General features: G+C 42.5%; 5 protein-coding genes across 7 annotated transcripts; 3 read left to right on the forward strand and 2 right to left on the reverse strand.

Moving 5' to 3' along the window:
* Window positions 1–455: 455 nt before the first annotated feature.
* On the reverse strand, window positions 456–2,453 carry stx11b.1 (syntaxin 11b, tandem duplicate 1). The gene is made up of 2 exons (XM_070987612.1): window positions 2,332–2,453; window positions 456–1,474 (listed from the first exon to the last, which is right to left on the reverse strand). The coding sequence occupies exon 2, from the start codon at window positions 1,392–1,394 to the stop codon at window positions 498–500; it is 897 nt and encodes a 298-aa protein (XP_070843713.1). The 5' UTR covers window positions 1,395–1,474; window positions 2,332–2,453; the 3' UTR covers window positions 456–497.
* Window positions 2,454–4,797: 2,344 nt separating this feature from the next.
* On the forward strand, window positions 4,798–37,311 carry mthfd1l (methylenetetrahydrofolate dehydrogenase (NADP+ dependent) 1 like). The gene is made up of 28 exons (XM_070987259.1): window positions 4,798–5,050; window positions 5,954–6,038; window positions 6,289–6,339; window positions 6,448–6,501; window positions 7,301–7,425; window positions 8,172–8,272; window positions 8,949–9,085; window positions 9,560–9,671; window positions 9,834–9,901; window positions 10,005–10,102; window positions 10,317–10,490; window positions 10,589–10,725; window positions 11,247–11,293; window positions 11,772–11,879; window positions 12,194–12,268; window positions 12,998–13,100; window positions 15,020–15,096; window positions 16,435–16,575; window positions 17,328–17,396; window positions 20,942–21,053; window positions 26,882–27,021; window positions 27,428–27,469; window positions 28,901–29,004; window positions 29,191–29,368; window positions 30,786–30,893; window positions 31,043–31,195; window positions 36,843–36,950; window positions 37,226–37,311. Exons 1-27 carry the CDS (start codon window positions 4,815–4,817, stop codon window positions 36,930–36,932), a joined length of 2,925 nt encoding a protein of 974 aa, XP_070843360.1. The 5' UTR covers window positions 4,798–4,814; the 3' UTR covers window positions 36,933–36,950; window positions 37,226–37,311.
* A 6,222-nt stretch (window positions 37,312–43,533) lies between these two features.
* akap12b (A kinase (PRKA) anchor protein 12b) lies at window positions 43,534–82,900 on the forward strand. Of its 2 annotated transcripts, XM_070987100.1 has the most exons (4): window positions 43,534–43,860; window positions 62,777–62,852; window positions 77,294–81,616; window positions 82,589–82,900. In XM_070987100.1, exons 1-3 carry the CDS (start codon window positions 43,732–43,734, stop codon window positions 81,610–81,612), a joined length of 4,524 nt encoding a protein of 1,507 aa, XP_070843201.1. In that variant the 5' UTR covers window positions 43,534–43,731; the 3' UTR covers window positions 81,613–81,616; window positions 82,589–82,900. The 2 variants fall into 2 exon arrangements, with proteins under 2 accessions (XP_070843201.1, XP_070843202.1); XM_070987101.1 differs by lacking the exons at window positions 43,534–43,860; window positions 62,777–62,852 and adding an exon at window positions 73,145–73,406.
* A 4,199-nt stretch (window positions 82,901–87,099) lies between these two features.
* zbtb2b (zinc finger and BTB domain containing 2b) lies at window positions 87,100–94,712 on the reverse strand. The gene is made up of 3 exons (XM_070987110.1): window positions 94,303–94,712; window positions 91,023–91,203; window positions 87,100–90,140 (listed from the first exon to the last, which is right to left on the reverse strand). Exons 2-3 carry the CDS (start codon window positions 91,193–91,195, stop codon window positions 88,724–88,726), a joined length of 1,590 nt encoding a protein of 529 aa, XP_070843211.1. The 5' UTR covers window positions 91,196–91,203; window positions 94,303–94,712; the 3' UTR covers window positions 87,100–88,723.
* armt1 (acidic residue methyltransferase 1) lies at window positions 94,134–102,120 on the forward strand. Of its 2 annotated transcripts, XM_070987111.1 has the most exons (6): window positions 94,134–94,277; window positions 98,727–98,803; window positions 99,177–99,282; window positions 99,373–99,614; window positions 99,930–100,095; window positions 100,426–102,120. In XM_070987111.1, exons 1-6 carry the CDS (start codon window positions 94,221–94,223, stop codon window positions 101,206–101,208), a joined length of 1,431 nt encoding a protein of 476 aa, XP_070843212.1. In that variant the 5' UTR covers window positions 94,134–94,220; the 3' UTR covers window positions 101,209–102,120. The 2 variants fall into 2 exon arrangements, with proteins under 2 accessions (XP_070843212.1, XP_070843213.1); XM_070987112.1 differs by lacking the exon at window positions 98,727–98,803 and having other exon boundaries at window positions 94,152–94,277.
* Window positions 102,121–103,679: the final 1,559 nt, after the last annotated feature.

Consider the following 103,679-nt stretch of genomic DNA (forward strand, 5'->3'; position numbering starts at 1 on the left):
TAAAACTGCTGTCAAATTATTTCACCGGGATGGATCAGGTCAGACACCGGAAAATAATTATAGGTAAGAGTTTGATTGAAGTTGCTTATCGTGCAGTAACATTTCTCCCCGGTTTATTTCTTCAGGTGGTTTACTGCATCAGGAACCATCACGTCAGGCAGCACTCCCATAAGGAAAGGCTTCTGACAGTCCTCACACTGTGTTATTTGGTAAATCCCTCCCATGTGGAGATTCAGCAGGCTATAAAACATGGAAAAAATTTCAGATAACCTTTGTTTCAGGTCTGCGTCACATCTCTGTCATGGGCAGATTAGTTCTGATTTGAGATACCAGTCTCAAGCCTTCCATACAAACATCAACGGATTACTTAAATACAATTTTAAAATATTTAATCCAAACATTTTTTTCCTTTCTCAATTTAAATATAACAGCTTTAAACTATTCTCTTTGTCGGAACATGATGTACTTTGCCACCCCTCTACCCATCTCTACAGTCATTAATTGTAGCATGGGAAACAGCTGCAAAACATCTTTTTGAATGGGTTGTTCTTGTCATGACGCTTGGCCCTGCCGAGTTTCACCAGGGCGTCCTGTATGTGTTCATCAGTTTTCTGAACGTTGGTTTGGATTGAGGTCAGCATGGGGCCCTGCTCCTCCACCAGCAGGGCAATGTCCAGGAAAATCTCATGGATGCCACTGATGCGGGTCTCCAGGTCCAACAACTCTTTGTGACGTTTCTCAATCTGGGACAGAGCCGATCGAGCCGTTTTACCCTCAGTCATGATGTTATCGGTGAACATGTGAAACTGACCCGTCTCGATCATCTCATCCAGGTCCTCTCCTGTCACCTCACGTCCCACTATCTCCATCTGCCTCTGGATCTGGGCTTTACAGTTATCCCGATGGCTCATCTCCGCCTCGTTATAGTCAAACATGGCATCGCGGAAGCCATTGCTGAGGGAAGCGTATTGGGTTCTTGCGATACGTGTGATGGCAGAATTTGAGCCATGTTCTTCTTCTAGCTTGTGGGCTGTGCCATCCATTTCCTGCAGGCCTGCTAGCACAGTCTCAGCCCGAGACTTTATGTCAGCACCAATGGCGTTGGAGTCCCTTTTGATAGTGCTCATGGTGGTGACGCCCTGGAGCATGCGTGAGTTCTGCTCACGCAGCCTTTTAACCTCCAGACGGATGAGCTGGATCTCTCTGTGGGTTTCTTGCGACTGGGAAAAGACCTCCGCCAGAGCGGGGCTGTTGTCGAACACCACTGCTTCATGGGGCAGCTCCTCCTCTAGGTCCACATTGCTGAAGGAGTCGGAGAGAGTGGACTCCGTGTGCTCCCTTGGCTCCACGTAGCTATTGGACAGCTCCTGCAGGTTGCTCAGTCTGTCCCTCATGGTTGGACTGGAGAACAGGTATCGCTCACAGATTGTTCCCCTGCCTGGTTATCTTCTTTGACTCAGTAAAGATGACTGACCTGAAAGAGCCATCGACAACAAAAAGTCAAAAGGGACAGAAAAAAGGACACAAGTTTAAACACACCAGGTGTCTCATTAAAGCTGTCGTGCCTGTTTCAAAGCCTTTTCCTTCTTCCTTCAGCTCTAACCCACCCAGCACTGGCCCAACAGGTTCTCCAAAGAATAGTCAAAGGTGTTTCTCCTCACCAAACTAGTTCTCCTCACTTGTGATCTGTCTGACGTCCTTATCCAGACATTCATTTTCACTGTAGATCTAAATGGAGCATCAGATTCTGCAAATACTCTTCACCTGATACAGTCTTGGATCTCGAGTTTGAGCAATAAAACAACATGTTCAGTGTTAAATAAAGAGGCTCGTGACAACATTAGGAGTCAGACACTAGACTGACTTCAGCAACTCCTCCCTGACGTTGTTGTCTTTTCCTGTTTTCAGCTTGGAATAATCTTTACGCTTGATCAGAACAGGGCTTAAACAGTTACATATCATGTTGACATCTAGAAGATACAATATTAATATTCATGACTACAGATATTAATATTGACTCAAGTGCACCTGGTCATCAGGTTGTAAATTATTCAAGATGATACCTAACACACCTGAAGAACACTCCTCTTGTAAACTGGGAGAGATTCAGACGATCTGCAACTGCTCAGCCTTCATTTTGAATACATTTTTAGAAGAAATCAGTGTTTATTTTAAAATATCAGTGATTGAAAATTAATTGGTTTCATGTATAAAGGCCACAGAAATGCCTTTTATAAACCCTACCGAGTAGCTATCACCACATAAATCTCAGCACGTTTTATGATGTGTTGTAGTTCACACAGGAAGCAAGAATAACAGAAAGCTTCTTACCTGTTTTGCTCGGATCGCCTCAGACATCAAACCATACCTTTGGACAGGTGGCCGCGGCCACAGCACCATCCTATAACTCTGAAGTCGGCTGCTCTGGGCTGAGCAGAAACAAAGGGCCCCACATGCGTAATGCAGCTATCTTTAGAGCCCAAACTGGTATTCGCCTTTAGTTTTGTTAGGGAGATGGATTGCGCCACGCCATGGGACTGCAATGATGTGACTTGAGGAATGAAGCCGGGTCGGTTTGGCCATTGCAGTGACGCTGCGTCGCAGGCGCGTCAATTGGATGGAACGAGGTGTGAACAGCTGGTGCGAATGAACCAAGTGAGTGCCAATTTGAACTCACTGGGTAGAATAAAGCAGAAGTGTTGGGAAATGTAAGGAGACCGAGACTGGTGTTTGTTTGTTTTTGTTTTTACGGGGTTTGCTGGAGATTTATCGCACAGGGGACATTTGTCAAGCTCCAGTCATTGCGCCTTGAACTGCAGACACCATGGACGGCTTTATTCTTGAGTTTTCATGGCAGTGACACCTGACAGTACTGGTGCCGGTAAAGCCAAATCCATGTTAAGGGTGAATTACCGCTTAAGATTCACCCAGCCACGCCTCAATGACTACTCTCGTGCGTGTGTGTATTTGTGTGTAAGACAGAGACTGATAAACATATGATAACACGTTATTAATTCTTCATAGGAGAAAATTGGGTGTTACAGGCAGCAGCAGTATGAAAAGTATAAAAAGACATAGAAAGGAATAAAATGAAAGAGTACAGTGTTTTTAACTATGGCACGTTGATTAAAAAATATGTAACAGTATATAGAAGGAAAATATGTGACTTGATACAAGAAGATATGAATGTAATGTTGGAGGGAAAAAAAGTGATATTGCACTAAATATTGCATGAGATGTAATGGCATGATGACGAATACATTGAATCACACAGTAGTGGAAAACAGTGCAGAGCAGTAAGTACATAATCACAGTGCTACACTAGACAAAACTAGAGTTGAACAGTCTCACAGACTGGATGCAGCAGTCTGCTGCTGAAGGTGCATTTACCATTGAGGTTTTACCAGCCTAATATACACTGTACTAGGAAACATGTCTGATCATAACACACAAATACAGTGGGCCACATTCTACCGGTGATACAGCTTTCTTTAATATTGCCACAGTAAGACAATCTGAAATTAAAGGGTCTTTACCCAAATGTTAGCATCAATTAGTGCCTGTGAATATTCTCATTCATCCAAGTCATTGTAAGCTTCGGGGTATTTAATCATTCGCAACTGGACTTTGTCAGTTTGTCTTGGAAAGTTCTAGTTCCAGTTCCAAGACAAACTGACAAAGTCCAGTTGCGAATGATTAAATGCCCTGAAGAGCATCAATTAGTATTTAAAATCTGTTTTCCCCCTTAGTTGTATGAACATTTGCATAAGTGTTACAAACCTTTGTGCAGAGCCAGAACTAAGACGTAGCTGGAGTTTACCCACTGGCAAAACAGCAGTTGCATAAAATTGTGTTGCAAAAACTAGCCTTAAATCAAAACCACAAACACTAATGTTTTTTTGTGATATATATTTGCAGAACTGAAATAAATACGGTAGCAGCTTCTTAAGCTGGTTAAAGTCATTCTCAGAGCTGATGCAAAGGGACATCTGACTCCCATGTGATCCGGTCTAGAGTGGACAGTAGGCTTCTCAGACCTCCAGCCCTCTACCCTTGGTTGCCTGACTTGTTTAATTTAGATAAGTGGCCGGACTTGATTATCTTTTTCTTTTTCTTGTTTTGGTCAACATATTCGAGTATTGTAGCTGCTGCTGTTTCCAAAGAAGTGTTTTACAGATATGTGATGATCTTTTCAGCGAGTTCAGAGTCCTAGTTGGATGTATGGGTCATCTTTGTGTCCCCACGTGGCCTTAACTGACCTCCTCCCCTGCGTGTCAATAGAGCACGTGAAAGCGCGTGCTCGTAAGCCCCTTCAATTGAGTGTGGTGCATTCATGTATACTTCGGATTTAAAATCCCGACACAAATGTTCCACTGTACCCGAATTCGTCACAAAATGTAGACCATTTTTTGTTGTGATCTTACAACAACGCCAGCAGCTACAATTAACGTAACCTTAGAACCCGGAAGAAAATGCGCATTACATTTTGTAATTTAATAATGAAATAATTATAGTGTAAAAATGTTGTGAAGGATACATGGATACAGCTATATTTTCTGCACTCCAAACGTCCTACAGCTTGTGTCATCATCATAAAGCGTCGTTCTTTATGCGGGCTTTAACGCATTTTTGGGGATGTGGCTAAGTTGCCAAATTTCCGACTACATTTGAAGACAGCGTAGCTCCATCACAACCCCGTCGCCACCTCAACTTTTTCCTCCTCCCACAGGTTGAATCCTCGCTCACCATCGAGAGACAAACAAAGAGAGGAAAACCGCATAAGCCACCATTAAAAAAGACTAAAAGAAACGACCATGAAGTTGTCTATGATTCGCAGTGCTTGCGGCAGCCTCCGGATACCTCCAGCCCACCCGGGAAGCAGGCTCAGCGGCTTGTCGCGGAGATGCCCATCGGTTGGTCCCGCCAATGGCCGGTTGCTCATCCGAACAGCCAGCGCTACTACCAGCGGCGGAACCAACCCGAAATTCGTCGTCAACTTTGGGAAACAGTCCCGAAAGGATGATGGGTTTGAATGCGACAGTTCTTTGAGGTAAGAAAGGAATACGTTCGTTCACTCAATTACCGTTGTCTTTGTGTTATTTTGGGTCTGAAGAAGGATTTGGTCGCGTGGTGGCTTAGGTGACTAACGGTGGTCGGAACTTCTTCACTGACCGGCGTTTTTGCTGATGGCTAGCAGCCAGCTGTGCACGTGTCTCCGATATCATCAGAGGAACTCCAGCCAGCTGATGTAACTTTTCTCCGTCGTTGCCAAACACAGGATGCTAAAACCAGCCTGAATTCATGGGTGGATAAAGCTAAAACACACACGGGTGAGCGGGTCGTGCTGATAAGTATTACTGTGAAGATACGTGACCTGTAGCATCACCAACATGAAATGTACGTGCGCGTTTCCTGGATGAATGAGAATCTTCAGACATATGTGTGTGTGTGTGTTTGCAGAGGCCTTCTTATGCGAATCGTTTTGTGTGTGACATGTATTGCACGTGATGGGATTTCATCTTTAAGTCATTTTCTGCGAGAGATCGTCACGCGGAATTAAGCACATTAAACAACTGATCCGAGATAGCCAGAGGTGGACTTGATGAAGTTAATGTTTACATTTTGGATAACATGTAGGTCAGTGTGTTAACGCCAGACATTAAATAGCCACGCCCACACGGCGTCACGTGTGCAGTGAGGTGACCAATGGGCGCAGTTTCACAATGTGCATGCCATTAACTGCAGTATTTCTGAATCATCCTTTTTACAATATATTGATATATTTAATGTGAACTCTAACCTACGGACACTGATTAAACAGTATTTTACCCACTTCTCTGTTTGAGATACATCTTCCAAAATCTTGCCTTATCTTTGACTGGAATTTATTCTAAAACCCTGTTTGTGGATCGAAATGGATGAATGGACATTGCTGATCAGTTTTCTCTTGCAGGGAAGTGGTTCAGAGCACCAAGGAGGCGCTGCTGGCGCTGCAGAGAAGAAATCCAGCAATCCAGCCTCTGTTGGCCATTATACAGGTATTGTAAGCAAAAACAGAAGTATTACATAGGGTTTGTGTCTACCACAGTAGAATAAAATCCCACGTAAAGACAAGTAAAAAGGGAGTTTAGCTTGGCAGAGTTGTGTTTTGCTAGTAGTGACATTAATCTTGCTTTGCCATCATTTGCTTTTGACCTAAGGGTTATCTATTCCTGCTGAAGCCATTGAAGAGTCCTGTGTTATCAGGTCTGTGTGTGTTTTTCTCAACATGGCAATTTTATCTCAAAGGCAGGTGAAGATGACAGCTTGTTGGAGATCAATAAGAAAATGGCAGGAAGGGTAATATTCTCTCTTGCTGTTCCTCTTTTATCTTTCCCATTTTGTCTCTTTCACAAAAAGATCCAGTCATTCAAACAGTTCACCTTCTCCTTGTCCGTATGTCCTCAGATTGGCTTAAACATCTCTCAGATTTGTCTGTCGAAGGAGTGCAGCGAAGATGAAGTAAGTGAACCTGACACTCATATTTGGTTACTCTCCCACATTGTTTAGCGAGTCAGTGCATGAAGCGCCACTCCCCTGACTGTTTGTCTGTGCAGCATGTGATCATGTGGGTTGTGTGTACTGTCAAGGTAAGCTGTTATGTCATTAAAACTTACTTAACCATAAGTCATGATATATCCACGGATACAAGACATCCTTTGTTTCCTAATTGGTTCAGTCAATCCTGAGGTTCCTATGTCATCATTCATGGTAGTTTCCAACACTATGTAACTGGGACTGGGAAGCAGCCTCTCAGCTGTAGCTGTCTTTGCTCAGTTGGAAGTCGACTCTTGAGCCATATGGAAAGTAGGAACTGCTGGGAACAGCTCAGGCATTCCAGCTGACAGTGCATCATTTACGTCACAATTCCTGGCCTAAAGAACACCCTACTGAACTACTGATCCACTGCTCTGCTTTCACGCATCTCTCCTCTGTTTATTCAAAATCTCCCTCTCTCACTGCCTCTTTCCTTATGGATTACTATCATTTTGTAATCCTCATTCGGAAGCACTGACAAGTTGAATCTGACGGTGTGTTTGCTGTTTCACTCTTTCCCTTGTTTTTGAACATTCTTGAAAGATCCAAGGTACTTTAATTTGTAGGTGTGATGGCAGGGGTTTTCTGTGTATGTACCAACAATACTCATGCCAGCATGTGCGATACAAACAGTTAAACATGTTACATTTCCACAACTATGGCTTGTATATACTGTATATTTTTCTTCTGGGGAAAGAAATCGAATTGCTCTTTGTGTGTTTAGATTGTAGAGGAGGTGTTGAAGCTGAATGAAGATCCCAGGGTGCATGGAGTCTACCTCCACCTCCCCGCTGCTTCGCTCACCAGTCGAGTACTGAATGCTCTGAGACCTGAGAAAGATGTAGATGGGTAAAAACCTGCTCTAGCTACTCTCATTAAGAGAGACATAAAAGTGAAGAGGGAATCTCTGCCAAATAGCACATGCTGTTAGAAGTTCTTTACCCGTGTTCATTTTTCATTTGATTGATTTGTGTGCCTCTTAAAAATGACTCTACACGTTGTTAAATGTGTCGTCAGTAGACATTTTCATGCAGCTGCCAGCCAGGCATCTGTTGCTCATGTTTCTCTGTCCTTACAGAGATAAATGCATGTACTCACATGGTATGTCAAATTGGCAGAAATCAGAAAGGGCTGCACAGAATTAAGACTGCATAAATGTAGCATTTGTGCCTTCAGCAGATGAGTGAATGAGAAAATAGGCAAGATGCCCTTCATAATCTTTGAAAATGGAGGACAATTAGTTCAATCAAGGACAAATGATTTATGCTGATCAAAATTAGCTGAGGTACTTCTCTTTTGATTTACTGCAACAAGCTACTTTATGTTTATTGTTAGAGTTTAATTAAAAAAAAAAAAGAAAAATGAAACCTAGTAATCATAGATCTTGGTCCAGTAATATAGTCTAAAAATGATGTTATATACTGTGTTCAGTTTTACCAGTAACACATAAATGATGTTCGCCTCCGGTGTTTTGTAAATTTTATAAAATAACCTCAATGCTGGGGTCAGTAAAAAGTAACTGGCTTCCAGGGAGAAGAACAATTTATTTATTTCGATCTATATTGAAAATGAATTCCATTTTCCTCTTGTAATAGGATATCTGATTTGAATGTGGGCCGTCTGGTACGAGGAGACCAGAGCAGAGGCTTTGTGCCACCCTTAGCCAGTGCTGTGCTGGATCTGCTGGAGAAACATGGTGAGTTTTTGGGAATGTGAGTCAGTCTCAGGTTCAGTAATTATTGAATGCTGAAGCTGTACTGTAACTCATGAACACTATGCTAACGCTTTGATACAAGGGACTTCTTTCAGAGGCCTCGCGGGTTGGAAAACACAGGTGTGGCTGATAAAATGAATAAGTGAAGTGAGTTTGATTAGTGTAACTTACAGTACTTTAGTGCTGTGCACCAAAAAGATTTTGGCATTGGGACACACAACAAAAAGCTGACTTGACAGGCTGACTGTTGAACCAAGGGCCAATTTGAGTTCAGAGGGTAGGGGTCAAAGTTCAGGTGTGCATAAGGTCATAGTTATTCTGAGTGTCCCTCATACAACTAGCAGAGATTCACTGACATGTGGTGCGAGAGAGTGATGACTTTGAGTCCAGCTCCAGTAATATATGGTGTGTTTAGTCATGAAAGATTTGAAAATTCACTACATATCATCACAACTTATCTGTAATTATGACAACAGTGTTGCACAAAGCTATAAAGACCCACTCTGTTTGTCAGCATTTCAGTACAGATCGTGAGGACTTCACTTAATGGGCTTGAACGTAACTGATGTGTGAACCACTTCACAGTTTGGCTGCTTGTGCATATAAGGCACTTCATGGTTGAATAAAGTCCTAAAGTTCAATTAAAACATTTCTACAGATGCTCCTTTGGAAGGGAAAACTGTGTTGCTGGTTGGAGGAGAAGGACCCATTGGCGTGGCCCTGCAGTGCCTGATTGAAAGAAGTGGAATGGTTGCTCTCAAGAGTCATTGGACCTCCAACAGCCTACAGAAACAGGTGTGTGTGTGTGTATATGTGTGTGATTTTTATTTCTGGTCACTAACACTTTGTTACCCAAAATACTTTTTAAGAAAAGTAAGTTTTAATCTCTCCGCCCCAGTAGATGTGAAAGGTGGCTGTAGAAAGTTCATACTGTGGTCCCTGGTTTGTGTTTATGGTCAACTCCATGTACTCACCCACCTGTTGTCATTATTCAGTTGCACCAGTAGTTGCAGTATGTGGGGTTTCAGAAGTTTACCACATGGAGTCAGTCTCTGCTTTTTTCAAATGCAACGTCAAAAAGTGTGTTGTACCTGTACCTTCTTTGTTTTTTACTGATGGCTCACATTTTTCTGTGGGGAGTTTTTGGATTAGTTTGCTATAAAGTCGTTCAATAGGTGACACATATCTTTGACATCGCTTGTCATTTTTTTAATACTTTCCTCTCTTTTGAATTCTTCATATCTAATGTCTCCTTATCTCATTGCCTAGGTGATGCAGGCTGATGCTGTGGTCCTGTTAGGGTCCGCAAACATAGATGTCCCACCTGCCTGGGTTAGACCAGGAGCTGCTGTCATCCGCTGTGAGCCCACCCTCAACACAGGTATAATCATAGGCATCACAATCACCCTGCACATGCTTCAGCTTTAGAAGAAATGACATTTGATGAGATGATAGCTCACTATAAAGCCTGACAATGCTTGACTTACCAGTGGTGCATGTTTTCATTCAACATGAGCATTAATTCTTGTGTTTTTTGTGGTAGATGAATGTGCCATTGAGATGTCCTCAAAGTCTGGGTTAGGATACCTCACAGCAGCCTACAGAACACAGGTGAGCCTTGTTGTTTCTGTCTCTGCTCTCGACCCGTTTGCTTAATATTTTCTGTCTTTATGTTTCTTTGTCTTATTCTCTCTGTCTCTCGTCTTTGGACTAGAATGTGGTGCGTAGTTGCAGTCGGTGGCTCCAGGAGCAGCAGTACCGACCCTGGCATCTGCGCAGCCTCAAACTGCAGCCCCTGACCCCTGTGCCAAGGTACTTAAGATCCTTTTCTCATTTTTCTGTGTTCTCATTGTTCTCTAAGTTGCACCTATGCCACGCTTGAATGTTTCATGAATAAGCTTCAAAGTTACTAAGAATCACTGTCAAAGTATCCAGTTAGAGCAGCTGCCGGAGATTCAGGATTGTCCACATATTTGATGCTTTCAAATGAAATCTGAATGATTTGTCATGTTTTTCTGTTCGTCAGTGACATAGAGATCTCCAGAGCTCAGACGCCCAAACCAGTGGACCAGCTGGCTGAGGAGATTGGTTTGCTGCCAGAAGAGCTTGAAGCCTATGGCAGGAGCAAAGCTAAGGTCCGGCTCTCCCTGTTAGACCGCCTCCACACACAGCCCGATGGGAAATATGTACTGGTCGCTGGGTGAGTGTGTTATGACATTAATGCACACAGACTCAGTTACATTATGCACACCAAAAAACCTGACTTTCCAAAATGTTTTGTGTTTTCTGTATGGCTAGTATAACTCCCACCCCGCTGGGCGAAGGTAAAAGCACGGTGACCATCGGCCTCGTCCAGGCCCTGTCCGCCCACCTTAAGATGAACTCCTTCGCATGTCTCCGGCAGCCTTCCCAGGGACCCACCTTTGGTGTTAAAGGTCAGCAGTGAATACTTTGTCCTTACGCCAATTGTACATGACACATTCTGTCTGAAAAGTATGCTTTCACCTCTCTGTGCTCTTGACCTTTCTCGCGACAACATGTTGATACAGTAGAGTAATCTAAAACTCTGTTTTGTTAGACAGCTATCACAATGAATAACAATTTCAGTTACATTCTTTAAGGAGATGTTGTCATATGAGAAGAGATGTCAAACTGTTTCAAATGGTGGATGTTATTTTGGAATGACTCTTCTGAATTGGAATTTTCTTCTGATCGAATACATTGAGTGGGATGTGGACACAACCAGAGACAGGCGCCCAACACCGGCCGTTAGGAATGTATCAACTAACTGTGTGATAAGCTATGTTTGTCAGCGTGAGGCTAGCGTTTCATACCCTGCAACATTTTGTGCCGGGGTGGAGTAGTTCACTCAGAGTCCACCACTCAGCATTCCTCCTCTGTGTGTCCCTGTCCTGTTTGTCTGCCTCTGACTGTGCTACCTCTTCTTGGTGCCTAGGGGGAGCTGCGGGAGGGGGATATGCACAGGTCATCCCCATGGAGGAGGTAAGACACACAGACGCTCTCGGTGCTCCCTAGCAGGATGAGTGCTGGCTTCAAAGAGCTAAGACATGCAGAGACTCACGCTAGTTTGCACAAATGTACACACACACAACCCCTGGAGCTGTGGCATAACATTGCCTGTGTCTAGAGGCACTGTGCGTGAAGGCAGGGAGGGAGGGAGGGGTGAGAGGGAAGGACGTTTTGGAGCTCCAGACACATAACCTTTAATAAGGCAGTCTCCTTTTCTCATATCAAAACACCACCTTATTTCGGCCTCTTCCTTCCCCCGCTCTGCCCTCTCACCTCTGAAGAATGTTTTCTTTCCTTGAAGTCAGGGGCCTCATGCCAAACAGCGAATGTGTCATAATATTTTAAAGACCTAGGGGACATGGGATTACTTTGTTATAGGCTCTATTTCCTCACATCTTTCTCCTTTTCTCTGTTTGTTCTTCATCTTTTTTTTGTCTATCGTGCCCTTCAGTTCAACCTCCATCTGACTGGTGACATTCACGCCATCACAGCAGCCAATAACCTGGTGGCAGCAGCCATCGATGCCAGGATGCTCCATGAGGCGACTCAATCAGACAAGGTGACCGTGTGTTGATGTCACTCAGGAATAACTTATTCTTACACCAATGAAAATGTCAGATGTTTGTTGTTTCACTGATGTTAGCGATTTGCTGTTTAGATTTATCATTGTGTGTGATTTAACAAAGGAAATAATGCATTATGTTAATTATCCATTATCTATGCTCCATTCATCTATTTAAGGGCATAGATTTTCTTTTTTGTATGATAGATTCTATTCAAGAAAACACTATTATCCTCCAAGGTGCAATGAAATGTACTCTATATGCATACACTTGTACATTTAATGTAATTGTTTTGCCTCGTACCTCATAGGCCCTGTTCAACAGACTGGTCCCTTCAGTGAATGGAGTCAGAAGATTTTCCCCCATCCAAATGGCCAGGCTGCGTGTAAGTTTAAGCACTGCAGTGCCAGAATCACCAGTCATCATTAGTTACTAGCCATAAATTGTGTTGGTTTTGTCCACTAGAGGACCTCAGTGAGCCTATTTTAAAAATGGCTGTTTCCCTCCACTATGTCCTCATCTCTAAATATTTGTTTATACGTCATGAAGCTGCTCTGTGTTTACGCATCTGTAAGTATGTTTTATGTGGTGTTGATGAAGAATAGCTAGTATCAAATCTCAATAGATGAAATACATATATCAGATGTTTGAACAAATCAACTCAGTGTTTGTCCTGTTGTGTGGAAGCCTCTGGGATGAGAAGTTAAAAGGACTATAAAACATTTATTGGTCTTAATGGGTAGGGTGAGAGATAAAGAGTCACGTGCGTTTTTTGAATAGAGCACTCCACAGTGAACCTTTTGAACCTGACGGTGGGTTGATTGCCTCTGAGTCATATATTTAGTCTTGATTTGTTTTGAATGGCAGGGCTGATACTGTGTCCAGCTGATAACGACATAGCAAAACAGTATCACTGCTTTTGTCTAGAATAAAATGTAGAAATAGTCATATTATCATAAAATGTCTCATAAATTGCTGTATCTAGCCGTATTGCCATAACTGGGACTGAATTGTAGTAAATGTGGACTGAAAGCCAAAAATTGCACCTGAGCATCACTTCTCCAGAAATCCCTACAAATGATCCCTTTAATTGTCTTTCTCTCTTCCACTCCAGCGTCTAGGGATCAATAAAGTGGACCCAGCAGCTCTCACACCCCAGGAAGTCAGCACCTTTGTCCGCCTTGACCTTGACCCGTCCAAGATCACCTGGCAGAGAGGTATGCATAGATGTACCGCAGTTCACTCTGTACAGTATTTCTGGGTGAATGGCAAGACCATTTTCTCCATAGCTCAAACTAAACAGGGAAATATTTAGTCAAATTTGTTATGTTTAAAGCTTCATCTGTGACTCTAACTACCACAAATGTTTTAATATATGTTTTTATTGAAGGAACAATACAATACAGGTTACGTATTACGTTTTATTATTCTTTTAATGAACAAAATTCCCCTCACCCACCGCCCCTGAACACACCCTTGCAGCTGATGTGTTCACAACACAACATTTCACAAATACAAGTGCACATTTTCACAGCCATACCTCCCCTCTCTTCCATCTACAATATGTGAGATGGTTCAGAATAGTCATTAACAAGGCATCAAACATCCAACGAGGTGATCAATTAAAGGAGCAATCGGAAGAGAAAAAACATCTCCAGCTACAATCAAATGTCTTCGTCCAGGAGGTTGGTCCCTGAGATTCCTAAAGTATGACAGGAAATGTTCCCATTTCAAGTAGAACTTCTTCGCCAGCCGTGTGCCAGAAAGGTGTTAAATAACTACAGATAATTAGACAATTAGCTAGTATTGTTTGTGTTTTTAAACAGAGTACCACTACAGCAAAATAAGCTCACTGCATCATTGAGGTAGACTTTATCGCCACCTACTGGCGTGACATGCCTGTTTAAACATTCATAAGAATGTTTGTTAAACAGAGGGCGAAATATCCTTTTAAGTGAAGTATGTGTGAACCGTGTGCAAAACTTCAAACTGTAAGAGCCTCAGTTCATCCTCCATCTACCTTGTTGTTGTGCCTTGTTGCGTATGCAGTGACAATAGCATCAGCCTACCAGGCAGTGTGGCGCATTATTCACTAAAATGGTGATGTTATATGGTACATCAATCACACAGCCACAAATTGATTTAGACAATGATATATATGATTATAATTTTATATTATTCATATTTCAAACTGACACATTTCCTTTGAAAATGAAAGAAGAAACATCTTCTTATCAAAATCTACAAAGACTCTACATCACACAAATGTCATTAATACGAAAGAAGACTTGACAAACATCACATGGTCCATTAATTGTTGCCTTTTTTGTGACTAAACAATGTCACATGCGATCTTGAGTCAGGCTGGAATTTTTCTGATTTCCGACTAAAGTTGGCCCTCACTGCTGGTATCGTTGTCCGTGAAAATTGGCTAAACCAACTCTCTCTGGCCCTTGTGTTCATACTGAATAAGCACATTTAAGATAAAAGCGATGCGGTGTGGGTCTGGTAGGAGAGGGAGTCGCTACCTCAGTGGTAGATGTGTTGGGTTAAAGCTGTCAGTGAGCGCAACCAGCCGGGTGCTGCTATGACTGATGTGGTATTTACTCCTGTGGCTCCAGAGAGCATTCTTCAACGACCAACCCTGGAGATTAAAAACACATTTACCACCAAATGTTGCGACTGTGTGTTCATGCAACAAACCGTGTTTTTCACTTTCCCTCTCATGACTAAACCAGCAGGAGGATAATGTTTGACATGCTTTTCTGGCTGATCAAAACAACAGTGTAACCGCAGAATAACCCATTTCCAGTCACATAAACTTTAAACCCTCATCGCATAAGCACTTTCAGTGTGTCAACACCTACTCACAGTAAGAGATAAGAATCTATTTTGTCAGTTATTGGGTTTTAGGTGTGTTTGTGTGAAATCCTGTGGATGTGCATTTGACTGTATTATTCAACATGTATAGAAATGGATTAAGGCTTAATTATTATGTGTGTCTAAGGTGTCAAATGAAGTTATATTTACTATATTTAAATTTATGTGTCTAGTCTGTCGTTGATGCTGGGTTTTTTATTTTTATTTTCAGAGAAATTTAGCAGAAACTAAAACTCTTTTTCTTTTTCTTTTTCAGTCGTTGACACAAATGACCGTTTCTTGAGGAAGATCACGGTTGGACAGGCAAGCACTGAAAAAGGACAGATTAGAGAGGTATGCGGCACTCATGCCTTCACAGTCTTGAATGTGTGGCCTTCGTTTAAAATAGTTTCACCCTCCGGCTTGGTTTGTGTATTTTCACGATAACTGTTCATTGCAAATATTTTCTCATTCGCTCACACAGTGTGACAAACAGAGATGTCACTGCAGGTGCAGTGCAGTGGCTTTGATGGTTAACATAGCTCTGATATTATTATTATTATTGTGGGATGTATGGATTTTTAGGTACCCACACAATAAAACTAGACTGTGTAAAGGCTTTCCCATGCACACACGCAGACACGCTCCTTCCAGGCCTTCCTCTGGCTGTGATAAAGTCCTGATGCATTTCACCCATATGTCTGTAGCAATGACAGCTAAATGAAATCCTGTAAATAAACACTTCACCTCAATGGGAAGCGAGCAGGCCTAAGTGAAAGCAAATGTTTAAAGAAGGAGAGAAATGACCCACCCATCCTCCTCTCTCTCTCACACACACACACACACACACACACACACACACACACACACACACACACACACACACACACACCTGGATCCGCCTCAGAGCTAGTTCAGCATATGCTTACATTTACAGCCATCAGTTCATCCATTCTGTTTCCCCTTCCCTTCCTCTGTCCTCCACCTTCCTCCAGCGCTGGATACACTATAGCCCCTCGGGGCATTTTCACTGGGAGTGGGAATAGAGTTGTGTTCCTTGGTGGATTGATGTGGTTTCAGTTATGTTTCTTTTTTTTCTGGTTATGTGAAATAGAGACCACTTTTGGTTTTCCGTACTCGTCCCTGTAGATAGCCCTCATTCATCCATTTCTCTGTGTCTTTTTTTCTCTTAGTTTGACATACATGAAGACAGAAAGTCACATCAAGAATGAGTTTAAACTTGTTCGTAGTTTAATTTCCTTCCCAAAGTCATCGCTCCAAAACTAGGCCACGTTCATAAGACTTACCCATGTGATGAAGCTGGCGACTGTGGTGTCTGGATAATCTCTTGTCTGCCAGTCACTGTGGAACGTTGCCAGTTTTCTTCCCACGCCGTGGTCCTCAGAGTCCGTCAGGAATGAGGCATTTCATTCACTCTTTAAAAACAACCCTTCACAAGCAGTCAAATGTATTTTGTGTGAAAATATATATTGCTTTGCACCATGGCTGCAAACTTTCGCGTGATTTCATGAATAACAGCCATGAAACAGCAGAATTTATGCTCGTCTATTTCATGGTTGGTAAACGGATTTGAATGTTCAGACTCACCGGCTGCAGGCCACTGAACAAATACTTGAATTCGTTACCCTTGTGGTTCACATTGTCTACGATCTTCCTTCTCTCGCCCTCCAGACTGGGTTCGACATTGCAGTGGCCAGCGAGATCATGGCCATCCTGGCTCTGGCAGACAGCCTGGAGGACATGAAGCTCAGACTGGCGCGCATGGTGGTGGGGACCAGCCGCTCTGGACAGCCCGTCACAGCTGAGGACCTGGTGTGTGTTACTGTGTGTTCTTTTCGTGCAGCGGGCGTGGGAACTTTAAACCTGACTGACTCTCTATCATCTATCATCACTACATCTCACAGTTTTTACATCAAAGTATTGAGTCAGCTCCAGTTTTCTCCTCAGTTCAGATAAATGGAAAACAAATACAGAAATGCTGCAAATCCCGTTATTATTCTGCTCCATTTGCAGTCAAACTTGCAGCTTAGAAATTTCCAAAATGCCCACTTCCACCACTTCCCCTCTCCAAAACACCACATCTAATCTAGGTGTGACCTGCGATTATGATGTTAAGCAGAGTTTTCGCACCTCTCGCCGGATCCCTCTGTGGGGTCAGCTGGCTCTGGTTTCCCACAGACGGCTGCGGCCTGTGTTGTTTCAGAGCCGTAGAGGAGGGTCCCCTATAAAGTTACATTAGTCTTTTTGACTGGTCTGGATGCAAAAACATCACCACACCTCAGAGCCAGCCCCAGTGAGAATATGCTCTGTGACTGTGTCTATATTAGTCTATAATGTGTGTTCAGGCTGCTGATGAGGCGTGTTTTGGAAAGCAGGCTTTACTTGCAGTGTTAGAGCGTAAAGCGCTTACAAATGGCCGTTTATCATCTGTGGTAACCCTCTGATCTTTCTTTGCATAAATATCAGTTGTTTGTATTGGGGAGGTTAAATCTCTGTATGAACGCTGATAATCTGTTCTTGTTTCCAGTGACTGCCCTCATATTTCTTTTCCTCCTCTCCGTTAGGGTGTGAGTGGAGCGCTGGCGGTGTTAATGAAAGATGCCATCAAGCCCACGTTGATGCAGACCCTCGAGGTGAGACACGCACATAACCCCACTTAAATAGTCGTTACCCTGCTCAACAGGGCGTCTTCTGGTGAATATCTTTTAGAATAAATAGGTTAGCAGTCCACAGGGACGTGGAGAGTATGTGCGAGACCAACCTTTACCTCTGCTGTCAGAGAGAAGAAAGGAGGAAGAGTGCGCCATTAAGAAAGGATGATAGACTGAACTTTTCCTCCCAGGGCGCTTTATCTTAATAGCAGTTTAGCAGTGTGTGCAGAGGGACAGGTGGAGCTCTCAGACAGAGGGCCAGCCCATCCTGATTCATTCTGTCTGAAGGAAACATTTTAATTTGACGACTGGTGTGACGACTTCTTCCATAACTCTGCCTCACACAGCATCTGGCTTTCATTTGGCTTTTGAGACATTACTGAACGTGATCACACAGGCACATAAGTGGTTCTTCCATGTACACACACACACACACACACACACACACACACACACACACACACACACACACACACCATCAGTGACCCAAAGCTGTCCCTGTGCAAGAAGAAAAAGTCCAACCCTCAAGGTGATGGATGGAGAAGTTGAGAAGAGATTAGGGTTAATGGACTGAATGAACGTATACATATGTAGTCTTGATCTTGGGCTTTTCTCGTATAGCCGAAACCCACTTAAAAGAAGCACCAGATTTATGCAGGCCAGCCCGTTAACTAACTTATCCACTGAAGGAGGAAGTTTAAATCATGCATGTACACTGGGACTGGTATCGTTTACTTCCTGTGCTCATTGTGTCAGTAAGCATGAAATACACAGACTGATAGAAAAATAATTAATATTAGATGACATTTTTAAAGCAGAAATGCCAGAAATTTCCTGTTTCCGGCTTCTTAAATGTGAATATGTGTAGTTTTTTTTTCCATGGTATTAAACTATAAATGTCTTTTGGTTTTAATTTTACTGCATATTTTGTGTAAATGTAATTCAAATTCTTTATAAATCCTCCATTATTGGTCAAATTGACTTGCCATTTGTGCGTTGTACTGGTGTAAATGCTAACAAATTGTCTTTTTCTCACTTTTGAGATAACTCCTATTAACTTCTTATTTACTGAAGGGTCACAATACAGTGAAAGGAATGAGAAATCTACTTACCGTTTTCTTGTAAAAGTACTTTAATTTCTTCAGGCCTTCTTGCTGCACAGACTCAGTATATTTTTCTGTTCGATTGATTTAAGTCATTAAAGTTTACAATGAGCACAACGTTAGCAGTCATGCCTCTGCTGACAGCTTTGTGTTTGCGTCGCAGGGCTCCTTTTGGTTTGTTTGTCCGTTGTTGGTTTCGTACAGAAAGCTTGATTACATGGCTCTTGGGTGGGGAAAATAAACACAGGCTGAGTGCAGAGGGGGTGGAGTGTTGCATGCAGCAGAGATTTGGTTGCTTGCTGCTTTTTTGGAGGAAGCATTGCGGTCCTGTTGTGTGAAACCGTTTCCTGTGTGGGTTTCCTGTGATTCTGGTCAGGGAACTGGTATTGGGACGGACTGGGCCTCAGAGCTCCATGAGAATTTTCCGTCCCGCTTGACCACCCGTGCCCTTTGTGCCCTCTTCGTTTGTGATTGTGTGTTTTGAACACACGCATGAGAACAGAGCTGGCACATGGAAGCTAGTGTGTGTGTGTGTGTGTGTGTGTGTGTGTGTGTGTGTGTGTGTGTGTGTGTGTGTGTGTGTGTGTGTGTGTGTGTGTGTGTGTGTGTGTGTGTGTTGGAGCATGCATTTCTGTGTTGTTTCACATGGGGCAGGATTTGGAGGAGACGTCACATAGAGGAAAAGGGACAGTTTTTGAACCCACTCGCTGTGTACGTGTCTGTGAAGCAGACCTCAGTCATTCTGTGCCTTTTCCAAACATCCTGTGTACGTGGAGTTCCACTGAACCCACTGCGTGCATCTTTCCCAGCGAGAGGCAGACAATAACACGGACAGTCAGACCTGTGACGCGTGGCTCACAGGTTCGATTCCCTCTGAACACCTAGCCTGGAAACCTTTCATGCACCAGGTCTGCAGCTGGTGTAGTGGACAGTGCAAGAGATGCACAAGAAGAGGAAACAGGGACATGATCTCCCACCTTCCTGTGTTTGTTCGTTTTCCCTGGTCTTCATAATCCTCGTGTTCACCAGTTGAAGAGCTGACACACTCAACTCCACTTTCAATTTATTTCCACTTTCGTCACCCCATGGCTGTTTTCATGTCCTGAATTGCTCCCCTCATGTACCCATGTGGAAAGAGCGTCAAGTGTGAACTGGGTCAAGTTAAAGTTCAGGAGTCGCAAACACACATGGAAATCCACGTAATGTATGACGTTTGTTGACTTTCCATTCGAATAAAGAAATGGACATGTTATTGGATGGATAACTGTACAAAAAGGATGTTTTTTGGATTTATATTGTGCCCTCGTTCTCTCCGTTTTCCTTTAACCGACTCTCTTTTTCATGTGTTCCTCTCTTCATGCCGTTAGATGCTCTGCTGTAATCTGTACCACTAGTTTACACAGACAAATAGACAAGTGGCAGCGTTTGTCCGAGCCCTGCTGAATGGCTGATTTACTCCTCTGAGGGGAGGCTGTTTATGCAGGCAGGGGGAGAAGTATGCAAACAAAAGCTTAGAAAATCATGCAAGGCCTTCCCATCCTTCCTTTTTCCTCCCTCTCAAGGAATTCACATGCAGTGTAACAATAGGTCAGCTGGCTTTCCCCAGTTTTCTCCTTCACCAGTTTTCTCAGTAATTTCCTTTTTTCAAGTCTGTTGTGAGTGCAGCGGAAGGATTGTGATCTTGAGGAGTAGATCTCTGCTTGCAGCTGTTCTCTTTGATGCCCTGCCTTGTCTAAGGTGGATGCACGCAGCTACGAATCGTTGAATAATTCAGAGCAAATTTTGCAGTGCTTTTAGGTCCGCAAACAGCAGCTGTGAGTCTTAGCCAGTAGTAGAAAGCAGCAGATACTGAGGCTGTGTGTCGAGCTGGACATTAAATTTTTTCCTCCAGTATTTCTGTGAAGTCTCTCTGGTTCAATTATGGAAAGCTTGGAAGTTATCCACGTGTATTTATTTCAAGATTGAAGTCATCGGTCTATCTTTAAAGTCTTCTTAACGCAGGTTAAGAGCAAGGTTGAGGTCTGCATACTCCTGATAGTAGTAAGGTTAGTAACTGAAAGTGATTGCACTGCCCTGAGTGTCTACCAGACACAGAAACTTGCACTTTAAGTGCTCTTTAGCTTGTGTGTTCGTCCAGCTTTCACGGAGTCATCCAAATCAGCAGGGGAAGGAAGCCTGGCCCACAGTCAGCCTGGCATGCCAGTCGAGTACCTCTTAACTTGCGCCTGCTGTTTAGACAAACACAGTGCCAGCCAAAGTGCGTCCACACTTCAGTGTTTATCCTGGATGTTTCTGAAACATGTTGAATGTGGTATGAAAAAGCTTGTGAGTCCTTATTGAAACTCGGTCGGGTGAGTTTCTGTTGGGTTTACGCTGTTTTCTCAACCCCTCCTGCATGTTTGTGTGCCCCTCTAATTGTTGCAGGGTACGCCAGTGTTTGTCCATGCTGGGCCCTTTGCCAACATCGCCCATGGCAACTCCTCTGTGCTGGCAGACAAGCTGGCTTTGAAGTTGGTTGGACGGGATGGCTTTGTGGGTAAGAGCACACAGTCCGCACGTACAGATCACACACACGACCTTAAACAGATGCACAACCACTAAACCTCTGGGGATGACAGACACCAAGATGTCAACTGTAGAGTCCAGGAGCCCCAGATGTAGAGGATTTTGAAGCGTAAGCTTCCTTAGCAGGGCAGATTAAAGTATAATTTACTATTTACTCCAGTGGTGAACTTCAGCTTGCTCCCCTACTGTTGCAACCTTTGGCCTACATTCATCTCAGCTCTGGTTCTGGCTCTGTTCTACCTGCCCTTGGCTGACTGGTGTGTTGTTCTGGTGTCTTGCTGCTGCGTAACTTTCTAGGAAAGCGGTGGAAAGATTGCGTAAAAAAAATACAGGAGGGAGGAAGGAAGCTGATTGATAATCTTAAGAGCCCCTGGAATGCTTTAGAGTAAACCACACTAATCCCTTCAACGTCAAAGCATGAGTATTTCCATTTTTATCTGTCTATCTATCCCGCTGCTTTCTTTCTGTCTTCATTTACCTTGGCTGCAGAAGTATGTTTGGAATGTATGTCGCATGTGTGTTGTTGAGTTTTGGGGGCATTGTCAGGTGAATTTGATGGACATGCAAATGTCATAAAGGCTTAAATTCAGGTACGTGAGACAGAGTGCAATAACAGGTAAGAGGAGAAGGCCGACTCATTGGGCATAAACAACATTTACACATGCTGTCACCTGTGAGCTGGGCAAATGTGTTGGCAGCGTGAGCAGAGTTGGATTTCACAACACTGGAGCAGAGAAGCAGGGGAGGCTTGTATTCTACTTTTATAGCTCCAGCTCTCCACCCCGCTTGTTTTCCATCTGTCCGCCTCGTTCCCTCCCTTCCCTGTCTGCGTGTTTGTTACCTGACTCTCAGGTATGCCAGGAATTCAATCTCCCTCCTTTTCCTCCCTCGGCAGCTGGGATGCACCCCCTCTCCCTCCGTCTCTGGCTCTTTTTGATACCATAAACTTTGCTTTCTTTTAACTAGCACCACTGAAAAGAATAACTTAACAGCAAAGTCAAGAAATTCAGAATTCTGCATGCACAGTCTGGAACGGCAGGCCGGGTTTTTTGTTTGATGGAGCTCTCTTGTTTATTACATTTAGTTTTGGTCATCATTTCTATTGGTTTTTAAAATATTGTCCTCACCAAAGTAATCACCAACATCTTGAAATATCCCAGTGAAGTCTGCCAGCACAAGAAATGAGCTGTCAGACAATCAGATCGGTTGTAAATAATTCAGCTCGATGATTTAAACCTCTTTATTTGGAGATGAAATGGAAAGCGCGTTCAGTGTCTGTAATAATCCCTCCTTGTACTGGAAAGCATGGATAGCTACAGCAAGTCCATTAGAACCAAGTTCAACAAGGGTAGAAAACTGAGGTGCTAATGTCAATATACGTGTGATTTCATATACCCCAATATCACAAATCACAAATTTACCTTAAGGGCCTTTACAGCCTGTGCAGCGCATGACACTGTGTATCCTTAGAGCCTCTATTCAGATAAAAAAGGATAAATGCCATAGATGTCACGTTTAGTGACCAAAATGTCAAAATTGCATCATGGAAGTGACCATCATCACGATCGTTGGTTGAGTGCAACCATTCTTTCAGTCTTTTAGAGCTGCAGCAATCAGTCAATTTGTTATCAGCTGCAGCTATTTTGATAATTGATTCATTGGTTTTTTAATAAAGTCAGAATTCTCTGATTCCAGCTCTTAAATGTGAATATTTTCTGGCTCTTTATTTCAGTAGACGATCACATCATGGTGGGCTTTGGGAAGTCTCACACTTTATAGACCAAACGATGAAAATGATCAACAGATTAATCAACAATGAAATAATTGATAGTTGCAGCCCTGCAGTCTTTGAACCTGATGTAGCCACACCACCGTGTCCTTTAGTAATATGCAGTTCAGTCTGATTATGTCTGAAAGATGCTCTGATGTGCCAAAGGGAAGCAGATGAACTCTCGGTGAACTCAGTGAAGGTTGTCGGGGGTGTATGAATATATGTACTCATGGCCATGCTTCATCATGCTCGGCATTATTGTGGGTTTTTCAAGTCACTTTGGAATCTGGACTTAAAATGGAGAAATGCAACTATTGAGGGGGCTGCAGGGGGATGAATTCCACATGCCAGATGTGAGGGATTCCTGTATCATTAACAGTCTGGAGTAGTGAATGCAGATAACCCCCCCGATTCTGACTTACTGTAAGATTTCCCACACTGCAAAGCCTCCCCGAAGCTAAAGCAACAAATCATTTGGGCTTTTAGAGAAATGGCATCTGAGAAATGGCGATAACGTTCAGCATGTAAAGCTCTACACTCTGTCTGACACTCCTTTTTAAAAAACATCTCAAGATACATACAGTTCCTGCTTTCTCAAACTAAGAATTGGGTTTTGAAAGACACTGCTGTCAAGACATTTGTTCTGGCTCATTTGCTAGTATTATATATTTTACTCAAATTGCCTTTAAATCCTCCATCCTAGGTTTTTGTATTCAATGTGCATTTATGCACTGATAGCAAATGAGCCTGAACAGCATAAAAAATGCTGTTTTTCTCAGTTTTGTATCACTGACCGTCTTAAGTTTTGGTCTGTTGGTTGGACAAAACAAGCTGAAGACACCTTTGGCTGCAAAATCTTAAATAATTTTCAATGATGAAAATAATCATTAGCAGCCCCACTAATCACAACATGGCTTATTGTGGAAAGCTCTAACAGGAAGTAGATGGCCGTGTTGATCTACCCTACTTTCCAGCCTCTTTATTAGTGTTTTTATTGGCAAGGGCACTGATAACCAGTGCTTGACAGGTAGTAACACCATCCAGCTCTCTCCTCACTCACAACAACACTGACCTCCTCTTCCCCTCTTGCTCTCTGGGTAGTTCAAGGTTGTCACACAGAACAGGAAACTGGCAAGTGTTTCCTCATGACACCCTCTGGGTTCGGTCTCATGCTTGGTGTAATGTCATAGTGGAAGGCCCGTCGTACTCACAGTCATTATGCACTCTTTGTTTTCATTCCTTTTCCTTTGGATTATGCGTTGCTGTGCCTTATTGTGAATGTGTGATATGAGTAGTCCTGTGCTCAGCTTGTGGGACATCACAGCGTTTATGGAAATATCCACAAATCCTGTAGCTAAAAATGTGATTTTCATTGGCAGGCCGGGTCAGTGTTCATTAGCACCATCTGTAGTGTGGTGCTAACGAGAAACCCGACACTCAGTCAGTGGTCTGTGGTCAAATACAGTCTAGTTACATTCTTGTACACATCCCTCAGGGTTTATTTGTTGCTCTTTACACAAAAAGATGGCGCTGAGACAGCCATGATCCCCCTCAAACCACCATTTTGGCTTAATATCAACATTGTCATTTATATTTCCAGAGACCTAGTAATAAAATTTTTTATTCTTTTTCTTTTTTCTTCCCACTACTCTCCTCTTGTTCGTGTCCCAGGATGATCTTCTTGTCTCTATAATTTAATTTTGCCCCTTGTCTCTTTTCCACGTTCTTCCTCTCTTTCTGCCTCTCCTCTTTCCCTCCCTTTCTTGGGGTGTTTTTACTCACACACTACATACACACTTTCACTTGTAATGCAGAGAATCAGCACAGAGCCAAGTGACTAATTTCTTCATGGAAACACTTGTTTTCATATTAAATCCTCAGAGAGATGTGCCTCATCAAGTGTCAGCCTAGAGCACAGAAAGCTACAATGGATTACTATTTTCCTTCCAAAGGCCTCATTTGTATCATGTTCTCTTGTAATCAAACAAGGAATGTTTTGAATGCTTTGAGTTTCATTTATTGATAAAATGCACAAAGTCAAATCCAGTTTTTTTTCTCCACCTAGAATCAATAAGCTAATACATTTTCCATCCTTATGGAATTGATACAAATCATTCCTGGATCTGTGACAGCTTAACTGCACTCTATAAAATGTGCATTTACTGTATAGATCAAATCTGTGCACACGCTCTGCCACCCACACACACACACACACCCACACACACACACACACACACACACACACACACACACACACACACACAGAAGCATGTGATAGACGCACACATAATTTATCACATTAATTTCATTTGTTTCCTGACATACTTCCTCGTGACATTTCATCATTACATTTTTAATTGAATGAAATGTTGAGAGGATTAGCTCTTGGCCATTGTGTCCTACAAACAGGCTGCCCCCACACACAGATTATGCAGGCAGAAGGTGAATGCAGCTGGTTTGGACTTGCGTTCGACAGCGCACACCTTTTATTGGTGGAAACAGCTGTGCAGGACTGCACCCTGACTTCAGGGAAGATGTTCAGAGTGAGAAAAGTTTTGGCCCACTCCCACAGTTGTAGTCAGCAACTGATGCTGCAGTGGGATATAACTTTTAAACTAATAGATTTTTATTAGAATAATAAAATGGTTATATCCATACTAAACCTTGGCTGTTAAACCAAACCGCACTGTCCATCCTTCTGCTTTAACATTGTTGAGTTCTTCTGTATCTGTACTATGATTTTCCTCTCTCTGTGTGTGAGTCTCCCTGTTTATTTTGCTGTAATTTAATGACCTTGCTTTCTTCTAAAATGTGCTTTAGTTTCTGACTGCTCCATGTCAGGGTACACTGAAGTGTTAGTTTTAGCCTTTCGCAATCATGTTTTACAAGAATCTTTAGTTTGGCTGTTCAAACACTTGATTCATTTGGTTGATACCGAAGCAAAAAATGATTTTACAGTCAGGGTTCAGCTCCTCCTAATGTACCGTGAACTGTCAACATATAGTCACATGGATAGTTTAGACATTAAATTATATGGACTTGTGGGAGAGAATCAAAACAAATTTGATTCCTATAAACTTGAAGGCTTCATTGGTCCTCTCTGGTGGTCACAAAATACTCATGAAGCTTGATATTCGAGCTGGACTTCACTGTAATAAATACTGCCTGGCAGCCAGAAATAGAGGAAGGAAACATCATGTCATGTCATTTTATTTAGTTCAGCTTTTGAATTCATAACTGTGTCACATGACTGCTTCATGTTGAATTTTCACTGCAAAGACACAGAACCAGGCTGCACCTAGAGGCAGATTTACCGCCTTATTTGGTGGTGTGTGTGCAGTTATTTCTTCCCCTTCCAGCGTCCAGCTGACCATATTCTCATCAGGCTACACAAGCTGCACTAAATGGGAAAATGGAACAGAAGTTGATAAAAGCTTACTAAACAAGTTAGGTGTGAAATTGACTCAAGTCTTCCTCTGAAATTCTTGTTTTGGCCCACCGGCAAGTGTTTTAGTACAATGGTGCCACACACATACGCGCAGTCCCACACACATATGCACAACCAGTAACAGGAAACCTTATCTTAACAAGGCCGCCATTCCAGGTGGACTATTTGCTTTGTTTGGAACCCGTTCAAGAGGCCTGTGTGTAGGGCCGTCCATATCAGAGGCCCTCTGTCTCTTCCAGAGCCCTCACAGTGAACCCATTTCTCAGGAAAGTGTTACTGTTCCGACAGACTCGCCTCTTATTCCCATGATTCTTTAGAGATGTCTGACTCTGCACACGTGTATCTAAAGTATGTATTTATACAGTTTGGAGAAAATGTATATTAAACATTAAATAAAGACGTAGAGAGGAAACAAATGATGAATGTTGATGGTTGATGCAGCTGTGTTTGGGTGCAGAGAATTGACTTGACAAATCTGAAGTCTTTATCTAAATAGCACAAACAAAAGATGGGAAGGGGGATGAAAAACATTATTGAATCACCATCTGTTGGTATGCTGATCCTTTCTGGTCCCTCACAGTGACAGAAGCTGGTTTTGGAGCGGACATCGGGATGGAGAAGTTCTTCAACATCAAATGTCGGGCTTCAGGGCTGCAGCCAAATGTGGTGGTGCTGGTTGCAACTGTCCGAGCGTTGAAGATGCACGGCGGTGGCCCAAACGTAAGTTACCATAATGCAGTCATCAGAACACCGTAGATGTATGCTGCTGTTCCAAATATGAAGTACACAAAGGGCATTTAAGGGCGAGACGGCATTTCTGAAAGCGCGGGCTGCAGATGTTTGTGCATTCCTCCATGAAAGAAATTTACCTCAATGACCCACAATTAGTTACAATTACAGAAATCTGCTTAGAATTTCATGCATTGGTCTGCATCCCATTCACTGAAAGAGTGACCCAAATTAATAGCAGTCTTTGAAGGCTTTCCCATAGAAACATTAAAAAGAAGAACAAGGCAAGAAAACAGACGTTCTGCATTATAAATTCACTAATGTGTCCAAAAAAGCAAAACTAGATGGAAACTGAAATTGTGATATATGACTGAAGTGTGTGATCATTCATTTTCAGGTGTCAGCAGGCGCACCTCTTCCCAGAGAGTACATTGATGAGGTATGAGCCACATACACACATGCACACATATATACACAAAAATAAGCACAGCCACTGTGACATAAGGACAAACATAAGGGAGACCTGACAAACATGTCAACATTTCTGAGCTGAGCTGGGAGTTTGTGGTTTGAGACGTCACTTCCAATTAAGTTAGAAAGATTAGTTGAGCCAGTTTTATTGCATTTAGTTGTAAAGGTCAGGATGTCTGTAAAGCTAATAAAACTCATTGGCCGATGCAATGCACCAATTATAAAGCAATCATGTCCTCATTAACACTATGTGATTGTGTGCCTGTGTGCTGTGTGAGTGAACTGCCATGGCAGCCATGCTGATGGTACAGCATCCTCTTGGTGTAGCTTTGCGGCTCTTTACACACGAGCAGGATAACAATGACTTGCTGCACACTTACACATTGGTGCAACACTTTTCGCACAGTATTACATAACCACTTTTCAGACCCTTTGTGCTGGTTTGTCCTTTAGGCTGAGTTTAATATGAGCCGGGGAAGGCTTGGGACATGAGCCATCATTTGACACATTTATAGCGATGCAATAAAGGAAGTTTCAGATTGTACTTGATTGATCTGTCTCAGGCCTCGAGCTGTACTCCCATCCCATATGCATAAATTCTTCATCCACTAACACAGTTAAGAGCCCTTATTTGATTAACAGCACAAATAGAGATTTTGAATGTGGTTTCCGGGTATTTAGGCCTTTGCAGCGTGGATTATTCTTGGTGTGTGCTTGCATGTGTGTTGTTCATATCTGGCTAGGATCACTGGTCTTTCAGGCAGGTTCAGCTGAGTAAATAATGAAGCCATATAAGTTAATTGTGAGGCTTGTAATGAGAACCAGAAGTTCTGGGGATAACAGAGTCAGGGAAATTAATTTATAGGACCTGTACGGCCTCACTGCTCTGAGCCTGGGGCTACACACACACACACACACACTCACACTCACACTCACACATACACACAGTGCAAGATTGGATTACTGCGGTCAAACTTGCAGTTGCTGCACAAGATGCTGCTAGCGTTTTTGGGAGTAACTGGACTGCATACACTGTGAGAATGATAAATGAAATACCACACACAGTAGGATACTACCACTATTATTCTATGAGGGTTTTTCCATTGTAGGGGAGGTATCCGAATCAGGCCACAAGCAGGTGTGAGTGTTTTATCGACCGCACATCTGAAAGTACAACAGAAACACAGGAGTGAAACTAAACTCCAAACCACAGAGAGATTCAGATAGAAGCTACAAAAGTACACAGAGACTTGACAGAGGACAGAGGCTTTTCTTTAAGACTACTGCCAGTAGTTGTTGACACTAAAGAATGTCAGGTTTGCAGTTAGCACTTTCAGTTTCAGTTGAACCTCAGTGACACATGTTTGACCTTTGTTTCTTCTCTCTTTTTGTCCTCTAGAATCTGAGTCTGGTTGCAGGTGGTTGCCGTAGCAATCTGAGGAAGCAGATCCAAATAGCACACCTGTTTGGAGTACCGGTTGTGGTGGCACTCAATGTCTTCAAGTAAGATGCATGCAGACACACACGTCCACAAACGCACTACAGTAAATTAATAGACTCGACAGTAGTAATGGCATAATCCATACAGTCCTGTGCACAAAAATAAATTTTTGTTTCATTTTGTCTCTAAATATGTAGTTTATCATCATGGCCACGAAGCACTGCTAACAATGTTTCCCATGGCTTTAGGACAGACACCCAGGCAGAGATTGACCTTGTGTGTCAGCTAGCAAAAGAGTGCGGAGCATCTAACGCTGTGCCGTGTCACCACTGGGCGCAGGGAGGGCGTGGCTCCCTCGAGCTGGCCCAAGCTGTGAATGAGGCTGCCAGCAGACCCAGCAACTTCCAGTTCCTTTACAACATCGAGGTGAGAGCCGATGGAGTGAAGTAACAATAAGCAAAACGTATTTTTGAATCTTTGTCCTGAAAGACGTGTCAGTCGTTCTCATGCCTTTGTTTTCTTGCTGTGTGATGGGCTGTTGTCATTATCCTTGATCCTACTTTCTCAGCATTGGGTGCTTTCTGTTTGCAATAAATTAGTTTTTTTTTTTTGGGAGCTCAGCCAGAGAATGTGGAATTAAAAACGATCAGCTGGTTTGAGTTAGTGAGTTTAGGAAGTTGTGACTTACATTAACTGATTCTGTTATATTGATGTGTGTGTTTGTGAGTGTGTGTTTACTGTATGCATGTGCCTGCATACCAACAGTCCAACATCAGGAGTGCAACAGGTCCTTTGCTAATTTAACTAATCTAATTTTTAAGTCTATAGAATAAAGTATAGTTAAATAAGTAAATTGGAAGTCCAGGATTCAGTCTTCACATTATTCCAAGTTTACAGTGACAGCTAGGTGGAGAAGGGGTTAGGATGACAGTCAGTGAGCAGTGGAGCTTGGAGGATGCGTGGTGGACAGGAGAGGCCTGAGTTCAGGGAGCAGAGACCAAGTCTGTCTGAAGAGAACGAGCCAGCAGGGCATGTGGTAGACAGCATCAGACCAGCAGATTGGATTTAGGATGCACAGAATTTCAGGGGATGTTATGTTGGCGCGCCCAACATCTTTCAGGAAGAAGGGAAAGGGTTAAGTTAGCAGCATCCATGTGAAGAATGGCCACTATCAAAAACATGTCATGCTAAGAGGCCTTATGACCTTGATGATGTGCTCAATTAGCTAATTTGAACTGTCTACCAGACCTTATGTGGCCAGTTGTTCTGAGACAACTGGTTAGAATTACTAGGTCTCTATCAGAAGAAAATCAAAATCAAATCATTTTTAATTAGCAAGTGTCCCTGAACATATGTAGTTTAAGTTTGAGTCCAAAACAGTGTATGTTACATGTGATGATCCATGTTATTTTCCATGTAAACAAGCACAACAACATTAGGGAGGCACATGCTGGTGGCAGTTGTTCTTCACTTTACCAGTCCCCAACTGATAGCATGTGTTCTTCTGTGGTTCTATAACTGCCTTTGTGGCAGGAAATCAGGAGTTTCAGGTATGGAGTCATGGCAGTTGTGAATATTTTTTGCAGTCCTGTTGACACCATGGTGCAACACATCCTGTGTGTACGAATGTCATGAAGTAGTGATGGTGTGTTTTCCACTGCAAGGGAAGCAGAGGATGCATGTATGAGTCAATGAAAGTCAAACATGTTAAATGATTTAATTCACTCTTCTACATCCTGACGTCACACGGATGTGTATTCGCTAAATCTAATTTCCTCGGTTCTTCCCCTTGAATGGAGCACTCATGGGTTTCCACCTGTCTTTGTCTCTGTCTTTCCCATAGATGCCGATTGTGGAGAAGATCAGAACAATCGCCCAGAAAGTGTATGGAGCTGATGACATTGAGCTGTCTCCAGAGGCCAAGGCCAAGATAGATTACTACAATCAACAGGTGAGATCACTGCTGCTGCAATAACAACTGACCCACACACTCATGCAGCTCATCTCCTCTCTGTCTTTCTCAGAATCTCACTGTGTGTCTTATTTCCACACACATGCATACACACACACACGCTAACCAGTCTCTTCTCCTGTAACCAGGGTTTCGGTTCATTGCCCATCTGCATGGCCAAGACTCACTTGTCCCTGTCACACATGCCTGACAAGAAGGGTGCACCCACTGGGTTTGTTTTGCCAATCAGAGATGTTCGTGCTAGCGTTGGGGCTGGCTTCATCTACCCGCTTGTGGGAACGGTACGTACCTTTAGTCCAAAATTGATCTTGCGCACACAGTCACTCAGCTTTTTGATAGTGATTGGATCTACAAATCTGCATAGATATCATAACTGTGTGTCTAATGTGTTTGTGCTGTCACTGTCAGAATGAAAGCTGTAGACTACATATAATGAATGCTACATACTGCTCAGTGTAATAGATTGAACCAGGACTGCCTTCGTATGGAGCTGAGGTTCTATGTTTGTGGACACTAACACAAGAGTTCACAAGGCAGAAATAACCTGTAGAACAGGGGCCAGACACTCTGAGGGCCAGACTTTCACTGTCTGGCTGCAGCTTTACTGTTTTGATTCACGCTCACTGCTCTCAGTGTTGTTTTCAGCTGCAGCAGGCAGAAAAAACTCTGAAAACCCACAGTACACCACCTGCTCAGCACCAAGCATCAGACAGACACATTTAGCAAGTAGCTGGTGGACAATGCAGAGCATTTAGGAGCTAAAGAGCCTCTTTTCCTCAGGAGTTGGTAGAGATCAGCTGGTTTCTGCTGCTGGCCAAAAAAGGCAGTTGATATAGGTTTAGAAGTCAAATCTGGACCATGTTAGGCTTCACCCTGAGGGGTTAATTACCAAGTGTTTTAGCTTAGGGTATACTAGGATATGTATTGAAAGCCCAATCTATTGACCACAAACTCTGTGACATGTTGATGTTGTGGTTTGTTACCGATTTTCCTTTTTCAATTCAAGCATTTCTAGCATTCCCACATTGGATCATTGGTCCTTGCAGGTGCTGTATCCATTTCTCCTCCTCCTCATCCTCCTTCCTTCCCCTTTGTTCCTGAATGAAGTTTATATTTGGGTCCTGTCCCTTCTTCTCCTGACAGCCATGTTACTGAGCTGGTTAGCGCTGAGCTGGGCTGGCTGGAGCCTCTTGGCTGATGATAGGCCGGGCAGGAAGGAAGCGGCTTCCTGAGCATTTTGCCTCCTGCTGTTTCACCAGCGTACCCTGGGGGCCGGGCTTTGATAGGCCGAGGCAGAGGTGTCAAACACCGGGCATGCTGGGAAGCCATGGCAGCGTCATGGTGCGGCGTCTGTCCAGTCTCCCAACCTCGCCTTTGATCTGCCGCGGCCCGCAGAGCTAGTGGCACTTGACAACCTTTGAACTGTGACTCCTAACCCAAAGGAAGTCTCCAAAATGTCTTTTGAACTCGTTGGCCAGACTGATCCATAGACTCTGGACATAGAACCCCAGAATCATATATCTGATGTTTAGAGAGGCCGTGGGGGAAAATGCGTTGGGTGAGGTGCACATATATGTATGTTTCATATTTTAATATTCAATGAAATCTGGCGAAACATCCACAAACCCTCAGGTCACACTTGTCTTAGGTCGCACCAACACAACTCTGGAGGCGGTGAGGGCGTGAGTGTGAGGGGAGGAGGGGGGGTTGGGGGTTAAGGGTCTTTACAGGGTGAAAAATCAGGAAGGGGCTGATGTCATTCTTCAGATATGTGAGGGAGGGGTCGCAAGCAGAACAATAGATCTCTGTAGAGTTCATATCCCGTTAGAGCTGCCTCCACTGCACCATTAAGCCCAAAGCAGTTCAGATTTATAGAAAGCTCCCTCCTCGGCTGGATATTCCACACGGTCCTAACTGGTTAATGTTTAACAAGTTGAAGATTGGATAAAGGACTGTGATTACATCTATGAAAAGGAGCACACAAGATCAAAGTGGACTTTAATTTATTTTGGCTGACATTGCTCATGTAAATGACCCAAAGGCCAACGGGTTCAGTAAATCCAGCCATGTTTTTATCCTTATCCTTATCCAGCTGTAGTTTCCCTTCAGTTACAGTAAAAGTGATGCGCAAGTAGATTAATGAGTGATGCAGCAGAACAATACAATACACAGTTTTGAAGATCCGTCCCTGTGCCTCATCCCAGGAATCCACTCTGGTTGTTTCAGTATATTTTTCTCTAATATGTGGATGCTGAACATTTCTTTAGTCGCACTTAAGCAGACTAGACTGATGTTTACAACTCGTCACTGTGAAGTTCAAAGTGCTCCCTAAGGGGAAGTAATGCACTCTTATAGGTCAGAGTTCAAACTAGAACCGATTATAATCTTCTATCTCATCAATGTAACTCCACTCCACCAGTCACTGGGCCATTTTAGCCATTGATTTGATCATGTCAGAGCCAAGAATGCAACTTCATCAAATGAGCATGCAGCCCGACATGAAGAGCAGCCATTTGGCTTTTAATTGAATATTTCATGTCACATTTATTCAATAATTTCAACGTTTTCTTCCCTCTAATGCTCCATTAATCTTAAATGTCACAAGAGTTTCCTTTTCAATTAAATTTCATAATCTTCTCAATCCTCTTCTGAGGAACTGTGCTGTTGTTGACCGAGACTCTTCTCCGGAATCAGTGGGGGGTAGAAATCCATCTACATTGTCTCCTCCAGGGTTTTCCCCGACAAAGACACATTGTGTGTGGGCATAATAGAGGGACTTATTTGGCCGAGTGGAGTTTCCAACTTTAGCCACGGAGTGTTGTGTGTTTTTGCGAGTGCCAACTTGTTCTCAGGCTGGAGAGAGCAGGACCGGCAGAACAGTGCAGTCTTTGTTGCTTTCAAAACCTTGACAGTTTATCTGCACATTTTAGCATCTTTAGAAATGTAAATGTACAGCCTGATACTTTATACCAAGAAGCTGAGAGGCAAAATAGGTCGCTTTGCAAATCGAAGCTCTTTTTTTGAGTGGGTTTAGAAGTTTTGAGTTGTATCTTCCTGTGATCTGAGAGTTAAAGTCCACATCAGTTTAATTTTAGCAAGAAAGTGAAACTGTCGGGTCTTGGTGAGGCGTGATGGGAGATTTTAATCATTGCTTTTCTACTTTGTTATTTAGGATGGTAAGACAGTTGTGTTTTTATTCTTTCTGACCACATTCTCTGGTAATTATAGCTAATTTCTGTCAATGTCGGTCCCTTTTAGAGGTGCTTGCCTCTTTATAATTACAATATGTAACAGAAACACAGCGTGTACAGTCGACATTAGTCTGCATCTTGTCTTATTGGACGTTTGTAAAGTGATGGGAGTGGGTGCAGACATAGTATAATGTATAATAGTTGAGTGTGAACCAAAATACTTTGAGGCATAGCTTCTTATTCTTATTTCAGTCAGGAGTGATATATTTCAAGTGTGGAACAATATCTGTTGAGTTTAAGAACAGAGGTGGACTGTGCAGAAAGGACCCCATAGATGTGAAGCATCTTCATTAAATGTACATGAAGGACAGGGCGGGACACCCCTCACATCAAGACATGTGTGGTGGTGGAGTAAAGCCAGCAGGTGGATGACGGAAAATTTACCCCTTAGGGAATAAAGACAAAAAAAGAAAAATGTTTCATATTGAACTTTCGCCAAAGCCTTGTATAAGAAAAACTATTATTACTCAATGTTGATAATAACCAGGGCTGCAATGATTTGTCAATTAATCAATGAGTTGACCAGGAGAAAATTGTATTTTGAAAATGGATTATTCTTTAAAGTCATTTTTCATGGAAAATTGTGACAGTTCCAGCTTTGAAATGTATTTATTTGCTGCTTTTCCTGCTAAGCAATTTTCACTATTTTCTAATATTTTACAGGCTGGATGATTAAGTGATTGATGCATCGTGCTTCAGCTGTGAGTCACTTAACATCGTCTGTGGGAAACACGAAGGTGAATCCCACTTAGCCATTTGTTCGTGACCTCATACAATAATGTCCAAACATTGTGATGTCACAACTAAAAAAAAAACCTAATGAACGAAGTAACCCCTCTCTGCCGTCACTCTGAGTCATCTGTGGTTAAAACCTTATCGATGGACGCGGTCAGAACAGTGTCATGTGACAGGAGTCACTGTTGACATCAGACCCGCCAACAATGAGAGGGAGCAGTTAGCATCTGCTCCATCAGATTGTGTAAGCATGTATTCCTCATTTTTGTCCGTGTACTCGCAGAGCTGCGTTTCCTCAGACAGGAAATTGGCTGGTCACTTCCCTCTGTCTCATTTCCACTAATGGGCTCATAAACTGGCCCTGGGTTAGAAGGGGGGGGAGGCATGCGAAGAATGTCGCTCCCTAATGAGCGAGATAATTAACTTCTCAGCTCGGACGGGATGATGTGAGTGGATTTGTGAAGAGGAAAAGTGTTTTATGAGTCAGACAGTTGCCTTGGATTTAATATAGTGTGCAAACCAGCTCCTTCTTTTTATTTGTCAACAAACAGACTCTGGAGTTACGCATTTATTGACTCGATTCAGATCACCACATAGTGCACACTGTTAATATCTGGTCTTGTTGACTGTATGCGATCACACACACAGTTAGTACAGTTAGTCCTGTGTGGACAGAACCAAAGTCTTTCCAGTCTCTCAACATTTTAACTCAACGCTTAGTGATAGTAAGTAAGGAAGCTGTTGTATATGAAATAAATTATTGATGACCTAACCCTGAGCGTTAATACCCAAACCCCCAGAATAAGGTCCTCGTAAGTGCTTTATAATGACTAAAAAAGAATCAATCTGCTACTATTGTGCACACTAATAAAAACTGGTTAAGGGTGAATATGTGTGTGTGGATCTCAGATAAACTCTTTATACTTTTCAGCTGTTCCGTCCTTCAGATAAAAAACAGCTTCTTTTAGCTACTTCAGCTCAACGTGATGATTAGAAATCCAGGAGTTTCTTCACACCCCCTTCTTCGAGCTAGAATCTTGATCCATCTGAACCGTAGACAGAATTACCGCCATGACTTTGTATATAGCCTCTTAACTTTGCCCCTCTCTGTCAGGTAGCCTATTGTTATCTGTATTTTGACGACAGTGAGAACAAACCAACCGCTGTCTGTTCTTCAACTCATCACTGCTAAAGTGGAGGTTGTCAACACATTGATCACCTGTCTGCCTGCTCTGAGTCAAATGAGTCTGGATTATAGTCATTGAACATGTAGGGGGTTGATCTTATTCGAACTCATTTATGCAAGGTCCGATACCGACTCTTTGTGGATTGTCTTTTGGTTTGGAGCAGCTGTGTTGTGGCAAAGGCTTTAATATGAGGTTTTAGTTATCTAGATTGTAATCTTTACCTTTTTATCTGGTTCTGTTCTAGCATTTTTATGAGACTCCTGTCTAAAAACGGACAAATAATATGAACTAGCTGCTAATGGTTGTTCCTCGGTGAGCTCTGTTCATTTAGCGATACTGAAATGTTTCTAATGTATCAGCTGGACCTTTTGCTTACATTGTAAATGTCAGTGTAGACGCACTGTCTCACGCACTGCTTGTGTATTTATTACAGTCTACACATCTGATCACCTCGGTCTTGACAGCTAAACGTCTAGGCATTTAGACTGAAAGGTCATAAGTGAATATATAAGCAGCACAGGGTGAGGCAGGTTTTTTTCCCCACTTTGTTCAAATACCAGTCCCAGTGCAGTCCAGGAGACTGTAGCAGCATTTTGAATTGGACCCAACACCCTGAAACAATACCTACATTAAAAACATGAAACAAGTTGAGACTGAAAAGGAGTACTGTCTAATTTTAACTTTTTTTTTTTCTTTAATATTCTCTTACACTGCCTGCCAGTGAAGTTCCTCTGCTTTTGTTGTGTTTCCCTCAGATGAGCACCATGCCTGGTCTGCCAACCCGACCCTGTTTCTACGACATTGACCTTGACCCGATCACAGAGGAGATCACTGGGCTCTTCTGAGCATGCTCCTCTTGAAAGGTACGAAATAGGGTATTCTCTTGTACACAGCGACATGAAGTATTCCATAAAATATACCATAGCAGTCATCAGAAAGAGCATTCATTGTATTGTTATAAGCCGTTTACAAGCCCTCGTTGTCTATATAACCTCTTTCATGAGACTTTATTTCCTCCCTGGAGTTTTTCTTTACGACCTCATTCACTCAGTGCCAAGGCTCCAGTCTGTGAGGCCACGCTCTCACTTACACACACACTTAAAATCATCATCCTGTTACTTCCCTGCTCTGTTCCCAGGATCCCTCAGCTCCACGCGTGCACCATCAGACCCATCCATCTCCTCCACCTTTGAGAGGAAACGATGTCTTACTCCTCACAGCCTCTCAGACTGCCCCCACATCACAGTTACATGTTCACGGAGCATTAGCCTTATGCCGTGTTTGCACATCTGTGTGATATGCCAAAGATGACCGACTGCATCCATATCATGTTCACTGTATCTGCTGTGTCTGTATGCTTTCGACCTCTGTGTACGATGTATGTGTATGGAGTCAATTTTTGTTGTAATTTCCTTTTTTTTTTTTTTACTTAATTTTTTTTTCATAGACTTCTAATTCCCCCTTTTTGTGCGCGTGTGTGTGTTTGTGGAAAAAAAAGTAAATCAAATGTCTTATAACGGTGCCACATTTTTTTAATACATGTCTTAAGCTATTTAAGTGAAATGGGCACAGCTTGTGTATTTATTAACTAAACTGCTGTTGTATGCACAAAAAGCCATTACGCTGTCCATGTAAGCTCTGGTGTCCTGACCTGCTGGATGCTGCTGAATGTGAAAAGTGAAAAGTTTTCAAGTATTACATTTTATGTGCAGAGAAATTAATTGTGGTGGTGAGCCCTCCAAATCCTGATGGATGTCAACGTCAGTTTAGTTACTTTAACGGCTTAAACAATCGCCATGGAATATGTGGCATCTGCTGGAGGGTATTGCTTTTTTCATTAGCATTTACAGTTATTGTTGGATGTTAGTGAGGTGGTCTTAATTTCAGACGAGGTGTCCCACCTCCACTACAGAACCACGTCTCTCTACCTTTCTCTCTTCAGTGTCAGCTGATGTGTCTCGATGGGATGATTTAGCTGTTGCTAACGTTTTATTGTCCAAAGTCTAACCTTTATACAAGCAGAACTAACACATATTTGCTCTGACAAAAAGGTATTGTCCGCATTGACGACAGCCTTTTGAAATAAACCTTTTATTTACTCCAAAACTGTGTGTTTGTGTTTTCACACCCAGCAGTCGACTTGTGGCTCAGCCCATCTGTTGTTTGGACACATGCGCTCTCTTCCTGTTGTCTCCTCGTTTTCCACGAAGATGCTTCGCTGCAGACCTATTTTTGTTCCAGAAAACTTCCTCTTTCTCTCTTACTCCACCTGCACATCATAACTTTAAATTTTTCATGGTTTTCCTCTGTTTTTCTGTGCAGCTTCAGTCCCACAGGGGGTGGTCCCTGTGCTGGAAGTGTGCCTGAAAGCCAATGTTTTGGGCCCTCAGCAGCACCCCAGGGTGCAGCATCTGTCATTATGAGGTGTTTGGGTTTGCAAGATGGAGCCAACATACTGTACATGTGTGCACATGTGTGTGCCTATCATAGCTTGCATTCCACACCTGCTAAGTCTGTTATTCTCTGTGTTCACCAGGCAGGATCTGGCACTTAAACTACAGTCAAAGCTGCAGGAATGCTCTCATTTATACAGGACTGCTCCAACGGCATATTTAGTGTGTGTGTGTGTGTGTGTGTGTGTGTGTGTGTGTGTGTGTGTGTGTGTGTGTGTGTGTGTGTGTGTGTGTGTGTGTGTGTGTGTGTGTGTGTGTGTGTGTGTGTGTGTGTGTGTGTGTGTGTGTGTGTGTGTCACCGAACCCTCTTGTTTCGAGCTGATGACAGATTTGAAGACATGGTGTTGATGAGGAAGGGCCTTCGTCATTGCTTTGTAACGCACTGGAAAATCCCTGCGTTGTCAAGTTAAGAGCCGTTTACGCTGAGCTTCTGACTCGATCTGCTGAAGAGTCCAGTTGTTTAAGCTCTTGTCTTTTAGCATTCGTATTTATTACACTGGCTAATTTCAGTACCAAGGACAGGTCCTCTTCAGTGTTGGTGTCAGTGTGATTCAAGGATTGCTGGGAAATGGTTCAGATGATCCAAGGCTGGATTACCAACTGGGCAAAGCAGGCAACTGGTCCTGAACCTCAGACCTCCAGAGGCCCCAAAAGTCTCACATTCACTGTGCCAGTTTCCTTTTTTGATTTGACTACTTGGAAATTTGTCATTTTACACATCTTGAATACAACATCAGCTGGATTAATGTATGACAACCAGCTCTCAGTTATTTTGATTCACAGCCTGTGTTGTCTGGTCACGTCTGGTTTACATCACATGTCACAAGCTCCTTAATTCGCCGCTTGTAACAAAGTGTCTGGGCGAGCCCTCGCTCGGTGCCCACGCCAGACATCAACCCTCAGGGCCGCATTCTTCAACTCACCCTGCCTCTGTCTGAAAAACACGACACTTCCCACCGTTTCACCGTTGCATTTGGGAAAAAAGTATGCGGTCAGTGTATCAACTGGAAGTCCTGCTGGAATGTCTCAAAGTTTTCATTATCTATATGCATACTTGCAGGCTGTAGCCACTGTAGTATCAGTTCTTGTACCAAAAAGTTGGACATTCTTACAGTTTTACTGCCAGCCAATGCAGCCAAGTGTCTCATAGTTCAAATCTCTCTATCATTGTCTCACATTTAAGCAGAATGATGATCTTTTGTGAGCAAGTATACCCTGGTCTGTATTTTAATGTCCACAGAAAACAATAGGCTGGTTGTACTTGGACAAAGTCCTGGAGTGGATTCCCATTTCCCCTCAGAACATGACAGCAGTGTGAAAAAGAGTGTTTGTGAATGTTTCTGACGCCTTCCTCCTGTAAAGTGTGTGTGTGTGTGTGTGTGTGTGTGTGTGTGTGTGTGTGTGTGTGTGTGTGTGTGTGTGTGTGTGTGTGTGTGTGTGTGTGCGTGTGTGTGTTAGCATGCTTTGGGCCTTTAATGTGCCCTGACATTACTGTTTTATTGAGCGGAGACCATGACATATCCGGTAAGGCTTTCACTTTAATGAGATCCTCCTTCCCCCATGAAGCTCCACTCTTCCATCCCCCCTCCTCTTTCAGATGACATCAGCATTTCTGCTGATAGGCCTGCCATGTTGAAGGTCATTGACTAACACGTCTACCTACACACACTGTACATTTTGTACCACTTTAATGACATTTTTCTGTCTTGGTTTACTGTTTGAAATTATTCTGTAATTTTACAAGTGTGGCCTCTCAAAATTCTCACAGAAAAGTTCACAGAAATGTGGTTGTCATCTTCATAAATGTGCAATTTCTTGCACATTTCACCTGTTTTAGGATATCAGGTGAAAAATAAAACCGTAAGAAATGTATTTTCAAGAACCCTTTTGCAAAACATGCACCTAAAGCACTTACATTTTTACAAAATTAAATATTTTTAAAACATCTGTGGTACCCGGACACAATAACAGGACCATAAAGTCATGAGATAGGACAAGAGTTGAGTAGTCCACATCTTAAAGATTTCTAAATAAGAGTCTTAGTAAACAAACATAGGACTTAAATCTTCATATCAGTCTGCAGGAGCTGGATAGCAGCTCTCTGTAGGATTCACCTGGTCTGTAATGCTGATGGTGTGAAACCACATGGAAATGCAGCCCACCCACTGACAAACCAGGGAGCTGCTGTTTATTTCCTGGCTCTGAGAACTGCATATATAAATATCAGTGGACCGACTATTACATTAAAAAGGTAACTCGTGAAAAAATGCTGAACAGAGAGCTCTTCATATTAAGTGAATATTGACTATGTGCGTCAGACATTCCAATATGCTCATCATGTGTCTGTGGTTATTTGACATGATGATGTTAACTTTTATCAAATTACATCTATGCTTATCTTGTAAACACTGTGGTTAAAGGAGCTTTAATGCCACAGAAGCTGGTTTGCAGCCAACAGGCTGACACAGGTACTGAATTAAAAAGTAATTTGACTGCAACTTTACTCCAGACAGGTTTACATCACCAGCTTCTTTCTGTGGCAAGTCTATTATTTGAACTACAATAATGCAGGAGAATAGGATAAAAGTATATAAATTATACTTGTAAATTAGTATAAAGTATGCTTGAAAAAAGCTGTTTAGTTCAGAACTCTAAAAGACTACTCCACCGATTTCGCACTGCACTCCTGTAACATTGTCAGACACGATTAAAATTAAATTAAATTAAATTAAATTAAATTAAATTAAATTAAATTAAATTAAATTAAATTAAATTAAATTAATATTCCGTGTTAAAACCCACCGCCTACATTTCCCACAATGCAACGCGACCGCCGCCAGTTTGGTCGAAGATTATTTACGCTAGCAGCGGCTAAAGTAGCTTCCAACCGTTAGCTACAAGCAAAGAGGAGGAGCGGAGGCTAAGCTCACAAGCTAACGTCTTTCTAACTGCTCAACACCAGGTTTATCTCATTTTCAAACACTTTTAATTCATAGACTTAATTATGAAAAGTGTTTCTCAACCAGACCAGCTAATATTGTGTTATCTATGTGTTTTTATTGTTCTGGGTTTTCCCTGGTCAAAATTTGAAATTTGAGAATTTGTTTGTCAGTAGCTAGCTAGCTAGGCATCTCTCTGGAGTGAAGTAAAAGTCAAGTCAGTCCAAGTCATTTTATCAGGTATTTACCTGCCTTAATTTTACACCAACAGTGGCTCAAATGACTGTGTATAATGTGTAAGTGGCCTTAAAAATGAATGAATGCTGCTTGACATCTGACTCTAGTAGTTCAAGTCCACAGCTTTGCTCCCTTTAAAGAACACTGAAAATATTGCTTCTCCAGATTTTTGTCATCTGCTCAAATTGCTGATACATTTTGCCCCAAAAGGATCAATAAAATGTCCTTCATGGTTACTTTCAGGTCAGGTTGCTGCTGTGAACTCTTTGCTCGCACTTTGACAGGTCATAAACCTCCAAGATTTTACATTTCATCTGTGTGTTTCTCTCACAGTGTTTGTTTGTGTTGTTTATCTCTGTGTTTGGGTTTTGGTTTGGTTTAGCAGCGGGACCCTCACTCCAGGCCTGTGTGAACTTGGCCTTTAGCACTCCTGCTATAATTTGTGAAAATTCCAAACAAAATGCCACATGGCTCAACGTGCAATTAACATTTAAACCTCCACAGCTTCTCCCCATGAGCGAGGAAGAGATGCTGCACCCTCACACACGGCACAAGACACCGCTGTAATTACATACACCAACAAGCATAATGTGTGCACTGTGTAGGCTGTGTGTGTGTGTGTGTGTGTGTGGGTGTCAGAGATTAGATTAGAGAGTCAAAGTTATATTCTAATTTCATTTTGGAGTAAACTTCTCATTTTCTAGGCCAGTTGGAGCAACTTCAAGTAAGAGATACCATCTCCAGCGTCAGTGTACGAATTGGGAAATACGTAGATAAACTAAGAAGCTGCAGGCCTGTTGTGTTTATTTCAGTGTTTTTATATGAGCCACAAGAAGAATATCTCTCCATGGTTAATGCCAATGAGTATGTGTCAAAGATGATGCTACTTGACCTTGTTTACCACAGGAGAAAGATAGAGAGAGAGAGAGAGATAGCAGCAGTTATGGAAAATAAATATGAAAGTAATGTAACCATATTTAAAAAGTGCCTACTGAATTAAGATAAGTCTTGCATTCAAAATTGTACTCTAGCATAGTATAATTTTTGTTGCAAGTTTTTTTCTTCATGTTATATCCTTTTTTTTTGCTTGCTTTTACTTTACTGTTAGTCTGAGTTAGTCTTTGTATTTATTGCTTTATTATCAAATAAATAAAAACAGTTGGTGTTGTTAAGAATGTTTTAGATTAATAATTTTACCTGAGTGCCAATTTTGATAATCTACAATGTAGATGATCTGATAGGCATTACATGTTATAGTTTATTATGTGTTTTGCCCATAAAGTCTTTATCCTGCATCAGTAAGAAGTTCAGTAACACTAATAAGTATATTAGTCAGTACAAAGTCAGTCTGTCTGGAGACGGACAAGTAAAGTGCACTTAAATCTGTGCAACTGTACTGAACTTGAGTAAATTTTGCCTGTGACGTCCGTGTGTGTCCTCTCTCCGTCAGAGACTTTGTATTTCCCTCATGTTCTTTCATGTGACACTGTAGACCGTCTTAACTCCTATGATCTGGATTTAAAGTTCCTTATATGTCCTCAGGGGCTTGTACAGGTCTTGTTTCGGAGTGTGGTTTATATAACAGCTCCAATTTATTTCACCAGCCTCTCAGGAGAGACCGAATGTCTATTTAAGTCGGATAGAGGATGAAACAATGTATCAAGCTTTTATTTGATTTATTAACCGTCCCCCGTTCTCTCTCCTCTCTGCTCCTCCATCAGCATCGTCTCGGATGCTGCAAGGCGTGCCGCGGCGCACCGGAGCCCCATGTGATACTGAAGGGAGGTGTTGATGGGTGAAGGAGGCGGGGGTATCCTAAAAGAGTTTGCTGGTCCTCACACTTCATCACTCCAGATCCAGGCCACCCCGGGGCGGAGCTGCACTGTAGAGCTCGTCATTTGGACGCTTTGGTGGATACTCGCTTGCTGTAACACAGTCGCGTTTGGCGTGGAGGTTGTTGCTCTTTTTTTTTTAGATTCAAGACGAGAAGAGTTCACCTTTTGTGGTTGTTCGCCATGGGAGCAGAGAGCTCAGTGCAGCGGGACGGGAAGAGCCAGGAGGATGCCTCAGCCTCAGCCTCCGCTGGGGAGCTGAGTGCGGAGGTGACCGTGTTCCAGGAGGGAAGCAGCGTCCTCGACAGCAAGGTACAGCCGAGGATTTCTGATCCCTGTCACTGCCGGGGTCTCCGTGCGCAGTGGCACGGAGACAAACCCCAGAGAGTCACATTTGTTATTTTAGTGGCGTTTATCATGCCTCCTGGTGTCTGCTGTGACGCTGCTGCTTAAGCTCTGTTTATAGTTAACCTGTGTGTTTACAACCATTACCTGTCCTGTCCCCCCGGCAACATTTTCACTTCGTGCGCATCAGTAATGTGCTGCAGCGCACGGGCTGCATGTGCGCCTGACGCTGTTTTTGCTGAGTAATGGGTCGGCTTGTCTGCATTCCCGCAGTAATAAAACGCCAGCAGCTTAGCCCGGTCCAGATTTACATCCAGACAGGCCACCTGGGCTCAACAACCAGCACATTTGTCCTTGTGACAGTTTTGGGCGAAGCACAAGACCAGTGGAAGGTTACTGAGTAAGACTGCAGCGCACTGATGATGACAGGTTCACTTTTCACTTTCCATGCTTTGATTTAGAGGTTTTATGTAATCTTTGCTCACTAAAACGCAAAAATAGCAACCCTATAATACAGAAAATATTCACGAGACAGTTTTTTTTTTTAATAAATAGATGTGTTTTTTTTTGTTGTTGTTGTTGCATATAAAACAAAGTGACAGAAAAACTCATAAAGTTATGACAGATGTGCAGAGCCAGAAAAGCCAAGAGGTGCATCATGTGGCTACCAAAATATAAATTAAATTCATTAAAATCCTAAAAAAAAAGTGAAGTAATGTATGAAATTAAATGTAATAACCATAAGTATGATATGATAACAGTCACAATAAACTCAATCGTTTAAAACCACAGACAAAATCTATTAGTTTTACTCAAACAGATCGTGTTCTTGTCTACTTACTTGGTTTCCCACTGCTTTCGATATATATCAAAATTAGGATTTTTATTGTGTCCCATCCTCTGCTGATATAGTCAGCAGCCCCATTTCTTTCACACAGACTCTGGTAACATTGAGCATTTTGACCCCATGACTCCAGAGTCTGATAAACCATTTACCAATGACAGATTTAGAGGACTGTCAGCATATCTGGAGGGAAGACCATCTGCATAAGCAGGGACCTTTTCAGCCTACATGTGTGTCCTGACACAGTGAAGTGGACACACTGTGAGCACTGACGCTTCACTGATACAGCACAGCAGGCTAAAAACTTCTTTTATACCCACTTAACTCTCGTTCTGTTCCTGTCCATTTTAATTTAAAGAGCAACTAAACTCTTTTAAGAGTTAACTCTTCATTTCCTCGTCCGCAGTATGTTGTGGCCACCTGCCATCAGCTGAGGGATCTTGCCGACGCTGCCCTGTTACCTCGGTGTAAATTGCTCAGCACTGTGTGAATGAATATTTGGAAGGCGCCTTCTAATGACTATGTATGTTTCGCCACCTGCTCTGTTCACGCCTCGTATAACCTATTGGATTTATTGACTTTTTTTATTGGCTGGGGGTCAACAGGTCAGATTTTGGGCCCCGTCTCTGCTCCTGAAAGGTCAGCAGAAAGGTCAAATGACACTGAGGTAGACATTAAGTGAGACAGGAAACACATAGCCGAGATTTTAATAATAACTTCTTGTTTTTCCTTATGAGCGTGTGTTGTTGAGCTGTCTGAGCTGTTATCGCATGTATCACTGGTATTTTCTCGTGCCACATTGGTATGTATGATATCAAATGTTTCAAAGCTGCTTGTCCAACTTCCAGCTGCGACAGTGGGGAGATACAGTTTGTGTGCTTACAAACACATTTCTACCACTGACAAGATGTCTCTCCATGTAGCAAGTTATTGTTAGTCAGTGAGTGCACTGTCCTTGGCTGCTGCCAGCTGTAATACCGGCCAAAATACCAGCCACAGTCTTATTGTTTGTTTGATGCTGCGCACACTGGAATTCGCTTTCTTGACAGATAAGTAAAAACAGGAAATCAGCCACAGCACACGGATTTCAGATGCATCATGTGTAAAAATATGGGACACATAAATTCTCATAGAAACTAAACAAATTGATTAGTCTGTGATGTTGATCTAATCAACGTATCAATCTTAAGAGCCTTAAAACTTGAACTGATTTGTCTGTGACGTTAATGAAGGTTCTGTCCAGAGGCCAAGCACTATAAAGTTTATGATCAGGCTAATTATACTGATTGATGGTACACATATATGATGCTATGAAACAGTCCTTTCTGCTGAAGTGATGCTAAGCAGCAAATATTTAATATGATTAGAATTATGCTGCTTTATACTTCAACTCTAAAAATTAAAGGGAAATATTATTGTATTATTTTCTATTGATGCATCGTGACAGATTAAACCGTGCTTGTGACCTCTTAAAAAAACAAAATCTAGGTGAGGCTCCTTGTAATGTTTCAAATGTCTATTAGCTGAGAGGAGACAGACATTTTCCCTCTAAACTTCTCAAATAGGTTTGTGGAAGTAACTGTTTCAGGCCCAAAAAGATCCACTATCTCACAATAAAGGAAAGACAAGATAAAAAGTCCAGTTTGCACAGGGAATACAGATATGTGCAGCACAGCTATTTCCTCTTTCTTCCTACTGATCGTCTCAGGACCATTCAGACTTATCTTGTGAGCATTTGCGAGGGGTCTAAAATTCCTCTTGATGAATTAAATTCAACTGACTAGTTATCAAAAGAATTGTTGATATCTCACATATAATTTTTACCAGTACACATATAATTTTTACCAGTTACAGTTGTATCTCAGATAGTTGAAATGCAGTTCTGTATATCTGAAGTCAAAATTAAATGTGTAGACTTCAGTTTGCAATATCTGTAATGTAAGAACAATTGTAGATCTCTACACTAAACAAGATATCAATAATTAACATTTTGACTATTGAGAACTGAGTTGTCGATATCATTAATTAGAACTGCAGCTAGTCAGAATTACATTACGCATTATTCCATCTTGGAATTACAGTATAAGACAACAACATTGAGTTATAGATATCTGTAACTGAGTTTGAACAGAAGTCAAGGTTAAATGAAGTCCACTAGATGTAATTAAGTTACAGATATCTACAGTCAACATTTCTACTTGTAAGTTTAATTAGAAGTGTTCCTAATCAGAATTACTGTACATTTTGGATATATTGGTTTGGACTTGCTATTACTGCTTGTTATAGACTATGACCCTCATTCCTGAACCATCTCAGAAATGGAGGCAGCAAACTCCAGATTTAACTTTGCCATGTTTTGTCTATTTATTCCACACATTTATCCAAGATCAAAACAGCGATTTTGAAACCACAGTCAGATTAAATGATACACTCATATATTAAAGTCATGTGAAATGGACAGAAATGCGGTTTATGAAGTACGGATGGTGTGTTTTTGGGAGAGAGAAGGAGGGTAACGTGCGTGTTCGGGTGGTGACAGTGTGTGCTCGGCTGAAGATAGAGCCTTCCTGCTCGATGAACACTCGATAAATATCCTCCTCACTCCACAGAGGAATTAAAGCAATGTCGCTGTCTCTGTCACCTCCACCCTCCTCCTTACCTCTTGCCACTTTATCAACTCAACTCAGTGTTACAGTGAAATTATTAGATTGTATGTAAACATGGCACAATCTGTGTGTGCTCCGCTCTGTCTGATATAGTACTGTTATTTCTCAAACAGACATCCAGTGTCACAAATGAATGTCTGAAATCTCTTTCTTAGAAGCGCCTTTTTATTTGCTGGGTTCATCTGCTGTTCACACAAGCTGTTGAGGTCTGTTTTGGATTTTTTTCAAACCTGAAAGGCCCATTGTAGATAGAGCTGCAAAGCTTACACAATATTTGGCATTTTTTACATGACAGTTGATCTGCAAAGTTACTTGCAATGCAAGACTGTGTTTACTCCAACATGCTGCTTATCTCTCTGTTTATCTGATCCTCAGCGTATGGGTGGAGCAGCTCTCCAATTCTCACAAAAGTTTACAAAAGTCTCGATTGTGCAAAGATGCACGCATGCATCTCTATGGCCAACGTTAGGTTGCGCTCCAACCAGTTCTCAACAACGTGACCCAGACTATCAAAGAAGCAGACTGGTAAATCAGCTATGTAAAAAACAGCTATGTCTCTGAGTGGCACCCATGCATATTTGCTTACATGCAGCCTAGAGAGGCATGTCCCAGCCTTAAGGTGCAGCCGGATAAGCTTTTCCTTAAACAAAACTGCCCCAGATTCATCCTCAAAAACGTGGTCGATGTCATGGTTCCAACACAGGTCATAGATAAGTGTTTAGCAGAGCGATCACAAACTGTAAAATAGGTGAATTGTGAACTTCGTGTCTGATTTAGCTGGAAATTGGGTTGAAACAGGAAACATATATTTGAATTTGTCTGTGATGTGAGCTTTAAAGAGTCAGATCTGCCACTTTAAAGGACCAGTGGTTAGGATTCAGTGGCAGCTAGTGGTGAGGTTTCAGATAGCCACCAGTGTTTGGTTAGTGCATTCTGTGATATTGTAGGAATATGGCAGTGCAATCTGATCCCTTAAATTGAAATGTCACCGATTCACTTTTACAGAAAAAGTACTCATTGTCATTTTTAAACATGACCAACATGTACACACATTTGCATAACTGGCAGAGAGGATGACAGTGAATGTCTAAGCAGACTCTTTTTGCCTCTCCTTCCATCATTTCTCCTTTCTTGAACACGTCTTGAGAGCCACTTTCTATAAATGCACTTACTTTTATGAAACTACAGTAAATGTCAGCGTATTCACTCACATCTACACAGACTTAGAGGTGAACAATAGAAAACACATCACAATCAGCCACCTGAACATGAGACCTGCGTCACATGTCAGCTCCTCTTTCCATCACAACAGCAGCGGCAGGTGACTCCAATGATCCAACATCATGTTATGCAATGTAATGTGCGCTGATTAAGGCTGGTGCGTTCCTGTATAATGAGCTGCAGCTGATCAGACGCTGCCGTGGCTCTGATTATCCTGTTTAGCAGCAAGAGAGACAGAGAGAGAGTGGAGGGGGAGACAGAAGGGGTCAAACAGAGGATCCATTGAGGATGGGCTGGGACGGGGACAAGCCGGGGGCCTCCGTGTGCACCGGTCCAAAACAAGAGGAAGGAACCATAATGGGGAGGGGGTGGAGCAGCATTTTGGGTGGGCAGGGGAAGATGGGACGGGTGTGGAGCCCAGTGAGAGAAAAAAAAAGAGTTTGATACGGAGAGGGAGAGTTAGAGGGGGACCTGCCAGGGTGACATAAAGGCAGATGAATCAGCCGATTGTTCCCTCCGTCCTCCCTTCTGCCTGATTTTAAAAGGACGTTGATGACAGAGGCTGAGTGATTAAAAAAAAAAGCACGCTCAGTCACTCAGTGTAGTAGTGTGTTTGTGAGTGTGTGTGTGTGTGTGTTAAAGGTGGAGGAATGGCAACTCTGAAATCTGGAGAACAAACATGAAAGAAGAATTGATTTGTTTGACCACTTTGTTAACTTTCAGTTATTTCCAATCAAAACCTCCTTTTCACTTACATCTACAGTGTATATTCCTAAGTGGGACGTGTATGGGACTTGTAAAACCAGAGATCTGTTTTAGTGAGAAAGGAGATTTTTGACAATGCAAACACTCACTACTTTTTGTCTTTATACCTCCTGTAGACTGAACATAATCTGTACATCATTGTCACATGAAATAGAGAACATTTGAGAATCAGTTTACTTATTTACTTTTATTGACAAGCCAAGAATTAGTTTGCTGCTCTATTGATTTATCTGCATCACCGAAACCAGCATGTGTTTACACTGAGCTCAGTGTTTTCTGTCAAAATAATTCAGCCAATCGTGTCAGAGGATGGCCATTATTCAAAGATGATTATCCGTGAACTGAAATGTATGCTAGAGGACATCTTACCAAAGTAAATCAAGTGTGCTTCATGGACAGATATGAAAAATTTTATGAAAACTGATGAATACAATTTAAGCATGAGGACGTCTACCACTGGTAAACAAAAAAGGCAAGCTAAACCTCCAGACTGTCATTTCCACAGAGTTTTGTTTAGAAAGAGTCATGAAATGTTTCTTCTGTCTGAAATTTATTGTCTAAACTTGCGTTTCTTCTCACTGTAAGAGCTTTGCTCATTGTGATAAATTATACACCTGAAATCACAAAACTGGTAAAAATGTTTCAAAACATCAAACTGTCAGCTCTACCAAATATGGCCGGCTGAAAAAGTATCAAAGTTTGGCCAATAAAACAAAAAAAGGAGTAAAACATACGTACTGTTCCTATTCACTGACACTAAAACATGTTTTTTTTTTGTCTGGAAAAGGAAATCAAATTTGTCATTCTTTTTTCTTGGTGGGAGAAACAGGAAGTGGGCTTTCTCTTAATTAATCTGTCCCCCAGCCAGCTTCCTATCTTCAATCTCTCAGATTCACTGCCAGCTCCATTCCAGTAAAAAACAGCCATGTGATTGAGGATGTGAAAAACCGGAGCTCTTTTGTTCCACTCCCCTTTCTGCCCCTACAAATTAGACTTCACCCCAATAGTTTAATCTAATAATGAGTCCGCTGGATATTGTCAAATCCCAAAATGACAGCAACATCAAAATGTTATATAATGTTTTAAAAGACAGCATTTCTTTCATTGTGCCCTGCTTGTTTTTACAGTGTTCCCAGCTCACTTATCCATTGAACTGTTTGTACTGCAGTGACGAAATACTCCAGTTAACTCTAATTAGAGGCAAAACAGTTTTATTTAAAAGCACATTTCATACACAGAAGTATGACGCCGTGCAAACGACTCTGCAGTATGTATTATAATTATGTATGCAGTGGGACTGTAAATGAACACTAATTCATGTGGCTTAAGGGCAGTGGTTTCTAACCTGTGGGTCATGGTAGCAACATGAATCTGAGGGGTAGTGAGATGATTAAAAGGACAGAAACGCTGAAAACAATATATTTCTGCAACACAAAAGTCTTCCTGTCTTTGAAATTTCTTCATATTGAACAAGAATAAAAAGAACCATTGGCCACAGCCAGTGTTTTGGGATCACAAGCAAAAAAAGTCAAGGAACGCTGTGTTTGAGTGAATTGATAATAACAATAAATTCACCTAGAATCACATTAAAATAAACACTTAAAAATACAAAAAGGAATATTCTTGATGAAAGAACAAGAGGTGGACTGTTCAGTTACGTTGACGTGTTTGTTGTCCTGCCTTGCTCACATTAAGGCTTGATTTGGAATTGCGTCAACACAAATTGGAAAATGGCCTTTTATTGAATTTAGACGTTCAGGTTTGTGCTGCACAAGCACACATGACTGTCCTGCATCACTGTTTCACCTTGTCTGATTGGCTGTGGAGGAGAGGTTGTCCTCCCTGAGAAGTGTTGTCATGATGTGTTAGTGAATACATGAGCCAGCCTGGCCAGCAGAGATTGGCCTGTTCACTGCCCCACAGGGACTATTGCATCTACTCTGTCCCAATCAATCACTATGATTGGAAGACCACGTTAGGCAGCTGAAGGAAGTGAAGACTGGAAGGTCCTCAGAGTCAAATGATTGTTTGATATTTGCCTCAAGCAGCAAAGGATTACTTGTAGCCTCTTGAATAAATGAGGATATGTCTTCTTGTATAATTCACTATGATCATGCACACAATTTGATTACAGTATAATTACTGTGCTCATCTCTCACAGGCAATGCTCTGAATGGTTGAAATATGAGCCACTCCTCTCTGACACGTCACTTGTGTATCACACTGTGGATTGTTGGCTGATATGGGGAGTTTCAGATAAAGGTGTTTGCTCCCTTTATGTTAGAATTCTTTGAATCTTCATCTCAGAAGTCTTGTGGTTTTTGCATGTCTGCTTCCGTTGAAGTTCTTGCTGACTCCTCACTGCGACACTGAGCTCAAAATAACCTCTCTTACCTCCATTACGTCATGAGCCTCTGTGGACTCGCTCGCCCAACGCGCCTCCTCTTTCTTTGACCGTCTCCTCTTTTTGCTCCATGATTCATCTTTTCATCCATCCACGCACCTGTTAGCTCTCACTCTCTCTATGCACCACATTTCTTCCCATTTTGTTTGACATTCCTTCTTGTATCTGCTGAAGCAAAATGGCTCGTTCTCAGCCAGATGTAACACTTTTATGTATAACCAAAACTTATGCTTTCAAACTTATACTTCAAAATTTACCTGTATGAGTTTTTCTTATCTGGCACCAAAATATGCAGCAAAATAGGTGGTTTTTCAGGGCGTTGCATCATATCCAAGTGCAACTACATGGGCAGTCACTCTGTGGAAGAGGCCTGCACAGGTCTGATCCTTGCGACAACATCAGCTGAAGTTACATAAAGTAGCATTTGTCTTCCTGTAGCAAGACAAATGCATAACCACCTTGATTTTCAGGTAGCCAAAACCAAGACTTGTGAAAAAATGGATTCAATTTCTCCTGAATTTTATGTTGCATGTTGCTTTGAATGTAAAGAAAGAACAGTTGTTATTTTCGAGACCACAACTGCTTTTACGCCCCGCAGGGCTCTATAAGGTATTTTATTTAAGGCCGTCCGAGGTATGCTTTAAAAAAACCCTGTTATTCATAGTGCTCCTCAGTCCCTCCCTCATCCACTCTTTCATGAACCTGCTCACCCTTCTCTCTGCCTCCCTCTCTGATGCTCTTTTTTTGCACATCCATTTTTCATCAGCTCTGGTCCTGATGCAGCATTAACTGCTTCACAGAGCACAGTGGAAGATGTGTGATGTCATGATGTGTGTGTGTGTGAGACTGTGTGCATGTGTGTGTGTTTTGAACTGGTGTGTCTGTGGTGCTGGTGGGAGTCGGAGCATTTGAAGGACAAAGTGAATCATAGCTTTGGTGCAGCTGCTTTCTTGGTTAGTGTATCATGTAGGGTGGTGCATTCGCTCTTATACAGCTACAGCTGAGAGGTCTGAGATTTACTGTAGTGACCAATCACACGACTCCTTTATCACAATCCCTGTCCAATAGCAGTAAAATCCATTGACCTGAAAACAAGAGATGTTTGAATGTACTTACTCAAGCATTGTACTTAAGTACAATTTTTAGATATCTTACTTGATTATTTGCATTTTATACATCTACTCAGTATACAAAATATTGTACTTTCCACTGGAACTGGAAGAGGTGTGACTGACAAAGAAAAAGATCATTCATCACAAACCTTATACTGTACTGTCTATATGGTACATTCAGATTTGTTAGGGGTGTCTTATGATGCTCTCTGCTCTGCTGATAATTAGAAACAAACAGCACAGCGAATCAGGTGGTCCTAATTTGGTTACTCATTTAAGGCAAGAGGAAGCGTTGTCTTAAAACACTGCTCACTGCTTTATTGAAACTAAAATGCTTCCTCCACAAATGCTACAGCATGTTTTTTCACAGAGAAGCCTGAATGCAAATGAGTTAATGAGACCTGAAGACAACATTGCATAATGTGATTATTAGTTATTTAGCCATACACATTTTTTAGATGAGATAATTGAATTAGTGGGCTAAACCCCATATACTGTTTTTGTTTAAAGGTCTTTATTGTCTCTTATAGGGAAATTGGTTTGTTGCCAGGATAATACAAAAACGTGCAAAACCAAAAACAGTTAAGGCAATCTGTGCAAATAAGCACTCTGCGGGCAACAGTCAAAAGTTATTGACAGTTTAACATGTCAAGGCAGTGGGGATAAAGGAAACTGTTTGTCTCTTGGCCCTTTTCTGTTAAGCAGGCCAATCAAAGTAATGAGAACAACACTGAGGAGTTGGTTGTTATCTGGCAAAAAAATAGGTTTCTATTTAGAGCTGATTTCTTTCACATGCCTCTTTAACTGTGTTAAAATCAAATGGCACACAGAATCTTGTGAGAGAGACTTCAAGATCAACTTTATTATCCCAGGTGATATAGTTTATTCATTTTTTTATGGCACAAAAGAATCATGAAAAACATACATAAACAAATAAACAATATGTCATCCCCCTTTTCTTCCCAGCCTACAAGTATTGCAGACAGCACTGAGCAAAATACCATTAAATCATGTGTTTTTGAACTGTCCCTCTTATTTAAAGCTCTAATTACTGATGAAACCAAAGACTTGCTGAACCTGGCTGTTGTTATTTTCCTTTGCAGAATCCTAAGCCTGATAGCTTAGTTGGTATCTGTTGTTTAGAGGGTGAGTAGGACCATTGAGGATGCACTCACTCTTACTCAGAATGAGGTCTTTCTGCAACCTAGCAGCTGACATCTGATCACACCCAATGAAACCTACCTTGGTGTTGCTTCTGCATGCTACCAAACACAAAAATCAGCCAAAGGACGGGACGCTCTGTAGGACAGCCTTATAAAACAGCTCCAAGACGTAACGATCAACAGTAACTGTACAGTTTCTGTAAGAGGAACATTTGCTGTTGGAGTTTTTCGACCGTCTCCTTGACCTTTTTGACCTTTGAAATCAGCCAATATCAACTGACCTATCAGATCGTGTATAGTGCTGGCAGCTTCCTTGATATCAGCTAGTTGGTTTGTGCTCATTCAGGTCTGCTCAAGAAGAGGTTTATACCATTATTGGACTTTCATGCAAATGTTGCACCAAATAAATAACAACAAACCAACAGCTTTATGTTTTCAGTATTGAATCTTTACAGTCTTCTTGTGTTTGTGAATAGTTTGGTGTCTGTTCAGGCTGGTGTTTGTAATGTGTTTCTGTCTTTTCAGTGCCTTTCTGTGGCACATCTGTTTTCTATGTAGTAATTACATTAATCCAAGAGAATGAAAGCAACTCTGAACCTTCAACACAAGTTAACTAGTTTATTGATATAAACACGACGTCCAAACTGTATTTCATAGTATAACAATACAGTTCTGTCTACACATAAGCAAAACAATATGATCATATTGCAACATTTTCAGCAAAAGTATGCAGCATAACAAAGACTGAATTTTCTGTGCTAATATATAATAAATACTAAGATCAAGCACCCAAATTTACACCCATTTACGTTCAAGTTGTCTCTTCTCTTCACTGTATTTACAGTATTTTGAACTTAATGTCATGTACTTCTTGCCGCTTTCAGACAGAATGTGTGCTGCTTCTCAAAGACATACACAGATTATCCAGAAATGCCTAACCTTGCAAACTGCTCTTCAGATCATTTGGATAGCCCCACTTTTTAGTGACCCTGAATGTTGTTTCTGTGCCAAAACTGAGGTCAGACATATAGACATTAGTAGAGCAATAATCTAAGAGTAATTTGAGGCCTAAAGCTGGAAAAACAGTCTGGTATAACGGTTTCAATAATTAAAGCCACATTTATCCCGTCTGAATGCATTCCAGACACCTCCTCACTAGTCATCTTCTTTTCTCACATATGACTCTGGAGCTCTGATGCTTATCGGGGCTCAGAGATATTTAGAGATTCATGACAGGAGGGTCAGCAGTGGGGGTGGATTTGTTATTTCAACCCAGTTAGAGAGGCAGGCCTGTGGGGTCAAACGCTGGCCAGAGTGGCCTGATTATGATCGTGTCCTGGGGGGTCTTTCCTGCGACCAGGCTGTTGTTGTTGTTTGGCTCAGTTTGCTGTTCAAGTGTAGAAGCCGCACAGATGAAGGGAGGGGGGGGTGATGAAAAACAGACAAATTGTGGGAGGTATAGCGACTTCGGGTTAAAGGGCTAGTGATGCACTGATGTAGGTAGAGGAGGACAACCTGGTTTAATCTGTTGTCCTGAAATGGCAGCTAACAGGTGTGTGACTCTGCAGCTTTAGGGTCCCTCAGTCTGTTAGTTTGTTGTACTTTCTTTGTCCTCTGTCTCTTCCTCACACACATACTTAACTCTTGGCCTGCTGTTACATTAATTCAGTGTCCCTCAGGTTCTCTTCTCATGTCATGTATGTGAACCAGGCTGACAGTCAGACAAACGTGATGTGGTTCCCAAGGCTGAGAAGTAGTTGACATATGTATCATAGAATACCCTTGAATAGTTTCCAACGCTATGTTCTCATATATATTTTTAGCTCTTTGAAACCTCTTGGATAATATTTTCATTTCATGCACTTTGAACTTTGACGTTCTCTAAATCGAACCATGAGTCAGTTGCACGTCTTTCAGGTCTCTAACTGCACAACAGTTGAATACCACAACTTTTGAACAGCTGTGTCTTATGTAAATGAGACTGAGTCCTTTCTCTGCATTGGTCTAGTCATTAAATATTCAAGGTATGCAGCAGTGTGGCTCTAGGGATGGCAGTGTCTGACTGAAATGAAATTTTCTGCAGTTCTTTGTGGTTCCCAGAAGATGAAGGCCAGTGACTGGTAATCCCCTGACTTTTCCTCTAGTGCCACCATGACGTTGACATTTTCAACTTTGGGGTGGATCGCCATTAAATTTGGCAGAGACATTTCCCGGAGGATGAATTTTGATAACTTTAATCATCATCAGGGCCAAATTTTAAGTTGTCCACAGAGGTCCAACTTAAGTTCATGACAAAGTACCTGCAAAACTAGTGAAATTCCCATCAGTGTTAGCTGTGCCGTGTGTTAGCTAATGTTAGCATGCGAACTGCCGGAATACATGGGGCACAGACACAAAGTATCACGTTGGCTGGGCGGAGCAGAATTTTTTTTGGCCTTTTTTAACCTGCTACACAGATGCCGTCTTTGTAATGTATGGTTGCATGCCAGAAGTCCTCCTTTTGTGACTCAAGACTGACAAATATAATAATAATATATAATAATCTTATGTCTGCTGCTTTGTCGTAATCACGTGAAAGACTTCTGAGACTTTGGCTAATCCAATCCTGAACCGATAAATTGTATTTTGTTACGAATTGTAGGACTGTTTTTTACTTTCAGCCAAAGATAAGATTCAATGGATCTCCATTCACCAAAGATAAACTAATAGAAGGATTGGCAGCCACAATTTAGGACATAGACACACACAGGTACACACACAGATGCAGTGAATAAGGCAGTTTTTCCACGTACAGGTTATGTCTGTGTTTTTGCAAGAGTGGACAGATTTATTTTAACCGATGCCTCTCTTCCTGAAAGCCACCATAAATAAAATCGCACAGTCGAACCTGCTCTGTATATAGAGCAGACACCTGGAATGAAAGCCAGAATGATGAAAGAGAAAAAAGAAAGAAAAGAGGAGCTGCTTACTTTCCATATCATTGTAAATCTGTAATACATCTGGATACGACTTAATGCAGTCAGATTGTCCAGTCAAATCTTTCTGTTTATTTGAACGAGTGTGATTGAAGCAGAGACTCTTTATGATAGTCCTTTCGTGATCCGGGACTCATTGTCACTGTTTCTATATTTCACTGCTCTGGACTGCACAAACACTCACATATTATGCACACACACACACACACACACACACACACACACACACAGAAGCACAGGTACCCACAGTCTGAGCACCTGAGCAGAGTTAGAGCATTGTGGAAAGAGTGAGAGTGTTCTTCGGGGGTCTTGTCAGGCTTTGATCTTTGGTATGTACTGAATGTTGGGGTCAGGGATAATAGATTGGGGGCTGGCAGGGTTGAGGAGACATGAAGGGAGAGGGAGGGAGAGGGAGACAGACATGATGGTCACACAGGCCCCTGAAACCTCCCGTTCGACCAAGGTGAAATATTTATTGGCAAATGCCTCTTGCAGCTCATTTTAACCTGCTTAGAATAGTTTACTGGTGGAGTCTGATTGTTTGTTATTACACCTATTATAGACCAAACCTCATCCACGGAGGGGGCAGTTTGAACTAACTTCACTAAATGCTCTCCTTAATTTGTTAATTTCATTGTCAAAAAATCTTGGACTTTGTTGGTATTTAATTTGAATATTATTTTGTCATATACAAGATTTTGGTTAAATAAGCTTTCAATAATCTTTTAATGATTTAATCACACAATTTGGTAATGGTGGTGACGTTAAAGCCTAATGTTAGCTTTTTACTGCTTGCGATTGTGTTTACACTTAAAAAATCCTGTGTGAAGAGTATCTTGCTGAACAGAGCATTAACTGGCCTAAACCTTTCTTTGCCACAGAGCTCATTTTCTGCAATAATCCAAAATACAATGCAAAAATCCCATTGGCTTTTTGTCGAGGGAGCCAAGACCACATTCGTGCTTTTTGTTCTCCTCATTCTGGCTCTCTGTTTCTCATCCTCTCTCTCTCTTTCTATCTTCACATCTCTGCTTTCACCTCCTCTCTCTCCTCCTCTCCTCTCTCTTTATCTTTCAGCTCTCCATTCCCCCAGTCGCGCCCCCCCCCCCCCCCCACAGTATCCTCCTTTCGTCTGCTCCGTGAGTCTGTCCACACCTCAGGGGTCAGAGGCCGTGAGGTTAACTGTCAGGAACAAACTACGACCCCACAGAGAGTCTCTAAGCCTGTTATCTCCTACTGCGAGTTTGCTTGTGCATGCATAAGTTCATTTAGGAGTCGTCTTTATGAGATAGTGTGTCTAAACTAGTCATTCACTGAAACAGCTGATCTTTTTCCTTTCAGTTTAACTATTTCTTTAACATTTTCAGCAGCACCCCACTGAGTCAACATACTGGCAACACAATGACCCTGTCGGCCAAATGGAGTGAATTTCTAGCTTCTGTTTCGGCTTCATCAGTGTAATGATTGACAAGTATCGCTAGTTTAGTGGTGAGCTGGGAAATATTAGCCTACTGTATCAGATATCTGCTTATTCCTACTAGGATTCTCAAATATATTCAATCCAATGAAAGCTACGTTTAGCCACTGTTCTATTGCATGAAATCCGTATTTTAGGACTTAGACCTTACGACCATCTTGACAATAACTTACAGTATAAATCACAATAGAGCTACAAAATAAAAGGTGCTGTTGAAGAACCTGAATCAAACGTAGGCTGTAAACCAAAATTATCCTGCTATTTTTGTATACTTAAACCCACAATTTTAGGGTCCTTTGAACTATTCCTGTAGCCTACTTGATAACATTATAAAGGCAAGCCTCCTCTGTTTCATCTGAGTGGATCAGATTTAGAGAAAGGTCACCAAAGCTCTTTCTGCAGCACTTAGTTCAGCCTCTTCTCTCTCTCTCTCCTCTCTCACTGAGACAAGAGACTTGAGTTTGAGATGTAAGTTGCCAGCTGCGCCATCCATGAACCCGCTCCTCCTGCGCTCTGTGTTTGGTTAAAGGGATATAAATCTCCCCAGTTGGCCTTTGTGGAGTGATTTAGGAGACAGCGGGTCATCTCTCCCCTGGAGCCACTGAGTGGAGAGGTGTAGCCAAGAAGTAAATGAGAGAGGCAGATAAGAGGAAATAGAAATCAAAGATAGATTTAGGATAAGCAAAAACCAGAAGGAGGTCAATTGAGTGAAAAAATTTATAGGAAGACTGCAAAAGTGAAAATCTAATCTTTCCTCCAGTGCTGATCCTGAAGTTGTAGATCATTCTTATTGTGGACGATCAGATGGGAAGCAAGTTAATCTGAAGGTTTTTGTTTACACGAAGTGGACTGACTCAGTAGACTTTGAACATCAACGTCCCTACATGGCAGCAAGATATGACAAATTTCTAGTGAAGTAGATGTTGTGGGGTAAGTTTTATCTTAAAAAGAGGGGCTCAGTAATTACCTAAAACAGCTAGACACTGTTTCGAGCAGTTGTTACTCAAACAAGCATAAAAAGAGCATTTGATTGGGACTGTTATGGCTAACTGATGTGGGTTTTTTGGACAACATTGGAGGTTTTTTTTGCACATAAGCTAATTCAGACTTCACAGGCAATGTTTGACTGTAGGATCAATTCATTGCTGGTTTTGGGTCTTCTCAAACAATTTGTTGACTAAGCCTTATCCTGTAATGGTGATAGCAGATTTCTGATTTAACCCTTTAAAGTTTCTGTCTCTGTTCAGTTCTGTTCACCTTTACTTGCCACTCATCATAATTGCAGTTTAAATTGATTTAACAAGTTGGATTAAACAAACATTAACAGTTATGTATAAGTCTGGCTGGTGATTCAGCATTTACAGTAAGTGCCACGCAGGTCTGCTGGCTGACGTATACTGAGCGCCTAATGGATGTGTAAACACTCAAGTGAAAGGCTGCAGGGAGGGAAGGAGGCAGATAAAAAAAGTCCTTTGTGAGTGTTTAGTGTCTTGACTCAAGATGAGACCAAAAGCAAATGAAAAGAGACGAAGGACGTTCTAAGAGAGGCAGGAGGCGTTTACTGATCCTTGGTTCCTGTGGTTTTTATAAATCTTATAAAATGGAAAAAATAAGAACTGCCCTTAAATACAAGTTAGGCTGTTAAAATGTTTTCCAATAAGATACATTACATCAGGTCACATTAAACAGAAAACCAGACAGAAAACAAAGCTCTGTTTTTTTCCCTGTCGTTGTTGTTGAGTTTTGTAGATGTTTTCTTTGCGACCATTCCTTTGTGCACTTTTTGTAGCAAGTCTAAGTCTGTCTTTAGGTCTTTGTGGCAGACCATGTTGACCAAGCAGACGTCAAAAAATGCACAACTGGCAGCGAAACTTCAACAAGTTCTGTCCGGGAAATGAAAGGAATTCAGAGCAGCTTGGGCGACCCAGAAGCTATCGCTTTTTGGGTCAGTTCAGTGTCAGGTCACTGGAATGATAAACTGAAGCTCCATTTCTTTTCTTTATACTCTTTATAGGGCACACTACTTCTTGTGCTGTGACAGAACATTGACATTGGATCTAAATCATAAGGTGCAGGGTCATCTGATATGGACATAATTCTCAGGGATCCTGGGTTGAGTTTCTTGGTGTACATTGTGGCCTGGGAGGCTCATTCATCCTCATCCTGTGCACTTTCTGCCGTCGCTCTTGATGGGTTTGTCCTGAGTCTTACGCTGGGAATATACTGTCAGTAGCATTTTGGATGCCCAGAAGAGGGAGTGGCATTTCGATGGGGTCAGAGAGGCCTAGTGAGGTAACTTAGGGGCAGAGGTGGTGAAAGGTTGACCACTTGGGGGAGGTGGGCTAAAATAAGATGGCAGAGTCAGGTGTTGGGGATCTGTGGAATTTTGGAGAAGAGGGCAAGGAATGCTGGGAATGCCAGTCATGAGGTGGACTACGGAGGGCGGGGTCGCCGCAGGTCTGAAGGTCAGCTGATGGCTCACACACCAAATCTGATCTGAGGTCCCGATGGCTTTAAAAGGGCTCCTCTGTGTGAAAGCACTTGAGCCAATAAACTTTTTATCTGTATGAGTACATTTGTGGGTGTATAGGCTCCCGGTATGCAATGATGATCTTGTCTGACTTTAAATGTAGTTCTAATTTAACATAAGGAATCAGAGGTGCATTTATAATTACAGTTAGTCATTTGCAGACACTTTTATCCAAAGCGACACATATGACACTTATGAACTGACACGCTGATGTACTGCTTATGTGCATATCTTGAATAGTGGCAGCATCTAGTTTTAAAAAATAATCAAACGGAGGCAGTCGCATGCACAGGCATGGGTTGGAGAGGGAAATTTTCTCGTTACAAATTACTGCTTGCATGTTTCAAATTTAATGAAGCAGGCTCCAGAATTCACATTACCAATTGCATCAGTCAGCTTTGAGTCATTTTCTCATTTGACAGTTCAATGAACGCTTTGTGATCAGATCATGGTTTGCATTGCATGATCAGCTGGTCATAAAATTTCTGGCAAATGGCATCCAGTTTTACTGCTGTTGCTTCTTGTTCTTCTTGTGTTGTGGAGCCATTCAACCTATGAGCTGTGTTGCCTCCTGCAACACATTTCCTCTTTCATCTGTCTGTATGAAAGAACCCAAACACCTCTTCTCTCAGAGCTGGCCTCCCAAACACCATCTGGGATTAGTCTTCCACATGATGACCTGTCCTCCCTCCCTCCCCACCTCAAACCAGCTCCCACTTTCTCTTTCTCATCTTTTAGTACGTCCCAAGCAGAGTGTCTCCTCTGTGGTGTCATTTTTCAGGGCTTTCCTGGAGGAGTTTGGGTTGGTGGGAATGGAGCCTGAGTTGTCCATTAGTTAGATTAGCGGCTCTGTGGGGAGGCTCTGGTTCCCTCTCTCCTGGCTGGGACAGACAACGCTCTGACCTGCTTGCCATTGTACGGCTGTCAGCCAGAGCTGGTCACTACCAGAAAAACTCTGACACGACCCAGATCCGATGATAAGGCGCTGTGAGCGAAACTGTGTGCTGTTTACACACTTGACGGATAAGCTGTACGTTTTGATCTTCACTTGTATCATCAGTATTCTTATGGCATTCCTTTTTGCTGTGGTTTTAGTGCTTTTATTGTAGGATTTCTGTGTATCTCTTTTTCCAGCATTGTCTTCCAGTTTCAGAGAGATTTGACCGTTGTGACCTGATACCCATTTTTGGTCCTCACCAAGATGTTTTTGTCCTTTAAAGAAGAATTTTACCACCTGCTAATAAAACAATTTAAAGATATGTAATGAAGTGGCAGCACACACACCATTTACGGATGTAGTAGTGTCCCTGCAGGCTGACTCACTGATCATTAAAACACGATGGGTTGGTTGAGATCAAGGCACTTTATGTGGTGGTTCGCATTACCTACAGAGTATCTACGTATGGTGGTGAGTGGTGACGAGCAGTTTTAATTTGTCATCATATTGAGTGCCTTACAGAAATGGTTTGACATTTTGAAAATTGGTGTTATTAGCTTTCTTGTTGAGAGTTGGATTGGTGCCACTATCAGATCTGCATTTTTAGTATGGAGCAAGAGCCAGGAGGAGGCAGCTATCTTAACCTACTGTAACTTCACATAAGGCTGTAAACAAAAGGAAGCCTGGCGTGGTCAGAAGTTCAAAAATGCTACCAATACCTTGAAAGCTTTTTTATTATTATTAAGAATACCTCTGACTCAGAATGTCTCTTCTTTGTGTCTTTTTCAGCCTTTGCAGAAAAATGGACAACTCTCCAGTGTGACCAGTCTGAACGGACACTCAGAGGACAACACGCTGGCAGAAGGTGTGTGTTCTGTGTGTGTCTGTCCTGTCAATGGTGTTTATTTACAGTGTGTTAGTTTGGGCGATGGTCCTGTGGTTGGTGGGGTAAGTAGCCAAGTGGCAATGTTTGTGTGTGTTTGTGTCTGGGATTTTGTACTGTTTCTTCAGCAGTGGCAGAAGGTAAGCTTGTTTGTGTGGGGTCAGTTTTCAGTGTGTGCACGTGCGTTTGTGTGTGCGTTTGTGTGTGTGTGTGTGTGTGTGTGTGTGTGTGTGTGTGTGTGTGTGTGTGTGTGTGTGTGTGTGTGTGTGTGTTTAGATTCTTGACTGCAGATGTCTTCATGGCTCTGCAAGAACTACTCAATCCTTAGCTAATCCCTTTGTCAACACACAGGGGACACCTACAAGGGCTTTTCACATAGGAGCCACACACACACTCACACACACCCACATACCCAACATACTGTTTCCCTCACTATTCCTTAACTCATCGAGTGGTTGCATGTAAATGTTAGCCCACATACATACACCCATTTTATAAATTAGCACTTGGTCTTAGTGTGATGCTACGCTTCAGGGCAGATTTTGAACTGAGACCACCTCCCGGCATATGAGCAGCTGCAGAAAAATCACTTTAAGCTTGTCAAAAATGTTAAAGAAATAACAGATATTGTAAAAACATTGCTCTCTGGACCTCCCAGTGTCTTTGCACAGAGTTGGAAACTCATCTTTTCGAAGCAGAAATGCATGAACACAGAAGTCGGCCTCATTTGTCCTGTTGTTTAATGGACTAGTCAAAACACTCTTCTCATAAAGTGGAAATATTTAAAGAGGATTGGCTGTGGTCTTGTGTAAAATACTCCAAAGACACGATGAACAATTTAAAATCAGAAATGTGAGATAACCATTAACCAGTAATTAACTGTTCAAAATGAATCTCTGCCACTGAAATTAACATGTGCACCAACCTGCTCAGTCCATATCCTCCTGTGCCCTCCTATCTCCAAAGCTGCATTTGTTTATTTTCTTTGCCATTTCTATCGTGTCTCCCTCAATCTGGGAGGGCTGCAGGGGCCGGTGCACCCTCCCTAAATATTTAGCAGGCCGTGACCCGGGCCCCGCACAAAGCAACCTGCGCACATCATAATATGTTACTGCCCAGGGGAAGGGGTAACCCTATACTACTTAAAACACAGATATGTCACATACCACTCTGTCAAATAACGTATTTAATAAGCTATTTAATGAAGCGATCCTGTCCGTTCATAGAGTAACCTAATACCCTCTTCAGAGCAGAGATACTGAGCGTGTGAGTCGATGTGGCTCGTAGGCTACTGGAGAGTAATTTGATTGTTGAAATCATTGCCTCTGTGAACATGTACTGTAAGTTAATTAATAACATGGAAAGACACAGAACATAAAAGAGGAGAGTCACATATTTAACTTGTTGGGAATGCTTAGATCTTGTGCACTTATGCATACACAAATAGAAGCTGTGGACCAGTTCCTTTGATGTAGTCAAAAAAAACATGTCATCAAAACTTCTGAACATGATAGAGATGGACTCTGCATGCAGGTTATCAGCCCAAAATAACGCCACTTGTGATTCCATCATGCTTCTCACCGAGTGATTTGAATCTTATCATGCAAAATGAATACCCAGCCAGACCCATGGAGAGTCTACCTGCATTTCACAGATCACAGGCTTCTTCTGATGATAGTGCTGCTCCACGTGATCAGCTAGTGGATCTGCTCAGATCCATTTGAGTATCACACACATTCACACCTAAACCCTGGTTTGCCCTCAGAACCTGGTGCTCTCACTAGCAGGACTCAAAACAGGAGAGAAACAGCAGAAAACAAGTGAAGCTGGGAAAGAACTTCAAGGTTACATACAGCACAGGGGAGTGAAAGGAAGGGAGATACACAATGGGGGAAAAAGAGAGAAGATACTCTATCTTCTCTCTTTTGGAAGAGAAGGTATGGAGCAGTTAAACATCCCAACATTTCTCTACCTCTTGTGCAGCCTGATAAAGAGAGCAATGCACTGTGGGAGACAGGAAGAGCAGAGGAATCTCTCTGATAACGAATGAAAACAACAAAAGACAGGCTGCAGATCAAAAGACTGACGCATGAGCAAACACACACGTGCAAGCACACACATACACAAACACGCAGCCATAATCTCTCTCTATCAGGTGTACCACAGTGTTTACAGTTTGAGGGCCAGCCCGGTGGTGAAGCGCCACACACACTAACCTGGAGACATCACACACTGACCTGGATAACATGACAGATGACAGTTGCAACAAGACAGCGAATTCACGTCCAAAAGCAATACCCATTGGCTCTGTGCTCCATTTTTGAGATGTGAATTGTAGACGGGAATCAAAAGGCTATTTAAAACTCACAATATCAGTCACTGCTGCAAACTTTCAGGGGCATTTTGAGTAGGAAAATCAATTTGTCTAGTTATACTATGTCTTTAGGGAAAGCAAAGAGCTGCATTAAAAATATTTTGCTCTATCATTTGTCATGAAATGTTTAATTAAATTACCAAAAGTATTTGTTTAAAATGGTATCAAAGTCCGGGGATGGTGTGGAGTTACATTTTCCAGTGCATCCGTCAGTAGTCGACCCCTTTGTGAATACAAACACTGAAGCTGCTGGTTCACGTAAGGTGACGGGCAGTGGCAGCTATATTTTGGTTGTTGAGAACTCCTGAAAATGAAGGTGAAGAAGAAGTTACAGTGCATGAACAGCTGAATCCAAGCTGTGAGTTGTTTGTATGTGTTGTTATTTGGTGTGGCATTGATCTTTTGAAGAGGAAATGTGTGCTCACTGCTTCTTTCCTCCTCTGCAAAGACTTTGGGGCTTCATCTTGGGAGGCCCTCAGTTTTGCATATAAAAGACAGATAACAAATTGGCTCAAATCTGTTTGAAATTCATTCTTAAAGTTTGTTTTAACCTTCTTTGTTTGCCAGATTTGTTGAGAAAGTCCGGGCAGAAGGGCTGAGGCTTTGGAATGCAGAGTTTACACCGTGTTATTAGACAGAGAGGAACTGAATAAATATTACATGGAAGTCGAGCTTTGAGGGAGTGCTCAGAAACACTTCTTTGCTAAAGGGAAGAGAGATGCAAGCAAAGAGCGAGAGTCAGGAGGAGTAAAAATAGATAAGGATAAAGAGAGAGAAAGGCATTAACAGTCATCTCTGTATGATGAAGCCACCTATTGCGTCAGTCTTACACACAGTGCATCATTCTGACTAATTTAGTTAAAATGAGACAAATTATCACTTCAATTTTTGTCATACTCAACCTAATCTCTCTAACTAGATTTCTTTCTGTGTACAGCAGCAAACAATGTGTTACTAATGTAACCATGTTAGTCGTGTAATAAGATGTGTTGTGTGCTGTGTTTTCCATTTTGACGCGCATACTAGCTGGCATGTGTGTATGCGGGTTTGTGTTGCTAGTTTCAGGGGTGTGGGCACATGGGGTGCAGTGGGAGCCCAAAGACTGACATCATAGCTGATGTAATTCACTGGCTGGAGCGTTGACGGTCCCTCCCAGATGGCTTACAGGCTCTAAAAGAGGACAGATGATGTTTTCTGGGAGATTTGAGAGGGACAGAATGCTGACTGTGTGAGTGTGTTTGTGTGTTCATAGCAGTTTGTGTTTATTTGTAGGAACATGTCTGTTTGTTTCGCTCTACTCAAGGGACCGGATGGGTGTGGTTCACCTCATTCAATCGATTTCAGTGAATTCGTTCATTAAAGTGCATGTACAAATCGGTGCCACACATTGTAAGTTGTCAGAAGAGCATTGACATCCTGTCACTCGTTGTACTGTGCTGATGCTTGAACAATTAATCAAGCAATTGATTGACTTTCAACCCTTACATTTTCATAGTATTAGAGACTGCATCCCTTATTGATTTTAGGACTTATTATGACATGAAGTCATATTCATCAAGCATGAAAGTAGTAGTTACAGCCCGATTTTGTAGAGTATGATAAATTGTTGTACATACATACAGTAGCAGTCCAAGTGTGTCAAAAAGTAAGAAAGATTTTTCAAATTCTGTTGGTCCTAGGTTTGTCATAAATTGTCAGAAACGATTCACAAGAGTCTCTTCGTGCTACGTTTTTATTTCTTTTTTGGTTGCAGGTATTTACTTTTATGAGGTGAATGTATTACAGTCTGTGCGTACTGTAGGGGTGTGTGTTGCCATGATTTGGTTCCAGGATGGACTTACTCAGGCTCTGCTCCGGGGACATGCATAGTTGCGTTGCCAAAACGTTCATCATGCCTGTGGAAGGGACCTCTCCCTTCACTTAAGCTCCATCTGATTTCTGCCAACAAGGCTTCACGTTGAACAATCGTCATAACACAATCCAGCCGCCCGATTGTTCCTTTTGGATTTTTGCCCATATTCCTTTTACATTCCAACTGACAATACTCATTACAGGCAAGTTTCCTATTAAGATGTTCTTGTGCATCATTTTCTACTGTACTCACACTACTGGGAGGAATTCTTTTGTCCTCAGTTTGCACTGCCTTTGTGCAGATGCTGATCCATCAGCTTGCTGCAAGAAGTCAGAATGATTTCTTCTCCTCAGAGAAAGGAAGGGATCCCAAGGGAAAGTGTTTGGGAGTTTAAGTTTGGAGTGCTTTAAAGGCCTGCAGCCCCTCAAGATCCATCATTGTCCAGTCAGTCATTCAATTATGTTCATCTGTGCAGCATGTTTTATTTAGCCATTTGTTATAAAGTGGGTGCTTTAAGGATACACTTCAGGGCAAGAGAGGATAGGAGAAAGCTGCCATTCGTCAACTGCTGTCTCAGCCTGTAAGCTGATCCGACAGGAGACTCTTTTTTTTCCCCCAGAAGCAACCCCAACAATGTTTAAGCTATTTAACTCACTGCGTTTTGACGGACTGCATCATCAGCAATAACCTGATCCACTGATGGCAAACTAATCAAAAATCTAATCTCTTATCTGACTGCACTCACTAAAACACTAATGGCCAATTGCCCCATATACAGTTAGCTGACTTCTTAAAATGCTCTACTGAGACACTATACAGTAATGCACACTTTGCCTACACATAGCAAACATCCAAATCACAACCACCTCCCCATCCACCTCTGAATTCGTAAACATTTGTCATGATTTTAACATTAATTCCCTTATGTTTTGTTCTATAGCTAATTATTGAAGCTTCATTTATTGAGGCTGTTATTTATCTATGTGACTGATGTTTGAACAGAGCCAATATCAGTAAACTTAATTGTGCTGCTTTTCTCTCGTGCAACAAGACAAGTAAGCAGCTAGCTGAGGATAAAGTACAGCCCCAAAAGTACGGACACATTGATGAAGGTACTCAATAAGATGTCAGGCGATCATCAAAATTATGAGGCTGCAATTCATCCTGAGAGGAACATGAATGTGTGTACCAGATGTAGATGGCAATTCATCACCAATGTCATTAGGATTCACCCTCTGGGGACCATGAATGTCTGTATGCAATTTCATGGCAATCCATCTATAGTTGTAGATTTCATTTATGACCAAAGTGATGGACAGACTGGCTGGCACTGGCATCCCTAAAAATCCCTAAAAAAGTGATCCAACAAGAATGAATACAAAGCTCACCTGCTTACTTAACATCACACAAACCAATGCTTCAGTTATCTGCAACCAATTTTTTGTGTTAAGGCCAACTCTGCGTCACTGCCTCAGAAGTGACTTTGAACTCAGATGCTGTTTTATCGTCCGACTGTGTCTTAGTGGTCGTCGTATTAAACAAATGGCCTGAACTGTTCAAAATGTACCACATTCAGAACACAAGGTTAGAGTGCATCCCTTGGAGTGTTAAGAGGAGTGTCCCAGGTACCCAGGGCCTAAAATTACAGTAATAAGGTCAAACTCATGGTAGACTCCAACCAGGGCTTCTCAAACCCCCCAGGACCTACTCGTCTCTGCAGGCGCACTTCTCTCATCTTTCACGGCATCAGGGAACCTAATCTCCCTCCTCAACTCCTAACCTCCCCCAGGCACATGGCCGATTGAGAGAATGGACCAGGAATGTGACCCTTCCTTCTCATCCTCCTTTAATAGCGTTATGGCCCTGTTACAGTGCAGCAAGTATCCATATACTATAAGTCATTTTTACCTTGCAATTAATGATACAACCTCCTTTAAATAAGTGCCAAGAAAGTGTCAGTGAGCAGAGGTTTTTCACTTTTCTCTAAGGCATGAATTAAGTGCAATCTTCTTGGTGCTGGATACTCGTTACTCAATCAGCCTTGGTCCACCTTGTCTTGAGTTACCGACATTTGATTCGAGTACTGTAAATCCCCAGAACAAGTAAAATTATTGTGGAAACAAGCGGAGTTACTCGCTCTGTTGGCCAATTCAAGAAAAAATTAGATTTAAACTCTCAGTTGAGACGACCTGACTTAATAAGATGAACAGTTTGCGAGTGTAAATCAAGCTCAAGTGAATGGATCTGAGCCAAATTCTAATGTTAAGCAGAGGCCTGCATGAGACTGAGGTAAGGAAGATGGATAAGCAGCCAGGAAGAGCATGAAGGATAAGAGCAATTGTGAAAAACGTTTTTTGGGCAGGTTCTCATGGAATGCAGATGGGTAGGGAGTGGGAACCCTCTTTTTTGGCTCAGAGACGAGACGAGCCACTTTTTGGGTTGAGCAAGATTTTGGCTAGGCGTTTTTATCATCTTTTTTTTCCCCACCCTCCTTCCACTATTTGGTACAAAGCTTCCATCTAGAATACCTTTGAATACATTTGAAAGAATCAAAAGACGCGTGAAAGACGAGATCCTTGTCAAACCGGCAAAGTTGATAAGCTGATAAATACTTTTCATTCATGGCTTTACTGTTACACTCATTTGTAAATGTGCATTTCCACCAGGAGGGGCTTCTCCTGCACTCCCCCCTTTTTTTACAATTCAGTCTGTACTGGAAGACAAGATGATGCATAACAACAACTGGAATGCCAAATTGCTGGTTCAGATATTCCAAGAATGCAAACATAACAGATGGCAAAGGCTGGCTAAACATACCCCTCTGGATGAAATGCTGCTCTTCACTCTATTTCAAAAGCAGCATCTTTGTTGTTTTTGTTTGCTCGGAAGACCAACAGTAACAGAAGCGCACATGCTCCATGTCAAATTTAATTTTCCATTTGCGTGCAAGATAATATTGATTTAAGGAACCACCACCTTCTCGCTCAGTCCTAAAAGCTGTAAACATGATCCTCCATTGTTTCACAGCAAACATAAATAAAATACAGTCACGAAATACTCAAATCTCAGGCGTCACAGCTACAGTGTTCATCATGTAATGTACAGACTGTAATCTCAGCAAGAAAAGGCGGAAAGGTATTTGGACAGGCTGTGCACAGTATAGAATGACGTGTAAATCCAGGAAATGGGCCAAAGGAAGAGGAAACAGTGATGTCAAGAAATGAATGTGTTTCCTGTTCGGCATTCTTATCCATCCCTCCGGCCCACACGCAAACAGGAGGAGGAGTGGGATGGGGGCTCATGGGGTTAGGCGAGGCGGAGGGGAAAGTGGTAGAGAGGGAGAAGGATTAAAGAGGACTGGAGTGTGTATTCCGGAGATAAAATGGATGGTGTGAAAGGAGCAAAACAGAATTACAAAATGGAGAAGAAAGTAGAGGCGTTGAATGAAAAATCTCTGTGATCTCGAGCAGTTTCACACACTCACGGCCCTCGTTTCCCTTTCCTCCAATTATTTCAACATCATCCTATCCAGTTCTTGGAAGAGTAGGAGGCGTTTTCTTCTGTGCTGTCCGATGATGTCATTCACTTCTTTACAGGCAACAAAGAGCCCCTCCACCCAACCCCCCATCCCAGCCTGACCATTCAAGACCCCTCCTCACACATTCCTGAACTCGGGCACGTTTTCTGATTTCTTGAGATATGTGGGGCGTCACCCCCCTGTTTGTATCTAAACTGCAGTTTAGATACAAAATACACTGCCATTCATTTAGTGTTGTAATGGCAGCCTATTTTAATTAATTAGCATTTATCTCATTTATCTTATTTATCTTATTTAAGGAAAGATAAGCAGAGGAACAACTGTTTAAATTGACCTGTTAATATACTGTTTTCCACTTTTATTTCCCTCTAAATTACCTTAAGACTGATAAAATAATCTTATGCCACACTGAGAGCATCACATACAATTTCCGTAGAAGATAGTTTCAGGTCTTAATTGAAGATGGATGCATATTATGTTACGTATATTAGATTATACATAATTCTGCATAATTCTCCAAGATACCCTGTGTGGCTTCTTCATGACACTGTTTCCCATCCAGCCTGAAGTTGCGCCTATATTATAATCTGTCAGGACGTATGGAAGTTCTGGAATGTGACTAGTGTCAATGAGTCATATGAAGGAAGTTGGGAGGGAAACGGAAGATGTGGGACGCCCCAACAGAGGTACTCTCATCAAACTCTAAATTCCCTTCAGTCTGACTCACTGTCCACTAAGCATAATATGCTGCTCATAGTGGTCATTATGTACTGTAGTACAGATAGTTAAATACCTACCAGATGAGTCACTGCAGCATCAGAAAGCCTCACTGGTGTATCACAATGAAATTCTTAGTGAGTTACTGTGATCAAATGAATGACTCTTTCATGATATACCCACAGGACTTCTTTCTTTCTGTTAACCTGTGGCTGCCTATAAACGTGCGGGTGTGATTTAATTATATACATGAAAGATATAACTAAGTTACGACAACTTACACAGAAGTGCCATCTCCTCTATCCTCTCGAACTTCCCCCTGAAAACTTATTAGATTTGTGGTTATTTTCTCTGCTTTCCCTTCTGAACTCCCCTTTGCTCACTCCTGCTAGCTCTGATAAAGACCATGAAGCCTTCCATTCATGAGCATAAATCTTGGTATTCACAGCCCTTTCAGTTCAGTGGATCTGAAGAATCTCATGGGAAGTGGTGTGGGATAAAGAGAAAATAAGATGATTTTCTTGGCCCACGTGTTGGATGTCTTGTTTTGACCTGAACAGATTTTAAAGTTTCCACTTTAGAAACTGAGAAAATATCAATTTTATGAGCTTCAAGAAAAACCTGAACACAAAACGATTGCACATGCTCTGTGCAGCTTCCTGTTGTATGCAAAATCACTGCTGGCACTTCAATATTTTAGCATCTAGAGGCTTCATATCAATAACATAGTGCGCGTATTGTGCCCACATTTAAAAGCATGCACATACACACTTTGGGTTGGGGGGCTTTCAGACAGTACTTAATTACTGCTGTTATCATTGGTCTGGGAGCCTTCCACATGGAATTCACACATTCCTCTGGGACAATGCCGAAGTGTGACAGATCTGATTATGCTGGTATTTACCTGAGGATTTATCTGCATTCCTTCTAGTCTCTCTCCCCCTCAGACAAAAGCTGAATTAAATGTGTCTGTATTGTAGTAATTGAGAAGGGTCTATTAACATTCACGGGGGGCAGGCAGTAACTTGATGGCACCCTGGTTCATGGGTTGGCCTCAAACAGTGATATGTTTGGGGAGTTGTGGCTGTGACTGTGCAATGAGCTGAGTTTTACTATTTGCCCATTTTGCTAAATTGCAAATTGGGAGCAAATGAATGGTTGTGTAAGAGTGTTGTGTCAAAGTAAAATCCTGTAAGTCCCTCTGGCTTTCCTATGTCAGCAACTCCACTACATTACTAGTGACATGAGAGATGGAGCAGAGCCTGGTCACCCCCTGAAAAAGGGGAGTGGAGGGGAGAGAAAGTGGGGTGGGTGATTGAGACTGTTTTTCTGGGGTTTTTTTTTTTTTTAATCTCTGTGAGAGACTGGCTTTTGAGGTCACATATGGGTATTAAGGCCAGATAAGGAGACTGTAGAGCTCTGCCTTCTGCAAAGAAACAATGTGTATGAGTTTGCATGCAATGGGGTGAAGAATTGAGGTAGAGGGGGTGTAATAAGTTGTTTGAACATCTATAATAGTTGCAGTTTTTCTGGAGGGGTGGGCAACAAATTATTCCTTGAAAAATCACATGATGAGCTCCAGTCATACCGGGTGGATGGTGCGGTCTGAGGGAGGGTGAGTGGATAAAAGAGGAGGAGGGGAGGAGGAGGGGGAGGAGGGGGCTCATTCAGAACAGCTGAAGAAAGGACAGAGAGGTGGGAGGAAGAGGGAGGCAGGGGTGGTCCTAGCATGACATGTGTGTCAGTCTGTTGAAATGTGTGTGGAGCCCTCTATTCTCTTCATACTGGCTGAGAAGTGCTGGAAGAGAGAGAGACACAGCTTCTGCCTCCAGACTGAGTTTACTTGTTAAGACGGAGCCGACTGAAAGAGATCTAATAGAATTTACTGAATGTGCAGAGAGGTGACAGAAATCGGCAGAGAGATCAACTAACTGTTTCTCCTAATCAGCTGAAAATTTTTTCGTATCTTATTATATTTTTGTGATTTTTTCTTTTTTTTTTTGAGAAAAGATTTTTGGACTTTTATACCAATGCTTGGAACAATAACTCTAACAGGTAAGAACAATAAATAAGCTGTCATTTATTAAATTTAACCAATTTAGAACTTTTCTTAAAATAAGTGGCTGCAATACTGTGAAACATCAATGTAATTTCTTATGTTGAAACTTAATAATATTTGCTTGCTTTTAGTTGTTTGTTTAGGGTATATCTGAGACCCAAAGCAGTGGTTTCTCCTTACATGAATGAGTATAGCCGAAGGCATTGTTGTCCTGAGGGTGTGGTTATTTAGCATTGTGGTTGTAGGTTTCTCGGCACGGGTGAGTGATTTCACTTGGGAGATGGGTTTGCTTTGGCTGCTGCAGAGCCGTGCTGTGTAGAAAGTAAAATAATATTTAAATGCTGGAATTTTCTTCTTTCACCAACTTGTTCATCGTGAGTTTGTAATCAAGTGTCCATTCATGATTCTTGTGCATCACCAGTAGCTTTACAGAATGTCTGAGAAAAACATCCACCCTTAGAGGAAGCCTGTAGTACAAATCTGTATAAGCATCATTCACAGTGCCGTGCTGTGGCCCCAGCCGATCACTGAGTGCCCTGAACTCTGAAGTACACGTCCTATACTACCACCAAGCTTCTTGGTGGGAAAAGAATTTCAAAGTGACAGCTGCCAGATAGAAATACATAAAGATGCATTCACGTTTCAAGCCTGCTTTTAGCTCATGTCTGAGCCAGCCCTGTGTGTCCCGTCATGTGAAGTGTTTCATTAGATTAGAGTGGGATCTTAATTCCCAGTGGGGTTTTTCAGTTTAACCACAGAGGATAGGGAGGGAGGAAAAAGGGGCGTATGGAATTAATTACATGCCAAGACCAATTCTTCTTCAGGTCTTATAACTGGGAGTGATGGCTTAGATGGAGCAGGTCTGGAATGGTTTGCTTCATGGTGACCTCAGGTTTTGGTTTCTACATATAAAGGGAATACAAAAGCACTGACATTGACAGATAGACATTTGTGTTTTCTATATTCTGCTGTGGGGTAATTCAGCATACAGTCATATCAGATTTTGACTTGCTGTTGATAAGATAAAGGAAAGGCAAATGGTTCAACAGTGGGTGTTATTAGTGCGGTTTATGTGATCCCCTGGAGCCTCGGAGACACTTTGACCACATCATTGATACAGAGAGGGGGTGCTAGACGGGGTCTGTTGGGGGAGGGGGTGGGGTGGGGTGTCTCCTTGCCCTCTTTTTAACTGACTTCTTTTGTTTAAAGGGCTTGTGCTCCAGACAGTTAATTACAATAAGGATTTGCATATATTTGGCAAAGTTTGTAAATAGTGTCGAGAGAAAATAGCTGCCATTCAGCTTTCCAACGGTCACCTCAACCCCCCATCAAGAGCAAACCCATACTAGTGCTGGAACAGCCACAACAGAAACATTATCTGATCTCACTGGCGACTGGAGTAGATTTACAACAATCGTTTTTTGGCTGTGGCAATGATATTTAATACGAGAGCATCGCCTTACCAGATGCTCCGACACTTACGCCTGTCTGCAGCCGAGAGAAGCATTTCAACTATGAATGTGAGTCTGAGATATGCAACACCCTCTAAAGTGAGTTTGGCCCCAGGGCAGGACCCCTCCACCCCTACCCCCACCCCACCCCTTCATCTCTTAACTGTCCCCTCCTCACCCCCTGTAGCCTCACCCCTCACACTTACATTCTTTCTGGTACAGTCGTTATTCAAAACACCCACCCTCCTCCATCACACAGTAACCCCCCACGTCCCCTCCCAAAACCAAATCAATCTAGGGATGTTAACAGTTGTGTGTCTGTAAAAACAACAAAAAAAAGTTGGGCCGGAAAATGGAGATCAAAAAGACAAGAGACATGCCAGTAGTCTGTTAAATCAACATGACTCCTGTTTTATTATACATGTAGACACACATGGCTGTCTGACCCCTCCTACACACACACACACACACACACACACACACACACACTCTCACAGATGTCTTCATTCAGAAAACTGCAGTGGAAGTTCATTGAACACAGCTTAGATGAAGTGGTCAGAGGTTTGGTATTTAGGCATAGTTGTGGTGAATTTGTGTTTGTGCTCAGGTTTCATGTTAGATAAATGCAATATGGACTAGTGCACGCCTGATGTTTGTGGTTGTTCTGGTCTTGACTTGCTGTCTTAACAACTGTGATTGGACACTAACTTGTGTGAGACAGAGAAGTGACACTGATGTATTTTATAAATCACACGTTTGCATCAGTCTGGTAAAGTCAGCAAACATCCTCTAAGCTGCAGTGTGTCCTGATAGTAGAAAAGTTGACCACCCCCCTTCCTTTATTTTCAGGGGCCACAGAGGCCTAGAAGGCTATTGTGTTTGCATGTGTGTGTGTCTAGGAAGGGGGTGGGTCCATCCATCCTGCTGTGGTGGAATTTGGGTCAAGGGGATTGGGGACTTGTTTTAAGGAGGGCTAGTAGCAGAGGGCTGTATTGTTTGGTTGGAGTCCTACATGGGCACAGTGGAGACACAGTTTAACTGAAAAACAAATAAACATTCTTGAAGTCCCCTGGCATTTAAATTCAGTTTAGAGTATCTTAAAATAATTTTCCAGCACACAGGGTGAACAGCATAGCTCACATTCCTCTGAATTCCAGTCTATACATAAGTTATGGGTGTGCCCTCACCAACAACATGAAAGCACTTTGTTTTGTCATACAAATTTATTGTGAAATGCTGCATGTTCTGAGAGGGCTTTGACCCAATCTATTTTATTGGTCAGGTAAAATATCAAATGAAAGTTTTTCTATTTGAAAGCAAAAATATTGGAGGAATGTACCGCTGCTGAGTGAAGGTTCATGTCTATAATTTTAGCAAAAGAATGTGGACAGATGTGGGTGCCTAGTTTTACATTTTTGTGTGAGGCAATAACAGTCATTTTCCAGAGATTTATGTAAATGCAGTTAAAAGCAGATAGCGTAATAAAAATGGGAATTGAGATTAAATACCTTGTTTTTTTTACATTGTTCTCATACATTTGTCTGTGCTACGTTTGAATTAAAGATAAGACATGATTCAAAGCCTCACATTATTTTAATGTGTACTTTCTTTTCCGTAGTTCCCACAATAGCTGTAGTACATGGTTTTAGGGAGTGTTTCCCAGTGTGTGTAATCAGGTAAGCTGATAGCTAGTATTAAAAGTCTTGGGGATTTGTTTTGAGAGTCCAGAGGTATCAGATGTGAGGTTCTCCAGAGATCTGAGGAGAAAGGCAGAGAAAGAAAGAGGAAAAGCATCAGGTACTGCTGGGTTGTTCCCCCACACCTCCTCTGTCCAAACACAGACAGACATGGCAGGCTGACAGACATCATGTTGGTTCGTATGGTTCACACAATGAAACAGTGCAAGGTTAATAATAATCTGCAAATTGCAACTAGCATCACTAGCATTCTATGAGGCTCCCATTGAGGGCTACTGTTGTATTTGTGTCAGTACCATAAATTTCTTTGGTGTGTTTACATAGCATAGGATTTACCGGACCAAATTGCAATCTGATAGCAATTAAGTGGTCATATGGTTAATAAAATTAGCTCAGGGTTCAGGATTTCAGTAGATACTTTATGTACAACATCTCTGATTGTCTGCACATGGGACGAGACTTTCAGCTATGATGTAAAACTTGTCTTTGTTTTTAATGGAGTTTGCCGACATGGCCATAACCTAGTGAATGATTTAGGCTGCATGGGACAGTGATTTGATTTCCTCATCATTACCTGAATTTGTGAAATTGTAGCTCTTATCAAATTGTTTCTATATGAATGTCATGAGGATATATTTCGGGATCTTTCTGTAGAACAGTAGGAGCTGTATAAGAAAGTAGTAAAACTGAAGTGAGAAAACTGATCAATATTTGAAAAATTTCTTGTCATTTCAGTTGGCCAAGCAGATGGTGTGTCTGTGGCTCAGAAGGAGGAGGCTCCTGAGACTATGGACACCATCCAGGATGAAGTGGCCCCTCAAGTGAATGGTGAGAAAGTGGAGAAAGAGTCTCCCGATGTCAATGACATCTCTGCTGTTGAGGAGAAAGCAGTGGAGGAGAAACCTGATGAGGCCAGCGAAGTGGGCTTCAAGAAGATCTTCCGCTTTGTGGGCTTTAAGTTCACACTGAAGAAGGACAAAAGTGAGGAGAAAGACCCTGTGAAGCTACTGACAGTCAAAGATAAAGAAGAGGAGGAGGTTAGTGGGACTGATGAACCTACAAAAGAGGTGGATGGAGCCACTGCTGAGGAGAAAGAGGCTACAGCTGAAGAGAAGGAGGCTGATACAGAGGCATCTACTGCTGAGGCTGAAGTTATTAAAGATAGTGACAAAGTTGAAACCAGTGATGCTCCAACTGAAGGCACTGCCACTGAAGCTGCTGATGAAGCAGTAAAGGAAGAAGGAGCTGAGAAAGAAGTAGAGACCACCCCGCCATCCCAGGAGGCCACTGTGTCCCCCTTCAGAAAGCTCTTCAATGTAGGACTCTTCTCTAACCTGCGGAAGAAAGCCAGCATCAAGAAGACAAAGGAGGAGGAAGACAAGGAGGCAGCTGTTGAGGAGGAAACAGCTAAGACAGAAGAAACTGCTGCTGCTGCTGCTGCTGCTGCTGCTGCTGCTGCTGCTGCTGCTGTAGAGGAAAAGGACGAGAAAGAACAAGAAACCAATGAGGCAGCACCAGCAACTCCTGAGGGAGAAAAAACAGAGCCGAAGGAGGAGGCACCAGCTACTCCAGAGGAAGCAAAATCAGAGACTCCCACAGAGCCTCAGGTCACTGTTGAAACCCCTGCTCCTGCAGCAGCTACTACTGCTGAGACTAAACAAGAAGAGGAGAAGGCGGAACCTAGTGCAGAAGTGGAGAAGGCTCCAGCAGAGGTGACTTCTGAGGCTGAGTTGCTATCTTCACAGGAGAAGGCGAAGCCACAGGGAAGTCCTCTGAAGAAACTTTTTGCAGGTGCTGGCTTGAAGAAGCTCTCAACTAAGAAGCAGAAGGCCAAGAAAGATTCTGAGACCAAGCTCACTGAGTCTGGGGAGCAGACAGCTGAGCAGCTTCAATCCTCCAGTGAGTCAGCAGAAGCTCCAAAAGCTGACAGTGGGCCCTCATCTCCAGAGGAGTCAGGAGAGCATGTAATTGCTGTGGAGGTGACCCAGAATGAGTCTAGCCACGAGACTGATGGTGAGGTTGCTTCTGATGGAGAGAAGAAAAAAGAGGGCATCATTGCTTGGTCCTCCTTCAAGAAACTAGTAACACCCAAGAAGCGTGTGAAAAGGTCTTCTGAGAGCGATGATGAAGCCACAGGTGAGAAGCCAGCAAAGTCAGCTACCCTGTCCTCTTCTGAGAGTGCTGCTTTAGCAGACAAGAGTGTTGAGGAGGAGGCTAGGGAGGATAAGCCAACTGAGGAAGAGGCGAAGACTGAAACCACTGAGAAACTGGCCAGCAGCACTGAGGAGCCCAAAAAGAAAATGGACACCTCTGTCTCCTGGGAGGCTCTAATGTGCATGGGTGGACCCAAAAAGAGGACGAGGAGGACCTCTGATTCTGACGATGAGGAGACCAAGATTGAAGAGGAATTGCCAGCAGCAGCAGAAGGGGAGCAGGAGGGAAAAACTGAGGCTGCCATTGTCACCTCCAAAAACACAGAGAGTGATGGAGAGATTGTTACCTCCTCTGAACCTTTAAGCAGCCCCCCTGACAGAGAGTCTGCCTGGGACACACTGAAACGCATAGTTATGCCAAAGAATAAGGCCAAAGTGGAGGAGAAACCTGAGGAATCAGCAGAACAGGTCCAGTCAGACAGTGAAGCACCAAAAGACGAGTCGTCTTTCTCTTTGAAGAAGTTCTTGCCTGGACGCAGAAAGAAGAAGGCTGAAAAACAAGCCTCCACTGAACAAGGCTCAGGGGAGGAGGACTCTGACACCCCAGCTGTGGTTCCTCTCTCAGAGTATGATAACCAAGTTGACACTGAACAGGAAGTGCCAGCAGAGCCAGCTGCAGTCCAGATCAAAGTGTCTGCTGAAGATAGATCCCCTTCATGGATCCCAGCCGTTGTGGAAGATGTTGACGACAAGCACGATGAGCTGAGTGACATTCCAGAGGAGGCTGAGAATGCCGCCACGCCGAAGTCTGTTGACACTGACATTGCTGAGGATGGAACTGAGGATGAGGCTACTCCACCCCCTAAAGCTCTAGAGCACAGAGGGCGCAGACTGTCCACAGCTGAGGTGAAGCCAGTCGCTCCCACTCCAGCTGCAGAAACGAGTCCTGTTCCTCAGGGTCCCAAGCCGGAGAGCGCAGAGGAAGTTATGGAGGCCATACAGGCTGAAGTCAGTGAAATTCCACCTAAGACAACTGCGCCTGTTGAAGAATTATCCATAGAGGTTGCTTCTGAAAAAGCAGAACATGAACCACCAACTGAGACTGCAAAATCCAAGACAAATGCCATCCTACAGCCACATGCACGGGAAGAAGCCATGGCTATCTGCACTGGCCTAGGAACCAAGGAGATTGCTAAAGTATCTCTTGAGAAACCCATCGTGCCGATCATAGAGTGTGTGACTGTGATCCGTGATTCTCTAAGCACAGATGTGTTAAAGGAAGAGAAGCCAGGAAAGGCAGAGGAGGCCGTTGCTACAGAAGATGAGGTGCTTGAGGCCCAAATGCACCAAGTGGAAACCACCAAGCTTGAGCCGGTTGTTGAAAATTCAAGTGAACTGTCAAACATTCAAGCAGCCAGTGAGAGCTGTGAACCTCAAATTGAGAAGGCTGGGATTGTCTGCAGTGTTTTGGAGGAGTCTGAAATCCTTCAGCCTACCGTCATGAGTGAGAACTCTCCTAAAGCTGTTATAGTCAGTCCCATTACACCAGTGTATGAAACAGCTGTTTGTACCCTGAGCACAGAAGTCAGTGAGCCAACTGTAGAAACCAAGGAGTTGAAAATAGACACTGAGCAACTTACTGCCACTGAAGAAAATACCCCTGTAAAAGAGGTAATTCAGGCCACATGTGAAACCACAATGGCCACGATCACGAAGGAGGCTGAGACAGCCATTCCTGTAGTTGAATCAAACGAGGTTCCTGTTGTCACCAAAACATTGGTCCTTGTGGCCCCACTCAGTCAGTCTGACGAAGTGGCAACAACAGCCGGCGATGAACCAATCCAGTTGCAGGAAATCGAGGAGGAGGTTACAGTTGTTGAGACTGTGGAGGCCACTACTGTTAAAACAGCATGTTCAGACGACCGTGCAGTCATTGACCAGGTCAGCGAGGAAATTAAAGAGGATTCCCAGCACGCCAGTGAAATTGAGGCTCAGAGTATAGTCATTACCCAGGCTGTCATCCAGGTAGCCATGGATAAAGTTTCAGAAGACATACCTGAAACCAAAAAGCCCACCACCCCAACAGCAACTATCCCAACACCAGTCCAGGCTGTAGCAACAACAGAGAAAGAGACTGAGATCACAACAGAAACCGCCGTTATCACCAACACCCCTGTTGCCATTGTCTGCACCAAACCAGCACTAAAGTCACCTCAGCAACTCTGTATGGCCATGGAGGTCATTGATGCAATCCCAGTAGAGGTTACCAGGAGCCTTGATGTCTCTGCAGAGGAGGAGGAGAAGAAACCAGAGGAAAGGTTGAAGAAAGCTGTGGAGGTAAAAGTAAGTGAAGAAATATTGGAAGAAGTGGTGGAGATGAAGTCAGAGAGTCAGACAGGTAAAGACCTTGAAAAGGTCAAGGAGGAAGAGAGCAAAGAAGACATGAAGGTTCAGGAAGCAGATGTCAAAGAAGCAGCTGAGGAAGTGAAACCACAATCAGAAGAAGTAAAGTCAGAGGCCCCTTCAGAGGAGGACAAACAGAAAGAGATTCACATTCCAGTCCAAGTGGTCCTGCACACAGCGCAGGTGATTGAGGAATCAGTGGAAGAAGAGGCTGTGGTGGAATTCGACAGTGGCCCTGTGGCTAAAGACACCGACGTAAAAGATGAGACCACTGCAAGTGTAAGCAAACACTCAACGCTGTCAGAAGAACCGCAAATGTCAGCCTCTGCCGAGGCTTCCGCTCCCGAACACGTCACAGAGGCAGAAGCCAGCCAACCAGAGAAAGAGAAAACATCGTCGGTGAAGTGCGCAGAAGTGATGGCGCAGGTGATCGAAGTGATCGAGGAGGCTGTGAAGGAGATCGAGCCTGTGTCTACAGAGATCACAGCAGCATCATGAGCAGGTGAGGATGCTACATGGATTGAATTGAGTGTTCGTATCAACTGTTTTATCCAGTAAGTAATTCCTGTGATAAAAATAGCTTAACAAGGTTTTTTGAAGTAATTTTTTAGTATTTCTATAAAATTGGTGAGTAAAGACAGAAAAAAGGTAGCTATTTTCAAAATTCCTTTGTTGGCCTATCAAACGATCTTCTCATAGTGGCTTTTTTGAAACATCAACGGGCCCTACTTTTATTAGGCAGTAGGGGAGGGGATTTGCCCACTGGCCAGATGAAAAAGCTTTTGTTCAGGCTACGAGTAACCAGGGGACCTTTGATATCAAAGCAGGAATGCCGCCATTGACCCCTTCTTTGTAGGCTGGGGTCTTAAAGGGAAGCGGTGTGTGAGGGGCAGATGAACTTGTGCTGAAAGACTGATTATGATTCCTCCGCTACCTCCTCCTGTTTTACTTCTATCACAGGCTCAGTATGGAGTCAAGAAACCATGTCGGTGTACGCATTTGTTCAGATTCAATTACAAAGCCTCAAAGAGCTGAAGTTGTTTTTGTACTAGGATTTGTGCAGGATAGTGCAATGTTAATGTCCAACAATGTTTCAGTGACGCTGATTAACTGAATTAAGAAAAAGAGGAGGAGGGAGAATGTGGGCGTAGTTCACTTTCATATTTATTGAGCAGTCATGCAGCTCTGCAGCAGAGGAGAGGCAGGGCAGAGCTCGGTGGGTTACAGTCGCTTAAGAGCTAAAGAGGAACAGCAGAAATATCAATTGAAGAAACAATGTAAACACATCAAACCCACCATATCAATGGATGTCAAATCAAACACTACAATACAGCTGTGTAATGATATTATGGTCCTACAATATAACACATCAGGACAAAGGTTTTACCAAATGTAGACCTCATTTCTTTTTTGCGCAGAGATGAAAAGATGCAGCCTTTTCTTGTTCCTAATTTTTTGTGCCTCTCCACCACAGCTGAAGACACAAGACTGATGCCTGGGAGACACACTGTCTGGACCAGGAAGTGAGTGATGAGGGAGAGAGAGAGCGAGCGAGAGAGAGAGAGCGAGAGAGGCAGCTCTGTGGTAACACACTGAGACTGGGCCCCGCCCATCCCGCCCAGAGAGACTGAGTGACTGAGCAACAGCTCCGCCATTCTCTCCACCTCCCCTTCTACCTGTACTCCAACCCCATCCTGCAGCCCTGTCACCGCAATGTGACTCACCACCGCCATATCGCCACCTACTTACTCACTCTCTCACACACACACACACACACACACACACACACACACACACACACACACACACACACACACACACACACACACACACACACACACAAACACACACTAAAGCATGTCCTGTGCCTCAGAAGTATCCCATCTGGCTTGTAATCAGTGTGATGTACGTTCAGTGTCTAGTGACTTTCTATTGCCCTTGTTGCAAAAGATGAAAGTCTGCAATCTGGTCGAGTGTGTATCTGTCACGTGTGTGAGTGTGTGTTTGTATGTGTATAGTGACGAGAGTTAGATGGTGCCAGAAGGTGAAGAGATGGAGGATTATTATCTTTGTATATTGTATTTATATCTTGAGTATTATTTCATTCACCCCTAAGTTTTTTTTTCCAGTTTTTGCCTTATTTTGTTGTTTTATGAACATTGTTGCCTGTTTTTAAAATTCTCATATTAAGCTGTGATAATTCAGGTATTCTTTGGAGCATAAGTATGACAATTTAACAGCTGTTGCTACCTAGTTTCCAGTAGAATTTAGCAAAACAAATGTGAGACTGTTGCATATAAGTGACCGGTGTATCACAGCTTTAATAGTCATGTTCAAGGGTTATTTCAAGACTCTGTAGCAGTTCTAATTAAAACATGGTACAAGTGTGATTCCACAGACAGTAAGCGATAACTGACTGAAGAAAACAACCAGACTGCAGAAAGTATGATGATATCTGTCGGAAACGTTTGACTTTTGACACGTTCTCTTGTCACAATGTGCTATCACTCTGCACCCAAACAAAATGCTTAATAAGCTTCATGTAGATAAGAGAAGAAAAAAACTCACTGCCTGATTTACTGTGAAAAAGACATTGTTACACATTGCTTCATGTAATAATACAATAAAATACTATTATAACACCCTCATTTGATCATGTGCAGAGGTATTTGGTAAACAGTGACGTGTAAAGGACAGGTAATGCAACTAGTGACATTAGAAGAGTCACACTGTGTAGACATGTGCATGTAAGAAACACAAAGCATACCATGTTCACTCTGCTTAATGGCAGTTTTCTGTGCTTGTGACATGCTGTATGTATTATTTGTGTGGAGCAGTTTTAAATTTAACCTTCCTAAATACACTATATTTATGTTTCTTGATGAAAAGACAGTATATTGACGCCCTCTCTTGCCTACAAAAAGTAGTGCACCCTTTAGTCATTGCTGTCGTTTGATTTCAGCTGTATGTTTTAACATGAGTGTTAAAGGATGACAGTGACCTTTGTTCAGTCCGGTTTGACGGTACCTGCTCCTCTGTCGTGTTCTTCACCCAGCATGGTAGCTCAGGTTCATTAAACTGACACCAGGGAGGACGTGGACTCACTGGTTAGGGATTGAGAGAGGCACTGACACCAACCGCGTGGTACCAGAAGTAAAAACAAAAGCCAATTTTATTCTTAATTTAAATGCCAAATCGAGTTAAGATCAGTCAGGGAGTCACGATCTTTCCATTGCTGACAGGATAAGACGCCAGTTGCATCAAATTAAATTCCTGAAGCATTTGCTCTAATACTTTGCGTCATGCATCAAACCTAAGTAATAAAATCAGGGCTTATTTTGCACCTTTTCAGAAAAATGGGGGATTTTTTTTAAGAAGGGAGGAATATCTAAAACATTCCTGGGAACCAGTTTTACCACCAAAGCAAACGTGTGACGATGGGCTACACTGGTGTTTATGTCCTACCAAATTTATCAAACCTGCACTGTGTCATTCATTCAGATGTCTGGAGAATTAACTGTGAGTGCTTCAGTAATCCATTGATTTTAATTTGGTGGCTGACACCAGCAGCTCTGGAGGCTCACATTTCACTCAGCTTTATGACCAAATGGGAGAAAGATCAGGAGGCACGGACCCCCTGTTAGGTCACTTCTTCCCTTCACTTTGACTCTAGAGGGTGTGTCACATGCATACTTGCTTTATGTAAAAATAGAAATGATTAAAAAAGACAGAGTGAACTAAAGACTTTTGCTATTGCTGTGTAATGCAAAGCATTAAGTTGGGGCACCCGCCCACTTCAGTCCTCCCTGCTTTTTGTAACACACTTAACTGTGAACCTGTTAACATTTGTACAGATTGTTTACCTACTGTGTGTACTTAAAATCATATTGTTGTAATATTAACTAATAACTTGCAGCCATTTAGCGTCATATTCATGTAGCATGGTCTTAGCTGTCTTTTATATTTTCCGAGCTGTTAATAGTAAGGATACAGAAACTTGTCTATATTTCATTCAATAAAGTTAGAGAAAATTTGTGGTGCGTTTTGTATTAATCCCTGGACCTTTTTATTCTTAGATAATCAGTTATTACAGACATTATTTACCACTGGAGCAAAGATTAACTTAATGGTGACCCTCAGCAACCCCATTTAGCATTTATAAGCATAGTAAGACATTTAGTAAATGGTCTATGACACATAATAACTAATTATATGCAGCTGTAAGTATTAATGTATTTGTCAGCTGCTCCAACTCACTCTAGTGGAGGCTGTTGTAAACACAGATAGTGACAGTAAACACAGGTGTAATAATAGAAAATATGTCGCTGTAGCAGAAATTAAGTTACATTACAGTTTGCTTAGAAATGCTGGATGGATGAATAAAAAGCTGTTGAGGTAAAGACAAGACAATCCACCGTTATAAAAAGGCATGTTTTTATTGTTCATTCTTCACTGAAAAACAAAAAGTTGTTTACACAGAAAATTACTCACATTCCTGAGAACACAGATTGGTCACAGTAGATGTCAGATGGGCATTGGGGAGGAGGATCATGGGATGGAAACAGAGGACAGAAAAAGATAATGTGAAACGTCTCCTCTTCCTGAGATGTTTTAACGCACGTACACGACCGTTAAGTTACAAGACTGGCGTGGACGAAGAACAGTTACAACTTGCACTGAGGAAGGTGTCGGACTTTTCCTTATGCTGTGCATCAGCTGAGCTCTGAGAGATGAATGTCAGTAGTACAGCGTTTCAGTCCCTCGAACAAACGTCCCTGTTAGTCGATGCCAAACACTTGTAAGATTCACAGATATTTGTGTGGGTTTTTTTTTTTTTTGTTAAGCAAAATGTGAGGGAACATTGACTTATGGCAAAGACGGTCATATCATTGGCAACCACACCACAAAAACACGAGGAAAGATATAACTTCAAATTTGACAGCCTTCCCTCCTCACTAGACCTGAGTAGACATATAAGAAAAACAGCTCCATCTAGCCAAACACTGGGCTCATTGCATCAAAGCAGTGACTGCTTTTCAATACTTATAGTAGGATTTTAAGTATAGAAAGCCCACTTAAGCCGAACTGGACAATGGGCGGGGTGAAATTGGCTCAAAGGTAAAAAAACAAAACAACAAAAAAAACTACACACATCAAGCATACTAGGGATGGGCATGTCTTTCATATTTTCACAAAAGTAAAAGATGGAAGCAACCAGCAAAGACTACATTTAAAATAATGTTGTACAATACGCATTAATGAGCTTTTGTGTTGCTTTAAAATAATAATTATATTACAGCCTTCTGAAAAATGGCACTGCTCTGTGTGTCTAGCTATCCCTGCTGTGGCAGGTAACAGGATAACTATCAGACTTGTTGCCTCGTAGAAATTTGGAACACAAATAGACTGAGAGACATAATTTTGGTTTTTGCAAACATATGCATTGGGTATAGTTAGTTAGCTCTCATCATCTCCCCACAATTTATAGTTTGTGCATCAAAAAAGGCAATGTCGTAGCGATAGCAATACAATGTAGAATTTATTTTCCACTAGAAGGATCAAGAACAATATGAAGACAGTTTTACAAGCCTCCCAAAAATAACTTCATCTTAATATTCACATATGTATAGATAAAAAAAAAACACTGCATCTCTATGAGTTATGTATACGTTTCCTGACAAGTTGTAACCTCAATGAGAAAAAACACCCTGAAGACCGTGATGCTGATATGTTTTAAATTTGCATAAACCTGACCATTTTGGCCTGACAAGAGCCTAATTGAGCATTTTGTTCCCAGACAACCTGCATTATGCTACCTGTGCTACTGTTACGCTTCACATGCTTCAGCAAGACAAATTATACAACTGCTACACATCAATTGAACATGTATGTAAAGATTCTTCATAATGTCCAGTCATCAGTAGTACATAGAACATGTTCCTGTTATCTCAAACAGTTGGTGTTGCTGTAACTTATAATAAATAGCTTCTTTTTTTTTTTAAAGATTCCCATAACACACATGTATCCGGACAGTCGGGTAAATGAAGAGAGATGTCATTTTATATAACAGCTTGTCATTAAAGCTAACGCTCGCTGTGCTAACGCTGCCTGAGCTCGTGTGACTTCAACACTCACAGGTGGAGCATTCAGACTCTACGACCTTGTTCACCTGCATATTCTTTCCCGTTTTTTTTTGTTGTTTTGTTTTTTAAATAAATGACTACTGTTACACTACCAAACTAACAGATATAAATGTCAGAGGGTCTTATGAGACACAGAAAATGTTTCCCTTTGCATAAAATGAATAAGGAGGTTAGCAATTAGGGGAAGAGGCTTAAAATCCCAAACTGTCTTTTTCAATTCTAACCTCTTTTTACCTATTTCTTGAGGAAGTTAAAGATAAATTCATCATGCCCATCCCTAATACATAAACCTTTGCTAAACCAAATGTTATCCTATTTTGAAAGCTATTTGTCTATCAATATACATAGAACTTTTGCAATATAATCTTTGTAAATATAGCATTGTATATAAAATTAGAAAAGCATGTCAAACAAATATTAAGGGCTTTTAGAAGTAGATTAAAGCAAATTATACAAAGACAAGATGTACAATACTGTACAGGACAGCTTCCCATCAAGGTATGCGTGTTTGAATGGAACATGATGCTTCTTCAGTTACCGAAGAGTCACACAAAATAAGTAAAAGTGAGTCAAACAAGAATAAACGTGGCTCAACTGTAAACCATTCTTGCTCGTTGTGACCAACTTTCAGTGGCCAGACTCTTATTGTGAAGAGCAATTGTGCTTTAATATGGCATAATGACACAGGAACCATAATCACGCTTAGCACAGTTAACAAAACACAAGTAAAACAACTAAACGGTTGCTGAGGGGGAAGCGAATAATGGTCATTACTTCTCAAGGTATTCATTCTGCTGAGTGAACCAAAACACGAGTGGAAGACGAATGTACTTTCTGGCTATGGGGCATCTCGTCAAAAGAGGAGCGCAGATTGTCTTATAATCTATACCTGATGTGCAGAAACAGCATCTCACTTATGACAAAGAAGAAAAGACTCTTGTGTGCAACTCCAGAGGGAGGGCAGATCTAACGCAGCCCACTCATCTCACAACCTGCTGTCTGCTCCGGAACTGTCTCAGCTTCCTCTTCCTCTCATGCTCAAAAGTCCGCTCACCACAACAGTAGCTCTTAAGGACGAATACAATGTGGTGCAGCCTGACGTGAGCGTCTAATACCAATATGCACCGACAATTACATGATGAGATGACACAAGGTGATAGCTACTTCCTCTCCCTCATTGGTATTCAACTTAAGCCTTGACTCATATTTCAATGTTATTTGCTTTTCTAACGATGCGCTACAGGCTATTTATTTTACTATTTAACATATTTTTTTCATACTTGGGGCCAAAAAAATTCCAAAATACTGTACCAAAAAAAGGGGGAAGATAAAAGAAAAAAAAGTTTTAATAGATTGAGAGCCTCTAACATACATACCCTGACTAACTTCACCTTCAGCTTACCTATTAACCATAACTTAGAAAATAAACATACGTGTTAAAAAGGACAAATCGACAGTTTTTGGCACTACTCTACGAGGATTTCCTCAGTCTTTATGGGTTCCAGTGGGGTGCCAGAGTTGGACAAATCAGAGCCTTCATCTTTGGAAAACTCTTCACGCTGGAGCAGCATCCCTGCGCCCGTGTTTCCCTGCAGCCCCATTAAACCTCCTTGGGTGAAGCACAAGTGTTTGATCACCTCATTGGGACTGGAGAAGGTGGTCGCACAAATGTTACACTTGTAAGGCTTTGACGAGCCCGAGAACATCGCCTCCATCTGGCTGCCGTCGTCGCCTGCGGCGCACAGCTCCATGCTCTGTCGGTCCACCATGGTGTAGGTGTCGGCCCCCTGGTTCAGGCACACGTGACGGGCCGCCTGGTTGGCCCGGCAGAAGCTCTTGCCGCACGCGCTGCATTTGAAGGGCTTGCCCGTGTGGATGTACATGTGTTCGCGCCAGTGGCTCTTCTGAATGAACTTGCGCCCACAGGTGGAGCACTCGTACTTCCGCCGCTTCACCTCCCTGTCCAAGTCGGCGCTCTCCAGGTTGTCGATGTCCGCAATGTCTGACGGAGGCGGTGTGTCAGCCTGAGAATTTAATCCTCCCACCCCCCAGCTGGACGTGGACACCTCTGCTCGGGGAGAGTCCGAGTTGGTACCTGAAACAGGCGTTTGCTCGCTGTCGCTGATTATCTCTACTGCTGTGGTGGATGCCGAGGCACTTAACCCCAACTTGCTTCCCTTGAGGACCCCCTCTACCTCTAGCATGCTATGTTCTCCAGTCATGACAGGTGAGAGTGCGTTGCTGGGCTCAGCTGGCGCCTGCTGCAGAGCATGGGTGTGTTGGAGGAGATGCTCTCTCAGCAGGCTTCTCTGGGTGAATCGGCTGCCGCACAGATGACAGGTGTAATGCTTCCTAAAGGAGGAACTCCTCTTCATGATGCTGGGCTTTACATGGAGGATGGCATTGGCTGAGGAGCCATCTGCACTTCCCAAGTCCATTCCCCCTTCCTCAACTGTAGGCTTGACGCCGCTCGTTGACGCCTCCAGGTCTAGGGGTGAGGAAGTTAACTTGGACGGTAAGGAATTTGCATATGAAGCTGTGGCAGCTGGTGTGGACAAACACTTCCCCTCCGAGCTGAGCTGCTCCATGTCGAACGGCGAGGAGAGCTGCCGTCGAGTGGGAACCCTAGCTGACAGCGCTACCTGCTGGTCGGAGATCTGGATGCCGTAGAGGGAGGTGGACAGGTTGATGCTGTGCTCAGGGTGTGAATACGCAGACTGGCTGGCCTCCTGCAAGAGTGGATAGGCATGCAGGAATCTGACCCCCTGCTCCAGCCGCGCAGGGTCTATCAGCTGGGGCGCAAGCTTGCCTGTGTACATCAGGTTGAGGAGGTAGCTGAAGATATCTGGCTGTATGTCAGCAGCTTTCAGGCGGACACAGTCACTGAAACAGAAAAGACAGCAGTTAACTAATGATGATGTCTGAAGGGTTTCAGACCAACAGGGAATGACAACAGAGACGGAGCTCCTAATTTCTTTACCATATGAGACAAAACATGTTGAAGTCACAGGTCACAGGTCGTTGAAAGCTTGCATGTGAATAAATCTGTTTATTCTTCACAGAGGGAATCTCATACACATACTCAGGGCAGCACAGATACCATGTTTTGATCTTCATGCCCTTACAGAGTAGGGATGCACTGATACACTTTTATCACCTCCGATACCGATATCTGAGGTTTAGTGATCCGCCGATACCGATACAGAAAAAGACCTACCTAACAAATGGTATTCCTCATTGTGTGGAAAAGACTGGGATCATTCTTTTGTGCATCAGACTTGACTTAAACATTTCTTTCCTATTTTTTAAATGGGAGCGGGGGTCACATCTCATAAATGATGCATGACGCCCCTCACAGCGCCTATAGCATAGGGTTAGACTGAATAGATCGGCCCCTAGGTATCGGGCCCAATGTCACGATACCCGATCTAGAATATTCTTCAATATTAGGACCGATACCAATATCGGATCGGTGCATCCCTATTACAGACCCTCCAATTTGTCCCCTCAATCTGTACCTTGATCGAACAATGACATTAGCTGTGGGTCATCACACTAAAAAGATTTAGATCAGTCTGGTGCTTAACTACAGAGAAAAAGACCTTCATTGTTTGACAACATGAGAACTAGGAAACGTGATTTTGTCGCGGTGCCTCGAGGTTTTCACAGCATAATTTGGTAAATTCCCTGATGTGACAACAAAAAGTATCTTAGCATGGTACTGAGCGTGTGCCAGATGCCACCATGAATACATTCCTCCTGTACCTGTCCTGGTGAATGAAGAGCATTCTGAAGTAGTTGGAGAAGGCAGCGAGGACAGCTTTGTGGGCTTTGAAGAAGACATCTCCGATAGCCACAGTGCAGTCGCACAGGAAGCCAAACTCCCTCTGAGCGTTCAGCTGCTGCAGCAGGATAAGACCATGGTTGGCCAACTCCATTCTTCAACCTGCACAAAGTCACACAGAGACACACACACAAGCAGCAATGAGTTTCCTGTCTGGAAGAAGACCAGAGTTTCTTGTGACCACAGAGAGTCAGGCTGACAGTGGTGATCTAACGGCCTTGTAAAGACCAACTTAAGGCAGCAAAGAATCATTTTATGATGCTGGAGACGATCTGTCTAGCACCACTGTCACAGAAAATGATGCCAATTAATGGTACTGTGGAGCAAGACAACATCTTGATCTAATTTGTTCATTCCCAGTATTTGGACTTGTTTTGCAATGGTGAGTAAGAGTAAAAACAAGTTATTTGTGAATCCAAAATTGTTCCAGGACATGGGGAATATTCTTGTTATAATTAAGCAGATAGTTTTAAAACAATGACAACAAAAGTGTCTTACTGTCTTACCAGCCTTACTGGTCTTTAAACCAGCTGTGCACACAGACAGAGAGGGTTCCCTATTGACAATTTCAAGAATCTCACATAATCCCTTCAAATGGTGGTATGCTTATGATTAAACACATTTCTGTGACACAAAGTTACAGATCCAAACTATTCTGATAGACCTCATATGTCATTTATTCCCCCTAATTAATGAAGACTTGTACAGAAATTGATTCTGGTTCTGGGCTGCAAATATCAGTGAGACACAAACAGAAGCAGATGATGTAGGTTTTATTTATTCATGATATATTTGTCTCTACAGCTCTTGTCTATGCTTGGCTCCGATGGAGCCCAAGCAGTCCAGACTCAGTCTCAAGGGACAGAGCTTTGTGCATTCTGCTGACCAATGAGATGGGTGTCTTTGACCCCAAAGGTCACTGGAGGACTACAAGGGCTTCAGGCCATCACATGATCAGGTTATGGGTGTTGACACACATTCCAAAAGCAGAACTGGTTTTACCCCTTTTAGTGGGGAATGGAAACAGCCCCGTGGGCAGGGCGAATCTCCTTTCTTCAACACTTTCTCCACAGCTTAGCAAAGGTATGGAGATGGAAGATGCTGCTAATTTACCTTAGGTAACCTGAAATTTATAACTCTGTGTACACTCTGCTGGTTACAAAAACAATGAAGACGCCCTTGACACATATGTATTTCATCAAAGAGGTCAGAGTGCAAAGATGCTGCCACTGCAGCGCTCCAGGAAAAGGCTTGTTTCCTTATCTTATGCAATGGGGGGCACTGCTACAGCAGGCACTGAAAATGTGAAATACCCATTAACAATTACTAAACTAAAGCCCACCTTAATAAAGGTTACAAAAATCCAGTTTTTGCTGAAACTGAGGGGGTGTTTCTAACATTTGTGTTGATTCAACTTTTTGGCCATTTTGAGGCTGTAGTTTGTGCTGCTGTTGGATTGTATTATCTCATAAAAAGGGGAGTTTGTAATGTTTTATACTCCTCATTTTTGTCATGGTGTAGAAACTAAATGAGAGCTGAAACAATTGCTCATTTATTCAATTAGTCAATTAGCAAACTCATTGGCCGCTATTCTGATAACTGCACAATGCTGAACACCGTTTCAGTCTCTAAAATGTGAAACGTGCTGCTTGTTTTAGTCATATATGACAGTAAATTCAACATGCTGGGGTTATGAACTTTGTTCATGGAACAAAACAAGCAACTCAAATGCATCATGGAAACGTCACCCTAGTTCAAAACAATCTGTTTCATAGAAAATCGTTGGCAGATGAATCGATAATGAAAACATGTTAGTTTCAGCCACAGACTGCGATGCCATTTATGTCAAGACTAGGACAGACAAAAACTCATCATTATAACCTTCATAGTCTTGCTCACAGGAAGTAGGCTGTTCCCTGACTATTTCAGTCGACATCCATTTTAATGCAGGGGTCCCCAACCCTCGTGCAAATGTTCTATCAAAACAAAACCATACTGCAGGACTGTTGGTTTTATATAGGTGTATCTTTAAAAAAAACAAACAAACAAACAAACCAACAAACTTGGAACTGAGGGTACTCGCCGTCAGTGCTGTAGACTGAACCTGCAGCTGCTCACCCCTCCCTGCAGCATCCCAATGCCTCGAACAAACAATATATGTTCATTAATGGTTACGATTACAACTTTTTATCTGTTGCACCCCTTGAAGATGGCTGTTCAAATTTTAGTGAGCTACACAGATCTATACTTTACAACACCTGACAGTGGTGCAAGACATATTCACTGCCAGTTATTCGCATCCAGACACTTCTGCGTCGATTAAATCCCCTAAGAATATCAAGCAATTGCTCTTTTTCTGGAGGATCAGCTTTACACCAATTTCTTGTTAAAGCTGTTTGCCAGGATTTTTCTCTTCCCTGTAGGATTTGCATTGTCCCAGAAAGGCTTTACTCGAGCAGTGTAACATCAGAAAACATGGGTGTGCTTTGCATATAGGTCATCCTAAGAGCCCCCCGGCATGGCTGCTTGGTGGCTGCACGGACCTCTTAAGTTTTCTGAAGAAAGTATTATGAATATGACTGCCACAATTTAGCATGGCACCACTCAACGACTGACCACGTGAAGTCAACTCCAATTCACATGATGCAGTAAGATAGCCACAGTCCGTTACCATGTGTTGATCAATACTAACTTGTTAGCAACAATAAAGCACCGCCCCTGATAGATGTAGACACGTGGAACACTTACTTCCGTAGTGAGATTTTCTGTTATTCTGAAAATACACCGTTAAAACTGCGTGTGCGGGGGGCATGAGAGGAAGGTAAACACGCTGTGGGAATAAAACGGTTTAATAACGAGCAAAGAAAATAACAGCTCAAGTGCTTTAAGCTTTGAACGCAGGGACCATACAAAACGAGCGCGCCTACACGGACTGCTGCCTCTGCCTCGGGTCGCTCTCGGTTGCTATTGCTAGCGCGAGAAAACGGACATGCACGCATGCACGCACGCACGCGGGGGGGCGGCGCGCGCACACAACACACACAGACGGGGAGCGAGACGCAAGGGGGATGGGGTTAGTCACGAATGCGTTTCTTTTAACTTCCCCGTGACAATTACAGATGGCCAAAACGCACGCAAGTAGCCAAAATAACGTAACACTACCAGTAAACGAGCGGGTGAGTATACCAAACGCAGCCATACCTGCACTCCGCGTAAATTCGTGGAGTTTGCCGTGTCGCCGTTGTTTGTTTGTTACCGGGGACTCGTCCGTCCTCTCTGGGCTCGCAGCAGCTTGTACTGTTCCTCGCGAACGCAGCATTCGTTGGCGGTGGAGAGGGTCGTCCGTCGCTGTTTTCCGGTTAGGGGTTTTACGTTACAATCACATGACTGTGGGTAAAAACCAGCCAAAAAAAAAAAAAAAAAAAAAACAGCCGTTGTAAAAAAAAATCCGTTGAGCAAGGGGGCGGTTGAGTTAACGTTAATTTCCCGCACTGTCTAACCGCCGCCAGCTTTTCTTTCTTTTTTTTTCTCCTTTTTTCGGTGAGTTCGAACACAAACAGCTAACAGCGACGTTCTCACCGGGCTGCTGCCGTTAACGACACGTTCAACCTAAAACCGAAGTGAGAGTAACGTTATGTGTGTTGTCTCACAGCCTGTGTCTCTGAAATAATTAAAATAACGCTGCCTTTGCGCACAGTTGCCTCGTATTTGCATCTGCGTTTGTACCTTTTAAGCTAACACAACAAGTGAAAAGGAAGTATACACATAGTTAGTGTGAGCGTATGCATAATTTCAGTGGATATTATGCTGATACCAAAGCAAGGTTGTAGCTTTAATAACGAATATTTTCATAGCCCAGAGATAAAAATCTGCATGGCCACGATTATGTGGCTTTCCCCCTTTTAACTCCTGCATAACTAACGAGACACACAAGACTCGTGTGATGCAAGGAGATAAAATAATCCAAAATATGAGGTCACTGATAAATCACTACTGACATACCAGCATCAATTACAAAACTTTTTATTGTTGTAAGATATCACATTTCAATAAAATTTGGTTTGAGTAAATTTGCTTTCTTGATAAAACGTTTCTTGTCAAGTGTGATTAATTGTGTTCTCTGAAGATTGGCTGTCAAAGACATAAACTGACACATACTTATTTACCTTAAGACGTTTTTTGTTTGTGTAGTTGAAAACCTTGAATTATGAATTATCCACTATATTCAGAGCATACGCTGAGGCATTGCATTTTTACTTCAATAGTACAATCTGTCATCAACACCATCTAACAATGTAATGTGACAAATACAATGAGTCAGGCAAGTGTGTGCCACAAGTCACCATAAGATAACACTTTATTTATCCCCTATAGGGGAAATTAGGGTGTTACAGGCAGCAGCACTAGTATCAGGAATATAAAAGGAGACAGAGAAGGGAATAATAAAATACAATAAAGAATAAAAAAAATCAACTATAGAAATGTATTGCTAGTGGGGGAAAATTTAATTGCACATGTTAGGATAATGAAGCACAGCATCTGAGGCAGATGTGAAGTGCTTCATATAAAAGGATAAATGTTCATTTGTTCTGTTTTTCGGGAACGGTTTGGATTCACCCTCGGAAAGGCTTTCATCTTACCGTAGGCCTGCTTGTAGAAGCAGGGTGTGAATGATCTGTGCAAATAAAGGAACACCTACATATTCCCTTCCTTCAGGAAAGTTGTTGCTATTGATAGAGCCATCCATTTGCTTCACACAAATAGTACCTAATTCCCGCACAACTCTCATTAACTTTATGACATGAGATACTGAAAACAGCTCCTGCCTGTTTGACAATTCAGACGAGGCTGTACTGGTCACTGTAAATACTGGTCATAGTTTGTAGTTCTTAATTCTGTTTTTATTTGCGTTTTACACAGTGTCCAGACTTTTTTGGAATAGGGGTTGTAAGCTGTGGTCATCCTTATGTACCACAGTCAGGTAGAGGCAGACCTGCGTAAATCCCTTGTTGCAAATAGTCTCCTAGACCTACTGTAGGTAACCTTAAATAAGCAAATCACACCAACAGCAAATAATTTTTGTGAATTGTTGCTTTTTTTGTGAAAGGAGTAATCACCCCCTGCTTGTTGCATACCTTTAATGGGGTCCTAAGTTTCAGCTGTTTGTCATCTCAACAAAAGGTTACCTGAAATATAAAGAAGTATCAGAAGGAAGCAGCAGAGCTCTTGGAAATAGATTTTAACCAAACCACACACTGCCTGTTCAGAGGCAGAGGAAGTGTAGGAGGACCTTTTCACAAATGCACTTTGGAGTCACATCAATATTTTTTCATCAGATTTTGTCACCAGTGAGTTGGTGGATGTTGTTCCAGTGTAAACAGTATTTTTCCCCCCAGACCTTTCATTTTAGAGTTGCACTTCAGCCTCAGGGCAGGGAGTCCACAGGAGGACCGGACTAAGCAAGTTGTAGCTCTCTGAAAACGCTTGCAGGGCAGAATGGGTGGAGAGTCTGTCTGTAAATGGAGACGGGAGACATGGGAGGGGGCAGAAATGCCTGTGAAGCAGGGCCCGAGGACCTTAAAGTCTCTGTCCTGTCAACAGACCCACATAGATCTGATATTTTCCACAACATAACTGAAACTAGCTCGTGAAAATTTAGGCCTGCGGAGACACAGAATGTTTCACAAACAAGCACTGGTTGAGACCACTGTCAGAGCAATTGTTAGTGTTAATGACAGCAGAACAAAAGCATGTTTACTTTGCTGAAAAGGCCCACAGCAGGGGTTCATTGAAAGAAGCAGATAAAGAGTTACCACACTGGCTCACTGTTTTCCATCACTAAAATCAATACATTCTTGTCAATAGATTTCTCTGATAATGCTCTGCCAAGGTAAAAATATTTACCCATGTCTGCCTCTGTTAATATGGCTTTCTCATGCCCTCTAAATCTCTCTCCAGTGGCTTCTTCTCAAGACGGTTTATTCAATGCAGACTGGACATTCACATGACTGCGCTGCCACTGGTTTCCACTAAATTGATTTTTCCTGCAATGATGCATTTTGAAAACCAACAGCCCAGTCTGCATGAAATCGCTTGAAAACGGGGGGATTTGCGTCTGACTTGGCCAATCCTGACGTCAGTGCACGATTTTCAGCGACTTTACATACAACACATTTAGTCGCTCAAATGAAATACTTCAAAAAGCGTGCTGCTGCGCGAGACGTGACTGCGTGGTGAGCTGAAACACCTGTTTAAACAGGGCTTTTAACGTTAACTACCCCCCCGATCTTGGCCTGTTTTGAAACCGGAGTCGTGAGTCACTCCTCTCTCGGTTTAGAAAAACAGATCCGGCCAGGCTGGGGCCCGGCGGGGGGATGGGAGGCCGGCGGTGATGAACACCGGAGGTGGACGCAGCTGGACTCCCACTCCCAAGGACCCCACATCCTGACAACGGCCCGCCGTGTTCCCATAGTGACCGGGGCTGATCTGAGAGAGAGAGAGAGAGAGAGAGAGAGAGAGAGAGAGAGAGAGAGAGAGAGAGAGAGAGAGAGAGAGAGAGAGCAGAATTAATTGATATGCGTATTTCTCCAGCTCAGTAATGGTGGCTGCAGCCAATCAATTGGTCATGTTCTCCAAAAAGAGAATCAAGAGTAGAGAGGCCATCCCGGTTCTTAACTACAAAGTGGACCGTGAACCTTATGTGATCTTGATCCTTTAGTTTCCTGTGCTCTTACTTTGTCCAACGCTGGGGCTAGTGTAGGGTGTGCCTCCTCAAGGCACCAGTGTGTTTAATCCTTTTATTTTAGAAGTCAGTATAATCAGACACAGACATTTTGCAAAGAAAATACGTATGTCTCCCAAAAATACAGACCTATGTAATTTGCTGGGAGAGTATTTTAACACACTGCATAAACCTATTATTTAAACCCACAAATGACTTAACCACACTGGGCACACTATGCTGCACATCCACATCAGGTGTATTAGTCTTAATTCAGGGTTTCCAGCCTCAGTAGAAAAATGCTTTCTGTAACAAAATCGCGTGCTACCCCTCCTCCTTTCCCGCCAAAAAGCCTCGGGGGTTCGAATTCTGCCCTTTTCTGATAGGGTGAATCAATGTATCCATGACAACCGTTGCTCTGGACAACACGGGATGCTCGAGGTGCAGCTGCAACAACAGAATGCCATGCGCAATGCGGCAGCGCGTGCCACTCCTCGAGCCGCTCCAGATAAGACTCATTTTGAAGTGTTTCACACTGAGAGCTGATGTGTGGTAGGCTACAGAGACAGTAAGAAATTAACACAGCGCGATGTTGCGTCTTTAGAAAAGAATGGCAGCAACAACATGCATGGGACACGCAACTTGTCATTGCAGTTTACAAATTAACCGGCAGAGGGCAGCATCGTATATGAAAAAAGAGATAACTACAGGGAACCAGGAAACAAATGTTAAAATCTAAAATATGTGTACCAGAAACAGGATCTTTGGTAGTCTGATGCAACCTGTCTTGTCGGGTAACAGCCACAGAAACACAAACGTTTCACTTCGCGTTCAAGCTTCAAGCGGAGCCTCAGATTTTGTTCCTGTCCTGGAAATTCTATGCATAAAGTTTTAATTTGAACAGTGTCCTACGGCAAAAATGATGGCGGCGGATCAGACTGTGCACGGAGTTCCCCCTTCACTGTCTGCCAAAGTGGTTGGGTATGTCCACAGCTGATTTAGCTTTTTGTCGTTATGCTAAATAATCGGTGAAACTATGTTGTTGTACTTAAACGGCTACATAACGTAAAGACTGTCATACAAACCAGCAGTGTTAGCTTGTTGCTAACAGAAATTCATTAAGTTGGTAATTGTACAAATGCACACATATGCCAATGACAAAGTTAACTTAAAATAAATATATTGTGAGGGCACTGTTACGCTAGTACATATCAGTTTTGCTGTCGAAATGTCTGCAAAGCAAGGGCTGTCTTTAAAGTTACATCTTGCTAGGCTAATGAGGTGGTTAGCTTACACCTGCTAATGTTTGAGGAAGTGTCAGTGTAGCGTTAATGGATCTGTCGTTTCTCGGCAGGTCATTTGCTTATTTGACTGTGAGAGACCGGTTGCCGACCATCCTGACCAAAGTTATAGATACAATACATCGCAACAAAAACAAGTTTTTTGAAGAATATGGAGAGGTAAGAGTTGTTATTGATTGGCTGAATTCGGGCTGATTTCTGTAACTACTTCCGAAATTATGAGGTTCATTTGAAACTGTTTTCCTTTAGGAGGGTATCGTAGCAGAGAAGCAAACAATATCTCTGCTGTCTAAGATGAGGAATGAACTACAAACTGATAAGCCAGTACTGCCACTGACAGACGGCCTGCAAGACACAGAGTCCTGGAACCAGTACCTGAAGAGACACCAGAGACAGCAAGGGGACCAGGAGTCTGTCAGCTGGTTCAAGTCTCCATGGCTTTATGTGGAGTGCTACATGTACCGCAGGATACAGGAGGCCCTCTGGCTCAAGTAAGATACATTGATATCTTTTAATGGGATCCTTTTATCGCTGCCCTATTTCCTACTTTTGTGTATGTCTTATGGGCTTAACAATATTAAACAATCCAGCATAGTAACTTCCTCATATTACTTTAGAGTGTCAATGTTCTCATTATTGAAATAAGTCTTCAAGGATGTTACGCCATTACAAATTAGAGTATTTGCTAATAAACAGAAATGTGACTTGGTTCATTTCCCAGCCTAAGGAGAAGTATGTCTTTTCTTGTGGTTTTATATTGCGTTCTATTTCTCATCCAATCATGATTTTATTTCTGCTTATTTCAGTCCTCCAATCAGTGACTACGATGTCTTTAATGAGAGTAAGACTCAGAGCTTTTTTGAGTCTCAGCAGGCTGTGATGACCTTATGCACGTACTTGGAGGATGTCAACAAGAACATGGAGGATCTCTCTAAGAATCAGCTGTTAGAGCATTTTAACAAACTATTACAGGTCAGTATTTTGAGTAAAAGCTCAAGACATGACAAGCGAGTGAAGTTAAAAGTTGCACCGCTTAGTATTTTAATATCAACAATGGTTAAATTGATGGTGTGTAATGTGAACAGGTTGCTCGGAGTGATAAACCCAGAGATAATAATTACCAGACTCTGCTCCCTCTCTTCAGCTCATTTTAGCATCTTTTAAGACAGCGTTCTGGTTTCACTACCTGCAACATTAATGTTGTTGCTCAGACTCACCCCTCCATCAATCTCCCCTCAGGGTGCTGTCATTTTCAGTGGAAAAACAAGCTCAGGTTTAAGTTTTTTATTTGACTCTTCCTAGGTTTCTCTATGGGGAAACAAGTGTGATCTCTCCATCTCGGCTGGCCAAGACAACTCACAGAAGATCAGTCCCATAGATTCCCTCAACAGCTTAAAGCCCTTCATCTTGGTGGATGACTCCAACATGGTATGGTCAACTCTTACTTCCACCCAGAGGCAAGGACAGCCAGGGAAATCCACTGCAGCCAGAGTGGACATTATTCTAGACAATGCTGGCTTTGAGTTAGTCACTGACTTGGTCTTTGCAGATTTCCTGGTGTCATCTGGCCTTGTCCGTGAGGTCCATTTTTACGGCAAATCCTTCCCGTGGTTTGTCTCTGATGTCACAGCTAATGATTTTCAATGGACCATTCGGCAGACCATGGCGGCCAATCACAAGTGGATGTCAAAGAGTGGTGTCCAGTGGCAGAGCTACCTGAAAGAGGGCGTGTGGTCCTATCATGACCATCCTTTCTGGACACAGCCCCATGAGTTTTGTGACATGGCAGCTGATGCTCCTGACCTGTATGCGGCCCTGCAGGGTGCAGATTTGTTGCTGTTTAAAGGTGATCTCAACTACAGAAAGCTGACTGGGGACAGGGACTGGGATCACACTGTGGGCTTCGATACTGCGCTGCGAGGTTTTGGGCCTGCGCCACTGTGTAGCCTTAGGACTCTTAAGGCCAACGTACAGGTTGGTCTTCAGCCAGGCCAAGCGGAGAAACTCACCTCCCAAGATCCAGACTGGATGACCAGCGGCAAGTACGCCGTCATTCAGTTCTACTGCCCCGCGTCAGAACAGTAAAACTGGCTTCAGGATGTCACTGGGAAGATGTGGATTCATAAGACAGGACTTACCTTTAAGCCATAAGACCATTAAGGTACATGAGGTTGTTAAATGGTGTTTTATTCCTCATGGTAGGTTAGCACTTATTATGTTTGATAATGAAATGCACAAGAACAGAAATGTTTGCTAAATATTTTCAATACAAATTGGTGTCATGTCGGTTCAAATGTTTGCACTTTTCGATTTAAATATTTCCCATAATTTCATCACAGTTGTTTGAATTTACCCTCAGAGTTGAAAAGGTTGCTTTTCATTCCAGATAGCTCATGTGTTGTGCATTTTATCTCAAATAGCTTATGTGTTGTGCACAATGTTTTGAGTTGTAATGTTTACAGGTCAGTATAGATGCAGTTAACAATTACTGAGTAAGATTTGGGCTTTATAAATCTCCACCATAGGGCAGCAATACTTTTGTTTTTGCATGCAGTTGAGGAGAGTGTTGATAAACGTAATATATACTTAGTTTTATTTCAGTTCAGCTCAGGTTGTTTTCCTGCTGTTGATATGCATGCATGCATCAAAACATGCCAAAAAACTACCTAAGGCAGAACTCAGCATTCAGCTAAGGCAGATCACTACATCATTTGATAAACCGTTCAGTTTGAGAGATGGTAGTTTGGGCAGTGTAACAATAATGGTGATGACATATGCTTGTTTTGTTTAACATGGCAACCCAGACCTCTGTATCTGCAGCGATTTAAATAAAAAAAAAAAATAAAAAAAAAAATGGATGTCTCGACACACTGTTATGTCATCTAAAGTGTCTGGACTTCAGAAGTAGTGTTTACTGCAGTCTTCTGAGTGCTGCTGATGGAAATGATAAGTTTTTCACTAATGGCTTTGGTTTAATAAAGAACTGCATTGACTGGCCTTTTTTCCTCACTGTCATACTTACAAGCATGCAAAATGTAAGATGTGTAATAATGACTCTGGCAGCATTTTTTTTCTTGTGAGTGTCTTTATCTAGTGTATTTTTTAGTCTCAATCAACATTGGTCAAATACAGCAGCAGCATTTTATGTACATGCATGTGCAGCCAAATATTGTGGACCAGTCCACCTAAAATTGTGAGAAAATAAATGCATATGTTCACACTCAAAAGAACCCATCAATAGATAGCTTAAATGTTCACCAGTAGTGTAACATTTTCCATTGTTACTTTACAGCAGTTGTTACCTGTTGACCTTTCAATACTTGGGGTCAGGTTATACCTTGAAAAACAGCTGGAAATGCTGCAGCATTCCGGAATCATTCTGCTTTGTGACTGCGGTCTGTTACGACAGTGGCGTTAATTATGGCAAGAAGCTGGCTGTCTTGAGCCGTTTCGGCGATTTAGCAGTTTCGTTTGTAACCCTTCAGTTTCATTTTTTTAATGTAAGTCAGTGTCTTCATTTTACTGTCATGTGAAAAAGTAAGTACACCCCAGGAAAAGTGACTTTTTCAGCAAATTTAGATAAGGAGATATTTGAGATACATTTTAACAATGTGGATGGATAGAGGTAATATAATACAAATTAAGCTAAGGCAACTGTGGTTCTTTGAGTTCCTGGATGACTGCCAGTGGTAGTAAACAAAGTAGATATGTCCTTACAAACTACCCTCTCTTATACAAACAGTCACATATGTGACATATAGTCTACCTGCGTGTCAGCTGAGCAAAGTCTCACAAACTGAGGCCTCAAGGTCAGTAGGTTGTTTTACTCTTGTACCCACTGGGGCCAGTGAGGCAGAGGCTGCTCACCTACTTACAGCAGCCTGGCCCTGTTGCCAGAGTTGTGGTCATGGGTTGAGGTGATGAGAGCGTAGTAGGTCTCAGGCGCCATGCTTTGTGGAGCATTGAGTCGGAGGCCCCATGTCCCTACCAAAATGACCCTAGGCCTCTGATCCCTGGCTTGACTGCGTCTTGCACTCTGATGCCCTCTCTGCCTCCGACCCAAACAACTGGCCTGGCACAACAGGAGGCTCTCACAACATTTGTCTGCAGTCATCAGGCATAGGCACCTGTCTAAGTCACACCTGATGTCACAACATGGGTGGCCAAGTCCTCTGGACATCAAACCAAATGCATGAAGCGCCACATCCTTTGTGTGCCCCAGCTCTTTCCCCTCTTGCTCTGGCTGTAAGATTTGGCACTGGGCAAAAGGGAGTTCCAAGTACCATGCCATGCGGACAGCATTAGTGACTATTAGTGACTCAGCACCGTGGCCTGGGACAGTGGGCATTGTGCTTTAGTCCCTCATCCAGCAAGAGGACCAGCAAGGCAGCTCACTCAGCAGACGCCATGTGATCCAGGCCACGCTCTCCTGTGTTACTTACGGAGGCCAGAGTCCTGGCATTCTGGCCATGGTGGGCAAATGCCCTTGGATCCTTCCAGCAGCACTTCAACTCCTGAATTGTGCCTTTAGCTAAGTAGTCCAAGCAAGATACCGC

Source organism: Chaetodon trifascialis, chromosome 19 (assembly GCF_039877785.1).
Source record: "Chaetodon trifascialis isolate fChaTrf1 chromosome 19, fChaTrf1.hap1, whole genome shotgun sequence".
Classification (NCBI taxonomy): Eukaryota; Metazoa; Chordata; class Actinopteri; order Chaetodontiformes; family Chaetodontidae; genus Chaetodon; species Chaetodon trifascialis.

Excerpts from the sequence above, each read along its gene's own strand:
- mthfd1l (XM_070987259.1), top strand. The coding sequence starts at position 4,815 with ATGAAGTTGTCTATGATTCGCAGTGCTTGCGGCAGCCTCCGGATACCT. Across the intron at positions 11,294-11,771 it reads AGGTCATCCCCATGGAGGAG|TTCAACCTCCATCTGACTGG; the intron begins GTAAGACACACA and ends CGTGCCCTTCAG. Across the intron at positions 27,470-28,900 it reads CCAGAGAGTACATTGATGAG|AATCTGAGTCTGGTTGCAGG; the intron begins GTATGAGCCACA and ends TTTGTCCTCTAG.
- stx11b.1 (XM_070987612.1), bottom strand. The coding sequence starts at position 1,394 with ATGAGGGACAGACTGAGCAACCTGCAGGAGCTGTCCAATAGCTACGTG.
- zbtb2b (XM_070987110.1), bottom strand. The coding sequence starts at position 91,195 with ATGGAGTTGGCCAACCATGGTCTTATCCTGCTGCAGCAGCTGAACGCT. Across the intron at positions 90,141-91,022 it reads CTCTTCATTCACCAGGACAG|TGACTGTGTCCGCCTGAAAG; the intron begins GTACAGGAGGAA and ends TTTCTGTTTCAG.
- armt1 (XM_070987111.1), top strand. The coding sequence starts at position 94,221 with ATGGCCAAAACGCACGCAAGTAGCCAAAATAACGTAACACTACCAGTA. Across the intron at positions 99,615-99,929 it reads CAGGAGGCCCTCTGGCTCAA|TCCTCCAATCAGTGACTACG; the intron begins GTAAGATACATT and ends TGCTTATTTCAG. Across the intron at positions 100,096-100,425 it reads ATTTTAACAAACTATTACAG|GTTTCTCTATGGGGAAACAA; the intron begins GTCAGTATTTTG and ends GACTCTTCCTAG.
- akap12b (XM_070987100.1), top strand. The coding sequence starts at position 43,732 with ATGGGAGCAGAGAGCTCAGTGCAGCGGGACGGGAAGAGCCAGGAGGAT. Across the intron at positions 43,861-62,776 it reads GCAGCGTCCTCGACAGCAAG|CCTTTGCAGAAAAATGGACA; the intron begins GTACAGCCGAGG and ends TGTCTTTTTCAG. Across the intron at positions 62,853-77,293 it reads GGACAACACGCTGGCAGAAG|TTGGCCAAGCAGATGGTGTG; the intron begins GTGTGTGTTCTG and ends TTGTCATTTCAG.